The sequence below is a fragment of the Ailuropoda melanoleuca genome, chromosome 15 (assembly GCF_002007445.2).
Source record: "Ailuropoda melanoleuca isolate Jingjing chromosome 15, ASM200744v2, whole genome shotgun sequence".
NCBI lineage: Eukaryota > Metazoa > Chordata > Mammalia > Carnivora > Ursidae > Ailuropoda > Ailuropoda melanoleuca.
The window spans coordinates 82,926,736-83,051,117 of record NC_048232.1 but is presented as its reverse complement, the minus strand read 5'-3'; the positions used below and the strand labels follow the sequence as shown (position 1 = coordinate 83,051,117).

Here is a 124,382-nt window from a genome sequence, read left to right as displayed (position 1 = left end):
GTATTTCATTATATAAATTTATCTACTTATTTTTTTACTTTCTAAGTAAACTCTATGCCAACATGGGGCGTGAACTCATGACCCAGGGACTGAGTCCTATGCTCCACCAACTGAACCAGCCAGGTGCCCCAACTTTTCCTATTTATTCTTTCTGCTGACTCATTCCCCATTCTTTGGTTTGGTTCAAGTTCAGAATGTACTCTCTTCCGTGGCAGGCAAACCAAAACAGCAGCCTCCTCAAATTTTGGCCTGCTCCCTGACTGGGCGGTGAACTCTCCCAGGCTCAGAAAGGAAGATGACATTTCCTGAGCACCTTCTTCACGTCAGACCCTTCGCTATGCAATTTCAGTCAGCTGGTCCTCACATCCATCCAGGATTCACATCACCAATCTGGAGGCACTTAACCTCTGTGCTTCCACTTAAGGACATGAGACTCTCCTGGTTATCGAACGAAATCTACCATCAGCCAGGGGAAGACAGCAGTAGTAAGTACCTGGGTGTCTGACTGCAGCTAAACAGAAGCTGATTACCCCAGTCTGCCCAGATCCCGATTTCTGGATGATTCAGATCCTGGAGTTCAGATCACTGGTTAACTGAATTCAATCTAATTTTTGAGAAGGCCTGAGTGTTTTTTTCTCAGCCAACCTGCAGCCCAATCAAATGCCCTTAATTAAAATGTTAAATGGGGAGGTGCCTGACTGGCTCAGTCATAGGAGCATGTGACTCTTCATCCTGGAGTCCTATTTGAGCCCCACGTTGGGTGTAGAGATTACTTAAAAAATTTTTTTTAATGTTTTTCATGTTAAATGGGAAAATAAGAGCAGAAAACAAAATTACACTTGATAGTATAACTTAAGTATGTTAATATAAAAACAAAAGAGACTAGAAGAGGAAAGAAGACATAATAAACCCGCCCAAATTGCCCAGGAAGAAAAACCAGCAGCCACCAATTACGAGAGATAAGAGGCCTAACAATCATCACAAGACTGTTCTCTTATTTCCTTAATTTCTGTGAGAAAATTTAAGTAAAATCCATGGTGTCCGGTATCCCCAGTGTGTCTGGTATATAACGTTAAGTCCTCAAATTACAGATACATTGATAGTAGCTACTGAAGGAAGTAGACAGAATGCCGATCAGTGCCCAAAGAGTTAATTCCTTGCAGCAGACCTAGCAGTTTCAAACATCCTCTCAAGATTCACACAAGAGGGGGGTGCCTAGATGGCTCAGTTGGCTAAGTGTCTGCCTTCGGCTCCAGTCATGATCCTGGGGTGCTGGGATCAAGCCTCATCTTGGGCTCCCTGCTCAGGGGGGGAGCCTGCTTCTTACTCTCCCTCTGCCCCACCCCCACGCTTCTGCTATCTCAAATAAATATCTTAAAAAAAAAAAATTCACACGAGAGGAATAATAAACTGTTTCTGAAAGAGTTGAGACTTTCTGTGGCTCCATGCTCTCCAAGCTTGCTTGCTACATTGAACTGCATTGAGAATTTGGTTTCAAGGATTGTCTCCTATTCTTTCCAATAGGTTGAGCTCTTTACTCCGGACTACCTTTGATTGTATATGGTTGGAGTCAACTCAGCCTCTCTTCTCTCAACATTCCCATTCCTGACAACTAGGTAGTCTGGCTTCTGATTGAGCTGAAGGGAAAAGATGAGGTGGGGCAGCTTCACTGTCTGGGCCCAAACCAGCCTGACTCTCAACAATGGGTATGGGTCTCAATTGTGTCTCCTGGGGGTTTGCTCAGTCAGTTAAGCGTCTGTCTGCCTTCAGCTCAGGTCATGAGCCCAAGGTCCTGCGACCAAGTCCACATTGGGCTCCTTGTTCCGAGGGGAGCCTGCTTCTCCCTCTGCCTGCCACTCCTCTTGGTTGTGCTGTCAAATAAATAAACACTTTAAAAAAAAAATTGTGTCTCTTGGGGCCACAGCTACCTAAGTCACTCTTCTTCCTCAAAGTGGTATTTGAAGCACTGACAAGTTTTCTCCTATTGGATCAAGTGCCCTAACATTCCTTCACTACTCCTCGTAGGACAAGGTCTCCCTTGGAGGTTGGCTCTCCAGTTAATCTCTGTTCCTCAGACTGGGTGTCCAAACGGAACGTAACACCGTGGGTGTAGAAGAGTAGGACTACAGTGGAGTTCAAGCCTAATTTACTTACATTTATCTTTGGTCACATCATTTCCATCTATTTCAGGTTAGATAAAATTTTAGTTATCTTACCAAATGCATGTATTGGTTAATTATCCTAGTTTCGTGTTATGTGCAAATCTGATAAATACACTTTCTTCATTTTCATCTATGCTGAAACAATACATGGAATTGGACAGGGCTAAAGATGGAGGTCTGTGGACTGATACCAGTGCTCCCCTTCCAGGTGGGGGACAGTTCCTAATGATCTTCTTTGGCTACGGCTGGTTCAACTACCAACCAATCTGTGTAACCAGGATTCAAGATTGTCAAATGCCCTGATGAAATCTATAGACCCAATTAGCATTTCTCTGATATATAAGCTTTACCAAAAGATGAAGTGAGCTTGAGTACAACTTGGGCTGAATAAGCCTGAGAATTTACTGTAGCTCTGACTTTCATTATATATTCTGACAAAACACAACTGGATACCAAAGGTATCCAACCATCCTGAATCAAAGTCCTGGTTATTTTGCTAGACACAGATCAAATTTACCTTCAGGAGAGAGGACCAGGACTTTGCTTACTCCCTCGTGATCAAGTGAGCAGGTGAAACAGACTAGGCTAGCTGGACAACATGCGTGAAAGAACAGACCAAACTATGAACTACAGGTTGTGTTGCTGTAAAAAAGAGAGTCCAACTCAACATAATTTTTCTTCTTTTTCTTTGTTTAAGACAGAGAGAGCAGAGAGAGGTGGGGAGGGACTGAGGGAAAGGGAGAATCTTAAGCAGGCTCCACACCCAGCACTGAGCCTGATGTGGGGCTTAATCTCACAACCCTAAGATCATGACCTGAGGCGAGATCAAGAGTCAGACACACTTAACAAATTGAGCCACCCACGCGCCCCAATGTAATTTATTTCTGCATTATAAACCTTGAGAAATGTGAAAGCACCATGCAAACAAAAAAGTGCTGTATCAATTTGAGATTAACAGGTCTTGAGGTAAAAAAAGGCATTAGAATAACATTTTCCAAGACTCGGCAATAAAGGTTAATGAAGCCAATGACTTCTTGTTTAATTCTTTCCAAGTCTACAGACATAATTCTGCTTTCACCTTCATTACACTTTCATATGGTTTCAGCAGGGGATATACCTCCTCTTCTAGGAATCTCTGCACCTGCCAAAGACGAAAGCAAATGTAAGACAAAAGAAAACGTCAAGATGTTAGTTTGATAACGCTTTTTTCAACGTCAGTTTATGTCACTGAGAAATAATTTGATAAAGCTCTTATTGAACCACTGAACTTCTATTTTTCTCAACTGCCTGTCAGAAATCTGTCCCTAGACCGAGGCAGCTCAACTCACCATGCCCACATGTGCTTCCCCACAAACCAGCCCAGCCTGTTCTTTCCGTTCCCCAACCTAAAATCATCACTGCTTCCTCCCTCCTCATTCGACCACCTGCCAAGTGACTAACTTCCTGAACGGCCCCGCAGTCTCTCCCTCATCCAGATCTCCCACCACGTTGGCTCAATGGCCTCATCAACTGCACGGCCTTCTGCAGCAGCTTCCTTGCTGGTCTCCTACCTCCAGTTTGTCTTCCAACTTGAAATCCTGTACCTACTTCTGGGCACTTGGCTATTCTAGCAACACACAAACAATTGTAGTTTCTCTCCCATGTTGGACAATGTACTTGCCAACTCCTACTTGTCCCTAAGATTCAGCTCAGATGTCAAGTCTTCCAAGAAGCCTTTCCTTAGTGCTACTCTACTCTTTTGTGATCCCAAAGGACATGCTTCCCGCAATTCCTGCAGGTACTGCTTGGTATTATAACGACCTCTTTATAAGCCTTCACCACTAAGTTCTGAGCCCCAGAATGAGCGCAGTATCTGAATACATACTGAGCACCTAGTCTGCACTCGTACGTCTTTTTGAATTACGAGTGCGGTCTCTGAAAGGCCAAGAGGGAAAATGACATTTACTGAATACCTACTATGCACCAAGTACTATGCTAGGCTTTTTAATCCATATAACCACCAGCCTGTAAGACATGTATTCTTATCCTGTCAGCCAGTAAAAGCCTGAGTCAGGAACGAACCTGACTGATCTATCTGAGGGTAAAACCCAATCTTTGTCCATTATATCACATGCTCCAGAGCAGAATTCAGAGAAATCCACAGGGGGAAATACTTAAGCCTGCTCAAAACAACCAGATCTTCACATTCTAGCCTGCTCTGAGTTCTTTCTGACTAACCCTCATTCTCAGCATACCTCCTAGAAAATAGAAACAGTGAAGATAGTATTCCAGGTTCTGCAGCCCAGCAGTGAGGGCATTTTGGGGGCATCTGGGTGGCTCAGTTGGTTAAGCATCCGACTCGATTTTGGCTCAGGGTGGTGATCTCAGGGTGGTGAGATCAAGCCCCGCACTGGGCTTCACACTGGGTGGGGAACCTGCTTAATACTCTCCCTCTCCCCCACCCCCTCACCCCACTTGTACACTCTCTCTCTCAAAAAAAATTTTAAAATTTAAAAAAAAAAGGGCATTTGGGGAGGCTTACAGCGCTATGGAAGCGTTCTCATGCTTACCTGCTGGGATGCACGACCTGTAAACGAAGAAGGATCCAGTAGATGGTCCAACTGGGAGTGAATGGGACTGAAGTAGGGATCAGCCTGGATTCGCTCTATGAGGTCATTGTCACCCCCTTCCTGCTTGACCACAGCAGCTGCCTGCTGGGAAAGCACTCTGATTTTCTCATGGCAATCCTGGGAAGACAGTGAGGTATTGTTGGTTCATTTACTAAGAGGGCATTTAGACATCTTAAGAAGTCATCCAACACCACATCCATGCTGTCTATGGCCAGTACACAAAGCCCGTCCAGGCTGAGGTGGTTCCCCTCAGTCTGACTCCACCAAGATCTTGACCCTGACCATATCCTAGGATGAAACTAAGTAAATGCCCATCTTGCTCTGGCTCCTCTAAAGCTGCATGAACCCTGTGCTCTTGTGTCCTGCCCTCTTCCTGTCATTTCCTATTGGAAATTCAGACGGAATTCCTTCACTAAAAGGTGGCCGTTTTCTACAGGTGACTAAGTGATTCACTTTAAACAAACCAAGTTCACCACAGTCACCGTCCAGAGACAAGCCTGTTCTACGGTAGAATACTGTCACTGCGCTGTGCCACTACCAAGACTGGGTGAGGACAGAAATGCTTTCATTCTCCGTAAGGGAGGAGAACAGGACTAAAGGTGCACTTTCCACTGATCCAGGAGCATGAGGGGTTAACAAACCTGGCGGTTACCCCCAGCTTTCACCATGGCCATGATGATGTTCTCCGTGGCCATGAAAGGCAGCTCTTGCCGAATGCGCCGCTCAATTACCTAGAAGAATGAATGCAGCAGGGCTAAGATGGTGCAAGGTTACAAAGTCACACACGCAGTAAGAGAGCCACTGTGACCAGTAAATGCACACAAGGACAGGAACTATTACATTTATGAAGACAGAAAGCAGAATGGATCGTTTTCATCCACACTGTATTTTTCAGTTTCCTTTCTAATACAAAGTATTATTTTGATTTAAAAAAAGGAGTATTGATTTAAATAAACTTTTAAAAGCTGCTTCATTGGAAAGATTTCTAAAACCTGAACTTTGTTAAAATTTCAGTGCCCAACCTCAAGAGCCAAGTATATAATGGAAATGAACCCATCTGCCTCAGGTACTTAAAAACCAGCAAAGGAGATCGTCTGCTCTGCCAGCCACACCAGAGCTGATGATTCATGCTCATAAAGAGTATAAGCCATTCAGAGTACTTCCTTTTCTCTTTTCTGTAAGTGTGTCTACGGATTCCAGGATTCCAGGGTTAGCTCTCTGGAGCTCATGTCACAACCTCAGGAATGAGCTCTGGTTAGGAAGAACTCCTCCTACTGGACCAGGATGCAGCTCCCCGAACATACTCACTCCAGAGCAGGAAAAGATTACATTCCCCCCCCACATGCCAACCGCCCTCCCTAATATTTTGTTTTTTTATTGAGGTCTCTTACTTTAGGGTACACCACCAATCCTTCAGAAATGTTCTGCAGCGTATTCAATATCGTATCTGCAGTGAGAAATGCCTCAGCCAAACAGATACGTCTGGAAAACAAACAGCCAATTCACTTATCTCTTTAAACAAATAGCAATTTGAGTGAAATGTAGGGTGTGTCCCAGAAGCTGCCTCACTGACCGCTCACGCCACAGTACTCCTTGGACAACTTCCTTTCATCTCATGACTTCAGCTACCCCCATATCTGATGACCCTCAAATCTATCACCCCCTGTCCAGGCCACCTGCTTACGTGCCGGATCATATACCCCACTGGAGACCTCTGCCTGATTGACCCGTAGGTACCTCAAACCCCAAACTGGACTCAGCCACTTTTCCCCTGCTTCCTGCTCACATGTCAAACTTCTCCCTGTGGCTCCTGTCTCAGTAAATGGGGCTAGCACACCAACACTGATCTTAATTCTCACTGCAGTCCACCACCAAGGCCAGCCAATTTGCCCCTGATTTTATTACTCATATCCTTCCTCTCTGATCACATGGCCACTGTGCCAGTGTGGACTTGGATTTTTTTTTTAAAGAAGCCTCCTAACTTGTTCTGACCAGATCCATGTCCCCTTACAACTGATTCTCCAAATTGTTACAGGGTGTTTTAACGGGCATATCTGATTAGGTCACAGCCTGCTGAGTATTCATTCAATGGCTGACTTCTGAATGAGTTCACACATCTTACTTCCATCAATGTCTTATTCCCTGGATTACACACAGATCCCAGGGAGCTAGCTTTAACTATATATCCTTTTCAGATCCCAGTACAATGCAAGCAAACCACAGTAACGCGAAACTGCTTTAAAAAGTATAGGATGGGAGGATGGGACGCCTGGGTGGCTCAGTCGTTAAGCGTCTGCCTTCAGCTCAGGGCGTGATCCCAGGGTCCTGGGATTGAGACCCACATCAGGCTCCCTGCTCCGCTGGGAGCCTGCTTCTTCCTCTCCCACTCCCCCTGCTTGTGTCCCCTCTCTCGCTGGCTGTCTCTCTCTGTGTCAAATGAATAAATAAAATCTTTAAAAAAAAAAAAAAAAAGTACAGGACGGGGTGCCTGGCTGGCTTAGTCGAAGGCTCTCCTTCAGCTCAGGTCATGATCTCAGGGTCCTGGGATCAAGCCCAGTGTCAGACTCCCTGCTCACCAGGAAGTCTGCTTCTGCTTCTCCCTCTCCCTCCACCACCCCCAGCCCTGCTCCTGTGCGTGCTCTCTCTCAATTAAAAAAAAAAAAATCTAAAAAAAAAAAAAAAAAGTATACATATAGGGGCACCTGGCTGCCTCAGTTGGTGGAGCATGTGACTTGATCTCAGGTTGTAAGTTCGAGCTCCACATTGGGTGTAGGGATTACTTAAAAACAAAAATCTTTTTTTGTTTCGTTTTTTGAGTGAATGAAGCCACCACAGATGTTTATTAAGCAAGGATACAGAAAAACCTCTCAGGAGTGAGAGGGGTCCTGACAGGGTTGCCCCAAAACAAAAATATTTAAGTATATACGTAAAGCAGAAAACCATGTGCATGTTGGTACCTTATTCCTAACTACACGCTACTTCTGACACATCTCATCACTAATCACCATGTAACTGTCCCAAGACACTACACCTGCCTTCAGCACAGTAACTAAACTCCTTTTCAGGGCCTACAGGGCCTTTCAAAAACTAGCTGTGATTCGTCATCCTGTCCCACCTCATCTCTTGCCACACACAGACTTCACTCCCCAGTGCTACCTGACTGCTGGTAACTCCCTAACTGTTCTTTCTCCTGCCTTTATGCCTTCATATATGCTTCCAAACTTGTCTTTTTTTTTTTTTAAAGACCTGTTATCTTTATTTATTTATACAGAGGGAGAGATCTTACAAGCTCCACACCCCGCACTGAGCCTGACACGGGACTCAATCTCACAACCCTGAGATCATGACCTGAGCTGAAATCAAGAGTCAGACCTTAACCAACTGAGCCGCCCAAGTGCCCCTATATCTTAACTTAAAGGTCCTTAAAAACGCCTGTATTTCAGGGTGCCTGCGAGGCTCAGTTGGTTAAGCATCTGCCTTCTGCTCAGGTCATGATCCCAGGGTCCTGGGATGGAGCCCTGCATTGGGCTCCTTGCTCAGTGGGGAGCCTGCTTCTCCCTCTCCCTCTACCATTCCCCCTGCTTCTGCTCTCGCTCTCTTTCAAATAAATAAATAAATAATTTTTTAAAAAGCCTACATTTCTTGAGTCTTAGAGCATCACCTCCTCTGTGAAGCCTTCCCTGACTCCTCCACCACTACTCCCCCATCTTAGCTCCCACAGAGATTATCTCGTACACATTCTGATCCTAACACCCATCACGCTGTTCTATGTTCTTGCCTTCCTGCTAGACTCCAGGCTCTGCGGGGACAAACAGAAAATGCAGATGCTCAAAACATCCTTCTGCTTCCAGGCTCCTCTTCTGGTCCTCCCCCAACTTGTTGTACGTGGCATCCCCCTTCTACTGACCGATTGGCACTATCATCCAGCGTGCGCTCAAACCACTGCACAGATGCCGTCTGCAGTGGGTCCATGAGAAGGGTCATCAGGTGACGAGCAAGGCTGCAGCACCGCTCTGAGCGCATAGGGTTCCGCTTGTATGGCATCGCGCTTGAGCCTGCCCCGTACAAGGAAAAACAAAGGCAGAGAGACTTCAGAGAACAGTGAGTGCCCGAGCATGCTGCTGGGTGAGCTACTAACACAGGCCCACAGGCCTCTCAGCATCTCTGCGGTGTTCTCATGTCTTCACAGAACACTCACCAATCTGCTGTTTCTCGAAGGGTTCCTCCATCTCCTTGAGGTTCGCCAGGAGTCGTATGTCGGTACAAATCTGGGGGGAAAGGGCTAAGCAACGTCCTGCACTGTTGGTGCACAGGACTCTGGGAGCAGGGGCTAGACTGATGAAGGAGGTGAGCACGACCTCTCCAAGAGTTCCTGGAGAATACCTCACTCAGACTCCTCCTGGCTCCTGAAGAGCGGGGATAACAAATAAGGGAGCATGGAAACACCTGTGTGAAACATTACTGATGATAGCAAGGAAACAATGCAAGATGAGCTTTAATGAGAACTCTGGAGCTAGTCTGTCTTTTAGAGCTCCTTAATTTAAGAGGTGTCACCTACAGACCCCAGATGGTGAAAATGAAGCTTGACATCTCTTGAGAGATGTAACTATAATAAAAGTCTGAGGCGAATTCCATCTGTCTGTGGTTTGCAGAACTCTCAGCCCCACCCCCACAAACTGCTACCACCACTCACCTTGTGCACGGATGCCCCCAAGCTAGCCAGCACAGACAGCACCTCAATATCCACTTTTCGTGTATAGGTTTGTCCTGTGATGATGAAAGCCCTAGAAATAAATTGAAGAGAGCCATAAGTGAAAATATTTCAGGGGCGCCTGGCTGGCTCAGTTGGCGGAGCACGCAACTCTTAATCTCAGGGTTACGTTCGAACCCCACACTGGGTGCTTAAAAATAAAAATAAAATCTGGGGGGATAAAAGTGCTTTTTCAAAACATGACTGTGTCAAACAAATGAGCAAAAACAGACCTTAAGCAAAAGCTTGGTCTCACTGGTATACTAAGTCATACTGAGCCCAGACAACCTCACTGGTAATATGCTTCTGAAACAAACTGTTTTTCTGTCCTTTTTACTAACACCCAGACCTGAGAAGGAAGTGTGGGCCTGTGGTACCCACATCTTGCCACAGCCTGATGGAAATGCCTGGAACAAGGAGCCATGCTGAAGCATGATGGCCCTTAGTGGAAATGGTCAGATTTAGATGAAACCACTAGAGGACCTCAACATGGGTGAGACTATTCAAAAGAATCTCAGAAGTAAACACTTTGCTTATTCCTTATAGACTGTAAAAAGATAGAATCTAGACTATAAAGAAAAACAACCCAGGCCAGAGATAAAAGAAAATGGGTAGAAGAACAAAAGAAGAAAAAGGGTCAAATCAAGAGGTACCCTGAACACAGGCCTTCCATCACTTAATAGGGAAGTCAACACTTTTCCCATTTACCTACCTCTTAAATCCTGCCTTTTCTGTCACCATCCTGTCAAGCTGCTCTACCTTGGAAGAAAAAGACATCCCTGTAGAAATCTAGGTGTGGCCAGTATGAGGACATCTCCACATCCTGCCCAGGGTTCAACCTCCTTCCAGTCCAGAGACTCCACTCATCCCAAGATCAATCTCTCCTCCCATCCTGGAGGTCAGCTCTGTCTCTGGTGCTCTCACCACTGAGTTTCTGTGTCCCCATTTGCTCTCGGAATACCTTCTGGTCATCTCCTTCGAAGAGCTGCAGGAAGCTGGCCTGAGTGCCAGTGGTGCCCTTCACTCCCCGGAAGCGCAGGTCATCTCGGACACGCTTCAAGTTCTGCAGATCCATGCAAAGATCCTGAATCCAAAGGCAGCAACGTTTCCCAACTGTGGTCAGCTGAGCAGGCCTGAAAATGACCCAAAAAGGACACAGAGAAGTCTCGAACCAAGGACTTACTTCATAAAAGCTTTACTGCTTCTTCAAACAATCACTGCTTACCCCTGGAAAGGGTTAAGAATTAAAGTAAGAGAGAAACGGGTGTAGACAAAACCAGAGCTAAGAAGTTTGAGCATATAATGGTTAAGGAAATTCAATGTCATTTATAAATATTCAGTGATTATAAAACTAAAGGTCTCCTAACATAGTTCTTTGTGTATCATCAAGAGGCAATATGAGGGCAGGGACAATGTCTGTTTTGTTTGTCCCCAGACTTTGGCAAGTCAAATACACTCATGTAACAAACATTTGTCAAGTATCCAATGTGTTCTTGGTTTTGAAAAAAGAGCAAATAAAATAGACAAGGTTTCTGTCCAATGGAACTCACATCGTACTGTAAACAAGTAAACAAAGTAACTATTGATTTTTTTTGTCAGAAATATGAAAACATAAAATGATGAAGACACTGGAGAATGCTACTCCAGACTGTCAATAAAGGAAGACTTCTCTGAGGAGACAAGATCTGATGAGAGGGTAGCCATGCTGTGGAGAACAACCCCAACACACATATAACCAAAGGACTGTAACGTAGTAGCTGGTGGCTTTGCTCCGTAAGTCTACGTCTACCTACTGCAGGTCCGTTTCTGAACATAAAATATCATTATGAATACAGTGCGATGACGCTGGAGTTCTTTTTTTTTTTTTTTTAAGATTTTATTTATTCGACAGAGAGAGAGACAGCCAGTGAGAGAGGGAACACAAGCAGGGGGAGTGGGAGAGGAAGGAGCAGGCTCATAGCAGAGGAGCCTGATGTGGGGCTCGATCCCATAACGCTGGGATCACGCCCTGAGCCGAAGGCAGACGCTTAACAGCTGTGCCACCCAGGCGCCCCTGGAGTTCTGATAGATGACCTAGCTCATCCCAGATGCATTTTCTCTCCTATCAGGCGAATGACACGAACAGCTGGCAACAAGAAGGCACACCGCGAGCCATGATATGTCCCCCAATTAATCTCACGGTAGTTTTCTAGCTAATAGATTACTGGTCCAAGTGAAGAAATAAATGGATGGCTTTGTGTGGATCTGTTTACGGCAGCATTGTACGTAACAGCCACAAAGTGGAAACAACCCAAATGTCTATAAAGTGAAGAACGGACAAACAAAATCTGGTCTAGCTACCATTTTGGCTATGAAAGGAAATGAAGCGCTCTACATGCTACAGTAGGACCACTGAAAACATTATACTAAGTGACTAAAGCCAGTCATAACAAGATGAATACTGTAGGACTCTACTTAAATAAAATGTCCAGAAGAGGCAAATCCATAGACAGAAAACAGACCATGATTGCCAGGGGACAGGTAAGGGGGGAGTGGGATGACTGCTAAATGGGTATGGGTTTTTTTGAGGGGTGATGGAAATATTCTGAAATTATATACAGGTGACTGTGTAAGTCTGTAAGTATACTAAAATCCACTAATTAGGGGCACCTGGGGGGCTCAGTCAGTTGGGCATCCGACTCTTGATTTCGGCTCAGGTGATCTCAGGGTCATGGGATTGAGCTCCACATCAGGCTCTGTGCTCAGTAGGGAGTCCGCCTGACATTCTCTCTAGCTTTCCCTCTGCACCTGCCCCAGCTCATGCTCTCTAAAATAAAGAAATCTTAAAAAAAAAAAAAAAACAAAAACCATAAGCCACCACTAACTGCAGACTTAAAAAAGGGTTAATTTTATGGTATGTGAATTATATCTCAATAAAGTTGCTTCCCCTCTCCCCTTTCAAAAAGATTTGAGAGAGAGAGAAGGAAAAGAGAGGGCAGGGGGAGAGGGAGAGAGGGAATCCTGAAGCAGACTTCCCATAGAACAGGGAGCCTGATGCAGGGCTCAATTCCAGGACCCTGAGATCATGACCTAAGCCGAAATCAAGTCGGCTACTTAACTAACTGAGCCATCCATACACCCCCCCCTTTTTTTTTTGAAAGTAGGCTCCACATTCAACACAGGGCTTGAACTCACAACCCTGAGATCGAGAGTCTCATGCTCTCCTGAGAGAGCCAGCCAGGTGCCCAGGAACTGACCTATACCGAGGAGATACCTATGCATCAATACCAGCAGTGCCTACTGCTGCTAACTGGGGCCGCGGATACCCTCGTCACACTGCACCCAGAGGAATACTGGGATGCACGCATTCTCTGGGCACTCCCCAGTGCTCACAGGAGAGGAAGAGGAGCTGCAACTCAGGTAATGCTAGGGAACCAGAGGAAGGCATTTGTCATGGTCAACCCCTGCATACTGCACACGGACTCCTCATGAACAATCTCTTCAGGCTTCTGCTACCAGTAAATGCAGGCCCTAACTTTGAAGAAGATTAAACTCAACAGCCTTTCCTAAATTATAGGAGATAATGCCCTTGCTGCCATAGTAATACCCCCATCAAAATGTAAGGCAGATGCTAACACACCACTACTAAAATATCATCATTAGAAATTTGCTACTATGGGGCGCCTGGGTGGCACAGCGGTTAGGCATCTGCCTTTGGCTCGGGACGTGATCCCAGCGTTATGGGATCGAGCCCCGCATCAGGCTCCTCCGCTGTGAGCCTGCTTCTTCCTCTCCCACTCCCCCTGCTTGTGTTCCCTCTCTTGCTGGCTGTCTCTATCTCCGTCAAATAAATGAATGAAATCTTTAAAAAAAAAAAAAAAAAAGATGTGCTACTAGCATTCCAAAAATGACATTCTCTGTTTTTGAAAAGGATTTTGATAATCATAAAATACTTGTGCATTTTAAAAATCAAAAATATAAAATATAGGGAAAAATTTAATTATCCTATTATCCTTAAACCAGAGAAATCGGTATTTACATCTTGGTGTAATTTTTTCCAATCTTCGTACAATTTATATGTTGTCTTTATCCCATAACATTAACCTGAGCATATTTCCATATTAATCTTATGAGCATGATTTTAATGGCCGCGTATTATTCCAGCCTATGAATATACTATATGCTATACCTTAATTATTCTCTTATTGTGGACGTTTAGATTGTTTCCAATGTTTACTATCAAAACCAATATTTTAATAAAGATCTTTGTACATAAGGCTTTTTGCATAATTTAGATTACTTCCTTGGGCTAGAGTTTTAAAAATGAAATTACTGAATCAAGGAGAATGAATACTTTCTAAGGCTCTTGATCCATATTTCCCAATGTTCCCCAAATGAACTCTTACGAGTCTCTAGCTTTTTAGGTAGGGACAAGGTTCATTCCTCATAAGCATCCCAAGTTTATCTGCTTAAACTATGTTTTGAGATTCTTCACCTCCAGGCTTCCACAGAGAAGGGAAACGGAAGAAAGAAATGAAAGCCAACTGCACACAAACTAGCCCAAGTCCCAAGAAGTAATCATATCACTTACTGGAAATGTGTGAAACCTAAGGTGGGAAGATCGGCTCGTTCCTTAGCAAAGTCAGCAAGCCGAGAGATCACCCTAGCAAGCTGGAAGAAAGACCACGTAGTGAAGAATGAGTTCAGGATGAGCTTGTTACATAATCAGGAACTAAACTTTTAGACAATTTAATATAAAATTAGAGCTCCCGCCTAAGGAAGGCAGAGGCATATCTTTCCATCTTTGCATTGCAAAGTGCCTTGATGAGTTCAGGGCAACCAAAGTTTGAAAACTGAGTTGACTACCTAAAGAGTCATGAACTTTTTCTGCACAATTTTAAGACCACTTACGTGCGCATGCAGATAAAAACAGGACAAAATCACAAATCTGACCAACATATTCCAACAACAAGCTGCTGGTTAACTTCCTTCATTTAAAAGGCTATGTTTTAAAAAGAATTTGCTTAGAGCGATTTAATCCAAAAACAGAGAATTAGTTCTACAGATCAGATATAGAATCATTCATCTGAATAGAAGACAATCCATTTATATTCACATTGCACTGATTTATTCGAAAGTGGTGCCCATCTCCTATCATGGGGAGCCCAAGGCTGATAGGAAACTGTTGCCAACTCCTTACCTTTGGCAAAAGCAGGTCAAATGCATTTCTAAGAATAATCAGGTCCTGCAAAGGAAAATGCAGTGGTCTCACATTAAACAGCTTTGCCCAAACAATAATATTACATAACACTTCTTGGCCATCATAACTGGGCTTCTCAGCTACCACCTTTCTCACTATTAGCAACCCTCCGTGCAAGCCAGAAGATCCTAACAGAAGTGGTTCTTTTCAGAATACTGTTTTAAAAGCACATCAACCTGGAGAGGAGTACTTCTGGGATGTCCAAGGAACAAAACCCTTATACCTCCAAAGGCCAATGCATATGGTAACTAAAACAAGTGGAGAACAGTCACGGAGCAAATTCCCATCCTGAATACTGTGAAGATGTCCAGGTCAACAAGCTCTAGATGTTCCCAAAGAGGAGTGCCCGAGTCTCTGAGAAGCTTCCAGGGGGAACATTCCATTAGTTTCCCCTCCTTTGTTCATGTCTATCGTGGCTAACAAAAAAAATGACATGAACCAGAATATCAAGGTTTAGGAAATTTGAAGCTGTTCTTGAGGGAAATAGGAGATGTAGTTCAGGCAACTCGCATGAGATAGTAATTGATGAGTCCAACCACACACTGTTAAAAAAAAAAAAAGTATGTTCCAAGTGAGGGGATTGTCATTCTTCCATTATCTGAGTCACCAATTACACACAGATGCCTTTAATTATGTACCACTTGAGACTGTAAGTATTTGGGGCAACTTAAAAATCAGTGGCTTCTTTCTGAATTGGAAGTGTATCTGGAATGGAATTTCTGGTCCCAAGGGCACAGTGTGATTAAGAGCACGGGTTTGGGGCCATTCTCCCTGGGCTTGGATCCTTTCTAGCTGTGTCACGTTAAGCAAGTTCTTCCACCTCTCTTTAAGTGTCCTCACCCGTAGAGACGGGGATTATAAAGCCAGATCCGAAAGACTACATATTCTGATTCTACTTATAGGACATTACGAGAAAAGGCAAAACTACAGAGAAAGAAAGCAGGTCGATGGTTGTCTGGGCTGGAAAGCAGGAGTGGGGACTGACTGCAAACAGGCACGAGAACTTTTCAGAGTGAGGGATGTGCCATAAAACCAGAGCGTAGCGAAGGTTGAACAGTATCAATTTACTAAAACTCACTGAACTGCACATTAAAGATGGGGAAATTCATGGTATGTAAACTACACCTCAAGAAGCTGTTGAAAAATGGAGATAAAAGCACCTCTCTTATGGTTGTTGTGAAGAATAAATGAAGTAAAACATACAAAGCACTCAGAATACTGCCAAGCACCTAGTAAACTCCTGGGAAAATGCGATACTACTTTTTCATGTTTGACGGTAAGCCGGTCTGCTGATTAAGGGTTTTGTGTAAGAATCATAATGCAATCCCTTCTTTTTTTTTCAGAAGTTACAGCAAAGAGTTATAAAGGACTTTGGAAAGAAAATCCCTCTGGACAATTACCTTGCCCCTAAAACACTAAGACCTAGACTTATGTCCAGCCAACCAAGACATAAACTGTATCTGCCGGTTTTATATTACGGAGGTCATTAGGGGCTTATGGTTTAGATTAGAAGGATAACAAAAGCAGAAAATTCCTGAGTTTAAGATACCCCTAAAACTAAAGATCTACGGAGTTACTCCCTAAAATTAGACAAAATCAAATAAAATTTATAAACCCATTATGAAGACGGAGTCCTAAGAGGAAACAGAACACAGGCTCTTACTGTATTGTCTCCAACATAGCAGGAGGTGGCGCCAAGATGAATTATGGCAGCAGCTTTCGGGCAGCAGTGGCCAAACGTGTGCACGTGAGCCATCACATCATGTCGCAACTGCTTCTCCTCCTCAGCTGCCATCTTGAAGTCGATGTTGTCCAGGTTTGATTTCATCTCCTGGATTTGTTCATCTGTGATAGGCAAACCCAACGTCTGCAGAACAGGCAAAACAAAATAAAATAACAACGATTTGAAGTGACACCAAGAAAAAAACTGGTTCATACTAGCATTTATGCCCCACCTCCCAGTTCTTAAATTAAAATTTGGGGCAGGGCTCTGGGTGGCTCAGTCGGATGAGCCACCCCAGCTCTTGCTTTCAGCTCAGATCATGACCTCAGGGTCTTGGGACTGAGCCCTGCAACAGGCTCCCTGCTCAGTGGGGCAGTCTGCTTGTCTCCCTTCTTTCTCCCTTTGACTCCTACCGCCCTGGTTCGCAAGTGCTCACTCTAAAATAAATCAATAATTCTTTAGAAAAAAAATACAAATAAAATTGGGGGCAATTAAAAGTACATGGGGAAGAAGGCATGTTTTCTTTTTTAAGATTTTATTTATTTATGGGGTGTCTGGGAGGCTCAGTCAGTTAAGCGACTGCCTTCAGCTTAGGTCATGATCCCGGAGTCCTGGGGTCAAGCCCCCATCGGGCTCCCTGTTCAGCAGGGGAGTCTGGTTCTCCCCCTCCCCCAGCTCATGCTCTCTCCCTCTCTCTCCTTCAAATAAATGAAATCTTAAAAAAAAAAAAAAAAGATTTTATTTATTTATTTTTGGGGGACACACATGCGCACGGGGAGGGACAGAGGGAGAAAGAATCCCAAGGGGACTGCACAGAGTGTGAAGCACCACACAGGGCTCGATCCCACTACCCTGAGATCACCACCAGAGCCAAAACCACGAGTCAGTTGCTCAACCGACTAAGCCACCCAGATGCCCTGGAGGGCATGATTTTCTTTTTTCTAATTTTTTATCCATTTTTTTTAATAATAATTTTTTATTACGTTATGTTAGTCACCATACAGTACATCCTAAGTTTCTGATGTAAAGTTCCATGATTCATTACTTGTGTATAACACCCAGTGCTCCATGCAATATGTGCCCTCCTTACTACCCATCACCAGCCTATCCCAATCCCCCACCCTCTCCCCTCTAAAGCCCTCAGTTTGTTTCCCACAGTCCATAGTCTCTCATGGTTCATTCCCCCTTCTTTTTACCCCCCTTCCTTCTTCCCTTTCTTCTCCTACCAATCTTCCTACTTCTTATGTTCCATAAATGAGTGAAACCATATGATAATTGTCTTTCTCTGCTTGACTTATTTCGCTTAGCATTATCTCCTCCAGTCCCGTCCACGTTGCTGCAAATGTTGTGAAATCGTTCTTTTTGATGGCTGAGTAATATTCCAACTAATTTTTTTAATCTATTTATTTTTGAGAGAGAGAGCGAGAGAGCGCACTGGAGCGAGTGCAAGTGGCGGGAGGGGCAGAGGGAGAAGCAGACTCCCAGGTGAGCTGGGACCCTGGGATCCCGACCTGAGCCAAAGGTAGACACTTAACCACAGACACTTAACCCACTGAGCCACCCAGGCACCCAAAGGCATGATTTTCTTAATGAATAATGTTAATTACATTCTAAGTAAACGCCAAAATATACAATATAATTCTGATCTTTGTTCCCTCTGCCCTTGTAACTCTGCCTGGTTCACACGTTCTGGTCTCTGGACTCAAATGTCATCTCCTCAAAGAGGTCTTTCCCAACTCCAATATGAAACATCCTTCTTATATACCATTCACCTATCCCTTTAACCTAATTTACAACACTTATCACCACATGACATTTTTACAAATGCATTAGCCTGTCCCTCCCCCTAGAATGTATACTTCGTAAGAGGAGAGTTTGTTTTATTATGTTGCTTACCCCTTAGTGCTTGGCCTGTAAGTGCCCAAAGTGCGGGATCCAGGCCAAAACTTTACATTTGACCCAGATGGATTTACTTAGAGAAATGAAAATTAAGAACATTGTTAGTGGTTTTGCCAACAAATTATATACAGCAAATTCAGTAAAACTGAAAACGACTGCAGGATTTTATTGAGAAAATAAACATATAAACATCTCACATTCATCCATCACTGGAAAAATCGGGCTGGCAAAAAACAGCTTGCAGCCCACAGGCAACTCAGAACCCTGGATTCAAGTGCAGAATATACAGATTGGTGAAATTCATTCAAACTCACTTGAAACTCCCAAGCCTTGGCCGGGGAGAATCTTGCATCTTAGGCCTATCTTGTTCAAGATGGCAGTTACTTGCCAGATGTGGCTATTTACATTTAAACTGATTGAAATGAAAAAGTAAAAATTCAGTTCCTCAGTCACACTACCCAAATTTCAAGAGCTCAGGAGCCACGCGGGCAAAGCTGCCTCGGACTGGTAAGACAGGAGAGAGGTTATCTTCAGGGCTCCTCTCAAAGCAAAGCAGCAGGGGGCAGTGTGGCCAAAGTGCTTCCTATCCCCCAGGCAATGCATCTTGTTAAAGTTTCTCCCCCACTCCTGCTTTTCTGCATTCTGCATCTCTTATTCAATTTTTTTTTCCTTAACTACTAAATTATTGTGCAGTTTATGCTAATTTTGACACCTTAACAGAAAATCCAAACACAGGAGATCATACCAAAACTGTGTGCATTTCAGGCAGTGTGCCGACTGGGCAGAGGAAAGAATGCATATTCATAGGACTCTACATTGCAATTCCAACTAAAAGACATTTACTAGCTATGGTGATCCTGCAAAGTCTTTGAATGCCACTACCCTCAACTACATAATGGAGTAGCATATGAAAGAGAAAAGAATACAGGCCAGTACATAATAAATCACACCACCCTATTAATGTCCTCTTCTACCCATTCCTGTTATCTGAGCCAGTATTCTATGAAGTCTTTTCGTGCCTCCGTTCCGTCATCTGTCAAACATCTGTAAAATAGTTCTTACCATACAGAGCTATTTTGAGGGTTAATGAGCCATTAATATGCAAGGCCTTAAGACAGTGCCTGGCACATAGTAGGCATGATAAAAGTGTCTACTATGATTATGTCGCTTAATTATCTTGAGGACAGTGATGGGGAGGGGGAAAATCTAGGGAAGAGTTTCCTGTTTGGGGAGTTTCGCTGTACCTGGGCCCCAGGCAGTGCTAAAATTGTTTCCAAGTTTCCTCATGCCGTTTGAGAGGACACTGCCATCTTGCCTGTTGTGGCATTTTCCTCTGAAACTTTATAGCTCTCTGGATCACCTTCAGTTTCCTTCAATTCCTCTGGGAAGGCCCCTCTGGAGCTACTTCTCAAAGCGTTGAGCTAAATAGCTATATGCAGCTCTTATAAGAGACACCAGAAATCCCACTCAATAACCCCCTACCCTGATTCTCCCTCCTTAGAAAAGCAAAACACAGCCGACTGGAGCGGAAACAATGGCGAGGAAACATGAATTTTGTAGTGACACTCCTGTCACTAACTACATTAAGGCACTGTGGAAGACGAAGAGGCTGAGTGCTCAGGCTCTGCATTGAACCCAGGTTCACACCCCGGTTCCGCGACTAATGGTTAGGAGCAAATGACGCGCTTGGGTATCACTGAGGCTTGATTTCTTCCATATAATGTGGGTAAAGCACCACCTAGTTTGCAGAGTTTATGGGTTAAATGGGAAAAGATGTGTAAAGAAATTAAGAGTCGCACAATAACACGTAACGAGCGCTCAGTGTCCATGGTCAACAGAGAATTCCTGCAGGAATGGCTAAGATAAATCCTTAAAACCAGAGCGTGCATTTCTCGCCGCCTCCTCCGCGTGTCTAACCCTCCATGAGTCAAAACAAGGGAGGCAACAGGTGTCGGCTCCCGGGCCTTCTGCCCTGACCTTCCTGGGGCCATAGCTCCTTAGGAAAGGGATACTCGGCCAAAAATAGCGGGGCAGCTCCCCCCGGGGGCCAGGCCTAGACTCCGCGCCGAGCCCCGCACGCGCTGGGGCGGGCCCGCCTCTCCCCGCCCGGCCCCTTACCGCGGCCCGTTACCTGCTCGGCCTCCGCCAGCCACAGCCAGAGCTGCCGCCAGGTCCGGAATTTGTACCTGTCGCTAAACACGAAGCACATCTCTGGGCTGGCGTAGCGGGAGGCAAGCGGCGTGCGGTAGCTGTCGTGCCCGCAGGCCGCCTGCTGCCCGCCGCGGTCACCTCTCTCCGCCATCCCGAACACGATACCCTGCTAGGGGAAGAAGGGCCAGCGAGGGCGGGAGCGGAAGTCCGGAGGCGGGACTTCCTCCATTCGGGGCGAAACTTCTTCCACTTGGTCCAGCCCCGGGGCCCGGAGACGCGAGAGCTCTCAGTTGTCGGACTTGGGCTGCCCGCTGCTGAGGATTGGCGAGTTTCTCTTCGTGTACAAGAAACGTGATTAGCGTTTCATAATTTACTTAGCCACTCCGTGCCTCAGTGTCCCCATATGCAAAAAGGTACATTAAGACCTGCCTTTAAGATTGCCGTGAGGTGTTAGAGTATTAGACCGATGTCTGGGACACTTAGAAAACCCTCTATGTGTTTTGCTATTATTTTTTTAAGGATTTTATTTATTTATTTTAGAAAGAGAGCGCTCCAGCGGGGCGGGAGGCAGGAGAATCTCAGGGAGACTTCCCGCGGAGCGCGAGCCAGATGAGGGGCTCATCTGATGACCCTGACATCATGACCTGACCTGAAATCTAGAGTCCACGCTCAGCCGACTGAGCCACCACATGCCTCTGTGTTTGCTATTATTAATTATAGTTGCCGCCCACCCCAGCTTCACTGCCACTATCTGTCTGGCATCAGTGCAGTTCTGAGGAGAAATGATGTCCAGGGGAAGTCAGCATTTGTTGAGTTCCAAATCAGCCCCCAGCACGAAACTGCAGTAAAAATGGATTTCAGCCAGTGCTGGAACTGAGACTCCCAGAAGTTGAGTGACTTGCTGAGGGTCACCCAGCTAGTAAGTGGAACAACCCGACTTCAGATTCTGCAGTCTTAGCCACTATGCTGTATAGTTCCAGCACATGCCATGCCCTGTCACCCCACGACTTGGTAAAGGCATTTCCCCTCCATCTGGAACACCTCTCTCTTTTCTCACTACCTCCTAGTTAAGGCTCAGTGCAAAAAATTTTCCCTAATGATCCCACTCTTTCCTCTGGTTGGCCAATAATAATAAAAACCTCTAATATTTATGGAGGTCTTATTAGGTATCAGGCAGTCGTTTTTTTTACACGTGATCTCATTTAATCCGGCTGGCTCAGTTTGAGTATGCAACTCTTGATCTCGGGGTGTTAAATTCAAGCCCCACATTGGGTATAGAGCTTATCTGAAGATAAAATCTTAGGGACACCTGGATGGATCAGTTGGTTAAGCGCGTGGGACTCTTGGTTTCAGCTGAGGTCATGATTTCAGGGCCCTGAGATCCAGCCCAGTGTCTGGCTCTGCGCTCAGTAAGGAGTCTGCTTGAGATTCTCTCTCTCTCTCTACCCATCCCCCTTCTTCCTCTGCCCCTCCCCCCACTTCTGCTGCTCTCTTTCTCTAAAACAAACAAATAAATAAAATCTTTGAAAAAAAATCTTAAAAAAAAGAATACAAGTAAAGCTCTTGGTGCAATGCACTAAGTGCTCAGTAAATGTTATCCATTATTATGATCCCCATTTTGGAGGTGGCAAAACAAAGGCGTGGGCAGGTTGAGCGTCTTGAGTATTCATGTGGTGGAGGGAAGGCTAGGAGTTAAACGCAGGCAGATAGGCTCCAGACACCTTGTTCGTAGCAGCTCCAAATGTACCCCTTCTTTCATGGTACAGTAGCAGGCACTATGCTGCTTTGAAATAACCTATTTCTGAGTTCCTCGGTAGGAGGAGACCTCCCAGGGGAATTCCATTTTGAAGTCCCAGCTTGTTTGAAGTGAACTCCCCTTTGCCGGTAACCATGATACTTCAGGGATATTAAAAGTTGCCAATTAGAAGCTCCTGGCTGGCCCAGTCATTATGCGACTCTTGATCTCAGGGTCATGAGTTCAAGGCCCACCTTAGGTGTAGAGCTTACTTTGAAAAAAAAAAAAAGTTGCTGATTAGATCTCAAAGCTTCAAGATCTTACTTTTGACAACAGTTTCTTTTTCTGTCACCTTTCCATTTCTGCTTTAATTTGTTCATGGATTCACTCAAAACCCTATGGACCACACCTTTGGGATCTCCTAGATGACGAGCGACTTCCTGGCTTCTTATAGGCCTCTCATAACTCTCACCAGAGTTCAGTGTTGTTGTTGTTGTTGTTGAAGATTTTATTTATTTGGGGCGCCTGGGTGGCACAGCGGTTAAGCGTCTGCCTTCGGCTCAGGGCGTAATCCCGGCGTTATGGGATCGAGCCCCACGTCAGGCTTCTCCGATATGAGCCTGTTTCTTCCTCTCCCACTCCCCCCTGCTTGTGTTCCCTCTCTCGCTGGCTGTCTCTATCTCTGTCGAATAAATAAATAAAATCTTTAAAAAAAAAAAGATTTTATTTATTTGTCAGAGAGAGAGAGAGAGAGCACAAGCAGGGGGAGCAGTAGGCAGAGGGAGAAGCAGGCTTCCTGCTGAGCAAGAAGCCCGATGTGGGAGTTGATCCCAGGACCCTGGGATCATGACCTGAGTGCAAGGCAGACACTTAACCAACTGAGCCACCCAGGTGTCCTCAGAGTTCAGTGTTTTTGCCTTTCCGAATGATGGCAGACTCGGTAGGGGCAGAGATCATGTCATCTCATCATGTCATCATGATCAGAGATCATGACATCTCGGTCACTGTGTCCCAGGCACCTAGCACAGGATCTAGCATAGTATAGGTTATAGGTGCTCAGTAAATGTCTGCTGGATGAATGAATGCTGCCCAAAGGTGTCTAGCAGAGAGTAATAAGGCCCACGGTAGGCAAGATACAAGTTAGATCCTGACACTACACTTCCTCTTTCCCCACCTTTCACATTTCTTCAATGTCCTCATTCCAGGGATCCTTCATGCCTCCACCTGGACTCCAGAATCAGCAGCCAAAATTGACTGCGGCACTAATTCCAGAATACCTTGACCATCAGAGAAGCCCATCAGTTACCTGGGCTCATCACTCAAGTCTACATCCCTTCTTGAGCTGCAGAGGCTTGGTGTTGGGGGTGAAGGCAGACAACTCTAGAAGATGAATTTACTTCCGTGAACTTCCCACTCTTCGCAGAGTGTGTCAGCGCTGTCACTGCTTTGATGTGCAGTGATGAGTTTACTGTTCTCACTTTCCACTGTGACTGTTGCAAACTCAACTGTCTGCTCAGTCTTCCAGCCCTCTCTCCTGCCCCTGCTTCACTCTGCTGTCACTTTTCCCCCTCAACATAAGAGTTTCTGCCTCCAGTCTTCTGGAGCTTCATTCAGGAAAGGCTCTTTCAATTACTTTATGTTGAATCTTTAATCTCTGTAGTTCTGCCTCCCTTCTTGTGATTAAAAAAAAAAAATGCACAGGTCTCTCCCTCTACAGAAACGTTTCCACTTGCTCTCTTACCTCCTTAACATGGAAACCTCTCTTTCTGGCAGCATCTTCACCAACCATTCCTGGCACCGTGTGATTTGCAATTACTTAATCTTTCAGCACCTGGGTCTTCTCACCTGCAGAATGTGGCTGATGAGCCCCAGGTGTACAGTGACAAGCAAAGGCAAGAATAGCAGCTGACTCCCCAGCTCACGTACTGTTAGGGACTCCTGTATTGAACAAATGTGCTTCCCTCCCTGCCTCATTCCTTAGCACTGTGATATAACCTCTGCCCTCTGGTTTCCTCCAAACCACACTCATTGATCCCCGATAACTTCCTGTAGTAAACAAAAGGCCCTTTCCCATAATATATTCATTTGCCTATATTTTCATGAAGAACCACTAATATGTAACATTGTGTCAACTATACTTCAGTATTTAAAAAAAAATGAATCACTAATAAAGTCTGTGTTCTGGGGGGACATGCAGGGAATGAAATAGGCAGGAAAAGAACTGGAAGCCGGCTTCCTAATGTACATCTTTATGTCATTTTCATTTTTGAGTCCAACAATGTTTCTTGTTTCCTATACTAAGTCACCCCTCCTGGTTGATTGAAGTGCTTAGCAATTTTGACAAGCCCTTCCCCTTGCTTTGAAAACAAAACTGTACTGATTCCCCTCCCTTTATGACTGCTCTTTCTTTGCTAACATCCTCCCTTCTCATTCCTGGAAAAGGAAGCAGTGGGAGTTTCCTCAAGATTTAACCCACTTTTCCTCCCACTGGAGAGGGCTTGCACATCTGCAGGCTTGCCTTCTGAGTCTGTGGGTTCTCCAAAGCTTTGGTTCTTGATCCTCAAAAGCCACCTAGACACTTCCAGCTGGTTGTCACGGTTACCTAAATCAACATCTCTAGATCAGAAGTCTTACTTTTTTTAAAAAAAATTTTATTCTAAGTAGGCTCCACACTCAACATAGGGCTTGAACTCCCAACCCTGAGATCAGGAGTTGCATGTTCTACCAACTGAACCAGCCAGGCGTCCCTCTAGCCTTCTTTCTTAAACAAATTCTTGATGTAATGTCCTGTTACCCATTAGGATCATTCATTCTGCAATGGTGCATACCGTGTGCCAGGCATTGTACTAGGCCGTGGGATTCAGTGGTCAGCTGATGAGGCTGTACTGGAGGGGACAAAGGCAAGAAGAGAGGGAGGTAAATTTGAAGAAGTAGATGGAAGCCAGACCAGTAGATCCGTTAGAAACGTATTTGGGGATTTTATTCTAAGCAACGCAAAATCATTAAAAGGCTTTAACAATGGAGGGTAACTTCATCAGATTTGTGTTTTGAAAATATCCCATCTGTTATGCATGGAATGGATCGGGGGCAGGGAAACTGGGGTGAATAACATGTGAGAAGCCAGTTGGGCTAATGCCATGGACTAGATAAGACCTAGGGGTATAGGTGATCTCGCCTGAATGAGAGAAGTAAGTGCAGAGGAACTGAAGAAAGGGAAGAGATTAAGAGGTACACTCAATCCATCTTAGTGATGGATTCGTTCTGGGGAGTAAGGGACAGGGCGGAGTCAAGGATACTCCTAGGTCTCTAGGTTTTATCATTGAATGGATGATAATGCCATATACTGTGGGGTGGGAGGAGGGGCTAGCAGGCAGGACAGACTTCTGTTCCAGATGTGTTGAGCTTGCAGTGATGTTAAGACATCTAGGTATTTTGAAATGTTAAGCAGATGGTTATACATCCAGGTCTGGAGCCCAATGGTAACGACTGGAAATATAAATTTAGCGGTCATTAGCACATAGATTGTAATTAAAACCATAGGAGTTTTAGGCCCTGGAGCTGATGAACAAGACAGTAAAGAATTCTGCCTTGGGGTGCCTGGCTGGCATAGGACTCCGTCTCAGGATCTTAAGAGTCGTTGAGTCAAGCCACAGGTTGGGTATGGAGCCCACTTAATTTGAAAAAAAAAAAAAAAAAAAGAATTCTGCCTTTTGTGTGGTGCTTACATTCCAGTGAGGGAGACAGATGATAAAGAATAAACAAGATAATTTTAGAAAGTGGTAAGTTCTTGGGAGAAAATACAGCAGGACAAGAGCATAGAGTAACTTAGAGTGGGGATGGGGGGAGGGTGGTGACAGCTATTTTTTTTTTTAAGTTTATTTATTTGGGTAATCTCTACACCCAATGTGAGACTCGAACTCACGACCCTGAGATCAAGAGTCACATGCTCCTCCAACTGAGTCAGCCAGGCACCCCCAGTGACAGCTATTTTTGACAGAATAAGCAGGTTAAGACCTCACATTTGACCAGAGACCACACAATGATGCAGGGACAAGAGCATTCCAGGCAGTGGAAAAGTAAATAGGATGCCTTGAGGTGGGCATGAGTTTGGTGTGACTGAGAGAAAGCAACGGTAACGGGTTGTGTAGGATTGAGATTGAGAATCACAGGGAATGAGACTGAGTATGGGGTTTGTGGACCATGGTATAGAGTTTGGATTTTAATTTTAAGGAGAAAGCCCTGGAGGGTAGTGACATGAACCAACAGAAAAGTCTGGGGTGGGCGTGAGGGGAAGATGGCAGACGGGGAGGGGCTCCTGCCGTGGTGGCTGGACCCGAGTTGCCTGTGGGAAGATGTGGACCACGTGGGGAAGTATGTTTCACATACAGCTGGAGGGCTTCCTGACGGCGGAATCCGTGGTGTGAAGAATCGGTGCTTTTGAACCATTAGGTGAACGGTGGTGCCCTTTACTGAGATGGTTAAGACCAGGGAAGCAGATCTGATGAGGAAGGTGGAGGGATTTGTCCATTAGACCTGGAAGTAGACAGGCAATAAGTCAGCTGGATAGACAGGACATGAGAAAGGCCAGGGTTAGAGATTTAATTTGGGCCAGATGGGGACACGTGTTGTATTTTAAAGCACAGGGCTGGTCGATCTCATCTAGGAGGAGCAACATGACTAGAAAGCAAAGTTCAGGACTGGGCCTGAGCCCAGGGGCACTCCAAAATTTAAAACTTAGAGCTCAGTCAGAGGAAGAAGGGGACTAAGAAAGGTGGCCAGTGAGAAGGACACCACCTAGGATTTTGGCACAGAGAACAAGGCGGAGCCTGGGGCTGAGCACTGATGAAATCCAACATTTCCTGGCCAAGGCAACAGAGGCTGAGAGAGATGGAGGAGGTAAAGGAACATGTTAAAGCACAGAAAGAAATCCAAGGGCTGTGGTATCAAGAGGTACATGGCCATGTCCACTGGACTAGGGAGGTTGTTAGTGACCTTAGGGAACAACAGAGGCAGAGACCCAGGAGGGGGAGGAGAGAGAGCTTCTTGAGAAGAAACATGGGACAGCAGCCAGTGGGGCAGGGGTCGGAACAGGGGCCCACAGGAGCGTGTCTACAATGGCACGGACTGAGCACACCGACTGGCCAGGGCTCCGAGCCGAACACGTGAAGAGAGAATGGATGATGGAAAATTAAACGTACCCAAGGGGGCTGGAAGGGAAAGGGTCCCACACCCTGGAGGAAGCAGCACTTGAAGGGGGAAGCACCTCTCTCTGATTATACTTTGGAAGTAGTAATTGAGCGGATTTTTCTGACACCTTTCATTTTCCTTCTCCGTGCATTAGGATGCTCACTGAGTGGTGTCAAGGTCTCATTGCTGGCTGGTTACAGATGGGACAGGAGTCCTCATTTGCCCTATTGTGACTTTTTTTCTGAGCAATGGTGCTCTTGGATACTGGCAGAAAATAGAGAGTAGGGTTTCCAAAGTAGGGATTTTGTCACGTGGTTGTCAAAACAGGGGTGGCAAGGGAATTTAGAGGTGTTAGCAACCATGTTATTGAAATTATGGGCTATAAAACCTAACTTGCATTAGGAAGGAAGGAAGGAAGGGAGGGTTGATGGGTTGGAAGAAAGTAAATAGGTCAATGTCCTGGAGTGGCTAATGAGTTTTAAAACACAGAGGAGTGGGGACCAGTTGGGAGGACACGAGGGTACGGTCAAGGATGCTACAATTAGTGATTCTGGAGGGGAGCGATTTGGGGTGACTATGGGAGTGTGTGGCTGGGGTGGCCTGGAGGAAGGAACAAAGAAGCCTGGCTGTTAGGGGGGGATTTTCCATGTGGACACTTGGGAGTCACCTAAGGTGATGGCAGGGCCCGTAGGTGTGAGGAAGGCTGAGTCAGATGCTAAAGTCTTAACCACTACCTTTCATTCTACACGCCCCCCCACCTGCCATCGATGCATTTCTAAAATACCCCAAATTTAAAATAAAGTCTTTGGTGATACGGGTCTTCAGAGTTTCTGCAACGATCTCTATTCCTCAGAAATAGCACTTACTTGAACAAGCGGGCCCTCAAGGTGTTCTCAAGCATCTCATTCACCTCTTCTCACATTTCGCAGCATGGACGCATTTTATGACCCAAGAATTGGAGGGTGTATGGCTTATCACTTTCTACAACAGACTAGCATCAGAATGTTTTCTCAGAAACTCAGGTGCTTTACAGCAGAGGGCATTTTGGCACCGGTAACTTTTGGATCCTATCTGGATTCCTATTACGGTTTCACCAGTGATTGAGCCGAGTTTCAATCAAATGATCAGTGAATATATGTGGCTCGCTTAGAGCAGCGCCCAGTCTATGGTAAGCAATCAATCAGTGTTCCCTATTATTAGCTAATTAAATTCTTCTGGGCCGGTTTCCTCATGAAATGGGTTCGCTGCCATCTGTCTGGCACAGCATTCTGAGAATTAAGTCAGACAACAGTACCTGGGAATTAGAAAATGTTCGTTTCCTTCCGCTGCTCCCCTCTGCCATTCTAGAGGCGCTTCGTGGCCAGGTGTCTAACAAGTCTCTGTTTTAGCAGCTAAGCACATATAAGAGGCTGCTGGGATGGGGGCAGCGCTCAGAGCAGGGTGGGGCACAGCGCGCCGGGGTTTCGGGAACAGCGGGCTGGCGGGTTCTCGGCCTGGGTGAGGCACAGCCTCCACCAGGCACTTCTCTCCGCTCTCGTGGTTCTCACTCCAAAGGCAGGTAGGGATTAAACAAGACCACAAGAGGCAGAAGGAGACCATCAGCTTCTTTTCGAGACTGTGGACCCCGCACTGGGGGCAGGCAGCGAGGAGCACGGGCCCGCCACCAACTGGCCCAGCTGACCACCCGAACAGACAAAACCACACGGGGCGAGACAGACAAAACGGAGGCCCAGTTCAGATGCCGAATTCGGGGTGCTTCCGTGTGTGGAGCAGGGAGGGAGAAGAAACAAAATATAAACCTTCAACGAACAAGCAAATTAAATCGGCAGAATAAAACAGGAAACCACAATCAATGCTTAGCAGCCAAACACATTTATTAGTCTTTTTTCTTTTTTGTTTTTTTTTTCCAGGAACCCAAAAATATTTTGTAGTTATAATGTAAGCAACTGAGTTGCACATAATACAATCATATCTTTCCAAAATAAAATAAAATAAAAAACTAAACAAAACAAAAATAAGCTGTTTAAAAGCCCAAAAAAACCCTTCAGAAAACTCTTATATATGCATTACATCATCTCTCAGTTTTAATGAAATGACGGCGACTTAGTTCCTCAGTATGCAACCTGTCACAATCCAATAAACACCACCCTTTAGTTTTTTTTTTTTTGTTGGTTTTTGAGTTTTTTTTTTTTTTTAAATCCAGCATGAGAAATACAGTACCTGCTATGGCGAAAAATACACATAAAATGCAACTTTTCAGCTTATTTGTACATTAGTAGAGTTTAACATTTTATTGTTTGTTTTTTCTTTAAGTGAACCAGTGATTTTAAGTACCACTATACTAAAAAAGTAAAATAAAATAGAGAAAAGGGGGGCCCAGCCTGCCATGCAAGTGCACCTCTAAAGTGCCTAGTTTCTGTGTCCATGTAAAACCAGTAATATGAGGAGCAATTTCAACACATGGGAGTTTGATTAAACCTCTATATGTTTAAGGAAACACACACAAAAAAAGACAATGCCATATCCTCCCTTTTCTCCCCTCACACTTCCTTGAATCTCATCATCCGCTTCCTCTGTTGCCCGCCAGAAGAGAGAAAAGAAAGCCGCCAAAGTAACATTGTAAAAGCTATTTCAAGTATAAGAAAAACAAAACACTTCTAGGTAACTTGCAGAGAGCATCGCTATGTGCAGCTGTGTAGTCAGGTTGATAGGTTTTGTTTCTGCTGAGTGTTTCATGAGAGGATTTTTGCTGTACCTTCCTGTTAACCTGTTTGTGTGCAAAGTTGGAAAGCTGCCTTTTAAAACTCCAGCCTCTTTCTGATGCCCTTCTCTGTGCCTTCTGTTGAAAAGGGGCAAGGAGAGAAGTGAAGGGAGGAGAAGGGAGGAGGGGAGCACTTCTCCATCTTCCCTCCCATGTCCCCCACCCCCGGATCCCCTCACTTCTCTTGTTCACCATCGGCGACCTAATTAGCTCTCTCTCACTGCAGAGATTCCCATGCTTGTTTCCTGATTTGGTAGGATATATTTTACTATGTAAACATAGCCCCTAGGATTATGGAACCCAAAGCAGCATTTATATCTCCAGCTAAATGGAGAAAAGATAAAATAGTCCAGAAACCTCTCCTCAGGTTGCTTTTGTTGTCTCTTTTTGGTTACTCAAAACAGGGATGGTTGGGGTGGGCACAGAATTAAGTTGTAGGCAAATAGTAGAGTTAGGAGTGGGCACAATTGAGCTGTTTTGTCTGCTTTTTTTTTTTCCCTCCCAGAAGGATTTTTTTTTTAAATAACCTGTTAAAAATGTTCCTGCACCTTAAGTCATACAGAGGTTAAGGCCAAGGGTGCAGAATCTTGTGCACGTGTCTCTGTGAGCACATTCGTGGTGCAGGCACCATTTTTGATGACTTCTGTGAGATACTGGACACACTTTGGTCACTGGTGTGTGCAAAGGGTGGTGGTGGGGGAGGGTCCCAGGGAAGAAGTGCAGAGATCAGCAAAGCCCTTTGGGAACATCATTGGATGGATATAAGGGCAGTAAGAACTTATGAGGGACCAGAGGAAGGAGACCAACAGAAAAGCGGCCTCCAAACAAACAACAGAGATAAAATCCAAAGGTGGACAGTGCCCCAAATCAGAAAGTGGGTGGTGAATAGGTGTGCATTATTATCAAGCTTCTTCCGCTCAAAGGAAGTCGTCACTATACGAGATCGTTGAGCTCAAACTAAAAAGGGCCTCTAGACAGATACAGGGTTTATCTTTAAGATGGGGTGCTGGGGGAAGGTGTTTGTGAAGAAGCTATTCAAAACGGTCATTCTGACCCTGCCTTGTGGGTGGCCAAATCTAGAAAAGCAGTAGCTGGCGGATTCCCTACAAGCAGCATTTGTTAAAAGTTATTTCCCTCTACCTAATGTCAGCTTCAAGCCTCACGTAGAGAGGCATTCAGAGGAATTCCTGAGGTGCCCACACCTTTCAGGAAGGCTGTTTGCACATCTCAGATGAATTTCCTTCTAAGCAAGAAATCAATGCCTTTCTGGAGCATTGCAAAGTGACAAGTCTATGAATTCTACAGCGTCATATTGAAATGCCAGAGACTAAGTCCCTTTATGAACTACAGAATGCTACTCAGTTACTCAAAAAGTGAGCCTGTGTGTGAAGCAAGAAGGTTGAGAGCTCAAGGTCTCAGGTTAAAAAACATCCTGGAGTGCCTGGAGGGGATGGATCTTCTGGAAGAGAGAAAGTCAGACATTCCCCACCCTGGAACTAGATCCAGAACAGATGGCATCTCTTTGAAACAGGGTTTAGACATGGGCCGGCAGTCACTGTGTGTGGGAGGCAATGGAGAGACGACCACCACCCCACAAAGGCACACCCGCTCCCCTGACCTGTTCTGCTTTCTCTTCTTAAGCATGAAAGATCTGAAACTTCAGATGGCTTTAAAAAAAAAAAATGGAAAAATATCATATTTTAGGGCTACTTTCACAGCAAAGAAAAATATTGTAAAAGTTATCCCACTATTTACACATTCATATTTTTAAAAGGATAACCCACTGATGTCAGAAAAGGAGAGGGGAGTCAAGGGTCTACACTGCAGGGGAAATGTACCTCGAGGTATCGTTTTGTGTTAGACAGTTGAAACGTCAGGATTTTATTTTTTTGTTTGTTTTGTTTTTTGTCTAAAGGCAATCTAACAGATTGGAACCCTGATAAGATCGTGCCTGTACAGCCCTGCACGGGCACGAGGAGACTGTGATCAAGTCTGTTAACTCATTACAGTACTGTGAACATCAACAACAAAAACTGCTTGCATGGAAACACTGAATATGGGCAGAACAATCTCTGTCTTATGATACTGGAGGTTGCAAGTAATGCCTAGACCAGAGCAACGCAGGTGCAGGATTCACCACAGGCAAAATCAACAAAGGAATTCCATTCGGACAAGGAGGAGGCTGTAGGCGTTCCTGTGTCCAGCACCTCACTGCTCACTAGCTCTCTAGCGGAATAAATGCAAGGAAGCAGAGATTACATTTGGCTGAGGGGTAGTGGATGAGGAAGAGAATTCTTTTTGCCTGCCAAGCAACAGTCCTCTTCCCCGCAGAACAAGACAGTTTCCTTATAAATAAGTTCACTTAAAAAGGATTAAGGAAGAAAAAAGAAAAATTAACTGAACGAGGAGGAGGAGGAGTAGTTCTGGAAATCGACAGAAAGAGTAACTTTAAGGTCAGCACGAATGAGGCATGGTTTCCTGAGCTTGAAAGGGTTCTGAATTCAGGAAAGGGTGAGTACTTTTTCCCAGAGAACACTAGGCCTTTGGGGCCCCCTGTCGCCCTGGGCTAACACTGCGCGGCTAGGGCCGAGAATCCTGTACCACACCAGCTGACAGGAACTGCAGGCCCCCCGGGACTGCGGGGAGGACTCCAGGTCTCTTTCTACCTCACGGGGCCGACTTGACTGCTTCTCGCTCTCACTCCCCTTCCCCGCCAGGACGTGGGGATACCATGGACACAGAAACCGTAGAACAAGGATGCAAAGCTACTTCCTTCCCCTTTCTGCCCTCCCCCCCCCTTTTTGCAAAATGCATAGTTACAATTCACGTTACAAAATAAAGAAGCAATGATGACCACATATGGGACCTTTTTTTTTTTTGAAAAAAGAAAAAAATCCAACAACCTCTTCTTAAATTCAGTATCAAAATTCACATTTGCATAATAATACATTTCAAGGCCATTAGAGAGGAATGAGAGAGAAGCACAGAAAGCCGCCGTCTCTCCTCCCTTTGTCTCCTGAATGAAGCTGAAGGAATCTTGCGGGAGGGATTGTTTTCCTCTTTGGGGAGTTCTGAGGAATTATGGAAATGGCCCTTAGCATTCACTTGCGGTTTCTTTAGAAGATAGGGCAAGGGGAGAAGAGGTGGAATCGTTTAAAACAAGCACAAAAACAAATGAAGAGACACTGCAGATTTCTATGCTTAACTATAATAGCTCTGAAGAAATAAAATACGATTTCAGATTTTTCTCTTTTCTTTCTCAAACACTTCCATCTTAATCTTTCAAAAGCTTTTTCCTTGCGTTTAATACCCTGTTTGCATAAACAGCAACATGATGTGAGGAAAGTAACTGCCTTCTCAGGACACAGACTCAGATGGTGGAAATGCGCCGCCTGCCCCGCACACAGCAGAAGCTAGAAAACGCCTTCTTGACATGCATGAATGTGTCACAAACATCACCATATTTCAGTTCTCCAGTGCTCACAGAAAAACAAAAACTAAAACAGCCACAGCCATGCACGCGCGCGCGCACACACACACATGAAGGAAACTAGGTACTGCAGATAGATAAATTCAACCTGCGCTCTTGGACGAACCTGGGTCTCTGCTGTTGTGCGCCATCACCTCATTCTCCCTCCCGAGCCCCAGAATCTCTTCCACAGGACTCTACGCTGTGCAATATTGATGCTAATGAAACCTCCAGAGCTGCCCCTGGGGACCGCCAGGAGAATCGCTGACTTCCCTAAAGACTACGCTGACCGCCCTTCTGTCTTATCCCCACGGATAGCTACTTCCTAAACAGACGGTCTCTGTACTCACAAAGGCACATTCAGAAATACTACACTTCAGTAATTCATTCCTTGGACAAAATTAAAAGGGGGGGTGGGGGGGTTTAAACACATTTATTCCAACCTATCCTGAAATTTCTGGCAAGAAGTGTCATACTGAATGAATCACTTGGTGAAAAACTATACTACCTTTAAAAGGTACGTAACTGCTTCAAGGATTCCAAAGGTTTTTGCTTTGTTTTGTAAAAAGACCCCCGCCCCCGCGCCGTTCATTTTGGACCAACACATTTAGGATAGACTCTTGCTTTCCATAAAGCTCCACTGTAAGGCTAGTCCTGCAGTAAGGCTGCTCCAGCTCACCTCCAGTGACCTCCTACAACCCAGCCCTCGGAGAACAGTGCACGCCTGTCAGGAGCCCAGGGAGAAGGCGTGCCAGATTCGGTGGGAGGTCCCAGAAAGCAGGGGAGAAGGGAAAGAAAAGCACTTCGTTTCACATCTCTGCTACAACAATATTGTAAACTACCATCACAATTTTTCTTTTGCTGTTCCCATTAGCAGTAAAGAGGAATTTCTCTTTTTGTAAAGACAGTCTCAACATATTCACCTTGGCTCGAGATGGGCCAGCGGACTGGGAAGTGAGGACTGATAGTGTGAAAACTGAACCGAGGCACAAAGTGCTTTAGGGAAACCCTAATTCTTTTTTATTTAAAACAGAACACTTCCTGCCTTCATCTGACTTTCCTCTCTCATGGACCAAACAGGCGTTTGTCACGATGAAGACCCCGCGATGGGAGTCTGGCAGAGACCCCTTGGTCAGGGTGGTACCAATATTCCTGGTGTGCAGTTTCTCATTAAAAACAAATTCAGGTGTGTGACTGACAAGAACTATTTAAATTCTGTGTGGCAAACACTGGCAGCTTCTGTCATTTTTGTTTTTTGTTTTTTTTTTTAAGTGGTGGTGGTAGGAGGATACTACAAGAGATTGACAGTTTAAAAACCACTCACATGTTAGAATACTTGGTATTTCCTTCAGATCTAGTTCAAGTGACCACACACCGAAGGATAGCAGGAGCGCCCATCCAGTGGGCAGTAGTTCTGTTTCCTGACCGGTGTTCCCTCCGCCATCCTGTAAACGTTCACGGACTCTTTTCTTTTGGTGGAGCAGGCAGCATGGGGAGGCGTTGTGAGCAGGGCAGGGAAGGTCACTGTTCTATTTTTATTAAGTTATTACTACATTCATAGGTTCTTGAAGTTGATAATTATTTTAAATCTAAAGAATGTGATGCCAGTACCTCCTCTGTCAAATGCAAGGTCAAGAAAACAACACTATCGTTAGTAAATGGGGCCATCTCTGAAAATACACACACTTCAGGCACTGGCCGTAAACCTACAGAGCTTACTACAAGGTACGTGCTAACTCTGGAAATACAGAGAACTTTCTATGTGGGTTTTTTTTTTTAAATAGATTGATGATGTTCTTGACAACATTATGTATAAATGCCTGTGTCTGGACCATGTGGACACCTTGTACTTGTAGGTAAGAAAGCTAAGAGGGTGTGGTGCAGCGTGCAGCGGAGGGTAAGGGCATCCTATTTTCTGAATGGGTTCTGAGGTCTACAGATTGATAATTCACTGCAGACACATGGGCTGGAATATTTTCATCTGCACCATCACATGCAGCCTCAGCTGGACACTCACAGGAAGGAAAACAATTCAAGAATAAGATTTCTTTTTGTAGTAACACTAAGAAGCATAGTTAACGCATAGGCATGAAGTGTGATAAAACTTGGCAAAAACACTGGAGAACAAAAAGTCTGATTTTTTTTTTTAACCAGCTAAAAATGCATCTCTACTCCTAGTAAAAGACCTTACAGATAGCTAAAACAAAAGAAAAAACCCCAAATCCAAACAATAACCTACTAAGTGTTATATGTTGAATTTGAACTCTGAGGATGGGGTAGAAGGGGACCTTTTCTACATAAAGACTCAATTGTTCCCTAATCTTAGAGATGGCTATTACAGCCAAGTCTGCTGAAAACATCTTGTTTACACTGCAGAGGAAAACAGGCTTGGCTTAAGCATTTTGCTCAGCACAGAGACATCTTCATTTTGTTTAAGAGAAGAGTCAAGATGGCAAAATATAAAAAAATAAAATTAAAAAGTACACAGCATCTGAGGTCGATATGGAATCTGGCTGTTAACCCTACAAAAACTGCCCCCCCATGGCAAAAATTCAAGTGAATATTTGCAACAAGTCAATAGCCCGTGAAATGTTTCTGCTAGATATATTAATAAAAGCTCTTCCAAATTCTTGGGTAGGAATTTCTTTTCCTCTTTTTTCTTTGCATATGTCAGATATCGCATTCAACCCACAGGAACTTGGAAGAACCAACTGCTAATTTATGCTACATTCATATCAGAAGAGGTGGGAAAGTTCTTAGAACAGGAGCCATATGACTAGAAAATTAAGCTGCTATAAATAAAACTGATCGAATGGCAATCAATGGATAATGTTGATTTACTGGGGGACACTGGTGAAAGAATTTGGTTTGGAACCTTAACATGCAGCACTACCAAGTTAACTTCTGTGCATGTTGTAAATGGAAGAGATCAAGGCTAGGTACCGAGGGATCAGAGATGCCATATGGGCCATCAATTTCTTCACAGTGTCTCGGAGATCTGAACTTTGTTTTTTTTTTTGTTTTTGTTTTTTGTGTTTTTTTGCTTTTTTTTTTTTTTTTTTTAAACACCTAAAATTAGGTCATGGCACTGGATTTCAATTGCCAGTAGAGGTCTCCAGTCTGATGGAAGACGTCTCTTCCCCACGAGTGCTTTTTCCTTTTGGCTACTCATGTGGTAGACCGAAACCAAGTTTGTGATGTTTGAAAGATGGGCACCTCCAGCCACTAGTAATCGAGTGTTTAAAAAAATAAAGGAAACTAGTAAAAATTGGAAAGCTCAAATTTACATGATCAAAATGTTTACAAAATGAATCTACATAATGAGAGGTGACCAGCAAACCTCTGTACAAACACCAGAATGTGGTGGAAGAGAAGCCGCTCCCACCGAATTTTCTAAGTGTTATGGAAGCCACCTATCCTCTCAGCAGACATGGCTCTTGCCAAAGAATACCATGGAAAGGAAAAGAGTTTTTCTCTTCCATTATATCCTCACTATATCCTGTTCTTAGGTCACTGCCAACCAATAAAGCAAAGCTTCCAGCAAGTTGACGAAAAAAAAAAAAAAAACGGGGGGGGAGGTTGAGGGGGGGAAGAGGAGACAAAGAAGGACAAGAGCAGAAAAACAGGAACCCCTTTCTACTGGCCCAACACAAACAGACTTTCCAAATCACTGTATGTAGTTGTCACAATGACACACCTGGAGAAGTCAGTGCACAGTAACGAGGGCAATAACACAAGGAAGGATCTTGGCATTCCACATTTTCGAGCCATGAAAGCACATTTAACTTCCTTGATTTCTGTTTATTTATTTTAAATTTAGCCCACTGCCTTTGGGGCCTGTCCAGAACCACTCCAATTTCCTTAATGGCCAGGTGTACTTAATGTCTGTGGAGTGACTGGACCACATGCACATACACACGAGCTCCCCCTGCTTAGGATGTCTGGGTGTATGTACGAAGGCACTAAAGCGGTTTTAGAGAAATTGCAGGCAGCAACCCCACCCACTCCCGGGTACCTGTAGAGCTGGAGTTTCTTTCCCACTGGGAAGCGTAGATGTTTAAAAGAAGCTGTGGTCATGCTTGGGAATTCTGACCCCTGGCCCCAGGAGGGAATACAAAAGGAGAATTCGACATCACGAAAAACTGAAAGGAAATACTCCACATCTCCAGCTGAGGGATGGGGATAATTAAGCAGCAGATCTTCAAAACAGCAATTAAAATGAGCACAACAGTAGCTGGGAGCTTAAAAAGTAAAATCACTTGTTCCTTATTAGATTCTTCTTATTTTCTCCTCCTCCCATAACAAGCAGGGAGGTAAGACAGACACATTCTTCATTAATAGAACAGTCCATAGATATCTTCCTCTAGTAATGCCTATACTTAAAATTTGTTCCAAAAATTATTAACCTATATTTCCTAGCTCTTTACATATTCTCAGCAATCCAACCGTACTATTTTACAGATTAAGAGTTTACTTCTTTTTTTCTAAGTTGTTCTACCTTTCTTTCTTTTGTTGCTGGGGTTTGAGGGACAGGGAGAAGGGTTCTCTTAAAAAAAAATCATTAGGGGAGATGTCAGTTCACTCTTAAATGGAAAGGAACAAACTGATGGCATTCCCATTTATACAAACAAACACTCCCACTAAATGACACACAATTTCAAATAAATCTGTGATAAAGCTCTTAGAATCTAAGCTAATCCTTCTCCCGTATTTTTTAAGATAACGAATTGACCTGTTGCTGCTAAATTGATAATTTTTTAAAAATATTTCTTTCTATGTGTTTTAAAATGTGTGATCCCCAGTACGACAATAATGTTTGGAGACTTTTCTTTTTACATTTTTTAAGTAAAAATTGTTTAAACTTTTTGAAGTTTCAGGAACTTGTAAAAGTTTATTAACAGGAAAGAAACAGCCGTCTATCTAGGATAAGATACGGTTAAATAAACCATCTTCAAAAAACTGGCTTCCTACCCTAGAATTCCTGAGAATGCTTGCAAATTTTAAAGCAGGAAAATAAATGTTAAAAACAAAAACAAAAAACACTGTTAAATGCTCCCAGAGTTAGTCTTCATCTAAAATATATATTTATATGTATATATATACGCACTTTTTGGTCTTTTTTTTAAGTTTTTAATTTTTTCCCTTTAAGCTTAAGATGGAAGAACATTTGAGCTTCTCATGTTTATTTTTACATATTTTAAATCCCTCATTATGTCTTGTAAACAAGAGGGGCTCTAGCACCCGGCTTTCACCGTAGTATCGTAAGGAACTCAACTAACCCATAGTGCAGGCCAAGGAACCAGCAGGAGGGGGGGGGGCAGGACATGGCAGGGAACCATGGCAGTGGACAGGGTCGCCACGGGCTCGTGGGAGCCTCGGGACATGCTCCTGGCCCAGAGCCACCAAGATCGCGCCTTCTGTAGATGGTTGAACACAGCTGCTCTCCACCTGGACGTCACCACACACCACAGGGGTTTGCTCCACACACAGAGAGCAGGCGGAGGGGGCTGGGAGGAGACATTTTGTACATGGGCAGAGGTGGAAGGGGCATGGTGGTGGTGATGAAAACCGGAGGGCAGGAAGAGGGCACAGTTAGTTCTCTACAAGGCATCCAATGGGACCGAACCAACGCTGGAGACTCAAGTTTGATCACCTACCCACAAAGGGTACATAAAGACTCATATGAGCGAACGCTCACTTGAATTATGCATGTCAATCTCTTTTGAGGCTAGGTTTATAATCAACAGGGTAAGCCAGAGGACTACAGAATTCCCATTCTTTGTCTCATAAAACCACTTAAATGCAAATAATTCGTTTTTGCCTTTTCCTATACACACCCACCCACCCACACACAGACACAAGCTAAAAGTCAAATACATTAGGCATTGTTGTATCCTTCACTGAAGACGCTAAAGAAAGAAAAACTCCCTTGTCCTCACTAGCAGCAAGTTACGGAGGACAGTAGAGGTCTGCTCCCACCAAGGGTTGGAATGGGCAGGTATTTGCTGGTACAGAATGTCGGCACTTTATGTTAAACAGTATAATGCAGACTGGGATGTCCACACAAGTGCTAGCACGTTACCGGCATACGTTCCCCTCCCCCCCCCCCCGCCCCGGCCAGCCATCTGCTTTGTATAAAGGGGTACCCCTTCGGATCTGCTAGAACTCTTCACAAAAAGCAGTTTGATACATGTTGATTCCAACATAAGTACATACATGTTGGTGATAACTGTGGATTAAAAGTTGCCCCCTAGTCGGCCCAGAGTACTACTACACTGATGCTTAAAAAAAAAAAAAAAAAAAGTCTTTAAATACCGAAATAAAAAAAGCAACATTACAAGGAAAAAAAAATAAAGAGGTCAAAACCAAAAAAAGGTGCAATACTTAAAAGTCTTTGCTAAGTTATACCTGCCTAAGCAAAACCACATACACAGGAAATACACAACACAGAGAAACAAAAGGAAACGCTTGAAGTACACACTGGTTTAAGAACATTCGTTAAGTAAACGTTTCTGTCAGTGATGGCCTGGTGCTGTAACACGCCATGGCCTGGCACAGGTAACGCTCAGCGAGAGAGGAGCAGAGAGGGAGAAGCTGCAGGTGCTCTCAGGAGGCTGCTCACAACCTGTTTGTTTCCGTTTTCGTAAAACGAAAAAGAGAACCAATGGAAGTCTTTAATTCGGCATTACCTGACTTTCTGATGAATTCCTCATACCTGATGACACAAGAAAGGGGGAACATGGTTTTTCTGCTTTTGAGACATGGCGTAAGTAAAAACTCTCGTATATCGTCTGTTCCCATTCAGACTGACGAAAGAAAAGGCCTGCATAAAACTTAACAGATAGTCAGATGTGCCTGGTGGCCACTTACTTTAAAAAAAACAGAAATGAATAAACACACAGTTGCTCCAAGAGGTACCTCCTGCTCTCCTACTTTTTTGGACTTGGCAGTGCTCTGCTCTACTGCTAGGTCAAAAGAAAAGCAAGAGAAAACTCACTCAGGCTACTTTGCAAATGGAAAGGAGCTCCCTGCTTAAATCATTAAAAAGCACTCTGTTCATCTTAATGCAGCCCAACGGAGTTGCTTTAGTAAGCAGTGGCTCCCCGTGCTTGTGTGTTCTCATCGTTTAAAAAAAATAAAACAAAATAAAAAGCAGATGGCCGGCCAGCCAGCCTGCAGACTGTTAGCAACGCAGCTTTCTGAGAGATCGAGTGGGGGAGGAGGAGGAGGACACAGGCGCACACACACAGAGACAGAGAGAAGGATGCACGCGAATGCACATGAACACACGTGCACACACATACCAGAACGAGCATGCCTGGGCAGTTACATGTGCCAGAACACACTGGTATTTATCAACCAGCCAATCACAAATTTTTTCCTTTTTTTTTTTTTTTTTAGGTTTTTTGTGTTTTTGTTTTTAAAGTGAGGCTCCGTCAAGTCTTCCCCCCCCCACCCCAACAATTCTTTTGAATTCCCTCCCTCCCAAACGTGGTAGACCTAAGGACGGAAACACACCCAGTGCAAACAAAGTTAAAAAGCTATTTTTTTTTCAGTATATATGTTTCTTAGCAACAACTTCCATATAACATGAAAAAAGTGAAAAACTAGAAACTAATTTTTTTAATTTTTTTGTGTTTAAATTTAAATGGTATGTGTACTTGCTTCACATTGTCTTTCTAGGTTGGCGTTCATGATTCAAGTATTTCAAGAGTGATATGTTCTCTTTTTGGATTCATATTCCAAACGAAAAAACTGAAGTTATAAGGGAGGCAACTATGTGCTCAGACAGTCTGTCAATGACCCACCTTTTTTTTCTCTCTCCGTTTTCTTTTTTCCTTTTAAAAATGTATTTATTGCAAGTTGAAAAAAAAAACGAAAAGGTCAAGTTAGTGCTGCTGCTGTTCCAAAAAAGGTCACGAGGTCAGAGTTGAAAGTTCTAAGTTCAGATTGAATCCGACCCTCCTCCCAGAAGGTCACCAGGTAGTAAGGGAGCAGGGCTGCCCATCCTATGGGGATCTTCCACAGCTGGGACTCCCCACAAGCTAGAAGAATAGTTTGGGGGCCCCCACAACGAAGCGCCAGCAAGATCGGCCCCGCTGCTGCCACCAGCACTGCTGCTCCATTGCCCGAGCCCTGTGGACCCACCGAAAAGATTCAGAGCAGGTCCAACGGGATCTGACTGGGTCTGGCCGGTCTCCAGCGACTGCCAACCTGCCGTGGGTGCACTTGGGGTTGCTGCAGGTGTAGGGGGCTGAGCTTGTGCCAGAAAGCGGCTAACTTCATCATCGGTGGCAAACTCAGCCAGGATGGTAGTGTTTCCCAACACACACCTAGAAAAAAGGGGAGGGAAAGAGCTATGGATTTGAGGGAAATCCTTAAGCACCCACAGGGACTGAGGGTTTTGAGTCCTCGATAGTCTAAGCGTGCTCCTTTGACTAGCAGCTTCCACATCCCCTGGAAGCTTTTTATAATGCAGAACCATAGGCCCCACCCCAGACCTACAGGATCAAAACCCGCATTTTAACCAGACCAGGTGATGGAGATGCACCGTTTTAAAGCAATAAGGTATCACTAAATCTCAAGACATCCAAAGACTACTAGAAGGTACCATGTATCAATAACCTTTTGGTATATGGAATTTGTACGTTGAGAAAAACGTCACCTCTCTTTTCCCCCATGGGAGGTAAAAGGTCACACCGCAAGCATCAAGGTGACCCAGCTTTAGACATCTGGAGGTGTCGCTGCTCTGTGTTAGGGCCGGGCTCACTGCCTGAGCCTCACCACTGCTTGCTCGCTCTGTTTGTAGCTTTCTGCCATGTCATCTGCTGGCTCCCAGTGTGACAGCAGCTGGGAAGGGGGACGGTCAACGTGTGATCCAGTCCCACTGATTTTAGACAAACACCAGCACTACCCACCCAAACCACGCGTTTCATCTTCACCGACAAAGCAGCCAAGGTAAGCTGCTAGATTCTATTACAAGAAGTGACAGCGCTTGCAATGTTTCACATTCTCATAAATACTGGCTGTGTTTTATGGCACTTAAGATTTACTCACTGCTTCACAAATTCTTTAGTTTTGGAATTCTGATTAGCGGCCTATGTGATACACAAGACAATCCACGCTTAGGTAGATAGAGATCAGTCACCTCAGTAGCAAGCAAGTGCTTATGCCATGATGCTGTTTCTGGGCATGCTCTTGTGTATCTGTGTTTCATCGAGCAGGCGGCAGAATACTCACGTGTGCTTCTTCACGCGTGTTTGTCTCAGTGAGCGTACGATGGGTACTCACATGTGCAGTGCAGTTTGGGCCTTGGCCGCCTCCTGTTTGGTGTTGTATCGGATCAGGGCGGTGCCCTGGGTTAGGTTCAGATGGAATGTCAGCAGTGGGCCATGCTGCATGCAGATGGTTCTCAACGTTGACCCATCAATCTGAGGAGTGACGACATTCATGAGATTAAAACCTGGAGGTGGGGTGTGAATGGAACTCCAGTGGCTGTTCTTACGTATGAGAAGGAGCAGGACTTCTGGTTTGTAAGTAATGGTATCAGCACTAAATTTGTCTTGGAGAAAGGAAGAACTCAAAGCAGGAAAGAGTGCACTGAACAGAAGTCTTAAAGGCAAATTAAGATATTCAAGGCACTGGGCTGAGATCTAATGTGCCCATATTGGAAATAAAAAAGTTTGTAAAAACACAGCTCAGAACAAATCGTACGATTCAACCTGCAGTCTCTTTTCTTTAAGAGGTAAACAAGTCAATGTGTGTTGATGTGCTAGAGACTTCAGGAAGCAGAAATAAGATGGCACCTGAGTAAGAACTTAAGACAACATGCCAAGTCCAAGTTCTTGGCATCACTACTACTGCAGTGTTCCCCACTCCCCCAGTTACTAATCTCACAGAGCTAAAGAGGAAGATACACACAAGAAAAGCACTGCCAACCACACCTGATGGTTTAGGACGTTGCTGGCTGACCTAGCTCACAGACCACGCGGGTATCCTTGGACTCCCATGTTGGCCACCTCAGGGTGAGACTTTCTGCCTACTTCTCTGTGAACTTTGCTGCCCTTGGTTTCACGTTAGCCAGACTCTGATGTCCAGTGATTCGAGATAGTTTCTCTCGCCCAGGACTTGGATGAACAAACGTACTTATTCACTCTGATCAATTTATTTGTATCGAGATCTTAACTAGGTTGAGATAGGCTGCTGAGTCCAACATTTGGTTCATTTCTTTGGAAGGGAAACAGATTAACTATCGAAACAGCCTTCAGAAATTGTGTTACTGGTGGCAGCAGTGGAAACATCGTGTGGTTTCACCATGGAAACCCTATAGGATGGAAACCAGCAAGTTCACCAAATTTCTTTACAGAAAATGATAAGCAACTGTATGAGCATGGCCTAGAGTACGCCACAAGTGACCTTTCGGCATAGATGCCCTCTAAAACAGATTTTGGTTGATGAAAGTAAATTTATCCAAGTTCCAAAGATTTGCCCTAAAATCTTCTTCTAAGCTATGATTTAGTCTATTAGGTAGTTTTGAGCTTTAAAATTAGACAATTCTTTTTAATACAAACACAGCCAACCCCTTGATTCATTTTACACATATATACACATGTACTCACTATTTTGCACAGGATAAAACAGAAGTGAACAGCTGGTTAGCTTCCCCGGGTTCCTTTCAAAACAGCGTATCCATTATTGTCTCTCTCATCCTAACCATATACCCACCACACTGAACGACAACTTTCAGAATGTTGTCATATTCTGTGGGTTAGTTGGTTAAGCACCTGCCTTCAGCTCAGGTCATGATCTCAGGGTCCTGAGATCGAGCCCTGTGTTGGGCTCTCAGCAGGAAATCTGCTTCTCCCTCTCCCTCTGGACTCCCCCCCACACTCATGTTTGCTTTCAAACAAATAAAATCTTTAAAAAAAATATTCTAAAGAGGCACATACAGTTTTGAGTACAGTCATATAAAATCTTCATACTTCAGTCAATTATTAGCTAAAAAAAACATCTGGGGCTTTTAGCCGAGTTGATATGGAGATTAAGAGCCAACCCAGACTCTTCCTCATGTTAACTGTATTTATGAAACGACCTTTCTCAACATGTACCCTGAAATACAAGCGCTGGGTACACTCCCCACAGATTCACTGGGCAAGTAAATTTAGGAGAAGCTGTATTTCCCCGCAGAGGATCGTAACACATGTTAGCATATTAAAGGGTCTAAGAAGTCTCATAGTGAAAACACCTATTTAATTTTGTTTAATCAAGTATATATTCCAACATATTAGCCCAGAGACCTATTAATATCCCATGGGAATACTCTAGAAAATGCTGGCTTACTATAGTGTGCACGAATCCATTTATGAATTAAATGCTAGACAATTCATTTTATGTGTCAAAGGGAGGGAGGCATAATTGACTCCTTTTAACAAGGTGTTGTAAAGGTTGTGCTGTCAAGTCCAAATGAAGGTCATGGGCTCAGTTTCAGTGGGTTCATTTAATTTCATTTGCGTGTTCAATGTAATAGTGCTTGCTGCATGTGTGTCAGTTACCAAGCAAACAAGGTGACAGACAGAGTGGCTTGGGGCAAATGAAACCCATCACTGTAAAAACAACCCAGGGGGCATGTTCTGAAGAGAGCAAATTAGTAATGCCATCTACAAAGAAGAGAATAACAGATGGAAAATTGAAAGCACCCACGTGGCATTTAAGCTATGAAACTGACAGATTCCTTCTGCTGAGATAGATGGTTAATTATTTATGAAGCATAAAAATAGTTGATATTGAACCTTAAGCCTTGTTGGGCCAACACTCCCCATTCAGGAGTAGGCTTTGAGCCTCTGGGTGGGGAGACCCACCCCTGCACGCTGGACCCCTCTGTAGTTAGCAGGAAATTAATGAGCTTTCTTATCTGCTGACATTCCACACCTGGGTTTCTCTCTCTCAACACAATCAAGTCCTGTCTCGAAAATTACAAGGAAGCATGATTACCTGTGGAGTGAGATTGTGAAGAACCAGCCAGTAACTGGGACGAACTGAACCACCATCACTCCAGGTAGAGGCTGAAGCAACCAGAAAAACAATTAGGAAGAGCAATAAAAAGATTCAGATAGTCACGAGTGAGAAACATTTTCACATAGCCCACATGTTTCTTTCTCCTTCTATCAACGGTCTTCTCCTTTATACCTCCCTCTGACCCCCTTCATCCTGTCACTGAACGGCCAGTTCTCTTCTCCTAGACCTTAAATCCTGTGCACTCCCATACCTCAATGGTAAGACATTTTCCTCCTAATGTTCTCCCTCTGCCGGTCATCATGTTTACTCCATCAGTCCCTTGCGAGTTCTTGGATCCCTCTGCCCTAGGCTGACTGCAACTTTCCACTCAAGAGATATTCTTTCCCCTACCAGACTTCCTCTCTTGTGAAGACTTCATGTCTTTTTTTGTGTTAACGTGAACCCCTTGTGTTTGAACAACGATGCTCCTTTCGGCGGATCCTTCTCACCTGAGGCAAGCCGTGAGTCCTGTGTCCCCCACCCCCTGACTGATCGGGGTGCTGTGCTGCTCCAGGGAGATGATGGTTTGGGGTTGGTCAGACCGGGAGGTGGGCGGGGCAGCGGTGTAGTGTTCCTTGAGGAAATATGGTTTTTCCACATCTTGTTGGAGAGATGAGTGGGGTTGTGTCCTATGGGATCTGGGGACCATGTTGATTTGTAATCAGGGAACTTTGCTATAAAGAAGAGAAAATTAAGGAAGGAGTAAGGTTAGATAGGTCACTTTTGTCAATATACATAAATTTTGTGTATACACATAAATAATATTCTAAAAATAATTACACATTTTGAGAGTAGCAATACAAAGTAACATTACCCTTTGAGCTTATTCAATATAAAAATTTCAATGACTATTACTCTGAATTGACAACACATAAACTAAAGATTTAATATGATAACTAATTCTCTACTACCACTTTCTTAGCCAAACAGAACATGAAAGGGAAGATTAATTCAAGGGAAGTATTCCTAAAACCATGAGTCTTACAGATATAGTAGAATGTGGACCCTGGTAAAATTATCCTATAAATACTCATTGACTGAATGGAAACTACACTAGAAATTTATACTCTTCTCGATCCAGATTATTAGCTATCAACATTCAAACAAAAAAATTTTTAAAGATTTTTTAAAGTAATCTCTACACCCAACATGGGGCTCGAACTTACAACCCTGAGATCAAGAGTCGCATGTTCTACTGTGACTGCCAGCCAGGCACCCCAACATTCAAACAGATTTTTAAAGAACAATCAACCAATATTTGCTAAGGGCTTACTATGCTTTAAGGTACTAAATCAATGCTGTGGGTAATATAAACAGTTCCTCTCAAGAACTTCAAGTTCACATGGGAAGACAGAACAGATGAGTAAGAGAACTGGTAACCCCAGGCATCATCACATATGTTCAATACACAGAGAAGACACTGCTCGGCCATCACCAAAGGCTTTGCAAAGACAGGTCTGGAAAGATTTACATAAATGGATGGGCTCAGAGACTATAGACCAATATCCAATCTGAACTCAATCTGTACCAAATACATTTCCCCCAGTTTTGGCTGAACAATACTTCACAGGGGCAGCGGAACAGAAGGCCAGAAAGGTAGGCTGGGGGCCGATGAGGATGCTACTAGGAGTTTTTGCAGTAGATTGAGCATGTAGTGCTTAAACTTGGCTCTCATCCTGGGTGACAGCAAGTAGAATGGAGCAGAAGAAATGGGTGGGAGATGTGGCTGCAGAATACACCCTGGGAGACATCCTCACGATCTCGACCCAGATAGTAAGTGAGAAAAATCTGGAGACTTTGTGACCCAGTGATGCCGGAAGCATCATTAAGAAAAAGATTTAGTTAAGAAGGAAAAACAATGTGGGGGGGGGTTGCAGAAAAGTATACATTCAGTTTAGACACGTCTGAGGTGATTCTTGGGTCATCTCTCAGGTGAATGTCCAACTGCAGACAAAAAGATAAAATAGTTCAACTGAAGACACGGCAGTTACTGAAATAAAAGTTCTGGGTTGAAAAATGAGTTTTTACATGTAAAGGAAGAAGTCCCACAAAAGTATAATGTAGGGTGGTGGTTAGAAACATGGATTACTGAGTTGGCGCCTTTACACACTCACTCAGACCTGAGGCAAATTGTATCAGCTCTTTGAGTTGGAGTTTCTTCACCTACAAAATGGGGAGAAGGCCAGGACCTGCTCCCAGACTTTGGTGAAGGTAAGGTAAGAATTCATGCTGAAGGCTCTGCATGCTGCCTGGTCTCCAGGAGCATTTACTAAATGACAGGTTATTATGACCCTGTGATAGGACACAGAGGTGAAAAGAAAAAGAAGAGAAGACAATTTGTAAGGCCATTCACCTACAGTGTCTTAGAATGTAGCTGAGGATTTGTTCCATTTGCTTTTGCTTGGACACAGAACAGAAGCCTTAATGACTTTAATGGCTTGAGGTCTAACTTTTGCAAGACCAAGGTGCCAATTACAAAGAATCTCTCTCCCAATCTATGAGGCAGTGTGTTGAGTGAGTGACTTCAAAGGCTTTATTATATCCCTTAAGTTTTTATTCCCTATCATGTTAAAAAAAAAACACAAAACGCATACACATAAGGAATTCAACAAATGTTGGTAGAATTAATTAAGGGCCTCTTTTTTCCCCCTTGGCCATCTGCCTGTAGCCTTTGTCTGTAAGTGGAGGGATTTTTTTGTAGAAGAGCAAGCTATAACTGGCTGCCTTAGGAAAAAACTACCTGGACTTCCCTGGTTCTTCCCGTGGCCCATGATTCCTTTGGCAGGCTGGTTCAAGAAAAGCACTTGTGGCACAAAGATTTAACCTCTGCTCTCTCAATACCCACAAGGCTCCCTGCATTTATGTCACCATCTGCCCTGTCCTAAAGCTGTATGTCTCATCCTATCTCTGGGCCACTGGAAGCTCTTTGAGAACATGACCAATAGAAAAGGTGTGCCTCCATTCAGGCTGACCTAGCCATTCAACTTCTGCTGAAGTCCTCCCTAAGAAATAAATGCCCATTTCCTTTGTAAAAGGGAACCTGATGGAAAAGTGCTAGTCAAAGGGAAACAAACAGGTCATACTTGTACCTGAAGTGCTATGAACGTTGGTAAAGGAGTTGTCAGAGGCACTGTAGGGCCAGGCACCAGGTGAAGGCAGCGAGGTGTTGAGGGAAGAATTAGACCCTTTGGGTGACACAGGAAGAACAAGATGAAAATATTGCAGGCAGATGTCAGTATAACCAGTGAAACCTTAAGTACTGTATTTAGCCTTCAATGGAAGATTAAAATATATCTAAAAATGTATCCAAAAAAACCATGAAAAGCTACAGATTTTTAAGTTTTCTGGTTAAATTATTAGATTATTAGAAGGTACAAATGAAGCCACAGATCAACCAACACGAAAATGCTGGGTGTTGAATAAACACAAAGGATGCCTCACTCATTTACCTGTGGTGTTATCCCGCAGAAGTTGGTGGTCAGTATCTACAATGGGAGATGTGGCTGTACCCCCCAGCACACTTCCTGGGGTGACATAGGGGTCAGATTCAGGGTCAATGTTTTGGATACCTTTCCACGGCACTCCTGGTTGGAATTCTGAAACAAGGAGAACAAATATTAGATGTAGGAGGTTGTTCAATGATAAAAATCAAGTTTTAAAAAAAATTTTATTTATTTATTTAAAAAAATATTTTATTTATTTATTTGAGAGAGAGAATGGGTGAGAGACAGCACAAGCAGGGGGAGAGGGAGAAGCAGGCTCCTGGCTGAGGAGGGAGCCTGATGCGGGGCTTGATCCCAGGACTCTGGAATCATGACCTGAGCCGAAGGCAGACCCTTAACCGACTGAGCCACCCAGGCACCCCCTTAATTTTAAGTAATCTCTATGTCCAATGTGGGGCTCGAACTCACAACCTGAGATCAAGAGTTGCATATTCTTCTGAGCCAAACAGGCGCCCCCAAGTTAGTTTTAGATACAAGAAATAGATCTGTGAAAAGCAGAATACTGAGTCTATTTTACCTCAGATTTTTATCATAAAATTAAAGATCAAAAACTCAGCCTCAACAGGTACTGTGCCAGCACCTCTGTTATCAAGCACACGGACTTTCTCCGTTTCTCCGTGGCTTTGAGCCAGAGCTCATCAGTGCCTGGTCCTGGCTGCTGCTCTTCCTGCTCCCAAGGAAGTTTGGGGCTGAGGGCAGCGAAGGCAGAAGTAACCCGGTGCTCAGGAGAACTGTCTGTGCATCCAGAACAAGAACTGGGAGAAAATCTGGGTTGGAGATGTGTGACTTCTCCCATTTATTTCACTAGAAACTGGCTCAGGTGCACGAGAGAAAACACAATACAAATGACCACTATTATCCGGATCATCCATGGACAAAGAGCAGGAATAAGCTGGCTTATCATGAGAAAGCCTAGTATACGCTTAAGTGTTTACAATTTTCTACTGGTTAATTTAAATCATATTCAAAGCCATGAGATAGGATTAACAAGCTTTTGTTTTCCCAATCATGATGGAGAGCAACACAGTATCATACACAACCAATATGCTTATATGAGCCGGCTTTACTGGAAGGAAACTAAACATATTCATATTACAAATACACCTGTATAGGAAGAGGTTTTAGAAAGACATATATCGATTTTGCTTAACTAAATTTAAAAATTTTCTACAATGAAAATAGATTACTTATATCAAAATATGAAGAGAGGAAAAAAGTAACAAAGAGTCTCATCGCACCATTACTGCATACCTGGAACCAAACCGATACTAAATACTTGCTCCATGAATAAACAAGTCAATTAAATGGACACTTCAGAAGATCCCATGTTAAAAGGCATCCTCTGCACAGACGAATGCCAAGTCCGGCTCCCACATCACCTTCTGTGAGCTTCAAATTCCACTCCTCTGACTTCCTGTAGCTTGTCTATGCCTCTGCAGTATTTATCACAGTTACCTGACTTGCAGGTGATCAGGGTCCACACCTTACCTTCCTGACTGCACTCGATGGAGCAGAGACCCCATCTAATGTGAATTTCCTATCTTTCCCAGAGCATTGTACAGGCTTTGCTTTTATCAGAAAATAATTACTAAATGAAAAAATGAAGTAAGTTCCTTAGTAACTGGCAAAAGCAATCTTTTGCCAAAATTAAGAATTAAAAACAAATGATACACCAGAAAAAAAACATTTCCTGGACAATACCTGGAGGCCAACTGGCATTGCTGGATTTACTTCCGATTTTATTTGTTGGTGGAGATTTGGCAGGTAACCAGCTATCACCAGCAGGACCCGTATGGCCACCCAGTGTGTCACTCGGGATGATATCAAACTGGTTGTATGGTGAGCCTCCTCGAGTCTTACCAGGGGCCACGATAGCGCCTGAGGAGAGAGAGGAAATTAATTCACACCCAGAAAGGATTCCTATGAACAGAACTTGTCAAATCTCTTATTCAGCAAAAAACAGTATTCCTATGTTTATGCAGTAAAAAAACCCAAAACAAACAAACAAAAAAACTGCTGGAACAAGAGGTTGCCTTGGAGAGCCAGTATCTAATTCACAAGCAGAATGAGTAGGAATGATCCATTTCACCTTTCTGAGCCTCTTGGGTTCTCACTGAGGCACACAGCACTATTCTCATCCTTGAATCTTCCTTTCAGTTTTAAAATTCCGTGGTCTTAAGAAATTGATGAAACTTTCAACGACGAATCATACCATTATCCCCAGTTTCTATACTAATGACTCAAGAATGAGAAACAGGAAAAACACTGTATAATCTGCAGTGCACAGGCAGCGTTCTCACGACAGTTGTACTGACACCCCCAACCCCCAAGTTCTTCAGGGCTGAGCAGACCTCGGTGAGCTGGAAGCAGCAGTGTAAACAGAACGAGCCCATTAGAGAGAAAAGCATCTGCCATTGCTTTGAATTCCAAAGCAATGAGATGGAATTCCCGCCTAGGGTCTCTGCCAGCACAAGATCAGCAGGGAGCTCTGCAGCTCTGAGACCCGTGGCCCCACACACAGGAAGAACAGCCAATCCTTTGTAACTGTCTTCCTGAGAGCATTTCAGCAGTTCTGTCTGTGCCCCTTTTATGCATTTTAGATGCTACGAGGCAGGAAGAACATTAAAAGCTTAAAGTTCTCCTAACCTAACAAAAAATGATCTTCATTTTAAATAAAAATTGTGGGCCTCTGTGAGATACCACCCTACTTATTTCTCAAATGAATTTTACATGCTGCCTTGTGTCACTTGATCTACCCTTAGGATGCTGTTTATAAACAGATAAAATTATTTTCAGGATGATGTATTAAAATATTTGCATAAATACTGATTAAAGTAATCTGCTTGGGTTGACCCAGCAGGAGTATTATCAAAACCACCTCCACGCTAGGCTAAGAAGTCATTTGCGTTTCTGGAGCCAGGGACAGAAATCTGACTCAAGGGCACATTTCAGTGAAGTCTTAGGAAATGAAAAGCTCAACTGCCGTGGGGATTGCTAAGGAAATGGGGAACACAGTGTCTATACGCTCTGGAAAGGCAAGCAGATATTTTCGCTTCAAGATATCCTCTCGCATGACACTTTGTATTTGTGATCATGACCTATCATGTCTTCGGGAACAAGGGGACCTGAGGAATCACCAGCCTAAAGAAGCAGGGTAAGTGCCCACAGCTACAAATGCTGGGCTTGAATTATTCAGGCTAGGGATAGATTTTATAGTTTCAATAAATTATTCTTGATTTTGTGGCATGAAATCAAATGATAGCGCTTAGGGATAGCAGGGAAGAGCTCCATGTGGCCATTTTACCATCTCTCGGATAGACACATTCATGAGTGGTTTATAAAGGTACCCTGAAAGTTTTCACACCTGTGGGGCTGAGGTCTGCCAGGAAACTGCGGCAGGACCAGCCCAACACCGGGTTATGCTTGGTTCTCAAGGCTACAGTTAAGTTCGGGTGAATTACTGTCCAATGAAATGAACACTGAAACAGGTTGAAGGAAGATTCTAAGACCTTTTATCTATTTTATACTGACACGGAGAAATATTTACAGAGAATGATGGAAATGAAGGGTCCACTGTTCACAACCAAAGCCTTCAATGCCCCTCAGCTGCTGTCCTGCAGACACTATAATTCATTAAGAACAAGAAAGGAAAAAAAAAAGAGAACAAGAAAGCTTTGTGGAAAGTTCAAATCTCCTAATCTCATGTACTATTACTAGTCATCTATCTTTTGGAGACTAAAGGGTATGAATAATCAACATGATATATATTTGTTGCAATCTCTTACACCTCAAAAAAATGGGTTCTATTTTCTCAGCCAATATATTAGGATTTCATCCTAATGGGTACTCAAGTTCACTGCTACTGCTCTCAATCCCATTACAGGTGGGAAATTTTGCCCCCATTAATTACAACCAGCATTTTAAGCTTCTTATAATTTGAAATATACACAACCCCAATCTTACTCTCTTCAAAGGTGACCACAGGATTTGGAGGAAAAAAATCAAGAGATTAAGAAAAAGCTGAAGATTTGTGCTTTAAAATAATTTTACAGGATACATCATCAAGGCCTGTGAGGGTCGTACAGTTCCAGCTTGTAAGGCTTTGCTTGCTCTTACCATTTTTGTGCATATTGGCTTCCTGTGTGGCTACAGAGGGCAGTCCCTCCATCATGGAGGTCCACTGCTTAAAGCGAGACTCTGTTCCAGCCTCCTTCCCACCAACCATGCCATAGTCCATGCCGCCAGAGCTGAAGCCTAAAACAGAGAACCACATTTTACAACTTCCTATATATTTCTAGCATCAGCAACCAAGAGATCTGAGGTAGAACCAACTAAATGATAGCTTCATTTGTCATTTAAAGACTAATTCACAAGAAGTTTCTTCATTCAGAAACAGATTTTGATTCAAAACGCTCATCTTGGCTCTTGCCTGCTAAAGAAAGCAATGACTGTGCAGGTATGACAATATGCAGGACTGCCACCTCACTGAGAACATCTCAGTGCACCTGTGCCTTCACCTATTCATTTAGCTAACACCTGTGCCAGCAGAATCCTGGAGCCAGGAATCTGCCAACTCAGAGAGCAATCTCCACACATCAAACTAATATGGTGGAACAATAGCCGCGAGGTGTGGTGAGGGTGTCTGGGGGAAGAAAGGCTTTGCAGAAGAAGGGACATTTGATTTAGAGCTGATGGCAGGTATGAGAGTAAGTCAAGGATACCAAGTACAAAGCTCTGACTGATGACAATCCTGTACATTTAGGAAATGAGGAGCTCAGTGTGACTCCAGTGCTTGGTTAACCACGGATGAAGTGAGGCTGAGGGACAGGAGACGGGGGAGAAATGAGGAGTCATGTTGTGTAGGGCTCTTTGTGTATCATGCCAAGGACTTTGGGCCTTTTTTCTCTACGACAGGAGAGAAAGCAGTTTTTTAACAAGTGAAAGAAAGAGATAACTAAGTGTGTATTTTAGGGAGCGCCTGGCTGATTCAGTTGGAAGAGCAAGTGACTCTTGATCTCGGGGTCATGAATTTGAGCCCCACATTGGGTGCAGAGATTACTAAAAACAAGTAAATTTTTTAAAAAGTTTGTATTTTAGAAAAAGAACTGGCAGTGTAAGAATAGGGTACATGGAGGTCAAGGCAAAATGTAAGAGATCAATTTGAAAGAAATCTTTATGCAATGATGAAGACCCCCAAGCTCGAACAGACAACGACGGAGAGGTTCAGAGTGTACTTGCCATGAGCCCCAGGTAAACCTCGGGTGTCAGGCTTTTAGTAGGAGTGTAGGTGGGTCATGTCTTTCCACTGCACAGGGCTGGATGGGTGAGATCCTGTATGAGAGGCCTGCTGATGGGGGTTTCACAGGTCCCACCATCCACTGTGGGTCAGAATGTACTTAACGTAAAAAAAAAAAAAAAAAGGATAATAAAGCACTAAAACAAATGAATGAAACAGAGGAGGGGAAGAACAATGAATAGCCAGAGTAAAAATGAGGATGGACTGCAGTGAGTGCAAAACAGCCACCCCAGGGAGGTGAGCAGGGGTCCCAAAGCTCAGGTGGCTGCAGGAGTCAAAAGCCTGTCTACTGTTATTCGAGAAGATGTGCCACTCCAGCCAGGCCAGACTCCTCGCTGTACCCACTTGACTCTCCGACCATCTGGTGGTACCTCAATGGCTCTAAGGTTCCATGTATCCAAGCCCATGACGGCCCAGGTCACATTTTCTCCCTGTGCTTCTGAGTTGTCAGAGACAGTTTTATAAATGCATGATAAATCCAGTTCAAATCATTCCTAACACCTTGATCTATATTTAAAATATTGCTATTAATATAAAGAACACTGCTCCTTCACACTGTTTGTAAGCAACTTTACTAGTCCCTGTGATTACCTAGAGGGTGGGGGCCAGGAGCAGAAATTCCTGGAATGAGCTGGAAATATTTCAAATTAAATAATTTTTTAAAAAAGAAGAGGTTAAGGTATTTTCTTTTCTCCTATGTAGTTGAAATGAAATGAGACTGGAGGACAGCAGGTTTGAAAGGAGTAAGGGCTTTCTCTGACAGAAGCTTTAACGGCCCAAGTGGGTTGCTCCTTAGGCAAGTAGCACCTCTAACCTTTGACAGAGAAAACCAGCCCAAGGTGCTTGGATTCCAGGCTATCTGAAAGCTTGGTTCCAATCATGGAGGAAGAGCTTTTGAGAAAAACCTAGGATTCTGGAGAAGATTAGAAAGAACGTATTAGTTAGAAGATAAAGAACCACTCCTTACACATTTTTTTTTCTTTTCTCTCTTTTCTTTTTTCTTTCTTTCTTTCTTTCTTTCTTTCTTTCTTTCTTTCTTTCTCTCTTTCTCCTTCCTTCCTTCTTTTTTTTAAAGATTCCATTCATTTGACAGAAAGAGAGAGAGCACAAAGCAGGGGGAATGGCAGAGGGAGAGGCAGGCTCCCCGCTGTGCAGGGAGCCAGATGTGGGGCTCAGTCCCAGGACCCTGAGATCATGACCTGAGCTGAAGGCAGACTCTTAACCGACTGAGCCACCCAGGCATCCCCCTGTTTTCACGTGAAACTGCTTTAAAAACTATAGGATAGGGGCGCCTGGCTGGCTCAGCTGTTGGTGGGAGATCAAATACCACCAAAGCATGGCAGCATCGTAACTAAGTAGCAAAGTTTGGTAAGGAAACATCCAGAGGGGTGTGAGGAGAACAGGAGATAAAACTGCCTTGAAAGGTTTAACTTCTGAACCCAACCAGGAGAGGAAGAATCAGTGCAAGGTTGTACATGGTTCTGTGTCATTCTTCAATGCCCCGTAGTAACTGGCACACACTATCTGTGAGCTGCCACACCTCAAAGCCCAGCAAAGCACGGACCTTTTTGTACTTGCTATTTCACCAAACCACACTTCCGTGGTCCACCAAGTGGCCTTCCTGTAATTCTCCAGCTCACTAACACAGAACTTGAACTCAAATTAAACAATGCTTTAGTTCAGTTCAGTGCCCACTCATGGAAAGCTTCATTTGTGCTAGGTTCTGTGAGGAGCTGAGGGACAAACAGAAACAAGACATGTCCCTTGATCTCCCAGAGATTCATTTCCCCAGTACATCCCTTTTACCTATCTTATCATTCCTATAAATCCAACCCTTGGCCTCCCTTATCTGTCCTGGCCAGAATTACTTTCTTTGCCACACATGCTGTTTCACTGTCTATTCATACATCATTACCACTTGGCTCACCGTCACCTCCTTGAGGAAACTGGGATTTCCTCTTTCACGCTCATTGTCTATATTAGGTCTTTCTTTCCCACTTTCCTTTTATTATAGATTAAAAAACAAATCAGTGCTTTTATAATAAAAATATATTATAAAGAAACAAATCACCCACAGTTACCCATTTAACACATTTTTTTAAAAGTAATCTCTACCCGACATGAGACTCAAACTTACAACCCTGAGATCAAGAGTCGCATGCTCGACTGAGTCAGCCAGGTGCCCCCAAATTTTGAGAAATTTTAAACACGAAAAGTAAAATTTTATTGGAAGTACATTTTCTTCTTCTTTTTTTAAGTAGGCTCCATACTCAGCATGGAGCCCAAATCGGGGCTTGAACTCACGGCCCTGAGATCAAGACCTGAGATGAGATCAAGAGTCAGATGCCCAACTGACTGAGCCACCAAGGCGCCCTGGGACACTTTCTAATAAGATGAGGGACTTTACTTCTCGATTGGTTTAGATATCTATGAATGAGAGATATGAGATGGAGTTCACACTACTCCTATTTTTTAAATTCCAATAGACAAAAAGTACCAGAAATCTTATATAAATACTTAGATAGGAAAAGAAGGAGTCTTGTTATAACATCACCTATTTCTGTGAATTCCTGTTTAGGCTGTATTCCCTTCCCCCCAGCTCAATAACATAGATGCTAAAACATCATGTTTAGATAGGTCACCATCCCCAGACAATTCAGTTAGGTCTATTTTCAATTCTGCTAAAAGCAGAGAATAAGAAACCATCTATTTTATAAAAACAATCAGTCAAGGACCAGTTAAACAGTCTTTAAACTCATTCAACTTTTTAATTTTGAGAAAATATACCAAAAGAGCCTTTATTAGGACTTACTAAGAGACTTTTAATTATTCTTGCTCCTCTTTCATCTACAGGTGTCTTTTTAGTTTAATATTCACCAGTAGGAAAATTGAAATATTATTCATTTTATCACATCTTTGCTATATACTTTTTGAAAAAAAATTAACCTCTGTATGCATTAAATATATTTTCATCAAAATCTTATAGCTATAGATTTAGTTTATTCAAAACAGGCAGCCAAATCGGATTTACCTTCAGCCCAAAATGTATTTTTCAATTCAAATTAATGTCATAATATTGAGGAATTAAGGACATTTTAAACTGTGAAATAAATTGCAAAATGCATCTTGTAAGGCAGATCGTAAGTAATTACAATCACAATTAATATGATAAAGACCTAATAAAATTTAGCTACTGTTTCATAAGTTACCAAATGGAAATAAATTAGCAAGTCAGCATGGTTTTCTCCTAACTTAATTTGGGTTATAACGCACAGTTAAATTTATAATTTACTTTGAAAGAGGAGTATTATAAAAAACATGCTATTTCTTCAGTATATGTATGTATGTATATTGAACTCTGATCCTTCAGCCATCAGGGAAAGTTGTGCCTCCAGTACGATAATCAGAAATAACACCATTAATTTAATAAGACATTATGATAAAAAATTTTCGATATATTTGATAAATGAGAAGGTATATTGCTAAAAACTAACAGATTCACAGCTAGCATACAATTTTACTTTTCCCCCCACCTCCCTGTAATTTTACTTTTAAACAAAAGGCAGAAAATATTAAAGATATTGTAAAAACTGTCACTGGAATAAATACATCACAATGTTAGGTTTTTAACAACTAACTGACTAATGTACACCCAGCCTCAAGAAAAGCACATAAAAGGTCTATTCACAGGGTTTACCTGACAAATTGTGAAAAATGTGTATTTAAGAGTGTCTGTGTCACTAAATGTTGCTCAAGTTGTTTGAAAATACTTTTCTTTCCACCTGAGACATGCCCTAGGGGATGAGTACTGAGAAAAGCTAAAAAGAACAGTGGATTCACACCCGTGGAAAAGCCGCCGGGGGCTTCCAGATGTTCACTTTGCTTTGTACGACTGGACTCTACTTTGAGAACCATGCACTCTCTGACAAAAGGGGATGGAAGAAGCAAAGCTCCCCTCCTTTATTATCATATGTGGTGTCTAAATTCACAATAACTGGACACACCCCCAAATACCCAGGTTCTTATGGCAGGTTTCATCCTTAACAGAAAACATGATTAAGAAGGTGAAGCCTGGAAATACAGAGTTAATGATACCTTCATTAGTCATTACGGGAGGCTTCCCCCTTGCTTAGCACTGTGGATTTCTACACCCAAGATGGGCGTGCCTTAGTAAGAAAAGAGATGGTGGAGAGTTTGCTCTTCTTTGACATCAAGTGGAAGAAAGGTTATTTTGAATTTAAGTCAGTTCTCAGGCAGATCATTTTAAAGAAACAGTGCCATTGGTGGATCTAGAAATTACTTCCCTTAAAACTATCCAGGATCAGGATCAAGGCATCGTTGAAGTCTCTGCTCCTCTCTGCATGTGGACACTCCAGCAGGAAGTGGGAACTCCACTCCAGTGGGCACCCCACAGAACTAGAGCAGAGAGCTGGGCCATGTATCCAGGGTCACTTTTTTCCCTAGGAGCATGGGCTTCAGGTCTCCCCAACTCTTATTTTTGAGTTTGCACAGAACAGTATCTTCTTTGCCAAAATAAAACCCGAAATTTTGTCATTCTGAGAAGAAATCCACTGTGGTGTGTGGTACCTTTTTAATTTTTACATTTTATTTTTAAGTTACTGTTGCCTCACTGATTGGATTCTGCTTACAACATGTTCCCCGGTTCTGAAAGAGCTACCATTTGCCTGCCAACAAATTCCTGATGAATGTCAAAGGTATAACCTTACTCGTGCTAATTCTATTTAAATCAGATGAAATACTAATATCAGAAGAATTTTATCAGTTTGCCTCATAAGCTTCATTTTAGTTCTCCATTTTTCCATAAGAAGGAAATTTCATCAGTAGAGCTAAACACCTCAGCTTGTACATATTTTTAACAGATTATAACTTCAGACTCATGTGGCACTCAGAGCACGTACAAATCTTTTAACTGGCTTTTAAAAATTCCTGGTGGCAGAAGCAGGTTGCCATTTCCTGAATAGTAAAGGACTCCCTTGGACCCAGAGAAGTTGGAGGCACAGCTCTGCGATTTACTAATTGTGTCATCAGCTTTGGAAAACCATCAAAACTCTAGGATAGCAGCTGTAACACAGGGACAGGAATATTTATCTCTCGCGTGGATGCTGTGCAAACAGCGGGTCACGAAGGACTGATCTCTACCAGAGGCTCAGCACACGACTGGTGGATTTTTTTAAAGGTGATTTTCACTAATGGCCACTTACCAGAACCATATCCAGGTATTGGCCCTTTGGTTTGAAGGTCTGGGAGCCCCACATTCAGAGCGTTGGGTACCATGTTGTCCAGATGTGGCTTGGGCCCAACGGGATGAGAGGGCGAGTGCTTCATGCCAGGCTGCCTCTGCTGCTGCTGCTGCTGCTGCTGGAGAGCGCTCACCATCCGAGCCAGCTGGAGGCCAGGAGTCCAGAGCGACGGGGACCGGAGGGAAAACGGACACATGATAAGCGAACACCCTGAACCTCCCAGAAAAGACTGCCTGTGGCTCGTGTTTTTGCTCTCAGAGGGCAGGCCTGCAGTCCTCACACAGAGCACTAGAGGGACCCTTCCAATCCCGCGTACCTGTTGCTCCTGCTGCTGGCGCACAGCTTGAGAAAGCTTCCTCTGGTTCTGCAGCAACTGCTGCTGTTGCTGCTGCTGCAGGAGAAGCTGACATGCCTACAAAACGGGAGGAGAGAGAGGAGCAAAGTTTCCTAAGCTGGACTTACTGAGACACTCGAGGGGGTCGTGCACTGAAGTGCAGTGGCTGAATCAAGCGTCTAGGAGGGAAAGACCACCCAGTCCCTGGTCTACTGGTCACATCTACCTCTAGCTGAGCTGATACATTAACCCTGAAGCATGCACGCAAATCAAAGTTAAAGGAAAATAAAAACCAAATAACCTTTTTTTTAGCTATAGGAGGAAAATCTGCTACTCACCAACTGAAACTGGGGAATTTGTGGAAGCTGGCTCAGCATGGCAATTTGTTGAGGAGATAACTGGGGCCCCACATTGAAAAGACCTGGATTCAGGCCACTGTTGGGAAACTGCTTGAGCATTGAGGCAGAAACCTAGCAAGAAAAAAAAAGATGCATCTTTTAGAACTTACCAAAATTAAACTTTTTTTTCCTTGTAAAAAGGTCTTAATAGGTCTAAAGCAAGCATCAGTGGTTTTCCTTGAAAAATATTTGTGAAAAATATTAAATGATCAGGAGAAATACATTAAAGTTAACAATGGTTACCTCTGAGCGGTGAGATTAGAAGAGCTTTTAGGGGCGCCTGGCTAGCTATCCAGTGGAGCATGCAACTCTTGATCTTGGGGGCTGCGAGTTCGAGCCCCACATTGAGTGTAGAGATTACTTAAAGATAAAATCTTTTATTTTTTAATTTTTAAAAAGATTTTATTTACTCATCTGACAGAGAGAGAGAGCACAAGCAGGAGGAGCAGCAGGCAGAGGGAGAGGAAGAAGGAGACTCCCCGGCTGAGCAGGGAGCTGGATGCGGGGCTCAATCTCAGGATCTTGGGATCATGACCTGAACCAAAGGCAGGTGCTTAACCAACTGAGTCACCCAGTTGCCCCAAGATAAAATCTTTTTTAAGAAAAAGAGCTTTTAAATTTTCTTCTTAGGCTTTCCAATTTTTCTACAATAAAAATTATGAATTTACAATTGGAAGACTTCTCCAAGACAGAAAGTTTTAATGACAATATGACTTTTGCCTGAGAAATTCTTACTGGAAATGGAAACAAAATAAACTTCATAAAGCTAATAAATAAATGCCTAAAACAAAGTATTTCTGTTATACAAATAAGAAATATATATTAACCTGTAAGTAAGAGACACTGGAGTTTCAATTCATGACTTCTCATACCAAACACTCGGAGTTGCAGAGGCAGAGCAAAGGAGCCTAAAAGGTCAAATGACTCAACCTGTTCCGGCTCCATGGTTTTCAGGAGTGAGCTAGGCTAGGCTGTAGAAGAGACAGGGAAAAGACTCCCTCCCACCTTTGGACTGCTGGTCTAAGATGTTTTCACTAAGCTGAAATGAGTTTCCCAGCATTTTTATTCTCTGAACCCACTGAATCTGCTGATACCACAGAGAACAAACTTCATCCTCCATGTGTGGCAAGTCACACACTGGTCAAGTGTTTAGTCCTGGAGGGAGACTGCATGGGCTGCCATTTCTAAGGTGTGTGACTTGGGGCAAACGACTTACTTAGCCCTCCTAAGCCTCCTTTTCCTTATCTCCAAAACTAGAATAATAACATTAACTTTAGTGACTGAGGATGTTATGAGTTAATCCACATCCAAGGCTTAGAAACGCACTTCAATAAATGCTCGTATTATTCCACAGGGATGGCTCTTCAAATGTCTAGAGACAATTACAGTTCTTTGTGTCTCATCTTCAGACTAAAGATGATCAGTTCTTTCATGCGTGTTTCATCCAATTTCTCAATGCAGAGCCCAGAACAGAAAGCCATTTTCTAGAACAATCAAGTACCAAGTAGACCAGGCCATCACTAACCATTCTGTTAAAAGCCAGACTTCTATTAACAATGCCTAACTCCCAACTCACACACTAAGCTTACTGTCAATTAAAATCTACAATATTTTAAAATAGGTTTTGCTCTCCTATGTAGTATTTAAGCAGCTGAGTTGGACTGTATTAATTTATATTTTGATCTTAGGATCTTACCTTTATGTGCCTGGCACATAGTAGATGCTTGATAAATAGCTATCAAATGAATGAATATATTTTATTAAGATTTAATTTTTAAAAAGATTTAATTTTTTTGAGAGAGCAAGTGAGCACAAGGGGGAGGGGGAGAGGTAGAGAATTTTTTTTAGAAGATTTTATTAATTTATTTGTCAGATATCAACAGAAAGAAAGAGAGACAGAGAAAGAGCACAAGCAGGGGGAGCGGGAGGCAGAGGGAGAAGCAGGCTCCCGGTTGAGCAAGGAGCCCGATGTGGGACCTGATCCCAGGACTCTGAGATCATGACCTGAGCCGACGGCAGATGCTTAACTGAATGAGCCATGCAGGTGTCCCAGAGAGAGAGAATCTTAGGCAGGTTCCTAGCCCCTGTGACTTGGGGCTCAATCTCAGGACCCTGAGATCATGACCTGAGCTGAAATCAAGAGTTGGATGCTTAAATGACTGACCCATCCAGAAGCCTCAGATTTAATTTTTTTAAAAAGTAATTTCTACACCCAGTGTGGGGCTAGAACTCATAACCCTGAGATCAAGAGTTGCATACTTCACCAAATAAGCCAGCCAGGTACCCCATGAATATTATATTTTAACTTACTAACAGTCACTCCACCAAATTCTTTTCTAACCTATTATTCCACTTATTCCCAGTTTGTTTCCCTATCCACTCATTGATGGGAATCTTGAACTTGACAGAGCCAAGGATAATCTAGTAGCATGTCAGTAAAAACTTCCTTCCAACCAAAAGTGATTGGGCTGGGAATAGTCAATCATTTACTAATCCACACAACTGTTTTAGCATTTAACTTATATTTATACATCTTGTCTAAAACAAAGAGAGAGCTTGTCAAATGGCTTGTCAAAATAAGAGATTTTTGACAACAACTGTATCATTCTTATAATCCAAGATTTTTAAACTAATTAATAAAAAAAATCAGTTAAGACTTGTTAGCAAATTTATGATTCTTGATTTCCTATCACAGGTGCTCACAAAGCCGTAATTCTGATATCTAGTCTAGAATCTTGCCTAGAATTGGCACCAAGTTCATCTGTCTAAGCCACTTCCCTTATTGTTTCAAAAACTATTTTAAAAACTTCCCTATTCTCCTCACTTCCTTGTCAGGAAGGGGTGCCCACCTTGCTCATAGCACTCTGGGCCTCCTGCCCTTTCTTTCTGGCAGCAAACCTATAGGGAGGGTTGCATCATTCCAGTTACTGCTGGCTAAGTGTGTAATTCAGTATTAGGAAGCTCACATTCTCCAAGATCAGCTTTCTCAGTAGTAAAGGGGATATTCTGACCCCACATGCCTTCATCTTGTCTTAAAAATTCAGGATTTGTGCAAGAAAGAGGAGTTGTCATTATTAAACTCCCCTTGAAGATCCCCAGACTTCCTCAAAGATCACAGAAGGGCTTGGCAACTCTTTTCACAAATTGTTTCTCTGTTGTAGGATTTAATTTGTCTTAACTGTTTGGTTGAACATCTTTGTTCTTAATGGAGAAGACAAAAGCAGTAAAAATTTTATTTTCACTTAATTTAACTTAATTTCCATTTAATCATTTAATACAAATACAAGTAGTCCAAAGCAATAATTCTTTTCCCAGTCACCAGAACTGTACCAAACCAAACTCTGAAGGCTCTTTCAAGCTGCCTGTTGTTTTGCAAGTCTGTTTATTTTATGTTGCAATCCCCCAACACAACTCTTACACATATTCATCCCTGCTTGCTACCTTTACTTTCCAACTTTTGAAAATACCCCTTTAAAATCTGAGTCATCAGAAAGCTTTCATCAGAAGACCTGCTGGGTCTACCCACTGTATCTTTCTTTAGCATAACAGTTAAAGTTAAATTAATGCTTCTGAGTCACCATCTCTGCCACATTCTCAAGAATACCTGCCTACCTTTCCTTTTATACTTTCTAGTCTAGAAACATCTAAGTTCAAGTTTCCTGTCCAGGGCTCACCAACTCATTTTCTTCTAAGATCTCAGCCACTTTCACTTAACCTATCAATGCTGTCATTTTGGGAAGTATTTTGGATTAAAGTAACAGTTCTCCCAGCTGTTTCCTCTCTACTCTCTAAGAGATGCTGAAGGTTGCCAACCAAAGACAACACTTGTTTGATTTTCTATTTTGACAGTTGGAGGCCTAGCAGATGTGAACTCAGAGTGAACACACCACTCCTGTGCATTGTGCCTCTGTACCAGTTTTATGGCCAGCATGAGAGACTTGGCATTAAAAAAAAAAAAAAAGTAAAAATTTCAATAATCTTTAAGCATTGATTACAGGTTGAAATGATAATTTAGATATACTGGGTTAAAGAATGTATATATTATTAAATGAATTATACCTATTTGTCTTTTTAAACATGGCTACCAAAAACTTTATATTACATGGTTTGTGCTATATTTCTATGAGACAGTGCTGCTCCTAGGCCATCAGCATTGTTTCTTATTTCCTTTCCAAAGGGAAAGGACTCTATGATTCATGGGAAATCTACTCTGCTTATTTTGTTTTCCAACCTGCTGGCCTCCAAAATAAATAGCCATTGTCTGAGCCTTCCTTTCTTCCCACTTCTCTGCTCAGTTTTAAAAGCTCTACTGAACAAATTGGCTAGTCTCTTGATCAACCCATTTCTCTTCAGTCTTGAGAATGTATGCCATTCTTTGCCAAGAGCCCATGCGTCCCACCCACCTCCAATATTCCTATCCCTTGAAATTACCTAAAGAAACCACCATTCAAAGTAAAACATGCGTATGATCCAGCAGTACCCTAGGAAACAAATTCATCCTGGGTGACAAATAAAGGAATATTATTCATAGCAGCACTGCTCATAATAGCAGCAATCTGGAAACTACCCAAATGTCTACTGGTAGTGGAAGAGATAAGTAACCGATGTATACTCATGTAACAGAGTACTGTATGAACCACAACTGCCCAAATCAACACGGGGAAATCTTAAAAACACTATCAAGTGAAAAAAGTCAGAGAAGGCTATATACTGCACATTTTTGTAAAGTTCAAAAAAAGCCAAAATCAAACTATACTGTTTAAAGATAGACAGATATGGAAAGACTATAAAGAAATGCTAACACAAGGTGTTTTATTCTTTAAATTTAATTTGAATGCCAGCATCTCGTATGTGCCATAAACTGATAGTCATAAAGACTAAAAAGGTTACCTTCAAGGACTTCCTGTCTAGCCTTGCCCAACGTTTCACTTGCCCAGACTACACACTCACTGTCCTTCACCAATGAATACAAAAGGACCAGAGAGAAGCACCATGAGGCTCCTGGCAAATGGCTATTCATGCCTGGGTTGCAGAGTAATTAAAGTGCAGGTTTGCACATTCCCGTAGCAGGGAGTTAATTATTCTGTCTTAAAAGCCCTTCAATCTCCAGCTGGGCTGGAGAAAGGGAAGATCTACTTGGAGTCAATATGGCATTTAACGAAGCACTGCAGGTGCAAAATGACAGCAATTTAAAGCAAGTCAAAAGCCTGGTAGAATATGTTACTTCCTGAATATTTGAGTAACAGGAGGAAAAAGGCAAGGTAGAAACCCATGACCAGGAACATCTGTAGCAAATCTTAAAGATGAGTTTCAATGTCTTCTTCCTATGTTCACATTAAATACTGACTGCCCTTATAAGGCAGTTAAAATGGATATAAAATTTGATATTACTTACCAAAAAATTTAAGTGTTCATGTCATTTGACCCATAAATTTCATTCTGGGCAACTAAGTTTGGAAATAACGTGGGCACAGATCGATGTCTAAGACTGCACATAAAATCTATGGATGGGGAGCCTGGGTGGTTCAGTTGGTTAAGTGTCTGCCTTCAGCTCAGGTCATGATCTTAGAGTTCTGGGATCGAGCCCCAACTCAGGCTCCCTGACCAGCAGAGAGTCTGCTTCTCCCTCTCCCTCGGTCCCTCCCCCCTGCTCGTATGTATGCTCTCTCTCTCTCTTCAAATAAATAAATATTTTAAAAAAGAGATCTATGGATAATAGTTTCTCTATTGCATTATTTATAACAGTGGAAAATTAGAAACAATTTAATATCCAATAATGGGGAAGAGAATGTTTCAGGAAATCAAAGTAAATCTACCTGATGGAACATTATGCCTTCTTCATTAAGGATGATCAACAGAAAGACTAAATATAGGTATGACCCAAAGTTAACAGAAACAGCAGGATATAGTGACCACGAATGTCATTATGTGAAAAGCATGCCTGTACATGAACGGTCTGAATAGGGGATTTTGTAAAAATAATCCCTGTCATTGCATCTGAATCAGGTTTCCTGGAAGAATTTTTTCCCCATTATCCAAACTTTCAGTGTGGTTATTACATTGCCTTTACTTTAAAAAAAAAAAAATGGAGCTACCCAACTTCGTTTTTTAAAATATAGAAATGTGAAGAAAAAAACTGAAGTTTCCATTGTTTAATATTCTGCCCCCATTATGCATCAAATAAACGTTAACCACGTTTTGCTAAATACAAATCTCAGAAATGTGGAACACAAATACTTCTCTTTTCCACACAGAGCAGATACTTTGGTCATAAGGAGACTGGCAGCCCCTACGTCTCTTAGACTAAGTTAACTGTGCTTTTCCTAACAATTCCACTTTCTAAATCATTCTGAAATGCATCTTCACATGACTCGACATGTATTTACTCTAAATACGTGCCCTGCACAGTTGTAGATGTTCAGGAGGCAGCACTGAATGAAGCAGACACAGCCTTGGCCACTGTGAAGCTTAGGACACGCCGGGGGTGGGGGGCAGCGATGGTGGTGTTGCTGCTGTACTGTATGCAGCCCGGCCTGGGAGAGCCTCTCTGAGAAGGGGCCACAGCAGCAGAGATCTGAAGGAAGTACAGATGGAGCCCTGTGGCAGTCTGAAAGAAGAGCCTTCCAGAACACGCTTGGTGCCCTAGGGCAAGCTGACTGGAGAGGCCAGGAGGGAGAGTGGCAGGTGTCTGGGGTGGGGAGGTCACCAAGAGCATCAAAGCCCACAGTAAAGAGCTGGCTCTGTATTCTCAGTGAGAGAGGGAGCCCTGAGAGGATAAAGTGGTAACATGATTTACCCTTAACTTTCTGTGATGCTAGAAGAGCTTCCCATCTACAGTATCTGTTCAGCAGCCACCAACAAGGTGTGGCAACTTAAGTCAATTAACATTAAAATTTCAGTTCTTCCACCCCACTGGTCACATTTCAAATGCTCAGGTGGCTGAGGGCCACCCTGGACCATGAGGATCGTCAGAACGCTGGGTGGAGAAGGCACTGGAGGCAGGCAGGTGCTGAAGAAAGCAGGCAGGGACCAGTCAGGAGGGTACTTCTGGGAGGGAAACAGTGGTCGCCTGCCACAAGTCACGTTATTGGAGGTGACAGGAAATAGATCTGGGACGGGGTTCCGAAGGGGGATTTGTTGATGGACTGAATGTGAGCTGACAGGACTCCCCACTAGCTCTGAGGTCTGTGGCCTGAGGGCCTGCAGGATGGAAGTGCCATTTACTTGGAGGGAGAGGATGTTTTCGAAGAATAGTATGGGATGAAATCACAAGTTCTGTTTTGGACATGTTGACTTGAAGTCCCTGTAAGGCATCCTCACAGAGATGCCCAGAAGTCTGTGGAATTGAGAAGAGAGATCTGGACTGAAAACACACTCTTGGAACTGTCAGTATTTAGAGACACTGATTGGGTGACATCACCCAGCAGTGACTGGAGATGGTGAGAAGAGGGTAGAGGACTCAGACTAAGGCTCTCTGAGGTTTAATGTTGGGGAGATAAGGAGGAGCTTGCAAAGGAGATGGACAAGGCAAGGCAGATGGAGAACCACTATACAAGGTGTCCAAAGCCAAATGAATGAAGCTTCAGAAGGGAGGGGGTGATCAACTACGTCAGATGCTGCTGATACGCCAAGTAAGAAGAGACTGGAAAACAGACCAGGGTATTCCACAACACAAACGTCATCTGGGACCTTCACATGTCTGAATTCTCACTGCCACCGCCTTACCTGGACTCCTTTGCTCTAGTAAGTGTGTCATTCAAACACGTCCTCTACATCTGTCAATGTCATTTTTCTAAAACATAAGTTTTCCTGCATTACCACTCAGCTGAAAAATCTTGCCCAATACTACATTATCTATGGCGGCAGCAGCTAAACTTTAGGGTGCACATAAAAATCACCAGGGGGTGACTAGGCCCTAACTCCCAAAATTCTGTCTCAGTAGACTGAGGGAGACCCGGGAACCGTATTTTTAAGTAGCAACCCAGATAACGGTTACAAGGGACAAAGTCCAAATTCCTTCGCAAGGCAAACAAAGCTCTTCCAAAACTGGTGCCAAACTTCCTCACTGGTTTTTTCCTATTCCACTCTAGACAACATCTATATGCTTCAACAAGCTCAAACTAATTATTTAAATCAACTGCATTTTCCCAAACATACCACGTTCTTCCAGATATTACTGCTCCTTGTCCAAGCGGCTCGTGCTGCTTAGAAGGCACCTTTAACCCGGCTGCACTCAGCAAACTCTGACTCATTCTTCAAGACCCAGCTTAAATGTCACTCCTAGTGCGAGGCCTTGCCTAGTTCCTAAACTGTGTTAAACATTCCTATGTAACATTTATCACGCTGCCTATTTGCTGACTGTTCTGCCATCATCCCCACCAACTCCAGGAGGGTATGATAGGAGATGGGCAGTTCCTTGGTGTTGGCAAGGACAACAACCCCACCAGGCACACTGCAGACGTTTGATAACCACAGAACCGTGGCCTGACACCAGGCGTGCTGGAGGAGTTGGGAGCAGCTCTGTCTAGAGGACAGACTGCTACCTGGGGCCTGGAGGATGACTGGAACTTAGAGAGAGGGGCAAGGAAGGAGAGACAACAAGAGGACTCCCAGACCCCCGGTGCAGAACCATGGAGACGAGAGGGCAGGGCGATGAACATTTCCTCCCCTACTAAGATAGTTACAGACTCAGTGTCAAACACAGAATTTGAAATCTATAGGATATGGTTTCAAATGAATATTTTAAGCCCATGTCTTACAAGATATTTCAAAAAACAAAACAGCAACAAAATCTTTACAACCTACTGGTTGTCCCTAACAGGTGTCCCACCCCTTTTTATAGGATAGGACAGACTCATAGCTCTTTATCTTAGTTCACTGAAGTAACATTCTAAGGAGATTAAGTCACACACTGAATCCTTACACGGGCTCATCAGCTTTTCTACTGCTCCTCAGACCCATTTTCTCACAAAGAGGTATGAGGGACAGTTTGTGGCACAAATCTCTTCCCTGTACCTTGCAAACAACTCACTACACATCTCCTACTAAGAAATGGACCCAAAAGATTTCCCAAAAGACTATACCCCACAACACAGAGCTGCTCCAAGAGTAAGCCCCTGCCACTTCATTTGTTCTAAACCCCCCTCCCAGAGCACCTAGTCAGTATTTCAGCACCCATCTCTTCAAAACTTCTCAGAGTAACCCAGAACCTGGTTATTCTCCTGTTTATCTGCCCGTGAATCCTCAAGGGCAACCAACTTCAGAATGTTGACACACCAGGATTTATAAAGTAGTTTCATTTACATGCAATTAAAACAATCAGTGCAGTATTAGAAAAATATAGAGACATCTAAAAGGAATATAATCATAATGCTTTTCATGCAAAAACTGTATGTTGATACAATAAAGAAATGAGTGTAACATTTTGTTCTGAAAATCTTGATCTGGGGGCACCTGGGTGGCTCAGTCAGCTAAGTATCTGACTTGAGCTCAGGTCATGATCTCAGGGTCCTGGGATGGAGGCTCAAGGGCGGGCTCCCTGCTCAGCGGGGAGTCTGCTTCTCCTCCTGCCCCTCCCCCTGCTTGTGCTCTCTCTCTTCTCACATAAATAAGTAAAATCTTATCAATCAATCAATCAATCTTGATCTGGATTTTTTACATTTTAGACAGTCAGGTAACTATTATTCCTTTTATGCCCACCAGACTTGTCAGCTGGCAACTGGTAACCACCTGGATAGGCTTTACTGCTGAATTGTGGAAACATAAAATTGCTTACCTGGGGGGAAATAAACTGGGGAGGCACTTGCGCCCGGAGATTAGGAGAAGAATTTAGTGGCTGCACTGGCGTGTGCATACCTCTCGATTGTGCTGTGCTATTTCCAAACAAACCATGATTGCCACCCTGCAAACATAACAGCAACAGTAAGGGTTTTTGTTAATGAAAGAAAATGCAAAAAGAAACAGTTCTGGTTTTCTATCCCTCAGAAGAATCATATCCTGTGTTCCATGGAATCACAGAATTTTATAACTGAAAAGTTCCTGGTCTTGGAATGCTTGGGAAAATTATTCAAATCAAATCATGCACATAGCACCACCACCCCTGCAGTCAGATGCACTCTATAACCAAAAGGGTTAAATTCGGTCAAATGTTAAAAAAAAATGCACTAATTTTTTTTTTTTGTAATTGAAAGGTACAGGCAATATAATGTTTATTTCAACTACTCTTTTTTCTTTTCTTTTCTTTTTTTTTAAAGATTGGTTTACCAAATTTATTCTCAAATCAATAATCTGAGCTCCATCTTGAAAGGCACCTGAGTATAAATGCAGGCTTCTAAATAACATCAACTGTCAAACAACACTAGGACATTAATGCCTCTGAACGGATTAGTTCAGTCATAGAATCAGTGCCACCAAACTGTAGCCCAGCTCCATGAGAACCCTACTCCAGATCTGAACACCCTTTCCTGTCTTGGGTCTGCTTGATCCCTTCTTTGCTAGATGAGAAAATCTAAATCAAGAGTGAGATTAAAAAAGAAAAAAAAGAAAAAAAAAAGAAAAGGGAAAAAGTGAAAAACCATTACAGGGACACCAAAAAACCATTACTCACCTGTAACTTCTCATTCCAATGTATGAACATTAGTCTGGTTAAAAATAAGCTTAATTTCCTGATTTCTGGAGGGAAATCTCCAGTTGGAATTCTCATTCCAACTCACTGGAGCTATTCCAATCAAAGAGCTACAGGAAACTGGGCTATATGATGGTCTTCTGTTCTGACGTGTTTTAAGCCGAGAAAAGCCCTTCAGTAAAGAACTTGATACTGTTCCCTCCATCTGAGGAAAGCCTCTACACCATCTGCACTTGGCCTCTTTGAGGCCCAGCTCAGAGGTCATCCACATAAAGGAAGTCTTCCCCAAACTTTCCTCATTTCACATTCAAGTTAACTGAGCCCACCTCTACGTTCTCAAAACACTTTAAACACTCTTTGATAGCACCCATCAGCCAGTCATATTAATTTTCCATTCTGTCTCTCCACCACCATCTTAATACTTCCCTTTTGTATTCCCAGGACTCAATAAAGTCCTAGTCTGTAGGATGCAAACATCATGACCCACCAATTCCATTTACTTAACAACATCTCACTGAATATCTTTAATGAAGACAGCTGTACCACTGCTTATACCAAGTATGTGTGTTCTGAACTGAAGTCATCATCTTCTCCCTGGCACAGTGGGGATTAAGGTAATTTTAAAGAAGAATTTTGTAACAGCACCACTAAGTTCTAGAACACTAAAGATATTTCAATGGCTTAATGATTTAAAATAGATTAAGGGACTGCTACCGGGAAATTAATGAACTTAAAAGCACTGAAAATAAAAATGGCTATGAACGTAACGTAGAAAAGGCAATCGAAATCTGTGTATATCTCATAAAAGAAAATCAAAGATCCACCATGAATTTTAAATCTCTCAAAAGACTGTTTAAACATGAAAAGACCTTTAATTCTATAAGCTGTAACATCTCCACTTCCCCTGTCTTACTAATCAAACTGACACTCTAAGGTGACATGGTTTGGCTCTAATTCTTCGAAGATCATGGTAGTTGGTAGCTTACCTACTTATCATTCTCAAGAACACAGGAAACATCTGTTTCACTGAGAATATTCTGCTAAGATCATTCTCACACTTTACCATAAAAGTAATGACCTTGTTATTAGATGCTAATTATTCATGGTTGGGTCCTTGCATGGTGGGGTTTCTGGTAGCTGAAGTCCTTGCCAGAATCCATGTTTTAAAAAGTCCAAAACTGCTTTAAATTCCAACCTCTCTTTTGGTAAGAAATATTAGAAGGAATTTGCCTTTTCTCGTTTTTGTAAAATCAGGCCCTATTTGCACATTTCCAGGGGAAAGATACCACCCCGGCCCACCACCCAGAGGTTTCAGGTTTGCTTTATCAAGTGTCTCTAAAGCTGTATCAAGCCCTGTGACACGTCTGATACGGATCATAGTACAGAAGAGTCAACGGGAGTCTATTGAAAAACACCTTCCCTCTTTTTAAATATGGAACCTTGGCACTGCTGCTCATTTTCTTGGCTCAGAAGTAGCCATTTTGCAGAGTCCTATGTTTAGTGGCAATCATACATAGTTTTGTTTAAGACTGTATTTAGAAATTAGGAAAATGGTCATCAAATGCTTATATGTACGTTAATGGCAGTTTATCTGGTTATTTCCAGAGCCTCACTGTTGAATATAAGGCTTTTAATGATGACTGGAGTCCTAGTATTTACTGGTGACAGGTGCCTCAACTATAGTGTTTAACTGAGAAAGGCATATAAATTAAAAACAAAGTTACCAAGCTGACTGAAATCAGTGATTTGAAAATAAAAATCTTACATTTTAATTTTTAATTATGAACAATACTAAATCTGCATGAAAATGGTATAAAAGAACCATGACCATATTTAGATAAAACGTGTATCTACCAGATTCACAATGGACTCTGTAGCATTCCATTTTTAGGATTAAAAAAACCCAAAGAGGAATGACCGTTTCTTAGAGTCCAGTGCCAGCTACCTCGGCTGGTCTATTATACTAAAAATTATATACTAATGGCTCTTGATAAACGTGCAATCCTGTAGCCATGTTTGTAATCATCATTAATCAAGACTGTTAGGACTATTTTGTATTTTCTACACCTCAGTCCAAAACAAAAGAGCTGCCCCAAACCACTGATATAATTATTTCTTCTTTGTTTATATAAGCAATACATGTCTATGTCCTCTGTGGAAACATTAAGAAAAACAATGAAATATAAAAAAAGAAAACAAGAAATTGCCCATAACTCCCAAACCAGAGATAACCAACTGAACACATGGATATCATATGATCCATTTTATAAAACGTGCTAAAGCAATAATTAGAAAGCCTATGAAAGACCTGTGTGCAACTGGAGGACTATGGTGTGAGAGGTGTTTTATAACATCCTTTCATTTGTATGTGAAAGTCAGCATGTGGAAACAGAATGAGTACAATTAATAATTAAATGTCCTTCCATGACATCCTGAGGTGAGAGTCACAGTGACAGGTAAGTGGTCACAGAACTGTGGCTAGGAAAATACCATCACTGGAGTCACTGTCAGAGGGGAATTGTCTCCAAATTCCTGGTTTTCTCCCCTAGAACTACCCTGGAGCTGCAGTGGGGTGACAGAGGCCCGCCTCGCTGTGTCAGGCCTACGGAGGTGAGGGGGCCTCAGGGGCCAGCCCTGCCAGTCTCACTCCTGGTTCACAGCTCCTCCTGGGAGGACTGAGACCTGCCCCTAGGAAATGGGCCGTCACACCTGAGCAACATCCAGCCTTCCCAAAACTTCATTCTCTCCTATCAAATTGCCTCTCTCTGGGTAATTACTATATTTTACACTTAAAGACACTAGATTTTAAGATGTTGTAATGCACAAGTATTTACTCTTACTAGTTTTGCCATTTTCTAATTAGAAGTTTCACTAAATTGAAAGGACTTCAAAAGTATCATTTGCCATTCAATCCAAGGTTAAGAACGGCAAATTCGTTGCTAAGTTAGATGACATAAGGTACCTATGTAGCCTCCGTAACATTTTCCTAAGCTAGTTCTTAGGAACTCAGCTTATCTTAGAACTTAGTTAACTTCTTAAATGTGAACTTATGACCAAAAATGAGAAGACAAAAGAAACAGATTTAAAATAAAATCCATGTTGAGAAAATATGGAGGGATGGGTACTATGGGCTGAGAGATAGATCTAAAGCCTATACTTAGTATCATTCTGTGCATTCAGTAATCAACAAATTTCCCAAGACAGACAAATGATGCAATGAACTGCAGACCAGGGCCAAGGCGAGGCCACAGCCAAGCAGTTGTAAATTTGAGAGGCCTCCTTACTTGTCTAGCAGCGAAGTTTTGGGGGTTGAGCCCTGTGCCGATTGCTCCAAGGCTGACGTTGGGTAGTGTGGAACCAGAGGGAGACAGCTTGTAGCTGGGAGAAGGGGAGAAGGGAGAGCAGGGAGCCTCATCCCCAAGGCACCCATCTTGATTGGAGAAAGGCAAAGTCAGCTGAAAAGTAGTAGGAGTTAGCCAATCACAATGAGTGTTGGTTAGTGAAGCAACAGAATGCAAGAAGGGACAAGAGAGAAACACTAGGAACAAACAGAGTTAGAGTGTATTAGCAATAAACGAGGATGGAATTTGGATCTGATAAGAGTCATCACACTTGGCCCAACAGACACCATCTGTCATCTCTGATACGGATTTTTTCTTATCCTCTAAGTCGGTAACACATTCTGTCCATTGCACTAGGATAAAAATTCCCAGACACTTTATTTTTATGCATCTAATATTGATTACTCTATGTGGCTGCTGAAATAGAAGCCAGAGTAATCTTCTTGTTAATCTGCTGCTGCCTCGAACAGCAACATGAGTAGTGTCAAAAATGTGCCAGATCTAACACTTTTGGTTTTAACCGCTTAGGGAAGATCCAGGGCCATGGCAAATCAGTATTCTGAATCAAGAATTATTTCCTCCATTAGGAAAGCAAAAATCAAAACAAATCGGTATAAACGACTTCTTTAAATCAGGTAGTTGAGAATTTGGACAGTATACCATTGTAACTAAAAATAGGTCACTAGGGAAATGGAGAAAGAACAAAGGAACTCTCTTAGAAATAACACAAGAGAAAGTTCTGGGCCATCTTGACAAAGCTAGAAGGCAAGGCCTTGGGAGATATGGATTATTTGCACAAGAATCCCAAATTTAATTTCTCATTGTATAGCAGCAGAACAAAGAATTCAGAATAACTCTGTCTCTAAAATTTCTTCTACGTTTCGAGTGTGCATTTCCCCTACTGTAAAAAGTCAGACCATTCACTTCCCCCTTCTAAACTTTATAAAATTTCTAAGAACTCAGACCTTCTTCACAATAGTCACAATATTCACATACTAAGGTTCTAGCTTCTGCCTAATCACCTGTTGACATCAAATGTTTTTATGTCACCACTTAAACGCAGGTGATGTTTGCGTTTGGCTCATTAATTAATTCAGTAATTCTATGCTTCCTCCTGGAATTGATTATTAAAAGAACAAATGGGAACCAAAGTGGTTCACATGAATTATTACCTTAAACAAAGGATTTGACTCACCTTCTCGAAATAAGGCCCACTATCTGTGGTTCCCATGTCTTTGGAATTAGGTGGACGGAACCCAGATCGATCCTTCCTCATTATATCATTAAAATCCCCGAGATTCATCGCTCGCTTGTCCACGTCAAATTTTTTATCTGGAAGGCTCCCTGAAAAGGAGAACAGAAGAAGTGAACATTTTAAGGACCAATGTCTCCCTCATGACGAGGAGTACTAGCCCCACTCTCCTCCCTGAGGTGTTGAGTACAGACCACAAGGGATCTCATTGGTTCAGACTGCTGGGGACCTCCCTGGAGCACATGTGGATCCTTTTTTTCCTTTTTTAAAAACTCGTACCAGTTGTAGCTTGTTTTCAGTAGAAGACTGAGAGAGAGACTTAGGGCCAACCTGGTAAAAATCTGACTAAAAAAGTATTTCCACTGGTTATTGATACGTTTGATGACTATCACTTGCTCATGAATTCAAATGTGCTCAGGGAGAAAATTTGTCTCTTGCTCTTTTAGCAACTGCTAGATAAATGGGTGGGGCTGTGAAACGGTTATTGGGAATAAAAAGGCCTAAGAGGCACAGCTGTTCCCTTGAATTTAGAACTTAGAGTCGAACACATTAAGTGAACAACATGGTTTCCCAGGTACCATGATTACTCCTTTTCTTCACAGCTCTGGAAATTTGCTATTATACACTAACATGATCAGTGCCCCCGGAAGCTTACTTTTTCATAATTCTTAGATTTTAAAATATCATAGATCAAAGAGTATTTCCCTTATGACCCAGGATTGTTTTCCTTTCTTCTTGGTTTGATTCTTTTTAAGTTCCTCAAGGTAAGCAACAGCATCATGGGAACGACCCTACAGGCTAAGGGCTGACACCGCACCTGCTCCACTTGCAGGGGGGAGCTCATCAATAATGCAACAATCCCAGTGCAGACAGGACTAGCAACCTGAGAGCAGAGGCTGACAGGGCCACAGACATACTTTGTTCGGCCACACACCAGTTTATAAAATCTGAAGTAGTTCCCAATATTGAAATATCAAGTTGCCAATATATGTCTAAATTTCTGGCCTTGCTTGAAAACTGGAAGCTCTGACAAAGTTGAACCTTTACCCTCCAGAGCAACAACTGTAAGGGCCGAGCGAGGCTGAGTCCTTTATCCCTACATGGTACACATGCCCCCACAGCTACCCAGTGGCCTCCAACTCCCACTTTCTTACACCTGGCACACACCACTCCTTTACGTGACTTTCCTGGATCCTGCAGCTGTTTGAGTTTTCAACCCCTACCTAGTGCCTAGGATGGTCCTTCACGTCTGCTGAACAGCACCCATCCCAACTCAACCTGAGCAGGGACCCAACATGGCATCGTTAACAACAGTATATTCCATTCATATTAATGGAGTGATACACACCTACAGACAAATCCATTTTGCTGCCTGGATTCTCTTCAGTTTGACTCTGAAAAAGAAGCAACAGGAAGGGAGGATTAAAGGTTTGAATTCAATGTCTGGATCAGAGAAAAAACTGGCATGATTTACGTGAGAGCTGCGGTGTCCTGCAGGCACTATTCAAAGTTCTTTGACGTGAACCTTATACTGGGATGAAGACAAGCTCACTTAAAATACGACTAATTTGATTGCTGTTGGTGTATATACTCCTAAATTCAATTTTCACACGGAATTAGTTAGCTTCAGTAATTCTATGCACAGAGCAATAGCTAAATAGCTGCTTAGAGAAATAAAACCCTGTCCTCAAGTTCCAGTCGGCTCAGGATCAAATTCCACGAGTGTCAGCCAAATGATGACAACTTCTTCTTGTGACTCGTCAAGTCATCAAATCTGGAAATGTGCAGCCAAGTCAAGCTATTTGTCTTTTGGCAACCAGGGACGGGGTGTCCCCACGATGTTCCCAAGGGATAAGAAAAAAAAAAAAGAGAAATCCTACAAGAATTCCCTATATAATTACTTACAAATACTTCCTCTAGTTATTTTGCTGTTGCTGCCGTTTTCAAAATTGTAACATTAAAACTGGTATAGTAGTAGTCAGGGAAAATTATGTAAGTTTTAAGGCCTGGCTCTTTCTTCCTCTAATCGCCTAAGAGAAAGGATACAAGGACTACAAATTGAAAAACCGTAACCTTTAAATATTGGAGTGTTTCTTTAAGAATAAAAGAATAGAGGACAAATATTGCTTAATCCAAATCAGAAACACTGTTCAACAACCAGTTTCTAACTCTGTAATGTTGTACTCTATGTGGTAAAGGTCTTAGCATTTGTACTAAAAGTAAAAGCTGGCCTGTATTACACATATAAGAAAATGAAACTTACCAGCAATCCCATATTTGAAAACTGTTTGGCAAGAGGATTCATCCATGAATCATTGTTTCCTCCTTTCAGTGAGCACTACAGAAATGAAATATGTAACCTCAGAACCAAATTATTTTATCTCACTTCATATCTGAGTTGCATTTAAGTACTGACTGAAAATTCAGAACCAACAGTTTACCTTTTTAAGCCCAAATTTCCCTCTTTAACTATGGTTATTTTGATATTTTATCCGTTGGTCTGAAAGATCAATAAGCTGTAGTTCTACCTGTGTTTTCATTCTTATTTTATTCATCACAATGAATTAGAAGTAACTGGGAAAATATATGGTCAGCTGGTCCCCCCGCCAAGATTTTACTTAATTATTTGAGAGAGAGAGTGCACAAGCAGGGGGAATGGCAGAGGGAGAGGGAGACTCCACACTGAGCAGGGAGCCTGATGTGGGGCTCGATCCCAGGACCCCGGGATCATGACCTGAGCCGAAGGCAGAAGCTTAACCAACTGAGCCACCCAGGCATCCAGGTCAGCTGGTGTTTTTACCTTACAAAGAGAAGAAGGTCAATATCAGATCTTCTAAAATACAATGTTTGCATGCTAGTACTTTCCCTTTTACTATCTCCTTGTAACCCGGTTTGTATTAGAAGAAAAGAATGAGTTCGATGCTAGTGCCTGTTATTTGGAAAATAAAGATATTATAATAGGCTATATAAACTGGTCATTAGTCTGTGGACTAATGGGGACTCATCCAAGTACCCTTCATCTGCTTGTTTCACAGAATAAATGACAGAGGTCCCCAGTGGGAAAGAGTCCTAGCAGAAGACATCACTGATCATACTGCAAAGTAAGGCTAACGCTGAGTTTTTGTTTCTTCTTCTTTTTTTTTTTTTAAAGATTTTATTTATTTATTTGAGATAAAGCGAGGATGAGCATGAACACAAGCAGGGGGGAGGGGCAGAGGAAGAAGCAGCAGATTCCCCACTGAGCAGGGACCTGATGTGGGGCTCAATCCCAGGACCCTGAGATCATGACCTGAAGCAAAGGCAGGTGCCTAGCCTGAGCCACCCAGGCGTCCCTGCTTTTTGTTTCTTAAGGGACTTAGTTTCTTTCCTAAACAGGACACCCAACATCAGCTCCCCTTGTATGTCTACAGAGAAGGCAGGTGGACTGTGATGAGGACTTGGTGGGGGTAGCGGGTGATGGGGCTTTGTGCACTTGTACATTCCACAAACAAAAACTCTGTTTTGATGACATTTGTTACGTTGATTTTTTTATTCTTGAAAGTGAGTCAGTTCACTTAAGTTCAGTTATAGGTTTTAAGGTCAAGAAAGCCCTCGCTGGAGGGAGGAGAGTATTGGTAGTTTTTGTTTAACGTAAACAGTTTCAGTTTTGCAGATGACGAGTTTTGTGGCGAGATGTGGTGATGGCTGCACAACAGTGTGAATGCACTCAACGCTACTGAACTGTCTGTGCACTTAAAAATGGTTAAAATGGTAAATCTTACGTTATCTGTCTTCGATCACAATCAGTAAAAAAAGGCCCGTGGATACAAAAGGTCAGAATTGTCAGTCATGGGGCAGAAACACTGAATTCCCACTGAGCTGGATCAACTACGTGTCAGGGCTGCCTGAGTGAGCCAGCACCTTTCCCTCACTCGCTTCCGGTCAATCAGCAGTCTCCCTCGATTGTCTTTTCATTCTGTCTCATTGGGAATTTGTAAATGACAAAAACAAAACCGCAACAAGCCAGACAACATCAGAGTACAAAGATGCTGAGAAGTTTGCTGAACAATTCCTTTGTGACTAGGGTGAGGAAACAGAAGTCCTTAGAAGGGAAACTGTAACCGGCTGCTTAAACAGGATGCCTCCAATAGAACTACTTGTGTTCTTGGGCTCCTGAGTTACCGTATTCAGAACAAAATTAGTATCCTACAGCAAAGGGGATGAAGGCACAGCCCCCTTAGCCAACCGAAGACCTTCCAGGAGGGTACTTGGTATTTGAAACCAGGACAATATTCACTGTGAAGTGTTTCACAGGGCAGCAAGGCTCCTACGTTGAAATTAAATATATGATGCCCATTTCTTATTTCCATCAATTTATCTGCAGAAAGGAAAGAATGTCTCTGCTGAGACAGTGGTTCAAGTTCAAAGATTTGTTCTAGGATGAAACCAAAGTCCTCATCAAGTTATGCAAATCAAAGTAGAAACTGAGTTGCTCTAAGACAAGGAAAGTGACAACTTTCTTTTTTTTTCTCATTAAGGAGGCTCCATGACCAGAATTGAGCCCAATGTGGGGCTTGAACTCACGACCCTGAGCTGAAATCAAGAGTCGGATGCTTAACCAAATGAACCACTCAGGTGCTCCGGAAACCAACAACTTTAGAACACACCTAGTACAGGATGTAGATAAGCCATCTGGTTGCTACAGCAGGGTTACGCACTGGCATTTCACTTTGTTGGAAGACTGGTTCTCAGTTTTGGAATTTCCCGAATCGGATGAAAACCAGTCATGTGTGTCACCACTGGAGAAGCTATCTTTCTTTGGTTTCTCTTCTATATATCATGGGGATTCACCCTAAGGACTTCCTTGGCTTTAGAATGCAAAAGCATAAAACATTTATAAAGTGTGCCTTGAAAGCTTCCAAAGAATTATTATCATATGGAAACTAAAAGTGAAAAAAATCTCCTGTCTTTGAAAATTCCACTTTACTCACAGTTAACAGCTGTGTAGTTCGAGGTTTCAAGGTCATGGGGAAGGAAGATGAGGAGTAAAGAGGAAGTAATTATTTGCTCTTAAGAAAATATTTTCCCCCTTACTTAGGACCTCAGGGACTCCTTCCATTAGAAAATTCTCAGTTCTGCCTTCTAAGAATGAACAAAAAAGCTCGAACGAACATTTCTAAAGTGGGCTACCTTCATTTGCTTCTTTCCTCCTTGTCCCCAGCTTGCTGAGTTGTGCGAGGAAGCACTTCCCTGAGAGCCGGCGGTGTTCCAGACTCCTCCATCATCCTCCTCTTCCCAGCTGGGATGGCGAGTTCCCGTCACTGGACCATCACTCTCCCCCCAGCCGTCTTGCATAGATTTGGAATCTTTAAGAAAAGAATGGACCAACCGTATGCAATAGCTATATATGACAATAACCACAGTGATCAGTCCTCATGAACACAGCATTTTAGGGTATTTGTCATCTTATCTAATCCACGGTGAGGCAAACATTCTAGCCCCTTCCACGTTCGTCTTACCCAGACAAAGGGTAGGTACAACTATAGCTTTAACTATAGACGATCCTGAAGAAGAGAAGACATTTTTAAACTGTGAAGGTTTTGTGATGAAGAAGGGTGATTCTAAGGTTGGGAAAGACATGGAAAATTCCTGACAGTAATGCTGAGTATTTCCTTGTGCCAAGGGTCTGGTTAACGTCTTCCAACAGCCATTCTGGAACTATTTCAAGTTTACAGCATGGTATTTCCCGTGATGATACAACCAATTTTACAGTGAAAATCATGATGAAATCATGGTCTTTATAAAGCTATTTATATGAAGTGAAGGAGAGTCATAATTTTTAAGATGCACATTATAGACCTAAGAATGAATTTCTAGAATATAGCTAAGATTGTACTTCTTCATGTGGCACTACAAGAGTCATAAATATCATACGATAAAGTTGACAACAGAATTTATTATTCTCGTTCAAATTCTGAGCATTCGGTATGACCACATTTTTAAATCAAAAGATAATTCCTTAAGTCTGCAATATGGCAGAAAAGAGATGTTGGAATACTTTTTAAGAAAATGACAAACAAGTGAAAATGGGCACTTGAAATTAAATTTTGCAACTGAGGAACATCCAACAAGACATTCCATAGCATCAGTTTACAAAGTTGTGCAAATGACTGTGACTACACATTGCCAGCTGGATCAAGGATAGCTTAGACTCTCAATGATTATGAATAAGTGTGACGTGCTTTGTATAAAAAACTCAAATGAAGAAATCTTTGTTGGTTCAAGAAACCTTAAATGTTCCTATGTGGGTGGAAGTATGAGAGGAGAGACAAAGGGATGAGGAAGAAACAGAAGGATGAAGTCACTGAGCGGCAGAGACTGTGTTCCACAGTAAAAGCCAGGAAAGTCTTTTTAAATTATACTAACAAAGGGGCAGAAATGCAAAATAGAGATGGTAAGCAATATTTAAGTTACTGGCAAAAAAAAAGTACCACGTCAACATTTCAATTCTGGCCAGATACTAAACCTAACTTAAAATAAAATCAACAAAATTAACTTATGACTTCTAGTTAACTGTAAACACGTTAACATATGCAAAGCTAAGTCACTGCCATTTGGTACTAATCATTTATTCAAGGTTCACGGTCCTGAATCTCATTGAAACAACAGTTTAAACATCAGAACAGCCCTCACCAAAATGTCTGGCCCCCAAACTAGTGGAGACTCCCTCACAAATAATGCTGTACACTTACTAGGTTTCATGGCATTTGGAGCATTGGAGGGTGCGTTCCCCCAGCCCGTGGTCGATGCTCCTGTGTCATCCATTTCGCCCCACCCAGGACTGCTTTCGTTTGGCTCACCCCAAGCTGATGTACCATTATCTGGAGCAGGTGGTGTGCTTTTGCTCCAGACTGCAAAAAAAGAAAATGGGTCTCTAAGAATGATCTGTTAAAGGAAACATCCTCATATCCAGGGAGCAGGAGTGGGGGGTGGGAAGGTGGGAGAAACAGGCACTCCTGTGTTCTGCTGGCAGAAATACGAACGGGTTCCACCCTCATGGAGGCAACTGGCATCGTCACTTTAACTTCTGGCCCAGTAATTCCACTGCAGGAAATTATACCATAGATATACTTGTAAAGCACATAAAATTACATGTACAACAAGGCTCACTGTATCACTGTTGGAAACGATTTGGAAGGAATGTAAATATCTATCAAAAGGGGACTGGTTAGGCCAATTGTGTCACCCATGAAATAAATGCTGTACACGAAGCAAATACAAGACAAAAGTGTAGGTGCTAACATGGAAAGGTTTAAAGTATGATGAAAAAAGCAAGGTGAAGAACAGTGTATATAGTACAGTCCCTTCTGTGTAAAATCTGTAAAGGATAGATAGATTTTGCTATAGGTATGAACACAATTTTTGAATGAGACACAAAACTCTGAGATTACCTGTGGGAAGAGACTCTAGGGGCTAAGATTCTTTTATTTATTATATTTTGCTTTTCTGTACAGTCTGAAGCTCTTTCTTATATGGATAATAATTTTTTTCACGTTAGCAGGTTTTATGATGGACAGGGAATTAATGAGCAATCTTTATTTCCTTCCTCATGCTTTTCAATATTTGAGGGGGAAAAAAAAGAACTAGTTAAAAGCAATCATTTTCTAAGTGGCCATAACTGCATTCATAACTACGCTTACTTAAGGAGTGGAAAACTAAATATTAATTCTACCTAAAAAACAAAAACAAAATCCCCACCATTATATGCTTTATGGGAGCATTCGAGTTGACAATGCCAAAGATGGTATTACTAGCACAACTTTTAATTTACCAGGTATGGGGCTTCTATTCAAATAGAGGAAGAAGAAAGTTTAATTCTGGGCAACTGATTATCACACAAGAACAATTTCTTATATGAAATACTCCACTTCCAGAGGGGATCATTAAAAGTCATCTGGAAAGTGACTGAAAGCTTCCAGATCCCAGCTGTGCTAAGCATTCCGATGGCCCCTTCAAGAATAACATAAAATACTTCCCTTCGCTGGGAAAGGAGAAACACAAGAGGATATGTCCACGGGTAGAAACTGAATGGAAATCAGGTCTATTTCTGCTACTATTTTAATTCTTCATTTTTAAATGTGGAGCATAGTTTGTATAGCAAGATACATTTTTTGGATTCTGCAAGACCAATACAATTACAAAAAAAAATAATAATAATAACTCTGGGAGACCAACATAGGGATGCCATCTTTTTCCTTTTGCCAAGAAAGAACATTAAAATGTACCACCAGCATCTGTTATCACTATCATTTTATAAAAAGAGAGCTTCTGTTAACAGTAGAGTAGGGTTAATGTAGAAAGATTTCCAGAACAAAGCTAAGTTGAATAAATGCAGCTTAATAAAAATGTCCTGGTTTAGATTTTTCTTTATCAAACCTGTAAGAAGAAGTCATTGCCTACCTGATGCTGATTTACTGGTCATCGGGGTAGGCAGGTTTGGTTCTCGAGGTGCTGGGCCCCCTTGGGAATTCTTATCCCACAGATTCACATTCTTGTAGTTGTAACTGTTAGGGTCTCCCCATGCTGAAGTGCCATCATCGATGTCCATTTTCCGACTAATTGACTGCGGGGATGGCTCTTCCCAACCACTGGGTTCCTCATCCTTGGGGGTTACTGGCTGTGGCCCGCTGCTCCAGTTGGAATTGGAAGGTCGTCCGTTGCCTGGAGGTGGTGGGGGTGGGCCTCCCCATGAACCAGAAGCCTCTGGTTGTGGTGGCGGTGGCTGCTGTGGCTGCTGCTGCTGTTGGTGCTGTTTATTCCAGGAATTGGGCTGTCTGCCAGTCTCAGTCCATGCTGGAGACCTTTTGCAATCTTCCCACCCGCCTTTGGAAGCTAGGCTTGCATTCCCACTGTTCCCCCAAGTTCCAATTTCATTCTGTCCTCCTTCACCCCACCCAGACACAGGTTTACTTGCAGAACTTTCCCAACTGCTGTTTTTTGCTTGATCAACTTCCTCTCCCCAACCATTCTTCCCAGAAGTCCATCCTTGATTGGGCTGGCGTCCCCCTCCCCACCCCTGATCCTTGCTGGAGTTCTCATTCCAAGAGGAAGATGTCTTTTCATCTGGTCGACCGCCTCCCCAGTTGGAAGAGTTGTTGTTCTTGTAGTCATTCCAGCCTCCTGTGTTCTTGGGGTCTTTCCACTCTGTAGAGGCTGAGAGCTCCCCCCATCCAGACTTCATTTGATTGCTTTGGCTGGGTGCGTCTCCCCAGCCCCCTGAGTTCTTGGTCTGTGTGGCAGCGCTCTCCCACCCCTCAGTTCCTTTGTCAGATTTCCCCTCAGGCCTTGGCACCTCTTCAATATCCCACACCGTGTCCTGCTTAATTTGAGTTTGGCCCCAGCCAGTGTTTGAGAGCACCCTGGGGTCCAAATCAGTTCGGCTCAAAAGAGTCTGTAAGACAGCCTGACAATCAGGATGTGTGGGCCGGTATGACCGACGGCCAGAATTATGACTGTCACTACTTCCTGCTTTGTGGTTGCTTCCAGTGCTTTGACCTCCAACTTCACTTCCTGTGGAGCTGGAAGATCTTCCCCAACAGGGAGCCTGGGCATTGCCTTGGTTTTCAGGGAGGGGGTGGCCCTTTTGATTGTCCCATGCTCCAGTGCTAGAATTTGGTTGGTTTGGACCACTCCATTCTCCAATTTTCAACTCATCAGACCCAGTCGGCTGTTTCCATTCTCCCTGAGAGACCCCAGATGTCATTTTGTTCCCTTCACCCCATTTGTTGTCATTAGAGTCCTGAGGGCCAAAGTTCCAGGACCCACCCGTAGACCTGTTATTGTTGTCCCAAGAGTCATTTTTTGACCCAGATGATTTCTGAACAGAAGCTCCTTTCCAGGAGTCCTCTCTATCCTTTCCATTGTTCCCATTGTTTCCAGAATTGCTTTGTCCAGAGGCTGTGTCAGTTCCAGAAGGCCCCCTAGCTGCACCCCAAGATCCAACACTCCCAGTCTTTCGATCTCCAGTGCTTTGTGAAGGGGCATCAGTGCTCCTGGAGGCGTTCCCCAAGCCCATTCCAAAGGGCATTCCCTTATTCTCCATGGGGTTTGGTGAACTTAAGTTCAAGGAGTTAGTGTTTCCATTTTTTGGTCCATCAGTGTTATGAATTTGAGCCTGTTCTCTGCCAGAGACAACAAAATTAACACCCGCATTTTCCATCTTTGACTGCTGTTCCCTGGATGCCTGACCTACTGTGCTAACCTGTGCACTGGAATTACTAGTATCTGTTTCCAATGCCCCTTTCCTAGAATTTCCTTCTTGGACCAGCGCTGGCCAGGCAGATGGGTTGCTATTTGGGTTAAAGTTGCTGAAGCCAGAGCCAGGTCCAATTCTATCCTGACCACTCACATTCCTCCAATTTCCTAGTCCATTGTTGCTCTCTGTAGTAGAGTTGGAAGATTGAACAGATTTAGTCTTAGGGTCAGATTTCCAGACCCCAAGATTACATTCGTTCCCAGAACTTGCAGACTGGCACTGGCTCCCTTTTCCTTTGTTACTAGTGGTGCTTCCTGGCAGAGTGCTCTTCTCAGAGCCAGGGTTTGAGGCACTGTTGTTATCGGTGGTGTTTTCGGAAGAAGACTCAGTGTCTTTGCTGGCAATACAAGGCCACTCTTCCGTGTCAGACCCGTCTACAATCACCTTGTCCCAGATGTGAATTGGGTTGGGGGAGGCGCCGTTGTTGGAGGAGGCTCCCGGGCCCCAAGTGGAATTTGCATAATTTGAAGCAGCAGCACCTCCAAGGGTTGACTCTGGGAAAGAGATTATCTTATCAATCACAGCTATGCATGCATGCTCTATCAACACCTAAAGCTCAAACTGCCCCTAAGGGAGATCCTCACATTTCCCCACAAACTAGCTTCTCTACCCAGTTGCTTGTCTTGGTTAACTGTGCCACCTGTGCTCGTCATCTCTTCTCTTCCATGGTGTATTGCTACTCCACAACATTTCTCAAAGCTGTCCCCTTGTCACTCCTATTGACAGAGAAGGGCCTCCTTATATCTTGAGATAATGCAGTAACACGCTGAATCTGCTTTCTATTTCCAATCTACTCTAAACACTCCTGGTTAGAGAAATTGTTCTGAAGCACACCTTCAATTAGATCATTGCTGTATGGGAAGCTTCCAACAGTTTCTTCGTGAACAAGAACAAAGCTAAACTCTTTGGCCTGGAGTTTGATCAAGATGCTTCACAACCTGGGACCAACGGACTTTTCTAGTCTTATCTTATACTACTTTCTATGTAGATGCCTACATTCTACACTACTCGATAGTCCACAACTTGTGCCTTCTCACCCTGGCACTATTCCACATTGGCAGCTACTGGCTTCCCCTCCTGGATTCATATACTGAAATTTATCCATCTTTCTGGGCCTAGTTCAGGTGCCATTTCTTCTATGAGGGTATCTGGTGTTTTTTTTTTTTTTTCTTTTTTTTGTTCATCACCTGAAAATCACCATTCCCTGTCTAGAGCCACTTTGCTCAGTGCTGTAGTACTGTGTTCACGTCTACCTTCCCCCGCATTAGCACAGAGACTCCCCCAAAGAGCTCCCCCTCTTAGGCAGAGACCCTGTCTTGCTAACGTTTGAATTCCTCATAGCGGCCAGTGCACTGCTGTTCAGTAAGCATCTGATGAATGATGAATGCGCACCCAGCTAGATGCTGGGGCAGACGAGCATGAATGAGTCAGTATGCCCAAGGAACTTAGTCTGATAAATTAGTCTGGCTCAGCACATATTTGGTGGAATTTATCATATTTGGTGGGGAGAAAAATGACATGTCTTTAACCCAGTAATTTCTTCTAAACTTATCTTAGTTATTTTAACCAAGAAGCTTTAAATCAATATAAGGTTGAAAGAATATTACATAGAGCCATATAAAAGTAGGAAAGCAGAGATCTCAAACTCTTAAGATTTAGGGGTCTCCTTAGTTTTAAGAATGTAAACGAGAGAGTACTCACGCTCACTCATGTCTACATCCAGGCCTGGCTAGATTTGGCTGCAGAAACACCTGATGCAACCGCCCCTCACATACTTCCTTTTGCAACTGCTTATGAGGGGCCAGGAAGGAAGAGCCATTAGGCTTTTCCCTGCCTGCTTTGGGCCTGGCCTGACGGCCACCACAGAAAAGTCTGCATAAAGCCTGTGTAACTGTGAGGTTTCTTTCCATCTTTATTCTGCACAGGAGACGGTGATAGAATTTTCTAAGGCAATTCTATGCTCAAACTCGGAACAAGAATAAAGCATGCTATAGTTAACAATAACCAATTCATTGTTCTTGCCAAGGCTTGATGATGTTCAAGTGCTAAATTTTAGTATAGCCTCAAAAAAAAACATTTTAAGAGCTAAGCAGAAATTTATTAATAAGCTTTAAGGGGGGGAGATGATGTTTGGAGGTTCTTAGCTGTTAGCTGATTTAATATTCATCTATTAAAAACTCTCAAAACTTGCAGAGCCCTTCTGCTAAAGATCCCTTATACCTACATCCAGTTTTGCTTTTTTTTTTTTTTAAAGTAGGCCCTATACCCAACGTGGGGCTCAAACTTATGACCCCAAGATCAAGAGCTGTACACTCTACTGACTGAGCCAACCAGGAGCCCCTACATGCAGTTTTTAACAAAGCTCAAAATCCTCTTAAGGAACAATGATTTAAAAAAATCTAATTAAAAACTATAGAATGATATTACTTGATATCTCCCCCCACAATAATCTAAGAGATGATTCTCTCTAGACCCCCAGTGTTCTGAGAACATACACACAGGCAAGTAAGGTTCAGAACAAGACGCTGCACTAGCCCCACCTCCAATCATACCCGGAGCACACACTTGTGGTGACAGCTGGAACTACGGAGGCTCGAATTTATAATGTGCTTGTCTGAAAAGGAAAAAAAGGTCCCAAATGGTGATGACGAACAGCAGCCACATTAGCATCTCATGCCAAGAGCACACACTGGACGCTAAAACCCAGTTTCAGAAGAGAAGTGCTGGTACATATTTCATACTGGGATCCTCTCCTGTCTTTTTGAGTAACCCCAAGACTCTATCTAATTCAGGGTTTTGTGGACTCTATACCAGGCAATACAGAAGTGCTCGCTCTCCTTAAAGCTGCCATGGAATCCATTCCCAACACTGATTCCTCACCTGGTGCAGTCCCACTGTCACTCTGCAGCGGCGTTCCTGTCACTTGTGCGTTGTTTGAGTTTGCTCCAGGTGCTGTGGAGGGAGGAGGCCCTGCCCCACCCCCGAGGAGCATGCAGGACGGTGGAGGGGGCTGCCCACGTTTTAGTAACACTTTGTGGTCCTGCTGGCAACGGAATCGCGGCGGCACCTCCCGAGGCATGTAGCGGGCGGCGCTTGGCGGTTGTCCGTTCGGCACTGCCACCCTTTTGGCATTGTTGCCACCATTGACTGGTGGCGATGGAGAGCTGCCAATTGGGCTGGCGGCCGTTGGTTGGCTTAAACTTGGTTTCGTCACTTCGGGCACTGAAAGAGAGAGATTGGGAAACAGTCTTTGAAATCAAATACATTTTTCTAAAGATTGTTTTTAAGAAGGTTTACATGAGACCAATTCCAATAAGACAACTCTTCTTCCATCGTACTGGAATGGACATGGTCTTTCTAAATTTTCCTGCATCTTCGGTTTACTGGAGGTACAGCAGAGGTGGGGAGTGATGGGAAGAGGATCCAAAGACAGCAAAACCACAGAATTCCATTCCATTAATTAAGGGGGAGGGGGAAGCACTCATCATCCGATCCCCAGCAAGTCTGAGGATAGATATGGGCCCCAGGGAAAGCCCTTGGTAAAGGTTCAAGGCTCTCAACTGGAATGCCCTTGCCCTTTATCCACCTTTTTAAAGACCTACCTCAGAGAAACTTTTCTTGAAGTCCCTGGACTAGGTAGGCAAAGCATTTTCATTTGTTCTCTCGGAACACGCTGTCCATCTTTCTTTACCATGAATTTACCGTATTATATTGAAATGCTCATTTACAAGCTCCTCGCCCTCACCAGGCCAAGAGTCCCTCAAGGCTAAGGACTCACCTTTCATCTTTTTTTCTTAGGGCCCGGCACAGAGTGGACCCCCACAGGAAATCTCAGCCCTGGAGAATCACAAAATCAACTGGGTTTTGGTATCTATAGCTACCTGAACTCAAACACTCTTGCTTCGCACTCTATGTAAATAATTGGAAACATTATAAATTCTTTTGCTCGCGTCAAAAAAATGTTTAATGGTACCTTGTGTATCTATTCCAACTCTTTATTTAAAATAAAAATTTCAGGGGTGCCTGGTGGCTCAGTCGGTTAAGCGTCCGACTCTTGATTTCAGCTCAGGTCATGATCTCAGGGTGGTGAGATCAAGCCTTGCATCGGGCTCTGCACTGGGCATGGGGCCTAAGATTACTTTCTCTTCCTCCCTCTCTAAAAAAGTAAAAAAAGTAAAATAAAATAAAATTTTCAAGTAAAATAAAATAAAAATTCCAAAATGTAGGTATTTTTCCTACTTATTTTTAAGAATTTACTGTTTTACCTTACTTTTAAAAATGGCAAATAGGAAGTCTAGAATGTGCAGGATGACCATGAAGATATACTCTGCAGGACCCTTTGGTTATCCCCTCAACCCTACAGAGAATGTTCTTCTGTACCTCCTTTGCTTCATCCTACCAAAAGACTGCCACCCTTTCCAAGAAAATCTACCTGGCAGATAGCGGCTGGCAATGTTACAGAAACAACCACTGAGCCTGATAATTCGGATGATTCTGAGGCCCAAATCCCTGACATCCAGAGGAATGTTTGGGCCACCTCTGGTGGCAGTACTGCTCGGACTGCTGAAATGATGCTGGGCCAGCATATTGCTCATTGAACTGGCTCCTTTATGGAGAGAGAGGCATCATCAGAAATCAGGGGGCCCGGTCTATTCCCACTGGACATTGGTGAGCAACGCTGAGTAACAAGAACAAAGAGCAAGAGGCTGAAGTCACTTTAAGGCAACCCCTGGTCTAATCTAAGCCAATCATGAGGCAGTCCTGAGCCTCCCAGTAAGAAGGGAGGTCAGAGGATCCATAACCTATGAGCAGAATAAACCTATTTCTTGAGAAAGTAAGTTGGTCATTGCCTGATATTATCAATATAGTAGGCTCTGCATGACCTATAACAGCCGACAGATAAAAATAACTGATGAATGAAGATGAATTATTCTAGTGATTCGTTTTCTATCTGTGCCCACAAGATTCCCATAGAAGATGGCGTCCGTTCCCAATCCCCTTTCCTCTTATCATGAGAATAAAAGCTGGTAAGGGCTGGGAGGAGTCTTCCCAACTGGTTTTTAGGATGGAAGGAGCTATGCTTCTGAGAGGCTGCCCTTCTATAAAAGGGCTAGAATCTTCACTCTAAGTTAACTATGTCTGTTAAGTGCCTTGACTCATTTCCCTAAAATGAGATAAGACACAGTAAGAGCAGCCTACAGCACTGAGGTCTGAACATCAGTTTGACTAACTTTACAATATTCACAGCACAACCAAAGAAACTTGGTGGGTATCCTATATTGTTCAAGATTCCTTACAAAAGTGCCTCAGGCGTTTTCCCACCATATCCGAGATAGAAGGGATCATAAACAATAAAGTCATTTGAAATCGGACCACCTTTCAACCACTTTCCTTCCAGTATGGTGCTCTGTTCTGAGAAATCAGTCGTTCAAAACTCCAGGACACAGAAAAAGCCTGAGGTACATGCTTGGAAAGACTATGTGTCAGAACTTGAATGAAATCTTATTTGATTTTTTTTCTCACACCTTTCCGTGATTTCAAGAATTGTAAGCATTTAAAGGCAAATCAGAACTCTAGACACTGGGTGCCTGGGTGGCTCAGCTGGTTGAGCACCCGCCTTCAGCTTGGGTCATGATCCCAGGGTCCTGGTATTGAGTTCCACATTGTGCTCCTTGCTCCACAGGAAGCCTGTTTCTCCCTCCCCCTCTGCCTCTCCCCACTGCTTGTGGGCTCACTCGCTCTCTCAAATAAATAAATAAAATCTTAAAAAAAAAAAAAAAAGAACTCTAGACACTAACTGGAGAGCAATGTGGCTGTTAGGCAGGATGCCAGATCCAACCTGCTTTCCGAAGTCCAAACTTGAGACATCCCAGAGTCAGCGTGTGCCTCACAGCATGCTCCAGGACGTCAGGTGCTAACAGAGGAGACGGAAATTAAGATACAGTAGGAATTACTTTTCAGACCCTTTCATTTCTCTTCTGTACCTTAATGATTTGTAAGTTTTAGGGCAAATCTTTCTAAAAATGAGCTGCTCAAAATGAGGGCACACTTTCAGAAAAGGTCTGTGGCTTAAACATGACCTCTGCATCAAAGGAAAATAAAGACATTGTGAAAAATGCTGGGTATCCTTTTTTCTGATTTCTTTCATTGGCTTCCAGGAACTAATGACTGAATCTTTTTCCTTTCCCTATCACTGTTATTCTCATCTTATAGTCTAAAATTCTGAATTGCCTCTATTTCTGAAAAACTTCAGTAAAATGCTACTTTTGCAGATGAAAGTATTTTTTTAAAAGATTTTATTTATTTGTGTGTGTGTGTGTGTGTGAGAGAGAGAGAGAGAGAGAGAGAGAGAGAGAGGGCAAGCACGCATGAGCTGGGGGTGGGGGGGCAGAGGGAGAGAGAAAAGCAGGCTCCCTGCTGAGCAGGGAGCCTGACTCTGGGCTCGATCCCAGGACCCTGAGATCATGACCTGAGCTGAAGGCAGATGCTTAATGGACTGAGCCACCCAGGCGCCCCTCAGATGAAAGTATTCTCTAAGAAAATCCCGAACAGGCAGGACCAATATAAACTACTATTTTCTCTAAATATCTTGATAGCACAAACATAAAAAAGTTTCTAGAAATGTTTTTAAGTAATTAAAATACATAAAAAAGACATTTTCAACTGAAAATCTCTTGGCGAGTAATCATCAGTTACAATGCAATACCAAGAACTCTCAAAGACTGGGGACACAAAGACAGTGGCCACCATGCACTGAAGAACTCTCAGTACCCTCTAAGCACTGTCTCCATTTCTTTACCTTCTACTCATTCCTCAAACTCAGTGCACCCTGGCTTCTGCCCTGAACATCTCCCTGGAAATCCCTCTCCTCATCCAACAACTAGTGATCTTCATTGCCAGTCTAACGGACACCGGTTGGACCTTTTCTTTGACTTTTCTGCAACTTTTAACACTACTGGCCATTTCTTCCCTCTGTTTTTGTGAGAGCTTCCGAGACCCACACCAGCCAGCTCTTCAGCTCTTCCTTTCTCTCTTCCTTTACGGGTTCTCATACTCTTGGTCAGGGGTCAGCAAACTTTTTCTGTAATGGGACAGACAGTGAATATTTTAGGCTTTGCTGGCCATACAGTCTTCGTTGTGATGACTCAACTGTTCATGTGTAGGTAAAAGCAGCTACAGACAACGTATAAATGAATGAGTGGGGCTATGTTCCATACAACTTCACTTACTGTGTGCTAAAATGTAAATTTAATATCACTTTCAACGTCAGAAAATATTTTTCTTTTATATTTTTTCTAACCATTGAAAAAAATGTAAACAAACATTCCTAGCTCATGGGAAGTATAAAAACAGGAGGGGAGTCAGATTTGCCCAGAGGGTCATAGCCGGCAACCCACTAATCAGAGTTGTAAGATGGCAGTTGAATTTGGTCATAAGTTGTGTCTTTTTTTTTTTTTTTTATTAAATATATTTATTTATTTATTTGAGAGAGTGAGAGAGAGCGAGCGAGCGAGAGCATGAGCAGGGGGAGTGGCAGGCGGAGAGAGAAGCAGATTCCCCACTGAGCAGGGAGCCCGATGTGGGACTCGAACCCAGGACCCTGGGATCACGACCTGAGCAGATGCTTAACCGACTGAGTCACCCAGGTGCCCACGAGTTGTGTCTTTTTAAAAAACCTGAACGCAAAGGTGGGACCTACACGCTTCCCACATTTAAGTTACTTGAGTACAAGTTCCCCCATTCTCAGACTTTAACATTTATGCATACTTCTCACATCAGATCTCTTCCACCCTTCTTCCCTTTAACCCTCCAACTTGTTCCTCAGCTCCCCATTATCTCTTAGCTCAAGGAATAGAGTCATCACCCAACCAGCCTGAGCTTTCCTCAAGTAGGAAACCTGGAAGGTGTCTTAGACTTCGCTCTTTTCCTGTGCATCATTATCCGATCATCATTATATTCCAATGAACCAAAGCATCTCTCCGATAGCCTTCCTTCCTCCACCACACTGTTCCTAACCAGGTTCAAGTCCTCATTACTTCCCACCTGGACTATTCTATGCTCATCTATCTGAACCATACTATATCTCACATTCATTCACTCTCTAGAGGCAGCCAGTTCCATCTCTGAATAAACGGCTCCCACCAGTGTTAGAATACAAAGGTGTTTCTACAGGGTGTGACACATACTGAAAACAGTTTAGTTTGTAAATTACTTATTTTGGGGGAAAAATGCACCTCAAATATTAATAAATTAGAGTAGACTCAAGGTTATCCCAACCACCAACATGAATTTACTAAATATGCTTTCTGGGGTAGACTCAGAAGAAAGAATTGTGGCCAGTATACCACAATGGTCCATCACCCCAGGTATGCTGATGGGAAGGTGCTGTCCCTTAGCTGTGTCCCAGGTAGGGTAAAGGTCATGAATTGCTGCTGTGAATAATAGTATATAAAAATTTCAACTTCTATCGAGCTGGAAGCTTTTCCCTGTTGCTTTGACTCTCACCATCAGTACTTTTGCTATCAGAATAAGTCTCACTGAACAAAACACCTAACAGACATTTGCCAAGGGACTGCTAAGTGTCAGGCACCAGAACTCTTCAAATCTTTGAAGACTGTTACCTGAGCTTCCCCAGGTGGTAAGCCTTCCACTGGGGGTTAAGCAGCATCTCCACATGTTTAACCCCTCCAAAGGCGATGCAGGCTCAAATTCATTGACCAATTTGGCCAAAACACCACAGGCTCCACAGAAGTCGATCTCTGTCTCTTTACACAGTGTGGTGCCTACTGCAGGAACCGCAAATCCCTTCCTAGATACTGTATTTCTACTAATGGCGCTTAAGGTCATGTCAGTCATTTTCCCCCCAAGATTTTATTTATTTATTTGAGAGAGAAAGCACGTGCACAAGTGGGGGCTAGGGCAGAAGAAGAGGGAGAGAGAGAATCTCAAGCAGACTCTGCCCTAAGCATGGAGCCCTACATGGGGCTAGAGCCCATGACCCTAAGATCATGACCTGAGCCAAACCAAGAGACAGAGGCCACCCAGATGCCCCAGGTCATGTTAGTTTTTATAAATCAGTCATTTCATACTGATAACTACACCATTAAGCCAACCATGACCCTAACATCTTTTTAATAAGGCAAAAATGCTATGTCCAAATTCCTCCATTGCAGTTTATCTTTTTAGTCCTAATCATTTTTTTTAAAGTAGGCTCCAGGCCCAGTGTGGAGCCCAGTGCAGGGCTTGAAGTCACAACCCTGAGATCGAGACCCGAGCTGAGATCAAGAGTCAGATGCTTAACCAACTGAGCCACCCAGGTGCCCCTTTTTAGTCCTAACACCTTATCCTTCATCCCTGTTATATCTGGTCTATTACATCAATCCCATAGACTCTTCCGATTCTAAGTCCAATATCCAACAAAGGGGGACATCAGCTTCTACCTTAAGTGCTTTGTATTGTCTACCTACTGGACAGCAGGCCCAACCTCCAGGCCATGTCTTCACAGAATCTCCACTTGAAATCTTATCCTATTCTCCAAAATTCTCTCTTTTTTTAAATGATGGAAGATAAAGACAGAACACATAATGAATCTATTTTTTTTTTCTGAAATATGGACAAATCTTACTTCAGTCCTCTGTACAACCAGAGACCTGGCACCAACAGTCTTTTTTCTTATAGGGTCTACTGGGAAAAGAGGGGCAGATTCAGAGTTACGGGGAGACTAAGGAAGGCACCATCTTTGGGAACAGGAACAGGACCCAGAAACATCAGCTGAGGGAAGAGAAGAATGGGATTTAGAGTACCCAGACAGGCTCCTGGGAACAAAGATAAAAATGTGGCTGCAAAGAAGGGCAAAACCCCAGAAAGATCAGGCCCAGTGCTAGGCCCTGTCTTCATAGAACCTCCACTTGAAATCCTGTTGTATTCTCTCCAGAATTCTCATTATTCCCCTCTCTACTTACGGTCTAACATACTCCAGAGATAATTTTTATTTTTACTTCTATTTTCTCCCTGGTTCTACTAAGTAACTTCCTTAGGAGACCTGAAACAGGCTTTCAGCTCACTTTAGGATTATTTTACTTTAATTTTTGAAGGGGGGGAGTATGGAACTGTGAGGCTGTACTCCATTTCATGGTAGGTGAGAGAAAAATCCTAATTGGAAAGAAAATTCAGTAGTAAGTAGAAAACAAAGTTTGATTTTTAAGATTTTGGCAGAGGGAAGAGGAATGTGTTTCTGAGAACAGACCTTAGCACACACACAAAAAAAAATCTAAGAAAGAATGTCTTAATGGATTTTCAATTTTCCAATAGGAACACCACTTACCATACAGAGCAGCTTGTTTCCATAGCTCAGTTGGTACTTGGCTTCATGAGCATTAGAGCTGTGGCCAGGCCCAGGAACCTAACCACCATGTTTCAACAACCACAGAGCCTAGATTTTCCAGGAAAATGCCAATTTTCTCATCTGTTGTCCCGATAAATCATCAGAAAGTCCTATAAATATAAATACTATGTGCCTAAATCCTTTCCTAGATAGTATGTTGGTTTAGAAAATATGGACACTGTACTATCAACAACTCTATTTTTATGATAAGTATAACTTCTATTTCAAACATATAATTTATAAAGATACTTCCAAATAAAGCCCACTTCTGGGTTGGTACTGGCTGAAAGTACAAGGGGAGAATACTATTCTAACTAATTAAGATAATTATAACTAATAATGGTTCTTATCAGTTTATTTTATAAATCACTATAAGGTCCCAGACTACATTCTCCCTTGAAATGCATTTTGATTAGAAATATATTACAGTAATGTCTAGTCATCTGAGAATTTGTTTTCTAGAACTAAGTTCCCTTAAAAACTAGCACTGTCTTTATTAGTTTTCCATCACTGTATGACATGCTTTGACCTGGTGGTCCAACAAAAGAAAACAAAATCAAGAAGAAATCAATCATTAGAGGGCCTCCCATCACATCTTGGCCTATCCATTCATTCACTGGGACCTTCCTCCAAGTTATCACAGTCCTATGCGATTCCTTTCATCTGGGGCAGTGGTTCTCAACCTGGGACATGTACTGGGATCACCTATAGAGCTTCTCAAAATACATCTGCTAGGGCTGTGGCCTGAGACCATGAAGGTTTGGGAGGAGGTCCGTGCTTGTGTATTTCGACAAGTCTATGCAAATGATTTTAATACATACCCTAGTTGAGAACCACATATTTAAGTGGGCAAGGATAGGAGTTAGAACACTGGTCTCAAGGAATGAAGTCTACCATTCTGAAAGGGAACCGACCAAAAGTGTGGCCATCACTAGACTGCATAATAAAAATTGCTCAAGATTATGCACAAGACTGCATAATCAAAATTAACAGATGAGAGATCTGAAAGCACATAGACCATAAGGTTGGGGATGACATGAAGGACATCTGCTTCTGTTTATAACACATCACTATTTTGTACAGAGTTAAAATGCTATTATTTTTTGAAAAAGCGCATTCCAGGCTCTAGCCCAGAGGACCACATGACCATCCTAGACATAACACTCCCTTTCAGACACAAGCATGTCATGGATCAAGATGGTCAACAATCCTCTACAGTTCCCATCTATAAATTAGGGGCTAGAGTTTTGTTTTTGTTACTGTTTAAAAAGATTCAGTTCAAATCATGACCCATATACTTTCAAAACAAGGTATTACTTTTTCTAATCTCTTTTGCCTCCTAAAAATTTTAAGGCCATCTAGAAACACTACTACAAGTACTTTTAATTTGTCATTACTGCTCTTCAGTGGCTGCAAACAACCAACTTAATTACCTCGCACCCACTCTCACTAATCAAGTGGACTGGAGGCTGAGTCAGTAAGGGTATAAAATCTAAGCACAGAAGGTTCCAACGATTGAAAAAAGAAAAAAAAAATCTTACCTTTGGTTTTTTGTTCCGTGACCTGAAAAACAATGAACAGACATAAGTGAATGAGTTTGCTTTCTAGTTCGGTATTATAAGAGTACTGTAATTCTAATGACTTAAGTAACTCAAGCTATCAGACATGCAGACATAGTTCAGATCCAGAAAAAAAGCTTGAGAGCTCAGACATCCTTCTATAAAGACAATGGCCATATGTCCAGGTATAACTTACATGGCCACTATTATGGCCACTAAAAATTAAAACAAAAAGCATTCCACTCCTATTAAATGATGAATACTTGTACCAAGAATGCTGTTTGTCATTTTGATGCTATGACTAGAGAAAAGCAAATGGATGGAGCCTAGAAACTAAATCAGCCATAGAGACAAAAAGATCACCCTATGATATGGACTCAAACACTCGATCTCAAATCTAGAAAGCAAAAAGTCCAGGGGCCCATCATCAGAGTATCAGAGGCCATGGCAGAAAGGCAGGATTTAAAACCAAGCCATGCCACTTCCTGCTGTGTGATCTCAATTTTCTGTTTATCTGTTGAATGGAGATTAGTAATAATAGTATCTCGGTAAAAAGCATTGTTACAAGGATTAAATCGGATATCCTACGCCAATGCTCAATAAATGTTTGTTATTTTTAATCAAGTTCATGTAAAACAGTATGAAATACAGCAATGAGTGAAATGTGTAAATTCTGGACAAATAAAGATAGCTTTGTTGAAAGTACTTCTTTATATAGTAACTAATACATCTATGGAAGTGATTGACCTAAAAGGTTGGATAGGCTGAATGTAATAACGGGTTTTTAGAGAGTTTGGAAACGATGATTAGGAGCTACATGGAAAACTGCTTCTGCTATGAAGAGAGGAAAACACAGAAGGGCACCTAATTATACATGCCCTCTAATATTAAAAAACCACAAAAGGCCATGCATAAGAAAAACATCCAAAAGGAAATATGCCAGAATTCTAATAGGCTTATATTAGTTTCATTATTATTATTATTGAGATCATGCATGATTTTGACTCCCCTTTCCCAAATGTTAATCTTCTAAAGCATTTTTAATGGTTCTCTGACTTTGTAATAGAAAAGAAGATGTCTGGTTATTTGTGGCTGATAATCATACCAAGCTACTGCTGTGGGTGCTCATGAAAACATGCTCACCTTTGGGGTGTATGTCCTATAGTTAACCAACCCGCTTCGCAGGACTCCAGCACACTAATGCCAGAGACCGAATCTGAATTAAATGCCCTAGTTGAATGACCTCCTGGAGTGTTCCTTACTTTCTTACATTAAAAGACAAGCTAATTCTACTCTATTGAATTCGTACTAGACAGCACTTGAAAATTGCGATTCCCTGTACTAACTGTTACAGCGCTCAAGTCTGCTGTGCAATTTTTCTAAAACTCCATTTCACCAAGAATGAACTGACCTGTATACATACCAATTCCTTAAAGCAATTTAAATTTATAACATTATAAATATTTCTTAGAATGCCATTTTGAAGATCAGTTATACAGGAAGTCAATGCCTTCCCCTGCTGTAAGCAACAAAACCAAATAAGTCACATGTGTCTTACAACGTGGGTTCTGTTAAAAGAGCTGTCCTCCAGACGGTGAAAAGCTGGATGATCAAAGCATGTGTTCTGCCAACACTAAACAATGATCCTTCAGCAGCAACAGTTAAACGAATGTGAACGGAATCCTTCCTTGACACCTTTCTCATGAATGGAAATCTAACAGTTTACTCAGTGATGGCTCTAGAAAGAGCAAACTGCTCATGAGAAAAGCTCAAGTTTAATGTCTGTGTGGAAATAACTTCATTTAGCTTTAAGTAAAAGCACATTCTTCAAGAAAATTATATTGCCAGCACTCATTCTTTTTTTTTTTTTTAAAGATTTTTATTTTTATTTATTCAACAGAGATAGAGACAGCCAGCGAGAGAGGGAACACACAAGCAAGGGAAGTGGGAGAGGAAGAAGCAGGCTTATAGCGGAGGAGCCTGATGCGGGGCTCGATCCCAGAACACTGGGATCACGCCCTGAGCAGAAGGCAGACGCTTAAGTGCTGTGCCACCCAGGCGCCCCAACCAGCACTCATTCTTAACCAATGATCTATTAAACCGTTTCTGAGTGACTCTTATGTACCGGGCACTGACCTAACCTCCCGGAAATACAAATATGAGTAAAACCTTGAGAAACTTAACAGTCAGTCTAAAGGGAAGACAGACACGAAGAGATGATTGTAAACAACAGGGTAAGCAGCGAGAAGGATGTGGAAACACTGTAAACGGTGCTAAATGAATGAATGAATGACCAGATAATAGAACCTCTGGCACATTCTCTACAATTCTTTGCATCATGGCACATTTTATGCCACCTCGCTGAGGCGCTGTCTCTACAATAAGGTTGGAAGCCACTAAGACAATCACATGGTAAGCTTTGTGTTCTTCCTTAAAACTGCTAAATCAGAATTCTGGAATTACACAACGGTTCGGTATGATACAACAATATCCAAGGCCATGTGCTGACCTGGATCCTGCGTCACCCAATCTAGAAGATTTCTGAACAAAAATGACTGAATTTTATTGTTCATAATCAACCATTTGAAATTTTATTTATGGTGATTTTCTTCTTTGCCATAACTTCTGAACCAGGTCTTAAGGCAGATGCGATTGTCCAACTGTATAAACGACATTCTCTGCATAAATCCCAAATTCGCTCTTGAATAAACCCACACCACCTTGTATTTTAAATCATTTTTCTATTAGTGGAATCCACAATGAAAGTTTACAGATGCATATTTTATCAATCACTTCCAGATACTGATATTTTCCAGTTGAAAAACACTGTTACCTATGTGAAGAATGAAGACAGACCATCTATTGCCTAAAATAATCACTTGATTTGCTATCTTATTACCAGCCTTTGCTCAAGTTCACCAGTGTCCAGCCTATTAACCATTCATTCCCACAGACTGCAAAATCCAATTTTTATACCAATTTAGTTGATGAAATGTGAATGCCCTAAAGGAAAGAAAGCCTTCATTGCAGTTCATTCTCCATCACTGCAGCTGGAAGGTCAGTATGCAGAGGGGCAATGCCCTGACACCCTCTCGCTGGTGGACCTGCTTATCACAACCTCAATATGTGGAATGCGGCTGCGCCTCCAAAGGCAAGTATGAAAAAAGCCTCTGGGTTTTTATCTGACATCTTTATTCAGACTCTTTACTGACATTTTAGACAATTCTAACGAGCTCAGATTAGAAGCAGGTTGATAGAATGAGGATGTGTGGTGAGCACACCACTATCAACAGAAACAGAAACACAATTAAGGCAGACAAACCTTAATGAGCACGCACAGCAGTCTATTATAATATAGTACCAACAATAACGAATATTCCTTTTAATTAAGTCATGAAGAAAAGATAAAACTGTATTTTATATGTTTAATGTGGCAGGGTCATATGCAATCCAATTCAGAAAATATTTCCAGTACCGTTTTTTTCTCCTGGCACTCATAAATGATCTATTTCAAAAATTCAGACTGACTCATGGGAATATACATTATATACAATAATGCTGGGAAAATTTGTGGTGTCCCATTATACCCTGCACTGGTTTGTGTCTGCCTGCCTGCCTGCCTTGAGTCTGTTCTAAATCTAGAGTTCCCTCTGAACCTTGTAACAGTTTCTATCCCCCTAAACTTAGCTTTGATAACCTGGCACTATAGCAGGGACCCTCAAACCTGCCTCACAGTGAGGTCCTGCTTCCCAGGTGCGCTACACAGTGGCAACAAGAACTGGAAGCAAAACACTTTATCTCCCCAAAAGGCACCAAAACACTCCTGCTGAACCAGAGCCCAAGTACGCAATGCTGAAGAATGGCAAAGTGGGGGAAATAGTATCAGACCAGGGAAGGGGCAGAGGGGCACACACTGAAGGAGAGGGGGCGGGGCCCACTGGTCTCTGCTCAGACAGCGCTGAGGTCAAGCACATCAATCAAGACTTGTCAGTTAACAGAGGTGAGGCCTGTGTCTCTTTTCTTTTAGCATCTCTTCTTCCCCAAGCAAGTGCCTCAAAGCCATGCAATATTATCTCCCCCAATGCTCTAAGCAGACTCTTACAAATGACAGTGCTGTAGAGGGACCAAAAGGAGAACACTGGGGTGAACTTAACAAGCCTTTAAAAGTTATTTTATAAGCCGACCTAAGAAAATGGAGATTAATTATGGTATGAATAAGGAAATTCAGTAAGAATTTAAGTGTTGGGGTCTCCCTTGCCTTTCTCGATATTGTTTGCTGCTGTTCTCATTAAATCAGTTGCAACATTCCTGAATATCTACTTTACAGAAACAAATGTAGGTCTTCAACTTTCTCCCACTTTCAGATCTTCAAACTTTCAAGTAAACTAAGTAAGCAGCATTACTGAGCTGTCAGGTATCCAACCCAAGGCAGTTACTTCTTCTAGATGCTTGGTGGATGTCAAGACAGACTTGAGTGATTAAACCCACCTTCTGAGTGGCTTCTTTTTTCTTTTTATCCTCTTTCTTCCTTTTCTTGTCTTCCATTAACTGTTCTTCCCTTTCTTGCTCCTTCTCTCTGTTAAAGTAATGTCACACCAAAAGGTTAACATCTATATTCAGTCTATTTGTGTAGCAAATGAAATGCTTGTAGATGGTGTGCAAACATTCCATCTCTGTGACTGAGCAGAACATGGTATTTTACTTAAACTAAGAGGATGCATAAAACTCACCACATTTAGTTATCCCCATATTTTGGTTTGTTACTCCTTTTACAAAATATGACAGTCTGGTTTCAAAGAAGTCCATTAAAGTGAGCTTTAAAATATCTTCCTAAAACACACACACACACACACACACACACTCAGCAAAAACCCTGATTTGAATATATGACAACATTCGGTTAGCTTCTGGGGATATTCCTGGAATCCATGGGGCCATAGAACACTCAGTACCTGGTCTTAAAACCACAAGTAGAAAACACATAAAACATACAGCATTAATAATGTCGAAGAAAAAATTTTTGATAGGCAATATTCCTCACAAATCATACAGAATATATTAATTATGATACACAGATATTTATCACAATTTAGATATATTCCCATGACATCTCCAGCATGGTTAACCTAAAACTCTATGTTCTATATTTCATATTTTTTCTTCTACATTATTAATACTGTATGTTTTACATGTTTTCTACTCGTGTTTTTAAGGCAGGTATCAAGAGTCCTATAAATCCACATATTCCTTACTAAATGAGTTCCCAGTTGCATCTTCCTGTACACCTGAATTAACCAGGCTTTGCTCCCTTCAATGACAGCAAAAATGATACACAATACTAAACATTCTAGTTGAAGAAATGTGCTGAAGCCTAAGAAATTAAGATAATGTAATTGATGCCTCACATCTGAAAAGAATGTAGTATTTATTCTATTATGTAACATATTCTAATATATATTCTAATATAATGTATACAGAAAGCTGCCAACTTTTGCTCTCTGTATCAAATGGGAAGAATGCATTGCAAAACTACTGCTGTTGCTTCAAAGCTCAAGCAAGGCAGGAAACCCAGATGCCACAGCTCCTGAATTGCAGAGCTAGGAGATTTAGAGATCTAGTGCCCAGTTCTCCCAAAGTACTGAGCAGATTACTTGTGATTGTAGGTGATCCAACCCATTAAACTCATGGCTTCACAGATACCATCTAGAAAAATGCGAAGTTAAAAGACAGACAAATTAAAGACAAACGTGAAGTAAATCTTTGCTGACGTGGCAAAAATCACAAAGACAGCTCCTGAAGGACTCAAGTCTGGGGAGTGGTAACCACTGAACCTGTACAAAGAACTGAGGATCAACACTGGAGCCGGCTCTCATGACTAGGTAAGTAATGCTTCATTTCTAGACAACGGTAACTGATCAAAAAAAAAAAAAAAAAAGGTGTTTTACCTACATGCCAAGCTTTCTGTGGTTCTGTCCCTATTCACAAATATTGGCCTTTCTCCTTTGGTGCTTCTGGCATAAATATACGAAAGCCTAAGGTGCACAATTCACACCCCAAAAGTAACTTCAATGAAAGGTTTACAAATACCATCAAGGAAGAGATTGTATTGTAATTCCCTTAGGCTGAACGCTGGAATTCTTTGGAGTCAGATTATGCACACCTCAGTCTCAGTTTGAAGCTCTTGATGAAAATCCACCTGCAGCCGTGCACGACTCTAAGATCATGGCTTTATGAAAATTGGCAGGATGGATGCTGACCATCCATCTGGCCAGAAAGCCTGTTGTATTTGGCTCCCAGAGCCTCTTGCTTCCTCTGGCTGCAAGTGGGAGAAGATGGAATTCCTCATGACCCAGTTACTGTAACTTGGTTCCTGCATTTTAAAGTGCAACGGACTACTGAGAAAGAGCAACACAGTCTGAAAATCTGTTTAAATATTCAATGCTTTAAAGAGCACTGAGTTGCAATTTCTCTTTATATCTATTCTAAAAAGTTTATTTTAAAAACGCAATGTAAAAAAAAAAAGCAAAGTAAGTCTCTAATGAACCACATTCTTAAAAACAACTAACCTTTTCAAGTATTTTTTCCTATAAACAGGTAATTCAGGGAAAGGGAGTGAAATTCATGTTCACTACAAGCAGATTTATTTCCAAAATAAATATTTTTCAAAGCTTTCCAGGAGACAGGCTGTGCTTTCACCCTGATCTTTTACTGCTTATATTGGTAGAATTGAATTTTCTCTTTAGATTTCACTTCCTTAGGAAGAATTTATTTTCCCCACACCAAACCTGACTTAAAAACCTGCCATTTACTTAATAATGAATCAAAAAGTACAGAGTTCACTTTTCTTCTCATTCAGCTGTGCTCTATCCTGGCTGCACATCAGCATCATTGGGGAGCTTTAAAACATCCCCACGCTGAGCCAGAACCCAAGAGGGCAAAGAGGGCATCCACGCAGGGAAGGTGGTTACATACAGGGGGACTGATCAATCAGTAAGTATGTTAATGACGATGACAACCAGGTTTCTCACTGTAGAAAAAGTAGTTAGCGAAATGGAAAGGGAAAAAGCTCAAGAGAGTCCTGTGGAGCTGGATCAGAATTAGTTACTGGCATCAACTCATGGTGTTTAACATATAGAGACAGACATAACAATAAACATAGATGTGATTTTTGTTAGCCCACACATGCATATATTCCTTCATGTATGCAAACACACACGCACACACACACACACACTCACTCACTCACCTAGCTCTATTACTGAAAGGACTTGGGAACAAGCAACACCCAAATAGCAATGAACATACCTAGTACCCAGACTGTGGCTTCTACCTACCATTTTTAAAAAGAACTGAAGTTCTTTTTTAAAAAGGGCTGACTTGGCTAGGGCAAAGAAAGTACAAAATGAGTGTGGAATACTTGTGGCCAAGAAGCAAGGAAATGTTCAACAAATGATGAGGCGTGTCCAATGGTTACAGAGACCAATCTGAAGGGGTTCCTACTAGCTAAATCTGGGACAGTGTGCACATAAAAATAATGATGGTAAGAAATCATAAGCCATCATATAAAACAGGAAAACGAGTCCATACAGATAGAAATAAGTAAATGAGTAAGTTAGAAGTGAAAGAAATAGAATATTCACATAGTTTTAGGGTATGTTCCCATAAAAATACTTATTAATCAGAAAGGAGGAAAGAGTAATAATAAGTACACAGAGGAGAAGCCTGGCAGACACCACCTTAATCAAGTAAAACACATGAACATCATCATAACGGGAAAAACTGAAATTGTGAGTTGATCAGATGCTCTGAGAACACAGAATCTCTTCTATGATATTCCTCTCAAATATGTATAACCTGAATATTATCATAAGGAAATGTCAGAGAACCCCAAATTGAGAGGCATTTATCAAATAGTGGGTCTGCAATCCTCAAAAGTTTCAGGATCACTGAACCTCAAGGAAACAGAAGGAGACTAAAGAGACAAAATAACCAAATGCAAAGTGTGATTCTTTGCTGTAAAGGCCATTACTGGGCTAAATGTCAAACCCTGAGTAGGGGCTGAAGATAAAATGGTAGCAATGTATCACTGGTTTTTTTCATTCTGATAGTCGTTTTGTGGTTAAACAGGAGAATGTTCTTGATTTTTAGAAATATACTAAAGTATAGGGGAAAGGGATGCAGGTGATGGGACACTGGGACAGCAATTTATTCTTAGGTGTTTCAGGAAAAGTGTTGTTTTTGTTTTCATCATACTTGCAACTTTTCTGTAAGTTTAAGATTGTTTCAAAATAAAACAAAATTTAAAAAAAAATCAACAAAAACGATTATCGGGGTAGCACCCCAAAGCAACTACACAGGAATCTCTGGGGAGAGAACCACTACTCTAAATTCTTCTGTTTAAGCCTACACTTTAAAAGGTATTTATACCTCAAAAATCAAACCTTTCATCTAGCAACCAAATACAAGTGCCAGGTGACTAGTGGGTCCCACTTAACCATCAACTGCTTCTTAGTCTGAAAGCAAAAGAAATCATTCACATTCTCCCCCATCTCTAACTACACTGCCAGACGTAAGTGTAAACACTAATCTAGAATAAATCTAGAATAGTAAAAGCCAAAACTACTTTTAAGAATGTCTAAGGTGGAAAAAAATACAACAGCGTTTTGTTTCTTTATTTTAATAACCATTAACTGAAAGAAGTAGGAGTAACTACTTTTTGAGAAAGGCGGTACTTGAATAAAGGGGAAAATATCCGATATTCACCTGAGCTGAGGCAGAGCAGGACTCCTGCTCTGCTCACAAGTTCAAAACACTGAAGAGCGATTGTGCTAACATTCCTAAAAACCCACCACATCACACATTCAAAGGCTCCACATGGCTAAGACCACACAGGGCAAGTTAAGAGCTGTGCCATCTGGACACCTCCCTAGAGCTCACATTCAAGATCATTCACAGTACAGTTCTAACTTCCATATTTTCCCTCATTCATTCTACATATCTGACAACCTTCCTCCTTTTTGTGGCCCAGTCACACCTTGCCCTGTGGTCAAGTCTTGGCTCAACATCCACCTTCTTCAACTCCAATTCACAGGAAACGTGCCTTCCTCTGGACACCCCACCACTACCGCCCTGGCTTGTCATCTGGCCCCCGGGGTGCTGGTGGCTATCCGTCACGGGCAGCATCAGACCACATGAAACGACTTCTCTAAAGCATGGCACCTTTGAACAGGGAGGGCCCTGGCAACAGAGATTGGTTTGGGGCTCGTCTGTGTTTCACCTCTCCTCTACCAGGATGCCCAGGAATGGATCCATTCCTTTAAAAGACACTTATGGGTGCCTAACACGAGCTGGCACTTTCCTAAGCACTGGGCATACAGCAGAAATAAAACCAAACCCCAGCTCTCGGGGGGCTTACATTCCAGTGGGGGAGAGAGGCAACAAACAAAAAAGATATACAACAAAACTCTACTTATAAAATACATACTTCAGGTGGCAACAAGTGGCCTGGACAGGACAGGGTGGGGTAAGCTGATGGAGATGGCAGGCAGGGAAGACAGCATCTTACATATATATGATGGTTAGAAAAGGCCTCTCTGATCAGGTGTCCTAAGAATCCCACTGAAGGGGGGGCGCCTGGGTGGCACGGTGGTTAAGTGTCTGCCTTCGGCTCAGGGCGTGATCCCGGCGTTATGGGATCGAGCCCCACATCAGGCTCTTCAGCTATAAGCCTGCTTCTTCCTCTCCCACCTCCCCCTGCTTGTGTTCCCTCTCTCTCTGGCTGTCTCTATCTCTGTCGAATAAATAAATAAAATCTTTAAGAAAAAAAAAAAAAGAATCCCACTGAAGGGAGGGATTACATGGATATCTGGGAGACAGCATTATGAGATGGTGTGTCTGAGGCACAACAAATGAGGCTGGAGCAGAGGGAGGAAGGGAGAAAGTGGTGGGTGAGGTAGGACAGGTAGCAGGGGCTCTTCTTAGAATGACTGCATTTTTCAAATTGACTGGGACCTATCTTCTCACAACTGAATAATGACCACCACTTCCAAAATCTCTTTTTCTTACCTTCACTCAAAAAGCCCACCTCTCCTCTCAGGTGTCAACATTTGGAGAGCTGAGGCTTCCGGCCTCAGAGATGGCTGGCGTGCCTCCCTCAAAGTGCCCATCACACTGCAGAAAGCTTAGCTGATTGCTTTGCATTTGCTACCTATGAAGTCTCTGAATGCAGGGTAATGACCTTACTCTTCTTATGCACCCAGCAAAAAAAATACCAGGGACACATCAGGCCCGCCATGCAAATGTTACCAAAATGCATGATTACAAAGTGAGGGAAATTTTTCTATCCCTTGGAGGAACATGTGTTCAAAAAAAAAAAAAAAATCCTCCAAACAACTAATGAAATCATTTACCATACATTGAATTACTATTATGTGCCAGGCACTGGGGGTACAACAGCGGGTGAAAGAGAGACAGGCCCTACCCTCAGAAAGCTGACAATCCAGATGGGAGACAGACAGACAAACAAGGCCAGGAAGAAAATAAAGCAGGAAAGGGACTATAGAGGACCAAGGGAGAAAGGATGAGTAGGCTACTTTATACAAAATGTTCACAGAAGGCCTCTCTGAGGCAGTGAGAAGCCTAAAGGAAGAAAACTATCTGGAGGGGAGTGACCAACCAGGCAGAGTAAGTAGAAGGGCCCTGAGATGGGAAAGTGCATAGTTTGGGGGCTTTATTCATTTTGGGGGTGGGGGCAAATCCCCCTCCTCCTCCTCCTCTATCCTCCCCTTACGGCAAACACCCCCACACACCCATCAGAGTCTTCTGGGCTTATATGTAATAGCCCTCACTCACACCAAAACAACAGGACACCTACTTCTTTAAAGCTTCCCTTCTACCTCATTCATTCCTTCTCTTTCTCTCTTTCAGTGCCTGCGTGATGCCAAGCACTGGGCTAGAGGCCGAGATTTCAGCAGCAAACAAAATGCAGTGCTGCTTGCCTTCCCTGGCCTCTCAGTTTAACTTTTTCAAACAGCTGTATCTTCCTCCCCGTACAACCCAGACAACATTGTTAGGGCAGGAACCTGTGTTCTTCATGCTCTGCCCTCCATGTCTGGTAAACTTTGGGGTACTCTGAAAGCAGCTTACAGCTTCTTTGGTGTTTTGAAAGTACCAGAACTTTGGGCATGTGAATTCATGGCCTCTGATAATCCAGGTAAGAGACCAACTTCTTTCCACCAACAAGAACCTCCTACCTCATCATCTTTTTTCCACAACTAGAATCATGACCAATGGTTCCTGAACTCATGTGCCCAAGCCCATCATGCTTCAAACATCAAGTAGAGGCAGGGCTGACAATTTCATACTTGAAAGCAGTAACCACCACCAAGATGCTGACTGGAGTGAAAAGATTTTAAGAACCTCGATTCACATAAACAGCCAGGGTTCATCTTGACAGGAAAACACCTCTAAAATAAGGAGCATTTTCTTTTTCATTACGTTCTGGACAACTGTCCATCACAGAGCATCAAAACCTATTTCTGGGGTGCTTGGGTAGTTCAGCTGGGTAAACGTCCATTGCTTGGTTTCAGCTCAGGTCATCTCTCCCTCTCCTTCTCTCTCTCCCCTCTGCATGTGCGTGCGTGCGTGCTCTCTCTCAAATCTAAACCCCCCCACACACACACACACGCAACCCCACCTATCCCTGATGCTCTGTGGTAAGTGTGGTAGCAATTCATTACCAACTCCACAGAACTGAGGCAAACAGATGTGAACGGATAGAACGCATCCACCCAACATGTGAAACATGCCAGAAGCAAACCAATACTGTAAAAAACAAAACAAAACAAAAACAACTCTTAATACATCAACAACTTGGATGACTCTCCAGGGAATTATGCTATGCGACAAAAGACAACCCCAATGGTTACATACTGTATGATTCCATTTATATAATATTTCTGGAATGACCGTGGTTGTCAGGGGCTGCAAGGGGGTGCGGCAGAGTAAGACGGGTGTGGTTACACTAGTGATCCCTGTGGTAATGGAACTGCTCTGTATCTTCACAGTGGTGGTGAATACGTGACCCTACATGTGGTAAAATTATAGACAACTACACACAATATACACAAATAGGTACAAGTAAAACCGGAAAATCTCAGTAAGATTGGTGAGTTCTATCAATGTTAACACTTCGGCTGTGATACTGTAGTACAGATCTGCAAGAAACTACTGATCAGGGGGAGCTGGGCAGACGGCACACGGAATCTCTTTCTTACAACTGCATGTGAGCCTACAATTATCTCAATTAAAATTTTAATTTAAAAAAAGCTTCAACATTGACTCATCATTTAAAATTTTTTCCAAGGACTTCTATTTTAAACCATTTTTAAGTAGTTCTTTTTGAAAGTCATGTAAGAATCAAAAAGAATTATAGAAATTATTTAGTCCTGGTATTCCCAGAAATGCACTCCCAAAAATATTCTAGAATTTATAATTCACTCTAATATGTTCAAATTGTTGTACCGTGAAGGTTCCTGGTCTTGAGTACATTAGATACATGATAAATATGATACCACAGGCGTATTTAAAATCTTCCTCTACCATGTAATTCATCATACGATTCTTTTACTGAGAATTTTAGTGATAACATAGTAATATATGCTATTGTTTGACTCTGCGTGGATATGTGCAACAGCTCAGTCAACTCCAATTCCAAGCTCCCTTGGGCCTATTACCCTCAGAACTAGAGACTGAGATGTGATTTATGTTCTGCCAATAAGGTGTGCCTGTGTACGACTTTAGAAGGGAACTGATGGGGTTTGGGGCACAGATCTTCTCAGGGAGCAAAGCCCACAGCTGTAATAACGGTTTCCTGAATGTGCAGGAAGAGGAAAATGCCCCCATGGGGCCCTCCCCAGTTCCGACGTGTGGTTCCCAAGAATCCGTGAGATAGTGTCACCAGTGAATAAACCCCCAGGCACCTGTGAGAGTGAATTCTGCGGTCTGCACACACAGATTTATATGGAGTTTTTCCAAAGCACGTCTCATATATGTGGCTTGTATATTTATTTCCTTAAAAGACAAATGGTTATCTTAGCAATTTATAAAACATTAAGAAAATAACTAGATTCCAAATCATTAACAACCATAACCAATTAAGAATTAATGATACCACATGTGTATCTGGGGTAAAAAAAAATTAACAAAAGAAGTGCCATGAAAGAGTCAAGCAAAGTGCTCAAAGTATCCATTTAGAGTGTTTTAATTAAAAATGCACACAAGGGGCGCCTGGGTGGCACAGCGGTTAAGTGTCTGCCTTTGGCTCAGGGTGTGATCCCGGCGTTATGGGATCGAACCCCACATCAGGCTCCTCTGCTGTGAGCCTGCTTCTTCCTCTCCCACTCCCCCTGCTTGTGTTCTCTCTCCCACTGGCTGTCTCTGTCTCTGTCAAATAAATAAATAAAATCTTTAAAAAAAAATGCACACAAAAGGGGCACCTGGGTGGCACAGCGGTTAAGCATCTGCCTTCGGCTCAGGGCGTGATCCCGGCGTTCTGGGATCGAGCCCCACATCAGGCTCCTCCGCTAGGAGCCTGCTTCTTCCTCTCCCACTCCCCCTGCTTGTGTTCCCTCTCTCGCTGGCTGTCTCTCTCTGTGTCAAATAAATAAATAAAATCTTTTAAAAAAAATGCACACAAAAAGAAAGCATGTTGGAATATATCCATTCAGGCAGAGGAAATTACATACTAGGGTACTCCAAATATCTTTATTGGATCTATTCTTAACATTTTTTTCATTTGTTAGTTCTGACTGAGAGAATTTAATGGGATGCTAATGTAATTTGCACATGATATTAAATTAGAAGACAAAACCAAACAGTACTGAGGCATAAAAATCATTCTAACACTGAGTGGCTCATGGGAAGAAAATGGTAACATTAAACCTAGAAAAATTAAGGTAAATGCATTTTTCATTTAGAGGGATATAGAAATGTTCTCCTGCCTTCAAATGCATCATGTGACATGTGATTGGCAATTCTTTTGTATCTCAGGAACAAAATTTAACAGAGCTCCTTCTACATATGGGCTATCTTCTTACACGAAGTTATACAAAGCAATGCTTCTCAAATTTTAATGGGAATCTCATTAAAGTGCAGATTCTTATTTAGTAGGTATGAGCTGTAAACTACAACTCTTCATTTCTAACAAGCTGCTGGTCCCTGGACTTGACTTTGAATAGCACAAGTACAATGCACTTGGTTATTTCTTTCCAAGAAAATATGGAATTGTAGTCATTTCTCCAAGAATAAATACTAACCTCATTACTATCAAACCTATGCCTTGTTATTCCCATCTGTGTTTCAGTGCCAAATTACAGCATAATCTTTACAAAGTTATATTGAAATGCAATTAAACTCATGGAGTACTAAATATGTATGGAACTCCACCGAAATGACATTAGGAATCGCTAGGGCCAAAACTGTACATGCCAAAAAAAAAAAATCTGGACGAGTGCAAATCTGCGGCATCAGTAATTGAAGAGTGCCATCACCTGCATGTAGATTTCAGAGATGTCAAGCATGGAAAGAATGCCAGTTTCAGAATCAGAAACACGGCAAGAAGATTTTTGTACACCTAGGCTCTGACTCTAAGCTTCTCACAAATTTCCCACTTTCTGTATTTTGAGACACATACAAGGAATAGGCTTATTTGGAATTAGGCAAACTAAATAAAGATAAAATATTTAAAAGAACTAGTTTTCACTTTCAGAAATTCCATGTGGAAAAAGTTGTAAAACCAACGAGCGTAAAAAACATCTAATTTGAAACCACTCTTAGTACACCTTATATATACTCTTGCTAGGCAGCCCAGCAATCTTGAATAAAGGGAACTCCTAGCCTTCTGTTTTTGTTATTTTAAAGATTTTATCAGGCAGAGAGAGAGAGAGAGAGAACACACGCACACAGGTGGGGGAAGGCGAGAGGAAGCAGCAGACTTCCCACTGAATGCCGAGCCCGACGCAGGGCTCGATCCCAGGAGCCTGAGATCATGACCTGAGCTGAAGTCAGACGCTTAACGGAATGAGCCACCCAGGCACCCCTTCTCCTGACCTTCTATTCGATCTTAGTCCAGCTGTGCAAGAAATGCTTTACATTGCTTTGGAAATGGTCTCCTTGCAGCTTCTGCCCACTGGTCCTAAGCCTTCCTTCCCAGGCTGCACAGAGCAAGTCCTCTAGACATTGTGGTCACCCATCATGCATTCCCAAGGCATTCCCAGTTCCTTCCAACACTGCCTGTGTGGTCTGGCTCTCCATCCCCTCACACTGGGGTCATTATCCCCAGAACATGTTCCAGTTTGTCTATACTCATCCAATTATTGGGCAAGGCAGCACGAGAGCAGGCCTTGCCACTTCCTCGTCCCAGAAAATACACCACTGCCAGGACAGTCAAAGAGGCTGTGTGCCTTCTCGGAAATCACATCTTACTGAATTACAACCATCTAACACCCCAATTTTTCACAGTACCGCAAAGTCACTTCACAACTGAGTGCAGCATCTTACATGTATCTCTATTAATGCCCTCTGTGCCAGACTGTCGGCCTAGCATTGATGCCCCTAGTCTTCCCTGCATTGCAGGAAAAGGTCTGAAACTACATTTCTCAGAAGCCCATTCTCCATTTATTCTAGGTTAGATGGGCTGAAGTGAGGCACACCCATGTGAGATTTGGAAGACAGAAGTCAATATGCTCCGAAAACAGGTGCAAGCAGGCACAGAGGCAGCAGGAGAACGGACTTTCCACTTTCACAGCAGCTTCTAGATGAGTTAAAGCCATACAGGAGCAGGAGGCAGCTGAGATCACTGCTTTCCTGGGAACCTGGCACTCTAATTTCATCAACAATAACAGCACCCCCATGCTCTGAATTCCCCCCCTCCTGACTTTCTAAATGGTTGTGAAAGTCTTTAATTCCCTAAAGTCTTTCCTTCTTGGAATATACAGTGGATTCTAGCAAAAAAAAAAAGGGGGGGGGTTGTATTAGAATTAATAAATGACCTTAGCAAGGTTTTAGGACACAGGATCTATATATAAAATAAATGGTATTTCTATATACTAGCAACAAACAATCAGAAATTGAAATTTTAACAAATCCTATTTACAGTAGCATCAAAACTTATGAAACACTTAGGGATAAATCTGACAAAAAGTGTGCAATCCCCACACACTGAAAACTATAAAACATTGCTCAGAGAAAAGTTTAAAAACCCAAGTAGGTAAAGAGGTGTACCATATTCATGGATTAGAAGACTCAATACTGTTAGGATGTTAATTCTCCCAAAATTAATTTATGGATTTGACACAATCCCTATCAAAATCCCAGCAGGTATTTTTTTAAAATAGAAATTACAAGCTCCTTTTAAAATTTCAAAAGGACCCAGAATTGCCAATAACTTTTAAAAGAGCAAAGTTGGAGGACTTACATAACCTGACACCCAGACCTGTTATAAAGATGAAGTAATCGGGGTACCTGGCTGGCACTACTGGTGGGACATACAACTCTTGATCTCGGGGTTGTTAAGTTTGAGCCCCACGCTAGGTGGAGAGATAACTTGAAAATAAAATCTTAAAAAAAAAAAAAAGTAATCAAGACGGTGGTGTACTGGCATCAAGATAGAAAAAAAATTCATTAGGATGTGACAGATTCCAAAAATAAATGGACAGAGATATAGAAGAATGATTTTCAAAAAAAAGGTGCAAAAGCAATTCAGTGTAGAAAGGATAGGCTTTCTAACAAATCAAGGTGGAACAACTGAACATAGTTAAAAAAAAAAAAAAAACAGGGGCGCCTGGGTGGCACAGCGGTTGGGCCTCTGCCTTCAGCTCAGGGCGTGATCCCGGCGTTATGGGATCGAGCCCCACATCAGGCTCTTCTTGTGAGCCTGCTTCTTCCTCTCCCACTCCCCCTGCTTGTGTTCCCTCTCTCGCTGGCTGTCTCTCTCTCTGTCGAATAAATAAAAAAAAAAAACTTTAAAAAAAAAAAAACACAAAAACAAATGATCGTCAACCCATATCTTGCACTATATATAAAAATTAACTCAAAATTAATAACAGACCTAAATATAGAACCTTAAAGTACAAGAAAACGTAGGAAAGAACATTTTTGTGATGACCTTGGGTTAGGCAAATAATTTCTTAGGTACAACACTGAAAGCAAAATCCTTAAAGAAAAAATTGATAAATCTGACTCAAAATTAAGAACTTCTTTCTCTTCAGAAGATGCTGTTAAGAAAATGAAAAGAACTGCAGACTGGGAGAGAATATGTACAAATCATTCATCTGATAAAGAACAGATGTCCATATATATTCCACATATATAAAGAACTCTCAAAACTCAGTAATAAGAAACAACCCAATTTTTAAAACAGGCAAAAGATTTGAACACTTTATCAAAGAAAATATACAGATGGCAAATAAGCACATGAGAAGATGCTCAACATCATGAGTCACTAAGAAAAAACAAACTAAAGCCACGATGAGATGCTACTAACGATGAGATGCTACTACATGCATACTTATTAGAATGTCCAAAATTAAAAAGACTGACCTTACCAAGTTTTGGTAACTGGACCTCTCTCATGGTGAGAATGTAAAATGGTACAATCACTTTGGAAAACGGTTTGGCAGTTTTCTACAATGTTAAACATAAACGTACCATATGACCCAGCCATTCCACACCTGCGTATTTACCCTGGAGAAGGAAGCATACATCCAACACAAAGACTTTGCAAATGAATATTTTGTAATAGCTGAAAAGTATAAACTACTCAACTGTGCCATCAGTAGATGAATGGATAAACTACGGTAGAGCATGCCATGAACGACTACTCAGCAGTAAGAAGAATAAACTACTGATACACATGTCATGGACAAACCTCAAAATTACAAAGAGTGAAAGAAGCCAAATAAGTACTATATGTTCCATTTGTATAAAACTCTAAAAAAACAGAACAAAGCAAAAAATTGAAAACGAATCTATAGTGACACAAAGCAGATCAGCAGTTACTTAGGGGTTGGGGAGGGACAGAAAAGGATAGGAAGGAGTACTGACAAATGGTCACAAAGGGACTCTGGGAAATAAAGGATACATTTATTATCTTTTGTGTACATAATTCAAAATTTAACGTATATTGAACACTTCAAATATAAGCAGTTTATTATATGTCAATTATACCTCAGTAAGGGGCTATAAAGAAAATTAAAAAGAGGGGTGCCTGGGTGGCATTGTTGGCTGAGTGTCCAACTCTCGATTTTGGCTCAAGTCATGATCTCAGGGTCGTGGGATGGAGCCCCACATCGGGCTCCTTGTCCAACTCCTCGCACAGCAGGGAGTCTGCTGGAGATTCTCTCTCCCTCTGCTCCTCCCCCTGCTTTCTCAAATAAGTACGTAAAATCTTTAAAAAAAAATTTTTTTTAAGAAATAAAAAAGGAAAAAAGAAAAGAAACGGGAGAAAAGATCTTTCCTGCATGGAATACCCTGAATGGCCCCCATTTTCCTGACAGAGCCCTGACTGATACACCCATCTGAGATCTCTTCAGCAGCTGAAATTTCACCCAGGCTGTGCACACCATTCCCTAAAACAGTAAATCTTTAAATTGGGAGCTTCTGCGTAGATAACATTCCTATGATGGGTATAAAGTTTCATTTTTAAATGCAATGAAACCTCCCATAAAAGAAATCTTAGTAAGTCAACGTCTGAATTTCTAGATCTTTATATCTTTACATTTCATTTAACATTCTGGATCACTACAAACTACCAGCACCTTCACTGTATTTTCTCCTGAAGTTTCATTGGTAACACCCGATGGTGTGCTCATGCTGTAACTCTGGGTCAAATCGGCTAATTTTTCAGCCATTCTTGTGGTTTTGTTTGCCTTTAAACTTAGCTTCCTCAAGCTCAAAGGACCCCTTAGGTTTTAATGTGCTAATTTGGTGAATAAATCTTTATTAACAACATTTTACTCCTGAAAGTACTTTCCCATACACTCCAATTAGTATGCCAGGCTCCTAAAGACAGCCTGAAATTAGCAGTCGTTTTACAAAAATCCCAACAGGCGAAGGGGCAACACCATGATGAGGGCTATACCATATACTCTAATATTTATATCCTGGAACCACTAAAAACCATGTTTAAAACCTTAAGGGCCAGACAAACCCACAAAAGCCAGACAGGCACTCTACCCTTGGCATTCAATAACAAAGAAAGCAAAAAGAAATGAAGAGTCTATGCCAGGGCTTTGCAAAGAACTATTCACTACAGAATAGTGATGATAAAGGGTTCCTTAGCAGAGAAGAAAAGGAGTTGCTCAATCAGAATCCTCAGCTGTGAGGCACATGTTTTTAGAACTGACAACTTATTAGCAGTACAGTGGGGGCTGTGTTCACAAACATTTAGGTGATTTTGTTTTTATGTTGTTTTTTCCCCTTCGCTGCCTGCCTCCATGCATGGTCCAACGCCTCCATGCATGGTCCAACACAATTATTATATTAAAAGAATAATAACTGACCTTTGAAATCAGTAAGATTGTTAGCAATTCAACCAAAATTATAGTACGCTAACACTCTATTAAAAGGCAGTTTTAAAGGAATTAGAGTGTGACCTATGACTGTAAGAGTAGGTGGTATCCAGACACATCAAGGACTAACTCAGAATGTATGATGTGCTCTACCCGTGTCCATCCACACCAGGGCCTCATCTTTGAAGACGCTGATGTGGAAGCCTCAGTCTGAGGATCAGATCCGTGTGGAGACAGTATAGCAGGTTCTGGAAGGTACTGAGAGGTTTGTTGCCCACCAAAACAGGGGAAGGGAGTTGGGTAGTGTATGCCCTCAACTGGGAGCCATTATCCTCAGGCTTTGGACACTCCTTTCTCACTGACCAAGCTACTTTTTCCCTCGAGGCTATACTGTACACATAAGAAACGTGGCTAAATGAAAAATCTTTAAAAGCATTCTTCAAATTTAAGGAATAAAGAGAGAATCCAAACGATAAGACAACTGGCTCTCCTCTGACTATGTCTAGGGCTGATGTATCCACAGTATCATGTTCACAAGGTCAGAGGGGCAGGAGGGGTGTTGTCATAATGCAGGCCCTACAAGGAAAGTGATTGTTGCACACGTTTTTAGACTCTGCCTTAAGAAAAAACCAGCATTTTATGTCAGGAATTAAATGGAAGACATATGGACTTTCCTGAGATCACACAGTATCTACTGCAAACAGTGAGGGAGACAGGCAGTGTGTAAGCTTCCTGATTATACTGCATTACTACCATTTTATTAAGTTTGTGCCTGTTACTCTAATTCTGGAAATCCTCTGAGAAAGGGTGCTATTTGTGACACTTATCTTAGTATTGAAAAAATTAGCAGAGAAGGAAATCAGCTCTGAATTCAGGATTCCACAGGTGACAGTCGTACCCTACTTCTCAATGCTCTTAATTTGTACTCTATTTTCAGAATAGTAAAAATGGAAAGTCGTGTTCTTGGGTGCCAGCAGTTGTCATTTAAATTTAGCAAGCTGAAAGACAATAATTGAATTACCTTGAGGAAAATGTATATTTCTGAAAAATAAGCATGTTTAATGTTAATAAGTAACCAACTACAGAGTAAAGCTAACTCATGAACTTACATGACCCAATTCTTTAACTAAAATTATATACCTGTGCAAAAATGATTCAAAATTTAAAATATGATTTATAAGTAGCCTTTTGATAACAACTAACCCACCACTGACCTGTATTTAACTTTTCAGGATCAAATATAGGATGCCTAACCCCACTTAAGATGATATTCAAGTGTCTGTATACAGTTTGGTACCTAATTTCTACTTAAGCAGCCTGAGGGAAATTTTTAGAGAATGCTCTATCTACACTGCAATCTCTAATAGATAATCTCAGTAATAGCTATGTGTAACTATCATGTTTTTCTGAGAGAATACTTAAATTTCTCTTAAGGTTTCAAGATCTTTTGTAGCTAAGAACTATACTTTCTCTATATAATTTGAGTCTAAAGATTCTCTGAATTCATGCAGTATTTCTGTATTCCTCTGTATTCCTGTGTTTTAATGCCTTCAGTTTCCAACAAGTTCTTCAAAGTTCTTTTGATTCCACCTCCCACAATTCCATATCAAGCATGGTAAATTCCAACAAGCAGAGCCTTCTACCAAGGTTGCCTAGTAGAGAGAAAAAAGCACAGACTTGGAAGTCTGGCAGTTTTAAGATCAACTGTATGTATCCTCGACCTCAGACACTAATGGCAGGAACTGGGCATGTTATCTGGCCTCTAAGTCAGTTTTTGTATCTATAAAATGGGGCTATGCTACCTATCTTGAAGAGCAGCTGTGCTGATTAGAGAACATGGATGGAAAGCACCTAACAATACCCAGCCTATGGGCTGCTGTTGTTGCTGTTGCTTCCGCAGTTGTGTCCTCCTCTTTCTCCTGCACATCAAGCGGCTATGATGCATAAAGCACCAGAGAAGGGCTATGGGTAATACAAGGAGGTATGAGACACACATCATTTCTGAGAAGAGGCTCAGGAACCACCATGACTCTCTATAAAATTAGATCCATGCCTCATACCTTAAATGAAAATAAAGTCCAGATGGAGAAAAGATTTAAATGTAAAGGAAGGAAGGAAGGAAGCAAGCAACTAAAGCACTTGAAGAAACTGTGGTTAATTTTTTTTTCATAATTAGAGTGAACAAAGACCTTTTTTTTTTTTTAAGCAATCTCCATACCCAACATGGGGCTCAAACTCACAACTCAAGAATCACATGCTCTACTGACGGAGCCAACCAGGTGCCCCCAAAGACTAAATCCATAAACAGTTGCTGTATTTGTATAAAATGCAGATTGTAAAAGTAATTGGCTATATCTGTATAAGATAGAGCTATATAAAAACTTCAAAACAATTATTATGATAAACCTACCAGTAACAAATCAGTATTTGTTGAGAAAAGATAAGCAACTTATATCACAAAAGCTAGGTTTCCCATAATACATAAAGCGTCTACAAATCAGTAAGGAAAAGACCAACAATCCAATTGAAAAGTGGGTGAAGGAAATGAACCGTTCACAGGGGAGGAGATAAAAAGTTCTAAACATATGAAAAGATGACCTACTGCATTCCCTACAAGGGAACAGCATATTAAACTATACTGAGATACCATTTTTCACTTACCAAACTGTCAAAGACAAAATTTGGTAAAAACACAGTGCCATCAAAGGGGTCAGGGAAAAGGCATTCACATATATGGCTGGTGAGAATACAAACTGGTACAATCTTCATAGAGAACCACTGGACAGCAACCTATCAAAATTAAAGTGCACATAGTTTTTGACCCAGCTATCTTACTTCTACGAACATATCACAAGAAAATAATTACACATGAGGAAAATTATCTATGTAAAGGATATTCGTTGCAACATGTTTGTAATGGCAAAAGATTGGAAATGGTCCATCAATTAGCAGATTGGTTAAATAAATTACAGCTTATCCACACAAGCGCATATAATTGCATATATAAAAGGAAGTTTTTTATGTACTAATGAAAATAGATCTTCAAGATATATCATTAAATTTAAAAAGCAAGATGCAAAGACGTGTACTTTATGTTGCCATATGTGTAAGAAAAAGGGGGGCTTATATGTAGTTCTTAATAATATTAATAGAGACTCCCTGGAAAGACACACAAAAAATGAATAATACTGCTGTGTCTGAGGAGGAAAAGCTGGGTGGCTGTAAGACAACCATATACTCTTTTTGGTCAGATAAATTCAGTTTAAAAAAAAGGTAATACAGCAAGATGTTACCAACAAGGGAAACGGTAAAGGATATACACGCATATTTCTTACAACCCTTTTTTTTTAAGTTTTTATTTAAACTCCAGTTAGTTAACATACAGTTTGGTATTAGTTTCAGGGTTACAATACAGTGACTCAACACTTCCATAGATCACCTGGTGTTCATCATGACAAGTGCACTCCTTAATCTCCATCATCTATTTCGCCCACCCCCTCCACCCACCTCCCCTCTGGTGACCATCAGTTTGTTCTCTATAGTTAAAAGTCTGTTTCTTGGTTTGCCTTTTTCCTTTTTTTTGAGATTTATTTATTTGAGAGAGAGAGAGAGAGAGAGCAAGCGAGGGAAGGCACATAGGGACAGGGAAAGAAATCCTCAAGCAGATTCCCTGCTGAGTGCAGAGCCCTACAAAGGGCTCTATCCCAGGACCCTGAGATCATGACCTGAGCTGAAACCAGGAGTGGGACGCTTAACTGACTGAGTCACCCAGGCTCCCCTTTTCCCTTTTTTTAGCATGTTATTTTTACAACTGCACGTGAATGTACAATTACTTCAAAATAAGAAGGTTAAGTTAAATAACCCCAATAATCGGGGCACCTGGCTGGCTCGGCCGGTGGAGCATGTGACTCTTGATCTCAGGGTTGTGAGTCTGAGCCCCACATTAGGTGCAGAGATTACTTAAAAATAAAATCTTAAAAAAAAACCCCAATAACCTATTTTATTTGAATAAACTAATATGAAATGGATCTGGAAGCCAAATGCGTGGTCAAGGCAGTGATGCCTTGAGCCAGAAGATCCTGAGCCCAGAAGATCACACTGTTAGGCGTCACCACAGGAGCTCTGACTGCGCCGTTGAGAACCCTCATTCCCCAGACAAGCCCCGTTCCTCTCTGCTCCTCTGGTCCATGTGCTCCCAAACCTGGAATGCAAATCCTCTCTCTTTCTTTTGGTTCTAATCAAGGCCTTCAAATAGCCAGAAATTTCCCCTGGGTCAGCTCCCCATTCCCTCTAAACCTCTTTCTTATCGCTGACACTTCCGTGTTTTGTGTGATGGCACAGAGGGAACCACACATGAAGATGCAGGCTGCCCAGATCGGCCGTAAGAGTAGAACAAAATTCTCAGAAACGAGCTACAAATGGACAACTACGAGGTTTCAGGGACTCCCTGATTTTACCTCTGCGAGGGGGCTACGAGATGGTGTGAAGACAGAATGTAAGAGAGCAGGTCAGGGGAGAGTCCAAAGAGTAAGAACTTGTTTTCTCCACTTCTCCTGGGGCTGAAAGTGCCTGGATTATTAGATATGAGTCATCCTGCCTCCTGGCTACACCTTAAAATGGGAAAAGAAATGGATAGGCCAGGACACCTTAACTTCAGGACGCTAGCCATTGAAATCCTTCCACTAAATCACCCCTTATATGGACTCCACGCTCATCAAGCAACACACAGGACACCTAGAGGAAGGACAATTCTGGGCAGAATGTCCAGTGCGAACCTTAGAGCAAGGGGCAGCAGGAAAGTAGACAGGAGGAGTCAATAAACAGGGTAAGAAGTTGGCCAAAATCTTCACTTAACTGTACTATCTCCAAGAGAAAACTAGCAACTAAAACAAGTTTGCATTTATAGATTTCCTGAGCACTCAACTGGTATAGGAATATGGTTCCTGAGACATCCAGCTGACCTCTGGAGACCTAACTTGGAATACAGGTAAGAACTATTGTCAAATAATTCATACACCTGAGAGAAGGAAACAACTACATGCTGTGGTGTGTCACAGGGAATGGAAGACTTAGAATCTTCTGGAACACAAGACAACACTACAGGTGTCAACAGAACTGGGGGGAGTGCATGGGGTGGGAAGGGCAGGAAATGGGACACTTTAGAGGGATGCCACCATCGTCGGGAAACCTAAAGGTTCCCAGAAACAGCCAGGCCTTTTTGCTAAAAGCATATTACGCAGGGCTTTTGAGTTAAAATTTACAGTTCACATTCCCCTACATGCCCACCTTAGCTTTACCTTTTTCATTCATTTTATATGACATGCTCCAGGCCTTTACCAAATTAGACCAACAAGTCCAGTCTTGAAAAGCTAACAACTGCTCTCCAAACACACCAATTTCCCTTTTCCTAAAACAAAGCCTTTAAAAGGGAAGGGAAAGTGCAGAAAGAGAGCGTGTTCACAATGCCTGCCAATTCTTTTAGCCAACGTGGGTTTTCCGCAATTAAGCTTTGCACTGTTGTATGTGCATCTTTTGTTAAAAAAAAAAAAAAAGATGAAAGGAGAAGGGACATGAAACGCTGAGCACCACAACTAAGCCTTAAAGGTGCTATAAGCAAAAGGTAAAAAAAATTTCCAGGAAGATGAAATGATTTAAGTGAACACTTGAACAATAAGTTGTGTGCACACATACTCAAAACCATTCACTGCCTCCAGCAGGGTAGCTTCAAAGAGTCTCTCTTTCCCTCTTCTAAGTCGCTCTAAAGCTGACAGGGTGACAAAGGCTCCCCAGTAGGTGGGGGTGAGGAGAGAAGGGGGCTCAAACCTCACCCCTCCCAGCAAGGGAGAGAAACCGCATATGAACACATACCCGCTGGCATACTCTAAATCTTTGCTCCTGCTCATACTCAAGAAGCTGGCTTCGGCTCCAGGACCCCTGTGGCCTGTCCACAGCTATCAAGAGTTTGGGCATTCTTCAAAAAGGATTCCCTACTACACATTCCATCACCCACAAGTAGCCAGTATAGAGCGGCAGAGGTCAGGAGGTCAGCGCATTCAAGCTAGATGCCCTACCGTGGCTGCTTCTCAATGCCATCCATTGTAAGCTGTATCACAACTGGTTGCTAATCGAGTTCCTAAGTTTACTGTTAATTTTTTTAAAATAAAGGGTCTCCTTCTGTAATAAACTGTATCTTTCCCCCTGCATTCACACAGCATCCCCCATAGGACATGCCTTCTTCTGGGGACTCAGCATACAGGAGAAAAAGACAGAAATGGTGCTTATACGCCAGTAAGGGGAACAACCAGTAAACCAGCAGACCAACAAGTAGTATGATTATAGTCATGATCAGTACTGTGAAGAACATTAAGCAGACAGGGTAATGGGACAGGGCAGAGAATGGGTTCTTTTAGAAAAGGAGAAGGAAGGCTTCTGAGGAGGTGACACTTGAGGCCTGAATGGTGGAAAAAAAGCCATTGAGGGTGTGGGGTGGGGGAGGAGCAATCTAGGGAGGAGGAAGAACCAGTCTGAAAGGCACAGTGAGACGGTCTGTGTGGCCACTCTTGACACCAACGTACTCAGCCCAAGTCTGCAAGGTGAATGGCAGTTAGAAGAGGAGCTGCTACTGGGGGTGGGGGAGCTCGTGGAGGATGCCTGAGCGACACAAACCTGCCACCACGCCTGAGGCTCTTCCTGTCCTCCTACCACAAAGCACCTCTGGCCTTCCATCCGCATTCCCAAGCCTGGTCCTCTGCTTAGTTATCCCCACCTCCAGAAATGCCCTTCTTGCTCCTTCGTGCTGCAGTTTCCCAGTTCAAGTCTCACCTCCTCC

The 124,382-nt window shown here is 42.5% G+C and overlaps 2 protein-coding genes and 1 long non-coding RNA gene across 10 annotated transcripts; 1 reads left to right on the top strand and 2 right to left on the bottom strand.

Moving 5' to 3' along the window:
- Positions 1 to 3,012: 3,012 nt before the first annotated feature.
- On the bottom strand, positions 3,013 to 20,736 carry ADSL (adenylosuccinate lyase). 2 transcript variants are annotated; one of them, XM_011218863.3, is made up of 13 exons: positions 20,514 to 20,736; positions 16,424 to 16,627; positions 14,701 to 14,745; positions 14,092 to 14,171; positions 10,483 to 10,654; positions 10,234 to 10,280; positions 9,465 to 9,555; positions 8,970 to 9,039; positions 8,679 to 8,826; positions 6,163 to 6,253; positions 5,413 to 5,502; positions 4,712 to 4,888; positions 3,013 to 3,303 (listed from the first exon to the last, which is right to left on the bottom strand). In XM_011218863.3, the coding sequence occupies exons 1-13, from the start codon at positions 20,682 to 20,684 to the stop codon at positions 3,217 to 3,219; spliced, it is 1,473 nt and encodes a 490-aa protein (XP_011217165.1). In that variant the 5' UTR covers positions 20,685 to 20,736; the 3' UTR covers positions 3,013 to 3,216. The 2 variants fall into 2 exon arrangements, with proteins under 2 accessions (XP_011217165.1, XP_034500219.1); XM_034644328.1 differs by lacking the exon at positions 20,514 to 20,736 and adding an exon at positions 18,380 to 18,521.
- A 32-nt stretch (positions 20,737 to 20,768) lies between these two features.
- LOC117796459 lies at positions 20,769 to 23,982 on the top strand. The gene is made up of 2 exons (XR_004620986.1): positions 20,769 to 20,946; positions 23,474 to 23,982. It is a non-coding gene; the product is annotated as an uncharacterized LOC117796459 (long non-coding RNA).
- A 5,322-nt stretch (positions 23,983 to 29,304) lies between these two features.
- On the bottom strand, positions 29,305 to 102,837 carry TNRC6B (trinucleotide repeat containing adaptor 6B). Of its 7 annotated transcripts, XM_034644327.1 has the most exons (23): positions 102,474 to 102,837; positions 97,968 to 97,989; positions 91,882 to 91,956; positions 88,923 to 89,264; positions 84,188 to 86,536; positions 82,480 to 82,638; positions 80,918 to 81,093; positions 78,012 to 78,086; positions 77,097 to 77,142; positions 75,692 to 75,840; positions 74,440 to 74,610; positions 70,307 to 70,432; positions 60,472 to 60,603; positions 60,116 to 60,211; positions 59,761 to 59,944; positions 53,359 to 53,496; positions 50,944 to 51,120; positions 49,189 to 49,335; positions 48,829 to 48,924; positions 46,189 to 46,413; positions 45,677 to 45,747; positions 42,977 to 43,116; positions 29,305 to 42,018 (listed from the first exon to the last, which is right to left on the bottom strand). In XM_034644327.1, the coding sequence occupies exons 1-23, from the start codon at positions 102,528 to 102,530 to the stop codon at positions 41,631 to 41,633; spliced, it is 5,541 nt and encodes a 1,846-aa protein (XP_034500218.1). In that variant the 5' UTR covers positions 102,531 to 102,837; the 3' UTR covers positions 29,305 to 41,630. The 7 variants fall into 7 exon arrangements, with proteins under 7 accessions (XP_034500218.1, XP_034500212.1, XP_034500216.1 ...); XM_034644321.1 differs by lacking the exon at positions 74,440 to 74,610 and having other exon boundaries at positions 102,474 to 102,830; XM_034644325.1 differs by lacking the exons at positions 74,440 to 74,610; positions 82,480 to 82,638 and having other exon boundaries at positions 102,474 to 102,833.
- Between the last annotated feature and the right edge of the window lie 21,545 nt (positions 102,838 to 124,382).

What these genes read in the sequence shown, in the direction of transcription:
- ADSL (XM_011218863.3), bottom strand. Translation starts at nt 20,684, where the DNA reads ATGGCGGAGAGAGGTGACCGCGGCGGGCAGCAGGCGGCCTGCGGGCAC. An exon ending in TTGACCTGCTTTTGCCAAAG is followed by an intron (nt 14,172 to 14,700) that starts GTAAGGAGTTGG and finishes TCTTTCTTCCAG; the next exon opens with CTTGCTAGGGTGATCTCTCG. An exon ending in TTAGGTTTCACACATTTCCA is followed by an intron (nt 10,655 to 14,091) that starts GTAAGTGATATG and finishes GGTCATTTTCAG; the next exon opens with GCCTGCTCAGCTGACCACAG.
- TNRC6B (XM_034644327.1), bottom strand. Translation starts at nt 102,530, where the DNA reads ATGGAAGACAAGAAAAGGAAGAAAGAGGATAAAAAGAAAAAAGAAGCC. An exon ending in GTTTGGACTTCGGAAAGCAG is followed by an intron (nt 89,265 to 91,881) that starts GTTGGATCTGGC and finishes TCTCTCTTTCAG; the next exon opens with TGCCCGAAGTGACGAAACCA. An exon ending in GACCAGTAAATCAGCATCAG is followed by an intron (nt 82,639 to 84,187) that starts GTAGGCAATGAC and finishes CTTTTTTTGCAG; the next exon opens with TCTGGAGCAAAAGCACACCA.